Source organism: Lygodium microphyllum, chromosome 23, assembly GCF_053477565.2.
Source record: "Lygodium microphyllum isolate KBCC chromosome 23, Lygodium_microphyllum_v1.1.10, whole genome shotgun sequence".
In the NCBI taxonomy this organism is placed as follows: domain Eukaryota; kingdom Viridiplantae; phylum Streptophyta; class Polypodiopsida; order Schizaeales; family Lygodiaceae; genus Lygodium; species Lygodium microphyllum.
Window position 1 is genome coordinate 95,766,870 of NC_141157.1, and position 139,591 is coordinate 95,906,460.

Consider the following 139,591-nt stretch of genomic DNA (forward strand, 5'->3'; position numbering starts at 1 on the left):
GACATGTAGGCGGTAGATCATTCATATGTAGCATCCATAAGCATGTAAGACATCGAGTACATCCCAAGATACAACTCTGGCAAGCCAATAAATAGCTTAAGTAAGCTTCGGGAATCCAAGGTCAAGCCAAGACCGAGCTCTAGTAGCAATAGGCTCGAAACAATGTATCTAGCATGTAGTAATGGCATAGGCTAAGCATGTCAAGACCGGTCAGACATAAGCAACATACATGCCATAAGTACATCCAAGACGGAGTATCCAAATGCTTTGCAAAGTGAGATCAAGCTCAACCAACGATCCCGAATCAAAACCAAGCTCTATGTCGAGCCCTAAGTGTCAATACATCACCATATATACCCGAAACATAGCCCGAAAAGCATAGGCATAAGCATACATGAGTAAAATAACTTCAGCCCAATTGTGTACATCAGTGATTTACTATTCAAAACTGAGAATTTCAGCACCAAAATCAGCTCCAAATGGTTGCCAAACAATAGGCATACATTCCCCTAACATCTGGGTATCAAACGGGACCAACCAGGCATCGAATGACAATGCCAAACAAGCTGTAGCATCAAATGTCAGTGTAACACTATCATAAGCTACTTGTAGACTGTTATGACAGTCCCAAAATAGTGTTAAATCAGTCCAAATGCTATGCCAACACATTAACCATTAAAACCAAGCATCAAAGCATGTTCATATGCCCAAAATGGAGCCTTTCCAAGTGCAAGTGGAGGTGGAGAGCTGCTGTTGTGACTATCAATGCTAAAGACACATATAGGAGGACTGCGTGATTGCGCCAACTATAAATGCTGATCCTGGGGCTGCAAAGAATGGTGGCCAAGCTTCAGAGGGGTCCGGTTAAAGCCAAGGAAGGCCTCAAACAAGCTCCAGCAAGGGGAGAATAGTCCACATATGAAATGAGAGCTGGGAGTGTAATGGCTGCCCTGTTTCAAGAGGGCTGAAAACTGAGGTAAACCCTGTAAAGAGTGAAGCAATACCTCTGTGTGAATTCCTTGAGGGTGCCCAAAGGGCCCGGGAATGTGCTCGTGAAGCCGGGGAGCGACGGGAGCTCGAAGGAGTCGGATATGGCTGCCGGGAAGGAGACCCAATGCCAGTGGGGAGTCGATGGGAAGCTGAGAATGCCATGAACCAAGCTCAAGAGTCGAGAAGTCGAGCTCTGATACCAGTTGAAAGGTGTGAAAGATCGAAGCTTGCACGCGAGAGCTATGGCGGGAGAGCAAGAGCAAGAAAGAGAGAGACAAGAAATGGGAACTCCAACAGTCACAATGTGTGACCGGGCCTTCCTTTATTCAAACTGTCACTAAAAGAATAAAGAATAAAGTGACAGTGACGGGCGCCCGCCACCTGCAGTATGCAATGGCGGTGACTGTGAGTGTAGTAATACACGGGTGGCTAGGCGGAGGCGCCTTTACCCCCAACACTTGGCCATCTTAGCCTTCTGCTCATCAGATTGTGGAAAATCAGCTTGACTAACCTTCACATGAGAAGGTAGAGGACAACCGATAGGCTTACCATCCTGTATATGAAACTACTCAAGGACTTTTTGGATATAATCCTTTTATGACAGATAAAGGAGCCCTTTAGAGAGATCACATATATGATGTGCATCCCAAAAATGTGTGAGGCCTGTCCCATATCATTCATCTCAAAGCTCTTCTTGAGATAAGTTTTCAAGGCATTTAACTCATCGTGATCTCTCCCAGCAATAAGTCTATCATCCACATAGAGTACTAAAATCATAAGGCTGCCATCATGAGCCTTCTTTATATATAAACACAGATCCATAGCACTACGGCTATACCTTGTGAATGCATAAAAGCATCAAACTTATGATACCATTCCCTAGGTGCCTACTTAAGGCCATAAAATCTCTTTCTTAACTTGCACATTAGGTGTTTGTTATCTTTTTCTTCAAAGTCCTTAGGTTGCTACATATAGATCTCATCAAGCAAGTCCCCATGTAAAAAAGATGTCTTTACATCCATCTAATAAATGTATGCTAACCCCAACACGAAGTAAGCAGAAGGAAATAAAAAAGATGCAGGGCAAAGGCGGAAAAAAGGTAGCTCGATTGAAGAAAGAAGAGGAGAAAATGCCAAAAACGCAAGGGCAACCTTAAAAGTCCAAGGCAGTTGCTGCAAAAAAGGGGAAAGGTGCATTTTAAAATACAAAGGCACACCCTGAAATCTTGTAAAAGAGTGCTAGGCGGTGGAATATCCGGAAAGCTAAAATTGAAGACAAAGACAAAGGCCAAGGCAAAGAGAAACGGAAGACAATGGCGCACAAGGAAAAGCGCAAGTCAAATCTCTTGTAAAGGAGTGTAAGCACATCACGGTTTAATTCAAGGAACGCCGGGCTCTCAGCCATGCAATTTGTAAATGTAGACGGGCGGTGGAAAGAAAGCTACGAAGATAGAAGGACAATGAGAAAAAGGGCCTAGGCTACGGCCGGCCATGTAAAAAAGGGAAAAAGGGGATGACCACCCAAAAAGGGATTTAGGGTTTTGTATATAAAGTTGAAAAGTGAATGAGAAGCTCATTCTTGTGTGTGGCAAAAAGTGGCTCTCCTCTTCTTCTTCTTCTTCTTGTTCTTGCTTGCTTGAGTTTGTGCTTGAGAGAGGGAGTGTGAGAGTGTGAGGGAGTGAGTGTGTGAGGGTGAGGGACCGTGGGGTGGAGAAGCTCTCCATCTTCTCCTCTCTTCTTCTCTTCTCTTCTCTTCTCTTTTCTTGCTCGTGGTGATGGAGCTTGGAGCGTGGAGCTTGAGAATAGAGCTTGCTTGAAGCTTGCACTTGGATCGTGGAGCTATCGGAGTGTGCGGGAGAGGAGGTAACTCGAATAGCATGGAGGTAAGCTCATTACACCTGTAGATATGGATGGCGTGTCGGCTATGTGAGAGGTAGCCATTAGTGCTCGGCTTGGAACGCTTGAAGCAATAAGCGGTCCGTGGGTCTTGGAGGTTGAGTGAAAGCTCCCACATTTTAGTTCCATTGCCGGGACCAACGGATTCAAGCCTTGAGCGCTTGCCCGCTTCGAATTGAGCATCAAAGTAAGGGTTTTTCCCCCGAATCGGTGCTTGAGATAGGTAGGAAGTGAGGGGGTTGAAGATGGTATTCGATCTCCTTGGGAAGTAGGCTTTTTGCTTTTTGAGAGTTATGTTGTGAGATGGAGTAGTGTAGGTATTTACTTTGTGAATTGGATGCATTAGAGTAGGAGAAAACAAAGAAAAACAAAGAAAATAAGCATTAGGATTACTGTTGCAAAACATGGCAAAAACAGGGCAAGAATCATGTAAAAGTGGTAAAAAACTCGCTTGCGATGCCTAAGCTCGGCAAATGAGTTATTGGGGGTGCCAATACCATGCTCGGAAGGGGGTTATAAGGGCCAAAAGTGGCAAGAAAGGCCAGATTATGCATTGCGGGGTTTCAGGAGAGCAGGAGAGAAGAGGAAAGCTTGGTGAGGAAATCCACTTCAATCTTGGCATTAGAGAGATCTGTGGCTAGCCCAGGTAATTCTACACCTCTCCCTACAGTAGTAGGACCAATCTCGAGCTGCTCGATAAGGGGAAAGACCTCCAGCGCGCCCGGCATGACGAATTTCATGAGAGTCGATGAAAAGACGCGCGGCGCCTGACGCATTCGAGTAACCACGACTCTGGTCCGAGGCCCAGACTCGGCCCTCGGATTGCTCGACTCGGCCTACTCGGCCACTTGACTCGGCCTCGGCCCACTCGGCCCTTGGATTGCTCGACTCGGCCTACTCGGCCACTTGACTCGGCCTCGGCCCACTCGACCACCTGTCCTAGCCTCGGCCCACTCGGCCACCTGACCTAGCCTCGGTCTACTCGGCCACTTGACTCGGCCTCGACCCACTCGACCACCTGACCTAGCCTCAGCCTACTCGGCCTCGGACACCCGGGTTCGGACAGGCCGAATTTTTCATTCGGACAGTCACACACGACCCTTACCACTCGGTCCTCGGACGTGCCAATTCGGGCACTTGGACCCTGCAACTCGGACCAGTTGGGCCGAGTATGCATTATTGACCAAATTTCCAGAAAACTTTACCTGACCCAGCCAATACTCAGCAGCGCGAACTGTCGGAAGCCCTTAGGACACTCAAAACTTGATTTTGGCACATGGAATAGGCAAAATCGTAGGGTGCAGCCACTTAGTGGCTAGAGGTGGATAGTTGCGAGACCAGGGACTTAGGCGCAACCCGCCGAGTGGAAAAGTTGGATTAGGCCCAAGACGAATGAGGCGATGAATTAGGAAAACTCTGAACCCCAAAATCGACCCCACAGGCTACATAGAGCGAAAGGCGCATCGTAGAGGGCATGTATCAGAAGGCTTGAAGCTGCAAACCAAGACCCGGACGATGAAGACATAGTACCACCTGCTTATCTTAGGGTCAAACTCACCGCAAAAAGAGAGCATAGTGTGGATGCTCTCATTGATGAAGGAGCAGATTTCAATATCTTGACTTATGAAGCATGGACTCTGCTAGGTCAACCAGAGCTCAAACTGATTGATGCAACTCTTAATCCTTATGGGGAATGGCCGCAAGCACTTCTAGGGAAGTGCAGAATCCTTGTAACTATTGAAACAAAAAGCTTGCTAGTCCTGTTCTATGTTTCTCCGAATAGTGAGAACTATGGAAAAGAAATCCTCCTAGGAAGGCCCTTCAGGAAGGCAACGAAGTGTGAAGCCGACTATATAGCACAGAGGATACACCTAGCACTACCAGGTGTGAGGATAATCGCGACCATTAGTAAGGGGAACCTCACCAAACCTCGAGAGAAGGGTAAGGAGCATTCTGACATACCAAGCAAGCCTAGTAATGAGAGCAGGGAGCTGTTGAAAGAGTTGATACAAGCGCAGGTTGAACGGAGAGAACCAGTAAGTGAGGCCATACTTGAAACAAAGAAGGAAGGAGATAAGCCCAAGGATAGGGCTTGGACTTACAAATATCATAGAAGATCACGAAAGAAGCCCAAGCCTTACAGCCGAAGACATCCATGGAGAGCCCACATGACACCACGGTGGATATCCAAGGCGCTGCTTCGTGCTCAAGGGTATTATGTAGGCACTCGATGGATTTGGGTACCGAAACCTCCTGCTAACCCACCTCGGTCAAGAGCCCAAATTAGGTAAAAAAGAACGAGACATGGGAGGATCCCTGAACGAGAATCTGAGTCTCAGACCAAAAATATTGGAGTGAGTGCGACCCTCACGATTGAAATCAAGAAACCGAACATGACCCATCAAATACTAGATCCTCAGCCTAGCGTGCCTAGCAAGCAGATATCAGAGGGATCCGTCGAATGTGCGTGAGGTCCACTAGGGGCCAATGAGCCTTTAACTTCCCAAGGGGACGAGGAGCACCCCAAGTAAAATGTCACTCATGATAAGGCTGATTGCTCAACAAAGCTAATGACGGAATCCCCCAACAATCATAAGCAAATCATTCAGCGGTGCCAGGTGTACCTAAGAGCCCTAGGTCCCCTACGTCCCCTCTTCATAAACGGACCCCGGAGGCACAACGACAGCTGTCAGTGGCAGGGGCTCACTCCCAACCTTTGTCTCCATTAAAGCTTCCAAATACCCAAGAGGGGAAACATGACACTGGCCATAACTCTCGGCCCAAGGATACTCCCGTGTGACCCAATGTGACTGGATCAACTCAGGATTGTCGATCCACACAGGTGAGTGTTCAGAGGACAACAAAAGACACGACCATGCTCGATCGCCCCAGGGACTCCACACAGCGATCCACCAAGAGTGACCAACCCACTGGACTAAAAGCCACTGCTCCCGACCAGGGATCGCAGCAGTCGCAGCCCTTGGCTGTGACCGCACCCCTTGCGGAACGTGTCCCTAACACTTCATCTGAGAAGGAGGTACCGCAACCAATAGCCTTGACAACTCCCATCCGTCCCAAGCACCTGAAGCCTAGGCTCGAGGAGAAACCCCTTAAAGGTGTGGCCAAGGAAATGACGCACCAAACCACTCAACCTAGCAAGGCTATTTAGTGGGCCGCGGCTATGTTCCATGAGGGCATGTTAGAGAAAGGAAATGCTAAGGCCCAACCAGGCACAACAATGGTTGACCTAGTCCAAGGTCCTGACCCATTGAGAGATATGCCTTCACTGACCAGGAGAAAGAGGCGAAAATAGCGCAAACAACAGTAGCCACAGGTGGTCGTGGACTCCAAGAGAGTTAACACCAAGAGCATTGGAGAGCTGGGGAATAAAGCATCATGTCCATCCACCACTGAACCCATTGATGTCCCTCCTACTAGTGGTGAACCCTCAGACACATCAGTGTGCTCTGAAAAGTTAAAGCAGCTATTGCCATCAACACTTGCTTCCAATGCTCAATCCACCGACAATAGAACTCTCATTGACCAATCAAGAGTGAAGATAACGCTGCCACAACAGGGCGACAAATTCATATTAGTCATGTCCAAAGAGAACCATGACGTAATGACGAAGCCTCAAGAGAACCATGGAGATCCCAAGCACATGCGCACTCCTAGCATTGATCGATCTTGCTCTTCTAGGCATGAGCCCCCAACTACGCTAAAGCCCAGGCAAACTCCTAGAGCCTTGCGTGAGATGGCAACGGAGCAAGCCCTCGTCGAACATAGAGGTGTCTCAGAATGCCTAGCTGAGTTGGATGCCAAGCTCAAGGTGTTCGCACGTGTCTATGTCCTGGCAGACATGCGCGCATTCCCTAAAGAGCATCTTGGAGACTACTCGCCCTTCCCTTTATCTTGGGAAGAGCAGGAACACCTTGATGAGCACTATAGCAAGCTCCTGCACACGAACGCTTGCAACTCATCTTGGGCGAGGAAGCACATGAACTGCGCTTAATTGTCACATTCAATGAGGCGCTCTGCCAACCGAATCTCGTAGACATAGAGCAACTAAAGCGATTGTCAGCAGGCCAAGTCAATTTGAGCAGCATTGGTGTGAAAGCCACGTTGCAATGGCCGAACTAGGGGCTCAGATCATGACAGTCTCTGAGGAGCGTTGGCCAAATGGCAGTCCCAGAGAGACCCAACCTATGTGGCACTAACTTCCCTCTGAGTGCTGACTACCATTTGGGGCAAGGACTTGGCTGAACCAAGCCAAGAAAACCCTCTGCTTGATAAGGTTCTCACTGAGGAGGAGTTACATGTCACCAGTAGACTCGGACAGGGCTCCATGCTACTCAATGTGGCGAAATATCTATCAGTATTAAGTAAGCTGCCATGTGTACTAGATGCATGTGCCACGCTTCAGTACAATCCCGAGTTCTACAATTGGTTTCTATCCTAGTGAAGTGACAAGGATTCAAAAAAATGTATATGTATATAAACAATGGTTTTTGTGTCACCTTGTATAGACATCATCAACACACACAAGCAATAAAAACCCAAGCACAGATAGAAGAATCGGGGCCAACAGGCTACGCTAGGCCGGTCCCCCTTTCACCAGATCATGTCCACCTCTGGGCAAAGGGCATGCACCCGCATTGCCACCATGGAAAACCCTGACCAACGTCCCTCATGATGTAAGCAGGGCACAGTCCCTCTCTACACACTTTTCCCTTCTCGGCTTATCCTTCCGAGGGTGAGCCCTCCAAATGTAGGACCACCAACCGATGTAACTCGGTGTGAGTCAAGATCTGCTCGTAGTTAGAGACCAGAGGGACACCATTACAACGAGTACAACATGTTTCACACCTTTTTTTCTAGTCATATGCGTTTGACAACCCACACTGAAATCCCTCCTATGCGAACAATCTTATTCCATATCAAGGCCTAACCCTTGGATTGCATCTTGCAGGCTTCTAGAAGGAACACATGGAGAACCACAGACATCTGGCGTGCAGAGACGGTCTTTGCAGACGACGGGAGCACACAGTACGTGCCCCTCCCCCGGTACGCTATGTACCCACTCTTAAGAAATATGCAAAGAAGCGCGGGCCTAAACAGCACCGTCCCAGATGAAGGCCTAAAAATCCTCGGACCAGGAAAGTCAAAGCTAAACTAAGCGTGCAAGCTGTGGCAACACCAGTTGCACAAATCCCCCACGAGCGCTCAAGCACCAGAGGCCCAAGAGCAGAAAAGGCAGCCAGGGACAAGGGAAGAGTTCGACGAATTAGTTAAAAGCATTCTGGAACTGGCGGCGGCCCGTGACTATACCATCCATGTCCCGGCCGATATGTGCCCTACTCGACCTCACGACAATCTCGCACCAGCACTAGCCCAGTCGCCCAACCAATCAGACTCGCCCCGCCTAGTAGAAATCGACTAAGCCCTAGGATGTACGAGTAGCTTAACAAGTTATCAGGACCTAACTTTTTGTCTTTTTGATGGGTGAAAGGGAAACTCCCCACTCGTGCAACTTCTGCTGCCTATAGCTAATGTATGCCTCATCTTTGACAAGTAATCGCATATGCAGTACGATTAACATCATAGTATTTCGAAAAGTCATGTTTTAACATAACTACATCTGTTGGATTACTTAACAAAATCAAGCATGTGCTCTCACGACATGACAAGAGGATGCATGATAACATAGGTCTTCGTGCAAACATGTTCAACGCCTGGGTCTTTACAAAACCACGACCGTGCACTAACCGCAACAAAGTCACATTGCTGAACGCGAACCATCACCCTCGCAAGTGCACACAGTGCACGAACCCATGTGTAGTCATGGGCTTTCTTGGGTCACACTCCTGCACTCACGATGGGGGGCGCTGTAATCGAACCGGTATCGCAACAACGGCCCCCCTAACAACGAGGCTAGGGCAAAATCGTCATGGTCACATCCATTTCCCAACCCTTGAGGCTTGACATGTCCCAATCTGTGGAAAAGCTCACAGCCCCCACATATTGCAATGGTTGTACTATGGACCAAAGAAAAAAAACACACCCACGCGCACATCACCGCACCTAGGGGTCCTCAAATTAGGTGCGTCTAGTGACCTTGGTCGGCTGGCTCCGTCTCTAGTCCCCTAGACCCCTAACGTCACCCATAATACTTTAGGGCACAGCACGAGCAGGATAGCCCTAGGAAGCTTGTCTCGCCTATGGTTAAACCTGTCACCCTGCACCATTCCCACAATTCCCTCTCACACTCTGCCTTAAAACCATGGCAACCACTTGGGGCACGCACCGCACTAAGGGCCATGAACAATACACCATTCTCATCCACAGGCCAATGTCGCCCATCTCTAGCTCGTACACTATTTCTGCCCTATCCTGCTACGTTTACACTCACAATGCACACAATGGCGCACCCACCTTCACATGTAATTCTTTCCACCATGGACCACTCTGCTTCATCTACATGACATTATGAGCCGCCGACCGCACTCTTCTACCTACATAATATCTAAGTATGCACGGACACTCACATAAAATCTGCACTGAAGTCTATACACAATTTGGGTTCTCAAGTGCAGGACAATACTCCAGGCTTGCTTAGAGTTCGACATGTCTCCCAAACTAATCAAATTATGTCTTGCGCACGATAAAAAGACTAGCACTACCCTTAGGGAGAGACCACATGGGAGGTTTTTTCAATTGTAGGTATTGATGACTCCAACAAAGGTGTCGTTCGCTCTTTATCAACACTCCACTCTGAATTCCTATCCTTATCACCCTGTAAGCCTGCCACGACTCATCGTACACTGAATCCCCAACAAACCCCACTTGTACTCCATTCGTGCAACCCCCCAAATTACAGCCCTACCACCAACTCCAATTGCCCTACCACCTCCAACTTAACCCACCAATGTGCCCCCAACGACCTTCCTTCGCACCACTATCGACACTCCACCATCGCAACCCCCACCGTCCTTTCCACCCACGTCTTCGGTGCATGCTAATGCCTGCTACCTACAACGGTGAGTGCCATGGGACTGGCACTCTTCTAGGAGGGGGGTAATGTTAACCCCAACATGAAGTAAGCAGAAGGAAATAAAAAAGATGCAGGGCAAAGGCGGAAAAAAGGTAGCTCGATTGAAGAAAGAAGAGGAGAAAAGGCCAAAAGCGCAAGGGCAACCTTAAAAGTCCAAGGTAGCTGCAAAAAAGGGAAAAGGTGCATTTTAAAATACAAAGGCACACCCTGAAATCTTGTAAAAGAGTGCCAGGCGGTGGAAAATCCGGAAAGCTAAAACTAAAGACAAAGACAAAGGCCAAGGCAAAGGGAAACGGAAGACAAAGGCGCACAAGGAAAAGCGCAAGTCAAAACTCTTGTAAAGGAGTGTAAGCGCATCATGGTTTAATTCAAGGAATGCCGGGCTCTCACCCATGCAATTTGTAAATGTAGACGGGCAGTGGAAAGAAAGCTACGAAGATAGAAGGACAATGAGAAAAAGGGCCGGCCATGTAAAAAAGGGAAAAAGGGGATGACCGCCCAAAAAGGGATTTAAGGTTTTGTATATAAAGTTGAAAAGTGAATGAGAAGCTATTGGCCATGTGGATTGGGAGAAAGCCATGGATGTAGAAATGGTTGTATTGGATGTAAATCAGCTTGGGGATTTGGTGCCACTACATGAGGGAAAGAAAGCTATAGGCTACAAGTGGATTTATAAAGTAAAACATGATGCAAATGGAAGTGTGAATAGGTATAAAGCAAGATTAATCGCCGAAGGCTATACACAAACTTATGGGATTGATTAAGAGGAGACATTTACTCCAGTGGCAAAGATGAAAACTATAAGAGTTGTCATTGCAATGGTTGGAGCAAAAGCTTGGGTCAGACATCAAGTGGATATAAGGAATGCATTCTTGCATGGTGACTTGTAAGAAGTGTACGTGGAGCAACCATAGGGTTATGAGAGCATGGTTTACCTTAATTATGTGTGTAGGCTATGCAAAGTCTTATATGGGTTGAAACAAGCACTAAGAGCATCGCATGATAGCATAATATCTTGTCTCTATTGGTTTTCATGTTAGAAATACACATCACTTGCTTTATGGACATCAGAGTGATAGGGGTATTTTCATGGCTACATTGTATGTGGATGATGTGATTGTTGGGGGTGATAATGTGCAAGAGGTGGACCATGTGAAGTGTCTTCTCAAGTAGAAATTTGACATGAAATATTTGGGAGAGTTGAAGTACTTTGTTGGCATTGAGGTGATAAGAACATCTAAGGGGATATGGCTCTCACAAAGGTAGTGCATCTTAGATATGTTGATGAAATATGGTATGACTGATTGTAAGCCAATCTTAATGTATTTGGATCAAAATTTTAAGCTAAGTGCTAATGTGGATGAGATACTGGAGGATCCCATGATGCACAAGATGGTGGAAAGTTTGACCTTCACAACTATCACCAGGCCAGATTGAAACTACACAATTACATAATTAGTTTAAAGAGTCGATTTATGCAAGTGCCTCGTAAGCCTCATTTTTACAATGTGAGAGGTACCTTGTGGTACCTCAAGGCCACAATGGATTATGGTATCCTTTACGAGGCTAACTCGGTGGTGCAGTTATTTGGTTATACTGACAAATTGGGCAAGCCAAGAAGTCCACTAGTGGCTATGCATTTTCCTTTGGGATTGGGGCTATGACTCAGAGTAGTAAGAAAAAACCCATTGTTGCATTATCAAGTATGGAGGTAGAATACATGGGTATTGCTATGGCAGTATGTGAGGCAGCTTCGATATGAAAGCTACTTGATGATTTGGGGATACATAAAGATAGGAGAGTTGTCATTTATGGTGACAACATGAGTAGCATACAGTTAGTGAGAGGAACCCAAATTTTTCATGTACACTAAAATACATTGAGGTTTATTACCATTTCATCAAAGAGCGGGTCTTGGAAGGTGACATTGATCTCATATATGCTAGCACATAGGAACAAGATGCAGATATCTTCACCAAGGCCCTAGGAGCAAAAAAGCTTTGTCAAATTTGAAGCTTACTTGGAGTACATGTCATAGAGTTGCACTTGAGGGGGAGTATTGAGATGTTAAGATCAACACAAGGTGACACTTATACTTGGATGATTGCTTCTACATTCATATCACTGATGTGGTTTATAGCTACATCGGCATATCATTTTAGTGATAATTTTCAACTAGACATCAGTTAGTCCATTTACTTGAGTTATAGGTTATCTATCTACTTATCTTTCTCATTAGCATGTTCACATTATGGATTGCTTGCATATTATGTATGTACTCTCTCTTTATTCTTGGTCGACTATTGTAATGAAGAAGAAGAACAAGGAGGAGAAGAAGAAATAATAGGGTTTCTAGATTTCTAACTTGTGTGCATTCTCTCTATATCTGGTATGTCTTGCAAGAGCTCAAGCTCTCTCTCTTTCTCTTCCCCATCTTTTCATGCTATATGCGTGGAGAATATGGATGCTATCAAAGTAGGCTCACACTTTGAGAAGGAACCCCTCCATGTTGATTTTTTCCATATTCTAGGGATCATTATACTCGAGATTACCCCAAGAACAATAATTCATAAGCAACTCAAACAAAAAACTTCATTGGTTACTTCACCCTCCTCCAGTGTGCCCTTGGTAGTAGTCCTCACATGCGCACAACAAAAGTTGATGCCCTAAAAAAGTCTTCAAACCCATAAGAGATGATGCTTAAGAATGATATGGTCATTGATATCACAAACATTTCTCTAATTGTTGAGTTACTACCCATAGAAATCTTAAGGGAGTTGAGCTACTACCCCTACTAATCCAAAATGGAGCTGAATAGTTTCCTAGGACACATGATGTGCTATAGGTTGTTTGTCTTGAAATATGCAATCATTGGGATACCATTGTATAAGTTGCACATAGTATTTGTGTAGAGAGAAGAATACCAAGAAGCCTATGAGACACTGAGAAAGGATCTATTAGTTTCATTTATCTTACCAATGTCCAAATGGATAGTCACTTTGCATGTGTATGTTGATGCAATGCCCTAAACAATAGAAGTGATTTTGTGCCAGCTTGGATGAACACAGTATGGATGTCCCTTGAGCTTCATGACTCAACAACTTGTTGATTCAAAAGTATATTGTTCAACTATTTTACGTGAAATCCTAGGAGTGGTGCACACAATAAATAAGTTTTGTCTATTATTTTGTTAGTTGTGCCATTCATATTCTTTGTAACTTATCAAGATTCGGTCACATTATTAACAAACCATGTATATTTGGACAAACGGTGTGATGACTACTTTCATTTATTGAATTAAAATTTTCAATTCTTGTAAGGAAGAAAAAGTAGTACTATATGGATAACCACATGTCCTACATAGTACTAGAAGCCCAATCATTCAAAGTGTGACATTAGACTTTATTGGATAGATGACATAGTGCGAGTGCTAGAGAAGGGACTACTTGAGTGGCTTGTTGAAAAGACTTGATTGAGAATGCTATTGATTGTAGCTACGATAGAGAATAAATCTTTAAGGAAGATGGCACGATGTATGCCAAGCTTTACACATAATTTATGGCTTGAGGATGTTTTGTGTGTAGCTCATATACTTAATAGGTGTCCCACTAAAGCGTTGCATTCTATCACTCCATATAATGCTTAACATGGAAAAACTTCATCTTTGTCTCACTTGCATGTTTTTAATTGTCTATCTTATGTTTCAAAACTAGTAGCAACAATGGAAGAAGTTGGAAGATAAGGGTGCCAAATGCATATTTGTTGATTATAGTATTGAAAGTAAAGGTTACAAGCTATATCATCCACAAACTAAGTGTCTTATGGTCAATTGTGATGTTATCTTTGTGGAAGATATGGTTTAGCCATTCTTTTTGTGTACCAAAGAGATAGATGTATGCTCATAAGATATCTATGACACTTTGACCTCTTTTCAATGGTTAGTAGTCACATGTAGTACCAAATGAGGTACTTTTTCAACTTGCATACAAGTTTTTAATGATTCCATACATTAACTTGTTTTTTATCTAGATATAAATGTGCTTTTCTTGATGCAAGAGTAGAGATTGAGTAGTTAAGGACTCTACCAAAATGGCTAGTATACACATTGCATGGGAATAAATTGGATGCACCTTTGTCTAGTAGCACTTATTTTGGCACTTAGGGCATGGTTAGTTATAAATCTTCTCTATTGATGTTACTCAATAAACTTTGTGTTGTGCTCTCTCAAGCTTCTTCTTCCTCAAGCTATGTGTATGCATTCTTGCAACCCTCAATCCAATAGACACAATAAGTAGAGAGGAAAAAAATAAAGCAAAGAAGACACAATATATGACAAAGCACACCACAAAATGAGGGAAACTGTAACTTTTGACTACCCAAGTCAAGATTAAATAAAACTCTTGTAGTTGCCCAAGCAACAAAGTTCAAAACACTTGTAATTGAATATCAACCAACCTAGCATAAAATTACAAGAAAGTTCCACCATACAAACAGAAGTAAGTGATCCACAACCAACTAGCTTCTCACAACGAGCTCAATTAGGGTTACAACTATGGCCAACAAGCAAAAGAAAAAATATTCTACATCAATTGTATGATAGTAGAGCCCAAGAAAGCAATAGGTAATATATGTATGCCTTAACACAACCTAGCCTTTTGCTAGTTAATGCATGTGCTAGCACTCTCATATGAGCTTAGAGACATAGATGTGGCCAAAGAAAAATTGAAACAAGGAGCTCTTACATGGCCCACCACTTGGGAAGAGCACAAATGGACATACTTCATGCACTCAAAAACATTGGAAGAATTCATGAAATCAATTTAAAGGGAAAGTGCTCAAATGTTGGAATTAAATCCCTTTGGAGAGCAATTTGCATTACCACGTGTTAAGAATAATAGAGTCAAGCTAAAGTAGAGACTAAAAATCCATTCTTGAAGAAGTGGTATATTACCGGGCATGAGACAAGATGCACCACAGCCAATGAACAATGTTGTCTAGGAAAAAAATAGTGCAATTTGACATTGATGAAAAGCTATTGAACCTCTAATATTGTGTAAGATCCTCCTTAATAATATGTAGCCCATACTATAATAGTTTGATAGATAGCTCAACTACACAAATAAGTCATCTATGAAGAGTTGTTCAACCACCCACTACTAGATAAGATCCTAATTGAAGAGAAATTATGCATAGCTAGTTGTCTTGATTAGCCAACTAAGTTGACATGCATCTTGACTTATCTCAACATGTTGATGTTGTGCATGAACTTGGGTGACTTGTTGAAGGTTTAATTGATCCAAAAAAAATTTAGTGGTCCTTAACCCAACAACTCAACTTATTAACTTATTGACATAGTGAGTTTAAAACTCACTTGTAAATCAATAATATTGTGCTAAATATAAAACTTGCACCCCAAAATGACAACTTTTACAAGACAAATTTCAAGTTTGATCAAAATGCTAAAATTGAGTGGACATGCGTCAAGGACCTAACAAGGGCTAGAAAAAAACCTTGGGGTTTAAGGGGACTTGGGATCCTCGTTTATACCCTGAAATTATTTCACGTTGATGTCAAGTTAAAGATAATCTTTAACCTTAACTTTCTATATCTTCATGTTTTTTTTCCCTCTCACTTGACAACCACCATGACCACCTTACTACCGTTACATTCTCATTACATTGCATCATTAACAACCATCATTTCAAGTATGTAAACTTTCCTTCTAAGCCATTTTTGAAATTTTGATTTCTACATTAGAGTTCACAAGTAAAGTAAATGAAATGGAAGGAATATGTAACATAGACCTCATTTGGGTTTACCACTAGGGGGTGGGGGTACCTTCATGTTTCCACCAAGGAAAGATAGCCCCATCTATGAATATTACTAGGAAACATTTAGTTAGTCATTCCTCAATTGTAAATATCCATAATCCAAGTAATACAACTTTACTGCCTTCAGAGATTACCGATATTAATCACAAGAACCAAGAACAATACCCATGGAACTTTAGACATGACCTACTAATCAACCTTTGATAGATTTTTAATATGAGGAAAACCTTTATTTTTTGCCTTGAATTCAAGGTCAAAACTATGTTGCTTGCCTTGGTGTTGGGATAAAACTCAAATCTCCATAGTTTAATAGTTCTTTCAAAATTTGCCTACTTTTTTCAAAACATTTGAATAATTCATAATAATTATTCATAATTGGAATTTACTCATTTATAGATGGGAAATACAAAGGATCTTAATCAAAATATAAATCTACCTCATCTTAGGATGGAGTTTGATAACAATAAACAATTCTAGCACCAGCTCACTAAATTAGAGTGACAACAACATAACATTATCATCTTCATCAAAATAAGAGTTAAGCTAAATTATGGGGTGCTAAGACTCTAGGCATCTTTGTTGGTGACAATCGTGAATCCACTACCAACCTGATCAATAGCTACCACTTGGAACATACTTTCCCTCATTCTCAACCAGGATGTAGATTTCCTCAAGTAAGCTCATTTCCCTAGATTGGGCCAGCAACACATCAACCAATGTCAAGTCACCATTGATACTCAAGATGGCACTGCACAATTGATTGTTACATAAACTAGAAACCATACACAATGTCCTAAAATGCCAAAAACATGCAAAAACTATAGGGAACCTGCAAGGAGATGGCTACTTGCTTCATAGCTAGCCAAAAATATCACAATAACCAAAACATTAAGGAGGTGGTTGTTCGCTTCAAGTTCAAAGCTTCATGACAACTCAGCTTCAATCCACTACCCAAGAATGACAAGACCACCACAACATGTTGATGAAAGAAATCATAAGGCAAAATTTCAATGGATTTTTAATTAGGTTTGTAGAACTAGACACCCCTCAATACCAATAAGATGATTTCGAGGTCCACATCATTCAAGACCATGATCATTCAAGCCACCATCAAAGGAGCCAAGGAGAAGGACTTTGAAATTGCTAGCCCTTGGGACAAAAACCAAAAGCCAAAGCCTATTCTATGTAGAGGAATGATAAAGAAGAGAAGTTAAGACAAAAGCAACACTAAAATAGTAACTAGAGACAATAAGAAGAGCTAGAAAAGCAAATAATGAAAATCAAAGATGAAGTCAAAAAGAAAGAGCAAGAGAAAGAGAACATTTCTAAGATAGAGGATGATGACTAGGGGAAACCACATTAACGCACACTTTCCCCACCATGATGAAGGATAATGAAAATAACTTAACGCTAGCTTGGGGGCCTCTTAACTAAAGTGTTCTAAGAACAAAAATAAAAAGAGCTAATGTGGGAAAATCCATGCATTGGAATAAGAGTTCAAAAATGAGTATGAACATAATCTTGGCCTAGCTAAAAGTCAATTCTAATTAGAAAAATTGTTAATAAAGTATGCCACTCCTCTTGATTTGAAGAGATGCTAGCCAAATAGATTGTATTAATTCAACAACTCACTCAAACACTACAAGAGTGTTAGTATGAATCTTCACCTTTCCTCCTTGCCTAGCAAAAGTAACCACTCCACCTTCTCCATTAAGAAATAATTAGCCCTTTCCCACCTTATGCATTAATGAAGGTGGCTTCGAACCAAGAACACCTTGACAATCTCAATGACCAACAAAGGTCTCGATAATTAGAGATGCATTTAGACAAATGTGTACAACTAATTCACTCACACTTGAAGGGAGAAGCTCGAGTGGAAGCATGAGCAAATGGAATCAAGGGAAGTGCAAGCTATGGTGGATGGAGCAAGAGAGTAAGAGATAGAGACTTAAGAGGGGGGAGCTCCAACAGTCACAATGTGTGATTGGCCTTCCCTTATTTAGTCATCACTGAAAGAATAAAGAATAAAGTGACAATGATGGGTACCCATCACCTGTAGTGTACAGGTGTGCGGGTCCCTCCACTAGCAGTGTACATGTGTGTAGGTAGTGAAATGTAGTGAATACATAGGTGCTGTAAGGCATAGTCGCCTTTACCCCCAACAACCTCCCACTTAAAGGCGAAAATACCTCTAGTGAGGAGAGAACAAGAAAAAAGTAACAAATTGAAAGCAAAAATATACATAAAGAAATAGAATGAGGAAAGATGTTATCTCATCCCATGCCCATTAGCTTCCTAAGGAAGGTAAAATATTCTATTGAGAGAATTTTTATTAAGTAGATCTACATGATTTTGGTTTGTTGAGACCTTGACAAGCTCAATGGACTTGTCCTCAATGACCTCTTTGATAAAGCGGTAATGCACCTCAATATGCTTTGTCTTCGTATATGGAAGTTTGGATTCTTGGCTAACTAAATAGCACTCAAAGAATCTAAATGCAATGTAGACACCACATCAATAATACCTAGGTCTACTACCAGATGGCCTAACCAAAGAGCGGCCTTGCAAGCCGTAGTGGTGGCTGCCATGTACTCTGCCTTTGTAGTAGATAGGGCCATGCATTTTTGCACTAGACATCCAAGAAATAGCACCTCTCAAAGGTGAAGATATAGCCATAGGTGGACTTCCCACTATCTATATCTCTTGCATAATCAGAGTCAATATACATCATGACTCCTATATCCCAACCACCATAACATATGCCATATATGCAATGTCCTTAAGGTACCTCATGATACCCTTCATGGCATCCCAATGCCGCTTGCTAGGTGTAGCCATATAGTGTGCCACAACTCCTACTGCTGCAAATGTAATGTCAGGAAAAGTGGCTATCATTGCATACATCAAATTATCCATTATTGATGCATAAGGAATCTTGGCCATCTTGACTTTGTGCTCATCAGACTGTGGAGAATCAACTTGAATAACCTTCACAAGAGAAAGTAAAGGACATCCAATAGGCTTAACGTCCTACATATGAAACCACTTAAGGGCCTTCTGGATGTACTCTTTCTGTGACAAATAAAGGATCCCCTTAGAGTGATCACACATGATGCGCATCCCAAGGATATGTAAGGTCTAACCCATGTTATTCATCTCAAAACTCTTCTTTAGCTGACTTTTCAAGGTATCCATGAGCTCTCCCAATAATCAACCTATCAACCACATAGAGTACCAAAATCATAAGGTTGCTATCATAAGCGTTTTTTATGTATAAACATAGATCCAAATGACTTTGGGTATATCCTTGTGAATGCATCAAAGCGTCAAACTTGTGGTACAATTCCCAAGGTGCATGTTTAAGGCCATAAAGGCTCTTTCTCAACTTACACATTAGGTGTTCCTAGCCTTTTTCATCAAAGCCCTTAGACTATTGCATATAAATCTTATCATGCAAGTCCCCATGTAAGAAAGTTGTCTTGACATCCATCAGATAAAGGTCCAGATCTACTATGCAACCAAGGCCAAAATTAATCATAGGGTACTACATCTTGACTATAAGAGAGAACACTTCGTTAAAGTCAACATCATGCTCTTGCTTAAAATCCTTTGTGACCATCCATGCTTATAAGCTAGCTTGGGGCATCCAAGGGTACTCTTCAACTTATACACCCACTCGCATGGCAAAGCACACTTTCCCTTGGGTAGAGGAACCAAATCCCTTGTACTTTGATTGCATGGCCCTCTCTCAAGGGTAACTATCACCTTTGTGCATGGCCTCATCATAAGTAGGAGGCTCGCCAGCATCTATAACCATAACATAATCCATGGGGAGGGTGCAAATCGAGCATGCTGACATCTATCTCTAGTAACTATATCCTATCTAACATCATGATCATGGGCCACTAGAGTATCAGGCTACTGCTGTTGCAAGCTATCTAGTTGGCTATATAGGAGCAGGAGGCTCCTAAAATATCACCCTTTACATACCTCAACTACTTGCTTAGGTTGCTTATTCATTTTCTCCTAATGAGAAACAACATCATGTCAATGGATGACCTTTCAAGCATGTAGATTCCATGGGCAATAGCCCATCTCACTTGCATCCCCATAACCAAGAAAGATGCATTTCACGGACTCAGGATCCAACTTATTGTGCTTGTCCTTGGAAACATGGCAGAAGCCTCACAATGAAAGATATGCAAATGGAGGTTTTTCAAACCAATCCTCCTCTGCAACTTGACAATCAAGAGTAGTTCTTGGGGATTGATTGATCAAATAAATGGTAGTAGTAATTGTCTCAATCTAAAAGTACTGCAATAAGCCTACTGGCTAAGCATGCTATGTGGACTATCCCTTGAATTATCTTGTTTATGCACTCAACCATACTATTCTAGGGTGGAGCATATGTAGTAGTTAACTGACACGTAATACCCTTTTGATAATAAGATTTCTCAAAGGCTTTAGAGATATACTCACCCCCATTATCAAATTATAGGCATTTTAGCTTATACCCAAACTAGTTCTTGACAAAAGCAAGCCAACATTGAAATGTAGCTAGTACTTCTGATTTTCGCTTTATGGGGTATGCCCATACATGTGAGTAATCATCAATAAAAGTAACAAAATGCTTCACACCACCTAATGACTAACAAGGCATAGGTCCATAAACATTCAAATGAACAAGAGCCAGAGGCTCACCCATGCATGTAATTATAGACTTCTTATGCAAACTACATGCCTGCCAACCATAAAGACAATGATCACAAGAATCAAAACATTTATAGTCAAGGGGCGAAAGTTACTCTGCAAATGGATAAGCATTTTCATTCCCTTTAGTGACATGTGTCCAAGGTGATGATGCCACAACGATACATGTGATACTATAGGCATTACCAAAACATGGTCGATAGACCCAGATACAAGTAAGGGATAAAGAGTGTTAGACTTGACACCTCATGCCATGACAAGATTCCCACGATTAATCTTCCATGAGGAATCACTGAAAGAGACAAAGTAACCTACATCATCCAATTGTCCACAAAGAGTAGGCTTTTAGTTAAAGACAAAACATGGCATGCATCATGCAAAGTAAAGATGTCGCATAAAGCAAATTATAGTTATATATCTCCAAAACCAACAATATCCAATACCAAGTCATTACCCAATTTGACAAATCATGTCATACTCCAATAGGAGTGCAACCACTCTCGATGAGGGGTAATACGAAATGAAGCCCTTGAATCAATCAACCACCCAAAACTGAGCATAGGTGGAATGGGATATCAATCAATTGCAAAAAATCAAGAGAAGAAGCTACAAGTATGTAATCATCATCCGAATCAATTTGCACTATATTAATCTCTTCAATTTTGATGCTGGACTTAATGGGGGACAATGGTGTGATCATCATTCTTTTCCTGCACTTTGCCCTTTCCCTTTTTCTTGCACTTGTTATCATGCATTTTATGGCACTACGACTGAATATGATCATGCTTCCCATAACAATGACAAGTCAACGTAGGACTTATGGCCACGGGCCTTTTGCAAGACTATCCACATGACTGAGAATGAGACTTCTAAGAGTCTCTCCCATGGTAGTCATTATTGCTCTTAGCATTACTACCTTTGACTATCAAAGAATGAGAGCTATATGAAGCATCAACATTATTTCTATTAATTTCTCCATTAAATAATACACCCTTTACATCCTACAATTTCAGCCCATCAATAGAGGCATATTTGCATATTTAGCAGTACAAAATGTGTCCCATGATTTAGGCAATGTAACCAACAAGAACAATGGTGGAAGATTCTCCTTAAAGTCAATCCCCTACGAAGACAAGTGGCTAAAATATAATGAAACTCATTTACATGGGCGAACATGGAAGTCCTCTCCTTCATATGAAGGTCCATGAGTTGCTTTAGCCAATACATCTGAGAGGAAGGGCTCTACTTATCATGGATATCATGAATCTTCTCCCATAACTGCCATGTAGTCTACCCTTTAAGGACAACATTGTAGAAGAACTGCTTAAAGATTGATAAAACGATTGTAGATTTACATAACTCATCCAATTCAACCCAATCCTCTACATCAAAGTATTCACGTTTTATACCCTCACATCTCAATGGCTTAGTTTGTAAATTTTACACCAAAACTTGAAATATATGTACCTTCTAGTAGCTGTAATTAGTGCCATCCAATTTGTCAATGTTAAAGATAGCACTATCATTTGTTCCACCAGTCATCATGTCACCAAATGAAAGCACATTACAAGAAGATAGGTTGTCGTAAATTACTGCAAATCACTCCCAAATCACAACCCAGAGAAGAAAATACCAAAATGTAGGGCTCTTCACTAACTATTAGTAATGAAGTATCAAATCAAAGCATTTGCTCTCATAAATCACGCATAACCTTGGAATTACAACATTGCTAATAAATTCACCAATGAATCCAAGGTAATTTGTCAACAATACATTAGGAAGATTTGAGCTTGCGCTGCTAGATATATTTAGCAACAAACAAGATATGTAAGAGCAACTAGCATGAAGAGGCACACAATTGGTACCAAGATCTATTGCGACATCAATGTGCTAGTAAACCATGCATATAGTTGGCATAGACATAATGTATGCATTATGCCTTGGGAGAAATAAAATAGAATTTTCAAATGCACAACTGATTGAGCAAGGGTGATGAATCTCAATATATAGCCAAGCAGTGTGTATATATCACTGACATCACACTAACAAATATAGGTGTTGGATCTCCAAAACACAAATCAAATAAGCCCACTAAAGAGTAACTGCATCCAGTAAGCATCAAGAGAGCATGTGCACAACTCAATGAGTTCCACTGTAAAAGAAGCTCAAATATATCCAAGTAGCTCAAATGACTCCCATTAGAACAATATGAAATCCAACTAGGTAAGGCAAGCTCAATAAATCATATACATTAGATCTAAGCATCCCAAATAGAGCATCTCTCGGATAGGTCAAGTACATAGCCGGGATTATAAAACCCAATAAAGTCTTCAAGCCCATAAGTGAATGATCACTGTAGCATTGACAAAGCTCCAAGACATGTAACCAATCTCAAATGTGAATCTCAAATGTATTGTCCTAGATAAGTGCTTGTTGTCCATTGTGTATAATACTAAAATAGCCTCTAAATTTGAGTTAAATCAACTCAATGCATCCACAAAACATTCCCAAGACATTTTCCAAGCATCTAGCAATGATCCTAGCACTAATAGGTATGAATAGAACTATAAGGAAGCTCTAAGCTCTAAAGAAGTCCCTTCACAGTTAAATAGCTTGCTAGTTATTGTATTACAACAGTGAAAACCCCGCTAAAATTGATCCAATACAAGCTCAAATCAGTCCAATGGCACCTCAATACATCAGCATAATGTATTCCAAGCATTTGGGCAACCAATGAGCATTAGGAGAAGTAAGAAATGAGCTCCAAGCACTGAGAAAAAACTGCTATAGACTTATAATAGTAGGTCTAATGTATATCATAGTATATAGAATTTTTAAGAGCTCCAAAACTCAAGTGTCCAATGCTAAGGAAGTGTCTAAGAGGTTGCCGAAGTGCCGAGGAGCGTCAAATGGCACACAGAAGCAGGAGATGCACGAGATTGATTAGGAAAGGGGACAATAGTAGCATGCATAAATCACACTACTGTTGTTGTACCTATTTTTGCAATTGCTAAAGGGAATGGGGGTTGGGGAGCACTCAAAGGTTCTCAAGCAAGCCTACTAAAGGCCTAGAAGAGGCCCACATAAGCCAAGAAGAAGCGAGAAGAAATGGTTACCTTGAATGAGCTGAAGTAATGGCAACCATTAATACTTGAGCTATAGGTGTTGAGTTTGGGGGACTGAAGCAATCACTAATGAATCTCCTCAATCAAGGGCTCTGATACCAATCGAAGGGAGAAGCCTGAGTGGGAGCGAGCATGAGCAAGCAAAAGCAAGGGAGGTGCAAGCTATGGCAGATGGAGTAAGAGAGCAAGAGAGAGAGATTCAAGATGTAGAAACTCCAACAATCACAATGTGTAATTGGCCTTTCCTTATTCAAAAGTCACTGAAAGAATAAAGAATGAAGTGACAATGATGGGCACCCATCACCTATAGTGTATAGGTGTGTAGGTAATGAAGTGTAGTGAATACACAGATAGCGTACGCACATGTATATTTACCCCCAATGACACTTTCTCTGTTTACAAATCCCAACATATTATACTTCATTAGTTTCTCATCATCCTAAGTCATAAAGATATGGGACTTATGCACCATACTCAGTGTAAGATAATGTTTTTTAAAAGTCTCTTAATATATATATTAGCATGATTTTATATATTTATAAGAAAATAGCTTGCAAAACCATAACCACTTATTAAAAGTAGGGGTCTAGACACCCACTTGGAGAAGCAGAAGCTTGAGAGCACCAACACAAAGTATATTGAGTGGTATCATTAGACAAGATTTATAAGACTAAAGTATGCCCTAAAGTGAATATGTATATATACAAGACTAGGAGAAAAAACCCTTCTAGAGAGGGAAAAAAGTACACCAATGATCCTAAATGTGTTCACACACATCACTACTAAAATATGATAACAAATCCCTCATGGGAGTGATGGGGTGAACAAGAGATGGCACTTTTGTATAGGGAATTGCCAAGACAGTGAACTACAATCAATCCACAAAAAAGGGAGTAAGCACAAAGCTTTGAACTTGACACAAGGCAAAAGCCTTTGTGAAAATATATGAAAGGTTATTTGGTGTTGGAAAATAGACCAAGCTAATCTCTCTTGTAGACAATCTCTCTCTGACATAATGATAATACGCCTCAATATGCTAAGTTTGCACATGGAACACTAGGTTCCATGCAACCCCCAATGTGCTATAACCATCAATGAAGATGGTGGCGGTAGATGAGCGTTTAACACCAAATCAGCCTAAAGCCTTGATTGAGCCAAACATACAAAACGTAGCTGTGAAAGTTGCCTTGTACTTAGCTTCAAACTAAGTGGCCATACTGGCATCCTTCTACCTCAACCATGCTATGCATGAAATGCCATGCATGAAGCTAAAATATCATGTTCTATAATGAACTTGCCTGGTCAAAATCCTAAAAACATGTAAATTTGGTGGTCATGATCCCCCTTTGGGATAATAATACTCAAGTTGTTGAGTGCTACTCAAGTGGAAAAAGATATGCTTCACTCCCTACCAATGCTTAATACTTGGGCTATGTATACACGTGCTCATTCAATGAGATTGCAAACTGAATGTTTGGCCTTATAATGCATACATAAATCAAGCATCATGATGGATTAGTAGTGAAGCACTTGATTCATATTAGAGATTTGGTGACATAGTCCCTAGCTTATATGCTTAAAAGAGAGTTGGAGCACAAATCCCATTGTACCTATCCTCCTAGAGAGTTGGAGCACAAATCTTGTTGTACCTATCCTCCTAGAGAGTTGGAGCACAAATCCCATTGTACCTATCCTCAAGTTAGGATATCCCACAATATCCAATAACTATCATGGACTATTAACTTATATGCCTCCATTCTTGAGCAAGAGTTGACAAGATAGGAAAACAAGTGGAGGCTAAAAACATAGGGATAAGCTAGCTTTAGGAAAGGGTTCTCTACATTGGATCGCATCCTCACACTCAGAGTGATCATTGAGGAGGACAAGGCTCATTATCGATAGATCTATTGGTGCTTTGTGAATTTCCACAAAGCCTTTGACATATTGTCAAGAGACAAACAAATACATAAACTACATGCTATTAGAGTGCTCAAGGAGCTTAGTTTGGGGATTCCAGCACTATATGAGAGGGTTTTTGGTAGAGCACAGACAACCAAGGGCCTTTCAGCTCCTGTTCACTCCACCATTGGGGTGAAGTAGTGATGCCCCCTTTCTCTCACATTATCCATCCTATACATTGATGGGATTACTAATTACATATCCCAAGGAGGATTTATTCCCCACAAGAACTATAGAGACATTAGGATGCACTACTCTCTTATGCATCAAATAGTGAACTCTCAATGAACCTTGGTAAAACCAAGTTCATGGTGTTTAACACTACACCACAGTGGGTCAGGACATTGGCACCTAAACTCACATATGGACAGGAGGAGTTGGAATATGTGGATTCATATACATATTTGGGGGACCTGCTATTTACAAGTCCCACTTTCTTTATGAGGGATGTAGTAAATACTAGATTGACCCAAGGATATGCACCATTAGGTGGATTGGAGAGGATGTGTTCACATGTATAGTTTTAGGAACCCCGCACCAAGATGTGGCTCTTTAATACATTAGTGTCACATCCACATTACTTTATGGAGTACACATATGGGTCCCCAGTCTTGATGACTGCAACTAATTAGATTGTCAATGGAGAGGCCACTTATATCCATGATTTCTAGGATGATCAAACGTAAGGCCCCAATACCACATGAGATTATCAAAGCTGAGCTAGTAGACACACCAGTTGTAGTAGAGGCCCTTTCTCCATCAGTCACACATGTACAAACTCCATGGGACCTACCCAGACATAGATATTCACGATTGGTGCTTGAGTCCTCTCGATAGTTTGCCACAAGGAGAGTGATAATTTGTGCCGGTATTCACAAATGTTAGCTTGTTTTGAGTTACATGGCTTTAGCATGGATAGTTTAACCCCATCCTTAGAGATTGGTAGGGTTATCACAATGGATCTCACCTAGCTAGACATTAGGAGGACATGTCTGGCACCAGTATAGGAGTTAGGAGTGAAGATGGATTTCTACAAAGAGAATCTTGTCCATACTACAAATGATGGACTTATTGTCTACTCAAGATAATGGACACCCACCTCTCACATGGAATTAGATGTGCTATTGGTCAACTACAGATCTCTTCACACCAGTTAGAGATTGAGATTGGTAGATGTAGATTCATACCACCAGGAAAGCACATCTTCCAGATATGTCAATCAGAGCCAAAGAGATAGAGGAGCACTATATCTGTTGTTGCTCAACATACTAGAAGATCGGAGACTATTTCCATTGTTTATTTAGAGATGAGTTTGGGCCACTATCTAGAGTCATGGATTTCATTGACTAGCAAATTGGTCTCTTTCTCTTGGAGATAGGATGCCTTTGAGATTGACCCATCAGGTGTACAACAACCCCAAGACATCGAGGCCCCACCCAGAGACAACTCACAAATTTATTCATGAGAGAGACCCAAGAGGGTTTCAACACATATATAGCCTCAATGATCCACACATATACATAGGGTATTGATTGATCAAGCCATCCAACTTGGTGAATGCAAATGTCTAAAACCTTGATACAAGTGTCAAGACACTTCCATAGGTACATACATGAGATTATTTCCAAAAGCTGAGCCCTCTACATCATCATGAGATTATATTGGCTCCAACTCTTTATTTGTTGGCTAAATTTCTCCTTACTTATAGCTTTTAGTCTTCTTGTACTATTTATTATATTTTCATTTATTATTCTGACAATTGTATCATCATATACATGATTGTAACTCATATTCTCATATGTCATTTTGGTCTATTTGCATATATTAATATATCACTTCATCTCTCTCTCTCTCTCTCTCTCTCTCCACACACACACACACACACACACACACACACACACACACAAAATTAGCACACTTGTTGCCTTGAGAGTCCTATACTTCCTTTGTTGAGAGTGTTTAATCACAACTCTATTTTCAAAAAAGAGTTTTAATAAAATTCATATATGTGGATTATATTGGCTCCAACTCTTTATTTGTCGGTTAAATTTCTCCTTACTTATAGCTTTTAGTCTTCTTGTACTATTTATTATATTTTCATTTAATATTCTAACAATTGTATCATCATATACATGATTGTAACTCATATTCTCATATGTCATTTTGGTCTATTTGCATATATTAATATATCACTTCATCTCTCTCTCTCTCTCTCTCTCTCTCTCTCTCTCTCTCTCTCTCTCTCTCTCTCTCTCCATACACACACACACACACACACACACACACACACACACACACACACACAAAATTAGCACACTTGTTGCCTTGAGAGTCCTATACTTCCTTTGTTGAGTGTTTAATCACAATTCTATTTTCAAAAAAGAATTTTAATAAAATTCATATATGTGGATTATCTAGCCTAATGTAGTAGACATAAAGAAGTTGCCAATTAACTTGTTGATGTAAGAATGCATCAAATGGATCACATGAATTTTAAAGACTAATATAGAAACCATGTTTTACAAAAGTAGCCACAAGCTCACATACATCAAAACTAAATCTTTTCATCAAAGTTCAAAGGTTTTTTATTTGTTACATAATAATTCCATCATTTTGCTATGTAAATAAGTGCTCAAACAAGTAGTAGTGTGACAATCCCAAGCGTGACATCTTAAAAAAAAAAAGAATAGTACAAGTAAGCTTTTAAGGTTAAATTGTCATCAAATTTAGCCTAGTGAGAGAAAATTGTCCACATATCAATTGGTGACCAATCTCTATGTTTACTCATGTATATTCAATTGAAATATTAGAAAAACCACAAACTAGAAAATATGCATTTTTCTAATACCAAGTTTGAAGTCCTCACTTAAGACCATCAAAGTCCTTTATCAATATGCATACCTTCATGGCAATACCATAAAGTTGGAAAACATATTATTTATGTAAGTCGCCATTTAGAAAAAATAGCAATATCTAACTATTGTAGATTATGAACATGAATGTTGTAGCCAATGCAAGAAGACATCCAATTGTGGTTATATCTAAAGCATGTATAAAGGTCTCATCATAACCAATCCCCTCTTCCAATCATAATCCTTTTCTTATGCATGCAGCTACAATGCTACCTTTTGCTTTCCTCTCCAACATATGGACCCACATGGTACCAACAACCCTTCTTGCTTTCATGCAAATCAATCAAATCCCATGTGCTATTTTTGAGTATAGAATCATACACATGCTGCACAATAGGCACTCAATCAACACACTTTTCTTATTGAGATAGGACTTTCCTCCTCTATTCAAGATAGATGCAACAAGAGCATAGTAATTAACTAATGAAGCATGCATAGAACCTCCAATACTTTTCCTAGGCAAAGCAACAACGAACTCCCTATTCTTGATAGTATGTGAAGCGAGTGCTCTCTAGCAAGATGTCATATATCAAAAGGAGCAAGTGTATTCAAGATAGCTTGAGTGGATATGTTTTGTTTCCTTTTACACGAGAGAAAGGCCTAAAGGATATTTCAAAGAAAGACCTATGTTGTTGCTACAAATCACTTCTTTCTAGCAAGATTATAAAGCTTTTCCCTTGACTTTCATTATTCTACCCCACAAAATGCACTTCGTAACCTTACGATTTGATCTTGTGAGTTGTTTTTCATGATTAGGTTTAGAGAGACTCCTTTCTTTATAGACAGTGTGTCATTCCCTTTTTTGGCTAGATTATCAAGCTAAGGAGGAGGTTTCAAAATGAGCAGCACCAAATTGGTGTCATGCTATCATGCCAATAGCATTGGCATATACCAAGGTTCTCCTTATCTTTCTTATATAAACTTTTAGAGGATGCCAAACAAGATGAGCGGATTTTGAGCTACCGTCCACTAGCAATCATATAGACAAGTCTCCTCACCCTTCTTATCCAGTGTATAGAGGGTAAGTAACTTGTGCCAAATGTTACTTTTTTCTTTTTTTTGGGCACAGAGAGAGAGAGAGAGAGAGAGAGAGAGAGAGAGAGAGAGAGAGAGAGAGAGAGAGAGAGAGATTGCTTTAAGGGCTCAATATGGAGAACTTAGACATTGGTGTTTCTTGGTACAGTTGACAATACAACTACTTAAGGGGCAAGATAATGTTTGAAAATGAAACTAAGAATATCCATGAAATTATTCTTGGTCTTTGGATAGCAACCACCAAGGATTGTCTACACTTGGATTTTCTTGAATAGAGTGGACTTTAAGACATTGGCTCAAATGGAAGTTGTTTGCTAATATTATTCCTTGGTACATTTGAACAACATGATACAACTATGCCACTCAAACCCTATCTATGAAATCGATAGGACTATCCATGCTTATGATGAGAGTGAGAGATCACAGGGTGGCTCAAAGCACACAAGAAGAAATGCATTCCTTGACATTCAAAATTTAGGGAAATTTTCCTACCTAAAATCGCATATTATCCAACAATATATACCCTAAAATTGGCTTTCCATGACCCTCGTATTGTAGACATCCTCTCATGATGAGCAATTAGCTCAAAACCTATTATTGCTCTTCACTTTATCATGGTTGACCTAGATGAGGCTATTCAAGGATGTTGAATTTTGATGAGTTTTAATTACTTACTTGAAGCATATACCATTGTAAAAGAGTAATAAGAGCCGTTCTTATTGCCACAAATTTTCCCATATTAGGAGATACTTTCATTTGGCTTGCATAGCCAACCTTGCTTGCAAAATAAACTATCATTTACATAATTCAAAAAAATCCTCCAAGAAGGCGCAAACACTAGCAAGGCAACTGTTTTGCCACCAACAAGAGTTGCCTATGGCAATATAATTTGGTGTTTCCTCTCAAATTTTGCCACATTAAAAACAAATCATCTAAGACAACCAATACAAAAATAGCTCGTTATCTAGAAGATGTGTTCTCCTAGTGGTATGAATCTGCATCTACCAATCTCAACCTCTAACTAGTGTGAAGAGATATGTAGCTATCTAATAGCACATCTAATTCATGTGAGAGGTGGGTGTCCATGTATCTTGAGAAGACTCTTACAAGGCATTCCATGGTTCCAACGAGGGTAGGATAAGTTGAGGATACACTATGATTATGTCCAAAAGCATCTCCAAAAAATAATAATGAAATTGAGATCCCTAAAATACAACAATTGTGTGCACATTTCTCCATTAGCACCACTCCACAGTAGACACCTCATACTATAGTGAACATCTCACCTAAAGAGAGGTCGTTTCCAACTATATCTCTAATAACCAACTAATGTAGCTAATCCAATGAAAAAAAAAGATAAGGCAAAAGTGTGCCCATGTTCTTGATTTAAAAAATATGATAAAAGCTAGTTTCCTAATTCAAATGTCCAAAGACTAGTCAGTTTTCATTAGGACAAACTTGAATTTTAATCCATTTTTTGAATTTCTATTTGGAAAAACTATAGTCAATGATAGTTTTATGTAAACATTGGTGTATACAATTAGTTATTCAAGACAATCAACCACTTGCAAGAGTTGACTAAACTTTGGTCGCTTGCAAAAGTTCACTCAATTTCAAAGTGCATGATATACATGATTACAACTAAGAACGCATTTGAAAAATAAAAAGAAAATTGTAATGATTATGAAGTAGTAGAAACACCACCTAGCTTTTGCTTGCCAAGCTAGCCTCTAACCCTGAGGTAGTGCAAGTTGCTTGTTGCAAAAGTCCCAAGGTTGTACCTCACTCGATTCGTAGAAAAGGATAGGCAACACACTTCCTATGTGACAAATTGTAATACACTACGTATATAATATTACATAGATTAACTCCAATCTTGAGACACGATAAGTAAAGCATTTGCAATGGCCAATTCAAAATATCACACATTCCACAAAATTCATGATTTATCCTTTGAAAAGAAGGGTACTCAAATAAACATAAACAAATTGAAAGTGTGTAAAGCTAAATGTCAAGATTATATGAGCCTTGCAATGAAAAATAAGGTTTGAGAATTATTTCTTTCAACTATTCATCTTATTTGTTTTCAACAAGAAATCATTCATTCAACCATAATTATAATTTTTCAAAGTCCCAATGCACCCACTACTATCAAATTAGCAAGACATTATGGTATCTTACACAAAGGCTACAACATGGAGAGCCATTTGGTTGGGTTTTTTTTTGGGGGGGGGGGGGGCGGGGGGGGAGAGGGGGAACTATGATGAATTGCCCATAATGGTTGGCATTATCATAGACATACATACCTGGCGCCACCTACTCTTTTGGTACCAATACTAAAGAAAGAATGCAAGATTGAATCAACAGAGATCAAATGTGAAAAGTGAGGTGGTAGCACTGCTAAGTATCAATTTTTGCAAACTAAATATATTCAGATTAGTTTTGAAAGGAATCAATATATTGACATGCATGATTGGGAGCAATTGTCATGCTACAAAGATTTGCCTTTTGTAGACAAGTTGTACATTATCACACTTTAATATTTAACTACTGATAGTTTGTGAGCTCTTTACATCAACATAGTTCTTGAAACATTGCAAAAACCAAAGCACTTGTTGCACACTGGTGAGGGTTTGCCAACTTGAATGTTTCTTTGTATGATACATATGAATTTAAAAGTCTAAGCCGAATTCTCATTTTACAATTCAACTTGGATGAAGAGAACAGAACTAACTATCAAGGGATGTACAATAAATGTGATTATTAGAAGAAACAAGAACCAAGTCGCTTCTGCCATTTTCACTCAAAGATTCGAGTAATAATATCAAAGCACTACTTAGGCTAATGGTGAAAACAGGCTAATGGTGAAAACATCAGCACATACCGCTTTCATTTATGTCAACCATAATGAACAATTAAGTTGTTCTCCAAATGGATTTGTCTAAGAATGGACCAATTAGGGACTGAAACTGATATGACAGCAACCTCCAGTCATATAAAATGGCAAACCAAAGCTACAGACATCAACCAAGGTATTATCCATCTCCAATATCTTTAAAAGAATATAAGGTTAAAGCCATTGGCCATCCTAGACATCTTAAGTTATCAAACAACCCAATTCCATGAGTCGGCTGTGATAGCCCGAGAAAGCAAGTCTAAGACAGGCCTCTTGCTGCAAATTAATCCCATGAATGGGATTTTAGCAGACGGGGGGAATTGTAAAGTTGAGTCTGATGCTGTAAACCGAGCATTTGGAACAAAAACCACCATGGGCTGAAAGTGGTTATTTAAACATTGGAACTGGTTTTGGAAATATGCATTTCCTTCTAGATCATGGTATTTTTCTTCACCATAAATCTCATCCTTCATATTGGTTTGAAATCCCAAGATCTTAGTGCAAGAGTATGCAAAGAACATGATTTCAAATAGACTTTAGTTATTGTTAGGAAAGAAAAGCATGCGCGTGCAGCATTAAAAAACAAATTTTAGGTGCTCACTTCAGGAAATGCATGTGTGAGATTTCACTGGTTTATAGTTAGGCCAATAATAGCTCTCTAAATCTTCTCCAAAAAAGGATGGACTTGTGCATCCCAGGATAATTGCTTCCTTTCAACGAAAAATAAAACCCATGCAAAATAACCAAAACCCCCCCCCCCCTTCCCGGCTCTTTTCCTTCCTCATTGGGAAGTAAACCCAATCAACAGCTGTCCCATGGAATGTTCTCTGCAAATTCAGTACACCCAAATCAGTGCAAAGTGTGGGACCTAGTCTTGTTGTCTACATTGTTTGTTATGTAGTACAAACGACGATCAGACAGTGATTAGTAAGGTTGGTGGTCATCAGAAGAGACATGATGATCAAGTCATATGCTTGATTCAGAAGGTTGATGACAACGGTTTTAACAAAGCACTGTTTTGGACATTGGTAATATGATGATGTCATGCCCCTAATTCACCAACTTTCCCTGCATATTACATGTGCCTAAAGATGGCCATCATGCATTCACAACTATGGCATACTGGGATTTTGGCCTTCAACTACTGTATACAATTAAAAAAAGACTTATGTGACTTGGCGCAATGTGAAGATGAAACCCCAAAAAATTATAACATTATCTATCATTGCAATAAAACCATGGGAGTTGCAGCACATACATTTCAACCCCACTTACCCCTAAATCTAACATTTTATCTGCATATCCTTGAATATAGTAAACAAGGCAATGGTGGGTTTCCACTCCACATGCCCCTAAATCTAATGCAGGAGTTGCACACCCCTGAATTTATGACAAATGGGGTTTCGAATCCAGATGCCCCTGAATCTAATGGAAGAACTGCACACCCAATCTGTATAGTAAAAGGCATTAATGCTTTCTGTGCTTTTGTAAACTGGCATTTGTAAACTGGAAATACCTTTTGTGTTTCAATCTAGGACAAGCGATGTTTCATAATCTCTTCAAAGATGGTCCTGCACAGTAAGAAAGATATCCCAAATGCTTGGCTTTCCCTTGGTATAAGGCTAATGCAAAGGCCACAGTATGGTTACCAAATAAGACTCACCAGGAAAATAAACATAGTAGTATAACATAACAACACTAACCATGAAAAAGCTTGATGTAAAGCACGGCGCCCAGCTCTAGGCACTACACCAGCAAAAAAGCCGCGAAGTCCATGTACCTATTTACCAAATAAAAACTAAAGAAAGTATCAATTTCTTGCCTACTTTGAAAACCATAAAAGCGGATCAGGCATGTGTTTTCTTTTTCCCTATGAACTCCACGAGACAAGTACCTTGTACACAAAGCGAACAGTTGATAAAATGCCAGTTTGATTACTGCTTTCAAGTTGCATTTTTGTGCGTATCTGCAATATATTCTGAATCATTACCCTTTTCAAGAATACAACATACATACCAAATAGCAGTGTAACTGAATTAGCTCTCCCACATGCAGTACTAAGTGAGTCAAATCAAAAACATGCACCGTGCACACACTCACACGCACTATATAGTCTTCCAACGACCAAAGGCCTATGATATTAACAAAGGTTACATTTTGTATCGTAGGTGATCAGCATTGAGGCCAGAACATAAAAGCAACTGAAAAGATGAAAATTGCTACAAAGATTGGCCCCATGCTCTAACCGGAGGATCTGTGCACAGTGTGAATCCTGTGAACGATAAGAACACTTGGACCAATCCTGATCTGAATCAGTCTAGGAAGGTATGTCTATGAGTAGTAAGAAGTTATGCTGGAGTTCACCCAGAAAAAACACAGGATGTATGAACTGTTAGAGGATGCACCTCCTAGACGAGCAAGTGGGCTAGGTAGGCAATGTGTGTTAGCAAACGTGTGTCTTGTACCATCATCTCTTGCATGTGAGCCTTAGTCACCGAAGTCAAACAAGGACATTAGGAGCTCTAACATTGTCTTTGTCTGTCAGGTGCTTTAGGCACTTTAGATGGAGGGTACATTAGTGCATTTCTTTTTGGGCATTGTAGGCTATCCTAGGCACCCACATTATGGGCCCGGCCACTTCATTACTGGTTGTGGCCCCAGTTTGCCTGTTTATAGGCGGCCAACCCTCATTCATTCATCATCACATCATTGTGATCATTCAGTCAGCCCTCATTCTCTTTCATCCCCTTGCTACCATCTAGCACCCACACTAATGCTCAATGCCACATGTTGGGGCTGACTGTTGCAGCCATGTATCTTTCAGCCATTGCAGTCAGTTTGATCCTTCTCTCCAATGTTCACTCAATCTCCTCCTCTCCATGTTTGCTTTCCTTTTCTTTTTTGCTGCACACTCTCACATGGTGTCAGAGCATCACGTGGAGCCGAAGTCTTCAAAGAGGAGCATTTTGTATACATTCCAGCCAACATAGGGTCCCAAAGGTCCTCAAGAGCATTCTCTCCATCCAAGAGAATACGACCTTTGGGACCTTGTTGCTGTTAGAGATTGGCATTCCCTAGACACACAATTTCAGATCTGAACAGTTTTGCAACAGTTTCTTCAGGCGGTCCACGTGGATTCAGTCCATACAGCAGGCGTCAGGGAGCGCAGTTGCCACGTGGCACGGTCGGCCAGTTTGCTGCAGTCGATTAGTGCAGTCGTTATTTTTGGCTTTTTTTTTGGCCTATTTATTGGCCCTGATTTCAGCAGTCTCTAACATTCGTTTTCACAGATTTCAGACTGCAGACCGTGGAGACTGCCTAGGGCCTGACAGAGTGAGATCTTCGAGGTGGAGACACACGCAGATATTCTCTGCACCTGTGTATATTTCTGCATCCTTATACAGCATTCTACACTGTAGATTTTATATCTGTGTGTGTGTGTGTGTGTGTGTGTGTGTGTGTGTGTGTGTTCACTCTTTGTCTTGGTCATTTGCTTCCGCATTGCTTCACTCTGACTTGGTATCAAAGCATTGAAGGATTGACCTAGGGAAAACCCATCTGAAAAGGAGATTTCAGCACGACACAAGGCTGCATTTTCAGCGTTCAAGTGCGAGCAGGAGGGCTGCGCATCAAAACAAGGCTGAGGCGAGCATGTGCGTGCAAGAAAGGAGAAGATTTGCTACAATTGCTGCTGGTTTTTGCTGTTAGAGAAGGAAGAAGGCTGCATTTTGGACCTTCAAGTGCAGATTTTACCTTTTAATCGCCACCAGCGGGTGGAGGAGGAGCAGAACGAGCACACAAGAGTCCTAGCAAGCTGTATTCTCACAATTAGAGGGGGCTTGCTTTTTGTGTTTTGTGCAGGCATTGTAGGTGAAGATGTCTCCTAAGGCCGAGACAAAGTTTCAGGCGATCATGGACTAGAAGGTGCCCGTCTTATTGACTCTTCCATCAGATCAAAAGCTCGATGGCAAGAATTACTGCATCTAGCGGGTCAGCATGCTTGCCATTCTGGAGTCCTATGATTTGACAAAGCTTGTTATGAAGGCTATTCATCATCCTTCTTCATGAGACAAGTCTAGACTCTCTTCCAATGATAAGGTGGAGTTGCCAAAGGCTTAGGCACATTGGGATAAACTCAATGCTTGCATTCGCTCGTTTTTATTTCTCTCATGTATTACAGTTGTTATCTCTCATATTGAGCATTTGATGGTGCCCCGAGAGATATAGTAGAAGCTTGATCAGATGTACAATTGGATGACTGTCATGAAGCGAGTTTCTTTGGAAGTGCAAATGTAAACCATAAGTGTCAACAAGTCATCTTCTATGGGGAAGGATATTAACAAGTTGAGATAGCTTCAAAGTAGGTTCAAAACGCAAGGAGAGTGATCACTTTTGAAGACTTGGCAATAACACTTCTTTCACAATTACCGCCCCGTTTTAGTGGTTTTTATTCCGCCTTGATTGCTTTAGAGCGGTCTGAGACTCTTCGGTGGGAAGAGTTGGTTCCTACGGCCTTGGACCAAGAGGAGCAATTGAAAGGGACCAATGCTTCTAAATCTGAGGCCTTGGTTGGTCAATCCTCTCAAAAGAAGGGGAAGGACCAAAAGAAGGAGGACAAATCTAAGAAGGACAAAGAAAAGGAGTCTACTTGTCACATTTGTGGCAAAACAAGTCACTAGAAGAAGGATTGCCCCAATAAAGAGAAGGAGAAGGAGAAGGAGAAATCTTCAAAGGATTCCGGAGTGGTGGCTACTCCCTCATCAGCTGCTTTCCTCCACTTGGAGGTGGTTGAGGGTTCGACCCTGACAGCTTCTGATGCTGCGTTGATGGCCCCATACACTCGGGAGTGGATTGTTGACAGTAGTGTCTCCCGGCACATGACTCCTTCAGCACGTGTTGCTCATTTTAGACCTTTGCATGGCCAGATTCTCATTAGTGACAGTTCCTTTATTCCTATATAGGGACGGGGCAACATGCATCTTATTCCAGATGGACGAGGTAGTGTCCATACCTCCAAGGTACTTTATGTGGAAGCCTTGGGGTACCATCTACTTTCGAAGCACAAGATTTTCGTCCTCGGTCCCTTGGTGGAATTTGATGTGGATTCTTTTCGGATTCTTGATCAACGATCGAGACAGGTTCTTTCTTCAGGTTATGAGGAGAATGGAGTCTACAAGTTATGGTCTTCTTCTATCTTCACTTCTCTTCTTTTTACCTCACAAACTCAGTCTGAGCTTTAGTATACTTAGTTTGGCCACCTCAATTATGATTACCTTTGAAAGGCATCAAAGGGATAGCTTGTTAGAGGTTTGCCAGATATTGTGGTGAGCCAGCAACCTTGTATATCCTATATCCGTGGGAAGCAGACTCGTGATGCTGTTTCTAGCAAGGCTTCGAGGCAGTCTTCAGTACCCTTGGAGCTTGTTTATACTGATCTTTTTGGACCGATGAGGATGGAGTTCCTACGAGGGAGCTTGTATTTTATGCTAATTGTGGATCATTACAACGAGATGTCATGGGCTTATTTCTTGAAGCTGAAGTTGGAGACTTTCTCCAACTTTTCAGATTGGTTGCTCTTTGAGGAGAATCGATCGGACCAAAAACTGAAGACCTTACAATTGGATAAGGGCAAAGAATTGGTTTCTAATGAGCTTACTCGTTTTTGTGCAAATCGTAGTATTCACCAAGAGTTTGCTAATACAAACGCCCCTAAAGAGAATGGTATCTTGGAGCGGAAGAATCGTAGTGTGATCGAGATGGCCTGTACCATAATGAAGCATCGTGAGACACCTTAGCGTCTATGGGCAAAGGCTGTGGCTAGCGCAATTCATATCCTTGATCATTCCCCTACTTCTGCCATTGTTGGTATGACTCGATATGAGGCATACTTTGGGTCTAAGCCAGATATTTCTTATTTTAGGGCTTTTGGATGTAATGCCTATGTTTGCATCCTGAAGACACAACGTGACAAATTTGAAGTCGCTTCTAAAAGACAGGTGAATGTGGGCTATAGCTCGCAATCTCAAGGCTATGGATTGTATGACCTTGTTAAGCGGGATGTCTATACGAATGGTGATGTTCGGTTTGTGGAAGTTCCAACCTCAAAGGGGAATGAGGAACACCTTGTTCTTGGAGATCCAGGTTTCGCTTTCGCATTGCTTCACTCTGGCAGTTGCATACGACCCTATGCATCATCCACATGTACAAGACATGCCCAATAAAAGAAAGGGAAGAGGAAGAAAGCCGTATCGTTGTCAAAGTCCAAACTCTGATACACATTTTGAGGGGAAGCATAGAGGATATCCCAAGTATCCTGACTCCTCACTCTAAGAAGACCTCGCACTTCGAGGCAAATTGCTAGAAGAGATAGTAAAGGGTGGATCTATTAGCCAACATTTACATCTCGTATAGTCATCTTCTACTTGTGAGCGGCAATCTAAGTCAGATAATGACATTAAGAGCTCTAACATTGTATTTGTTTGTCATTTTATGTGCTTTAGACACTTTATATGGAGACACATTAGTGCACTTCTTTTTGGATACTTTAGGCTGTCTTGGCCATCCATATTTTGGGCTTGGCCAATTTATTACTAGTTGTGGTCCCAATTTGTCTATATAGGCCCCAGTTTGCCTATATCAAAAAGTGACTAAAAGACCACAAAGACAATAGGGTTTGCGGGGAGAAACACAGTGTGTGTACAGCAAACACTAAGAGAGGAAAAAATTGGAAACACAAGAATACAGTAATGCTGCACTGAATCATGCTAAGAGAAGAAAAGTTGATACAGCGGAGCTGAAGCTCAGAAGATGATTGTGATGTCTTGTCTAAATCAACCAGTAGCACTTGTGAGGAATCTGCACAATGAAGGGAGTGAAATGCAATCCTACAAGCAATGGGCAAGTGAAGTAATCACTAGAAGGTGAATGATAGCTATCGAGGGAGTAAACTGCAACCCTCTAACGCTGTTAGGAATGAAAAAGATGATCACCAACTGTCGAGGGAGCAAACCGCACTCCCCAAATGCCAAGGAGATGGCTTGGACAACAAATGTTGGAAATGGAGGAAGAGAAAGATAAGAGTGAAGATAAGACAATGAGCAAGAATGGACAATAGTTCCACACTCAAAAGATGTAAGTACTTGAATGACAGAATTGTTGGAAATGTAATCCACACTTACTGGAGAAAAACTAGCTCACTATCAGTGAAGCGTCGATGTGTTGAGACTAGGTTTGAATCCTAGGCCAAGTGCATGAAGGTTTTCATAATTGGATAGACTGGAGGTCATCCATCACCTTAAGGTTTTGGGAGCTAGATGGCTAGCCCAATTATGGAAAACTTCCGATTAAGCCCGTATTGATATGAATAATACTAGGGTGGGTGACCTCCTGGGAAGGAGAGGTATAAGGGTCCCCACCCAGTTTCTAACTTGGTATCAGAGCTTAGGTTGTTGAGCTTGGGTAGCACTAGGACCTCAACCAAGATGTGGCTTGAGGGGGAATATTGGAAATGCAATTGACACTTGCTAGAGAAAAACTAGCTCCCTATGAGTGAAGTGGCGATGTATTGAGACTAGGTTCAAATCCTAGGACAAATGGAATAAGATTTTCATAATTGGAAAAAACGAAGGTCAAGACTTTCAAAAACCCTCAAAATTCTCAAGAGCAAGTGCTTTGGTGAAAATGTTTGCAACATTATTCTATAATGGGACATACATCAAATTGATCTCTTCTAGCACTCTAATTGCCAAAAAGAATGGGTGTAGGACCCTCCAAAGAAATCTATAGATCAGTTCAACAATCTACATAGCCATACACATTCCACTATTAAGGTGAAAGCTACCCTATACTCAACCTCACAAGACGAGGTAGCCACTATAGGTTTTTTCTTACTTAGCCATGAAATGCATGAGCAGCCCAGAAAGAAACAATATCCACTAGTAAAATCCCTAGTGTCTGCATCACCAGCCCAATATGAATCACTCTAAGCATGCAAATGCAGTTCTTTCCCCCTGGGATAAAATAATGCATGTGATTGCGTACCTTGCAAATATCTAAAGATCCGTTTAACAGCTTGCCAATGTATGGCCCATGGGCTATGCATATACTTGCTTACCTGAGATAATGCATACTGAATGTCAGGGGGTATGTTGCAAAGATAAATAAGGCAACTGACAGATTAGCTATAAATTGCAACATCAAACATCTCTTCACCATCATGCATAGACAACTTAAAGCCTGGCCTCATACGAGTGCACATAGGTTTGCAATCTTGCATATTAAAACTATTTAATAGCTTATCCACATCCTATAACTGTTACATGATGATACCATGGTGATTTTATGTGCATCGAATCCCCAAATAATAGTATAGACTACCCATATCTAACACATCAAATGCATGTTTTAATTCAGCCTTAAAATCTGCAATTTTTCCCTCTATAGATCCAATGAGCAACATGTCATCTACAAAAAGAATGATAATCAACAAGGTCCCCGCCCCCCCCCCTTCATTCTTAATGTATACAGTGGAAGGATTCGGACTATTTTTGAACCCTTTGCTAGCCAAATAAGCATAAATTTTAGAGTACCATATGTACAAGGAGATTGTTTGAGACCATAAAGAGCCTTATGCAACTTGTATACCATGTGCTCTTTCCCTTTAACCACAAACTGTGAAGGTTGTGCCACATAAACATCCTTATGCGAATCCCCATCTAAGAATGTTGTCTCAATGTCTAATCAATGTACTTTCCAGCCATAATTTGCAACCATAGCAATCACATATCGCATCGTACTCATACAAGATGTAGAAACAAAGGTTTTCTCATAATCTATGCCCTTCTTCTATGCATAGCCTTTTGCTACCAACCATAATATGTACCTATCAATAGTACCATCAGCCTTGCGTTTGAGTTTAAAAACCCATTTCATGCCTATGGCCTTTTTACCGAGTGGTAAATCCATAAGATCCCATGTAGAGTTAGTGGCAATGGAGTCTAACTCCTCCTACATGGCCTACATATTGAGCTAAAATATGCATTACTTGCTGATTAGCCTCTTAAACAGCCCCAAAACACACTAAAAATGCTATTTTAGAGTAAAACCATAAAACAGGGAGAAATTCGAGAGAGTTCGTTGGAAACCCTAAAATGGGGAGCGGTTCGAGAAAGTTTACTAGAAACCCTAATTTTTGGGGTACCCTTCCACATCTATAAATAGACAGGCTGCCCCCATTCAGCCATCATCCTTGTTTTGCAAGTTACACCAGCCCACACACCCTTTGTTGCTGTTGGCGCCCAGTTTCCAGCCTATAGCCCGCCTCCATCTGCTATCCAACCATCATCGACTGCAGCCACATCGTCTTCAGCCTGTCCATTGCTGTAGGCAACAGCTCTCAGCTGCTGGCGACTGCTCCAAATTGTCCCATACTGCTGTTCAGCCTGTTGTCCATCATCTCCAGGGTCAGCCAGCCTGCGTTTTCAGCATTGCAAGCTCTGACACTCTCAGACACTGTTTCAGCCTGTTGTTTACAGCAGACTATGCACAGTTTCCAACCCCCGATCGGTGGTACACTGCTGCATTTACCAATTTCCAGCCTCCAGACTGCTGTGTTTTGGTGACCGGTCTGCTGCCATTCACTATTCAGCTCTCCTACACTCCGACTGGTGGTCACAGACTTGGGATCCGTCTTCAGTGGACGTCACACTCCGACATTGCTCTGCCCTTGAGCACACTGTACACTCTTACATTCATTTACAGCATTCATTCACTTCAGAGTTGTGTTCTCTCTCTCCCTTCTTCTATTTGTGTTTGAGTTTTGAGTTTTGCGTTTAGGGTTTGTGAAACCAGCCTTCCTTCTTGGAATGGGTGGTGATAACCTGATTTAAGAGTTAATTACAGCAATAAGTAAATGCACATAAAATGAAATACACCCTTTACCATAACATTCTTGGACAGTAGACACCCTGTTGGCCCCAAAATTGGCGACCCTTGCAGTATTTCTTTAGCTTTCATTCAATTGGAAGGAGTACAACTTGAGATTCTTTAATCTCCTCCTGCTACCCAATTGCTCTTGCTGTCATAAATGACCAGCAAGCCTTTTGGATCATTTTCCCCTTCATCTAGGCCATTTGCAACCCAAAGTGGTCCCATGCATTAATTGACCCTTGGACAAGCATTAATCCATTAATTAACGCCTAGTCCCTAGTGTCACCACTAACACTTAATGGCCAATTAATGGTCCTAGGGACAAACTGACACCAAAATTCACCTAGAATCTAACAAGTGTAACTTGTTACAACTTTTGCCTTTGACACCCATCTTTTTCATAGGGTCCTTCGACCTTCAACTGTGAAAAAGTAGCTTGCACCTCACATGTGCAACACATGCATCTTTTAATTGCACATTTGATTAATCCTTTAATCACATGTCAATTAAGCATAAGCAAAGCATCAAATTTTCACATCCTCGTGATAGTTTGAGTTTTGCCCTCTGTGTTTGTGTCTGTGTCTGTATCTTTGTGTTTCTGTCATGGCTATACACTCTATATGTCCTCAGTGCAAACCCTAGCACTCTTCTTAATACTACATCCAATGCACATCTTGTTGAGCTTTGTCCAAGAAAGTAGGCTCATTATCATCCAATAGTGAGCTCATAAACACATGCTCATCACAATCATCTACTTCCATTATATCAACCAAATGTGCCCCCCTTGCATCATGTGTTGCATGCTTGGTAGCCCTTCAGTGTGCTGAGGTAATGGGGCATCCATTTTACTCTCTTGGAGAGTTTGCAACAACCATCTCAAGATTGCTTTTGCTGCATTTTCAGCAGCCCTTTCACGCTGAACTGTTGTCTCCACTGCATGTGGCAAACCCTCCTCAATACCCTACTGTTCGACAGCATATGGAGCAGCAACAGCTTGCTGTAATAGGTCTGTCCTAACATTTACAATAGGCACGAACTCCAATGGCATTTGAAATTGGTCGAGAAAATGCTGCATTTTCAGCAAATATGACATCCCTACTGACAAAAACCTTCTTTAGGTGTGGGTCATATATGTGATAGCCTTTGCTTTCCAAACTGTAGCCAATAAAAATGCATTTTTACAACCTTAACATCAACCTTCCCACAAAGCTCTTTCGGTACATGTGCTTAGGCTGTGCAAACAAATACCTAAAAGTAGTCAACTTTGGGTTTCTTTCCATGCCAAGCCTCAAACGGAGTGATTGTCTTCAAGTCCTTTGTAAGTGCCCTATTCAATACATGATTGGCACATTGCAATCCTTCTAGCCAAAACTTATGTAGCAACCCCTTGCTTTTTAACATACAACGAGTCATTTCCATGACAATGTGATTCTTCCTTTCAGTAACTCCATTCTGCTAACGAGTCATGTAAGAAATGCATAATCCTCCTCTACCAAGTTGGTTGAAGCATCACCATCTACCAATTTGATGGTTGATGCCTCTTGGACAACCAAACCTAAGTTTTTCTTCTTCTCCTTGGCCAATCTCTTTCAGCACTTATCAATATAGTAACCCAAGCTTCTTGCAATAATGACATTTTCCCTTCTTTTTAGACGTATCTCAATCTTGGACAGCCTTGTTTGGTGGTTGTGTAGCATCACCCTTTTGCTAATTTTGCCTAGCTTACCCTTGCCTTTAAAGTTGGAAAGCATAGCTACCTCACCTGAATGCAATGCAACATTTTTCTGAGTATGCTCCTCTTGCAACAAGAGGCCTTCCAACTCCACAAAAGTAAGGGGCTACTTTCCCCAAATGACAACATCAAAGAGGTGTGAAAAGCAAGATATGACTCTGGAAGAGAGTTTAGAGTGATGTTCACCAATTCAACATCGTGAATAATCTCATCAACATTGAGCACTTGCTCATACAAATCGTGTATATGAGTAAGGTGATACGTCATGCTATCACCCTCATCCATGTTTACATTTGCCAACTCTCTACTAAGGTAGAAGATCCTGGCCTCATTGCCGGTAGTAAACATACACTCAAGTATATCCCATGCTGATTTTAAGGTCTTGCAAGACCAAATGTGCAGAATGATAGCTCTTTTCACTAGCAAAGCTATCAAAGAAAGTGCTTGAGAATCCTTCCAATCCCATTTCCTCTAACCCTCTGTAGAAGGGGAAGAAGGGGCAGCAGCAAGAACCCCAACAACCCGTCCCTGACTGTAATGCTAAGGTGTCTGAGGTGCGAGCCTCTTGGTTGCTAGAAGTCACCTGTAACATAGTCCCATAAGTCCTTCGTATCAAAAAGATTGTGGATCATAAAACTCCACAACAAGTAGTTGGAGGCATCAAGCTTGTCCTCCTGAGTGAGGACACCAAGGATATTGCTCTAATCATTATTTCCCTAACATGCCATGCTGTCAAGAATAAAATCTACAACCAAATACTTCAAAGCTAAAGTATAGTATCAGTATTCCTTAGAGTACCAAAAATTCTTCGAGATCACCAAACAAGTGTCAACTGTCACACAAATGTCAAAGTGTGTGCAATGTCACCCAAAATAGCATTCAACCACGATAATAACAGCAATGGACTACTGCACACTGTTGTAATACACCTGCCTTGTAATGCATGTCCACAAATGTACAAAATTACAGCAATGTAATGCCAATTATCACCAAAATTTCTAACTTTTTCCAGAATTTACTGCTCAATCTGACTGTGGCAGCAATTGAATGTTGATACACCACTAGTTTCTTACCTTTGATGCATGCAAAGCAAAAGCCTTGAATTTCTTCACAAAATTTCAAAGAAATTGAAGAAATGTGTCATGAGGACATATATTTTTGAAACCTCACTTGACATGTGGATTAATTTTAATCACATGATTAAGTAAATGTTGCACATGTGAGGTGCAATTGGGGTTAAAGTAAATTTACGAGCCCGAGACCCGAAGAAATCACGGGATGTCAAAGACAAAAGTTGCTATAAGTTATGCCGCACAAGTACTTGGTGGTAATCGGTGCCAATTGTTGGCCTAGGTTATCCATTTGGCCATAAGTATCAATTGGTGACACTAGAAAAGTCGTGTTTAATGGTACCTAATGCCAATCTGATGGTCAAAGATGGCACAGAGACACTCGGGAATGGAAGTTGCCTAGCTAATTTAAATATTGGCCAGTCAGATGATTAATTTTTAATATTTAAGGATTGAAAATTAATATTTAATTATAAAAAATGCTAGAAAAACCATTTGGGAAGGTTGTCACTTGTCAAAAATGCCCATGCAAGACTGAAAAACGCCTTTAGAGGCTGGAGAGAAACATTTCTATAAATTCAACCTGCAAGGGAGAGGGAAAGGAGGCTGCTAGTCTGATTTGCAGCCATTGGAGGACCTTCTGAGGCTGCCAAGGGTAGGAGAAGACCAATCAACAGCAGGAGACAGCATCTACAGGCTGTTGAGACAGGGCAACAGCTGTAAATGACTGATTTTCTTCAATTCTTTGCATCTACAAGGTATTGTGGCAAAGCAGCAACTACATTTGACTAATTTTCAGTCATTCTATGCGACAAAACTTTGAATTTTCTCTCTCTACAGCTTTTCCTCTTATCTCCGAGCCATTTCACAGTCTTGGTCTGAAGATCTCAGCATTCGGACCCCTGGAGGCTAAGAAATTTCAGATTTCTCTACTGTAAACCCTAATATGCAACAGAAATTAGGGATTAGTGGCAGCCTTGAGAATCGTGCCAAAAATTGGAAGCTCCAAGACTTGGATTGAACAAGGCTGAAGTTGTTTTTAGCCTATTCAAGTGGAGGGACCAGCAAATAATTAAATTTGGGACATTTTCCATTTCCATCAAAGCGGGTGAAGGCCAATTGATTGCCCGAATCAAGGGGCAAGTCAGATTAAGGACTTGCTGGTGATTCAGCAAAGCAAGGGGAGTTGGAATACCGAACGGGATTTGAAGAATCCCATTGTAAATCAACTTATTCTTCAATAAAGCTAAAGAAATACAAAAAGGGACACCAATTTTGGGACCAATCGGGTGTGCATTCTCCAAGATCATTAGGTAAATTTGTATTTTCAGATTTGCATTGATTGTTTGCTGTTGTAATTTAGTTGTAATCAAGGATTTACCACCCATCCACGCAAGGAAAGCTAGTTACAAAATGTGTACCTTACAGTCCAAATTTTTGCAAGAATGTCACCTTGGGAAGCATGCCAACAATAACCAACACCTGGAATCATGTGTATCAAAGCCAAACAACAAAAAAGCCCCAAATTTATGGCACCAATGTCAAAGAAATTGCACAATGTTGGCAATTTCAATGGAGATTCATGCAAAGAAGCCTCTACTTTTCTCCAAGAAACTTTGAGAATTTTTAGAAATTGGGAAAGTCAGCCAAGAATCCCCAAATTTCTTGGCATGAAGTGTGAGAAATTAAAAATTTCTTCAAATTTAGGTATGAGACGACAGATGAGAAATTGCAGAAATTTTCGAAAACCCCCAAAATTGGAAAGTCACAGTTTCTGCATTTTTTCTCAAATTTGCAAAAAAAGGCAGGCAGGGTTGAGAATATTATGAGCAAGGCTGAGAGAGGTTATGTGTATAGAGTTACGTGCAAGAGTGCAAATGGGACTGCATGCACAATGAAAACAGCAGCAGCACCTCCTCCAAAACAACAACTTCTCTTTCTTGGGCTGAACGTTGGCTAGCTGCAGTAGGACCTTGGCAAAGCGGCACCGGCACCTATGATGGCTGTTCAAAATCTGCACATAGAAGATACTCTAACACCAAATGTTGGAAATGGAGGATGAAAGAGATAGAGTGAACACAAGACAATGAGCAAGAATGGGCAGCAATTCCACACTCAAAAGATACAAGTGCTTGAATGATAGAATGAAAGTACAATAGTTAGACCTATCCCTAACTCAACTAGAGTTCATTTAACTCTACAGGGATTGGCTTTCCACATATAAAACCTACGAAGCTGTGCGTGGATAACCAAAGTGCCTTTGCTTTGGCAAAGAACCCAATATTTTGTTGTAGCAGAGTGCAATGGAGTGCGAGACAGGAATGAGCAGGAATAGAGCTGAGAGTGAGAGTGAGGGAATCGAAGATGAGTGTACCACTGTGTTACGGTACACAAAGAATAAAAATGTATTTATATATTAGGAACAAATAAGGGTGTGTTCATACTCGTAAGTTTATACACAGAGATTAATGGGATTTTAAACCTGAATTACATCCAACAACCTCCCACTCAAAGGCCCGAAGTGGTACCTTTAAGCTAGCCAACTCCCACTAATCAAATGCAATGCTCTGAGCCTTTGCATGGTTATCTTGGGTTTTGACCTTAGTCAATGTGACAAGACTATCATCCAAGACAACATGTCGAATGAAGTGATACTGAACATCTATGTGTTTGGTATCTCCATGGAACATGGCATTCTTAGCTAGACATATTGTCCTCTGGCTATCACAGCCAAGCACTGGAGTACGTGAAGAAAGACCAAAATCCTTGACCAAACAGCCAAAGTCAAATAGCTTCCTTAGAAGCTTCTGTGGCTGAAATATATTCAGCTTCTGTAGTACTTTGTACTACAATTTTCTACAACCTTGAACACCAAGAAATAGCCCCATCAGCCAAAGTAAAGACATACCCACTCGTAAATTTTCGAGTGTCAAGGTTTCCTTCCATGCCCAAATCACAAAATCCCTGCGCTCTAGTGTACCCTTTCCATAGCATATACACTTGTCTTATGTATCTTATAAGTATCTAAAGATACATTTCACTCCTTCCCAATGTGATTTGCCAAGGTTAGACATGAATCTACTAACAACTCCTGTATGAGCAATGTCTAGACGAGTTGCAACCATGACGTACATCAAAGAACCACAAGTTGATGCATAAGGTATGCTCTTCATAGCTGTAGTAACTGCATTATCCTTTGGGCAATCGGCTTTGTATATGGTGGTAAAGGCACACCATGAGGCTTAGCATCAGCCATATTAAATCTATCAAGTACTTTGCTGATGTACTTGTCTTGTGAGAGGAAAAACAAGTGCTACCTCTATCTCTTTTAATGCACGTGCCCAAAATGTGTTCAATTGTTTGAGAAGGCTGAACTCAGCTGCCTTTTAAAAGCATGTAGAGTACTCTTATGCTTTCTTCCAATCAACATATCATCCACATATAAGACCAACACAATAAGGCTTCCATCATCAACCTTTTTAGTCTATAAACAGTGATCTGCATGACTGCGTTTGAATCCATGGCTGAGCATAAAAGTATCAAACTTTTTATACCACTGTCTAGGGGCTTGTTTCAGCCCACATAAGCTGTGTTTCAGCTTACAAACGAAATTTCCTTGAAATAGCAAAACCTTCGGGCTATTTCATGTACAGCTCTTCATCTAGGTCACCATGAAGAAAAGCGGTCTTCACATCATTTGATCCAACCCTAAATCCAAGGGTGCAGTGAAAGCAAACAAACCACGGAGCGGAGTCATCTTCACCACCAATGAAAAAACCTCTTGGAAGTCTATGGCTTCTTTTTGTGTATAGCCCTTAGCAACCAAACGTGCCTTGTATTTGGGCTTCCCATCAACACATTTCACTTCATAGACCCATTTATTAGGAATAGCTTTCCTATCCTTGGGCAAAGGTACAAGCTCCCACTTTCTCTTGTTTTTACATGACTGTGCCTCTCTGAATGTCAAAGGCTCGCCTTCGTCAGTCAATAAAATGCAATCCAAAGATGCCTAAAACCTCTGTGGCTGCCTTCTGACACATGGAGACCTTCTTACCCAATGATTTGTATTGATATGCAACGGGCCTACATCCTCAGGTATGTGGACACCATCGCCTGATGGCTAATTTTCACCCTTCTCTTGCTGTTGTAACATGTTTTCAGCATGTTCTTCTTGCTATCCTATCATATCATTTGCATCTACTTGCTATCCATTATCTTCTGGCTATAGCACAATAGGTTGCTGCTAATTTTCAGCATCAAAAGGGACAGAATCTTCAACTAATGGTTGCTGAATGGCTTGCAGTTCATGCTGAAATTTGACCCTTCAAGGTCACCATGTGTAGCAATACGTCTCAGTTCCATACTATCTTCCTATCCTGAGGAAGCCAAACTCTATATTCCATCTCCCCCTCATCTCCATATCCCATGACGATGCCCTTGATGGATTTCATGTCTAGTTTAGTTCTTTGATTTACACGAATATGCACAAAGGCATCACAACTAAAGACACGCAACTGGTCATATGAAGCAAGTTTGCCAGACCAAACCTCTTCAAGAATGTCATTTTTCAATGCACGATTGAGAGAGTGATTACACACATGAACTACAGTTTTACGAACCTCTCCCCAGAACTGTTGCGGGAGATTAGCTGTGAATAGCATGCATCTAAGTCTCTCACAAAGTGTACAATTATATATTTCAGACATGCCATTTGATGCAAGATTGTAGAGGTTGTCAACTCTCTCTTAATGCCATGCATCTCACAAAACTTTTTGAATTCATTTGAAGCATACTCACCCCCATTATCCGTTCTTATAACTTTTAACTTGAACCCTTTCTATGTGGTAACAAAAGCGTGAAACCTTTTAAAAGCATCCAACACTTCCTTTTGCTCTTTAATACATATATCCATGACTTTCTACTAAAATCATCAATAAAAGTGACAAAGTACCGCGCATCCCCATGTCAATTAACATGGCATAGTGCACACATTTGAGTGTACTAAGTCAAGGGCATTGGATTTCTAAACGACACCAGAGTAATAAGAAGACTTCACATGTTTTCCATATATGCAATCATTACAAAAGTCAAGACCAAAGCCTTTTACATCAAATCTCCCTAAAGAGGAGAGAACCTGAAGGCCTTTCTGGCTCATATAGCCAAGTCTTTTGTGCCAAAGTTCCAACTATGAATGAACTTCAGCCACAGTCAAAAACTTACCAAGTAATGCTTTACAATGCAAATAATACAAAGCCCCTCTTTTGTTGCCTTTAACAATCGACATAGAGCCCTTGTAGACCTTCCAAGTTCCACCACCAAAGGTAGTAAAATACCCTCTTGCATCAAGCTGCCCAACTGATAGTAGATTTTTCTTTATGCCATGTACATATCTAACATCTTGCAAAATCATCTCTTTGCCGTTTTCAAGGGCCAAGTGAATGGTACCTACACCCTCTATTTCACATGCATAATTGTTACCCAAGTAAACCTTGCCTAGGCAATTTGCACTATATTCAGAAAATGACTCCAAAAGAGAGAGTAACATGAAAAGAGGCACCATTGTCCACTATCCATGATTGAGACAGTCTATCATGAGCTGAAAGTAAGACATAAATTATCTCCTTTTTAATGATGTGCATGTCACCTGTTGCTGCCATAACATCTACATCATTACATAAGGCTGCAACAAGTATCTCTCCAATGTCAAAGAGCTCTTCAATGACCACACTGAATGCAATATTTGCCTTTGCAACTTCTTTTGAGGGAGAGCTGTCATCATCTTTCTTGTCATCCTTCTTTTTCTTTCCTTCCTATTCCTTTCTTTCTCGCTCTTTCTTGTAGTAGCAACAATCGGGCTTTTTATGCCCTTTATGTCCACATTGATAGCAAGTAACATCCTGCTATTTGCCCTTGCTTTTACTCCTGCTTTTATCTTTATTTTTTGCATTACCCATGTTTTCTAACCTGCCTCTAGGATGATAGACTAAACCACTGCTTTCTCCACTGGACTTTCTTCTAATCTTCACATTGAGAATAGAGCCTCTAACACCATCAAAGGTTAAAGCACGGTTGTTGCTTAGTGAAACAACCAAAGACTCCCAACTATCAAGCAAAGTCATCAACAAGAAAATAGTCTTCAATGTATGATTGAAGGGCTGCAAACCAGAGTCTTGCAACTGGCTTAAAATCCCTGTGAAAGCACTCAAATGGTACGATACGGGCTTAGACTCATCTAACTCCATATTTACAAGCTTACGCATAAGGTGAACTTGATTTATTGGAGTTGTATTTTCATAAGTATCCATCAACTTTTCCATATGGCATAAGATGTATCAAGACACTTAAGTCCGTAAGTACATCATCAAACACAACCATTTTAATATACGCAATGGCTTTCTTGTTGAGTCTAGCCCAATCCTCATCCATCATAGCTGCAAGCTTGACTTCCAAAAGAGCATCACAATCCTTGAGAAAACAAATGCCTTGCACCTTGTCCTTCCACAAGTCAAAGCCAGTGCCATCAAACCTCTTCATTTCAAGAAGGGATTTAGTGTCACTACTACTAGAAGCATTTGCAGCCATTTTTCAGCAATGCATCCAAAAATCAATGCTGCAATTTATGACGGCAAACAATGAGCTGAATATTCAGCTAATATCAGTCCAAATTTTCAAACAATAAGAGCAAGATTCAATCCAAGTATATGTACAGCAATAGAACGGATGACTTTCAGCAATATAACTGAAATTTCAGCATATAATCCATGCATACATCACTGCTAGGTGACTCCCACTTCAGCAATATCACCAAAAATACGTCTGCAACAATCCCAAATCTGCAAGTGATCACTGAGACTGCTGCAACATGACTATTCAGCAATACATCAACTCAATGGGAGCTGCACAACATGTGTGCCACATACATATGTGACCAAATCAACTTCTAATATACAAAAAACACCAAAATTCTCTGCAATTTCTTCAAAATCTCACAAGTGGGAGATAAATCTCACTGCTTACAGCACCAAGATTGCTTCAACAATGTTCCCAATGTACATTTCAAACATCAATTTTTCCAAAATTCTCAAATTTCAGCAAAAATCCCAAAATTTCATTGACCAATCTGCCTTGATTGCATTAATACATGATCCCAAAAGCATAAAATAGGCAAAATTGGCAAAATTTGCCAAAAGCTTGCAAAAGCCCCAAATTTCTCAGGTCCAAATATGCACCAATGTCAATAAATTTGACTCAGTTGAGTAAAATTTCACTGATATAAGAAAAGCCCCCATGATATGATGTCTACCTGACCTAGCACTGTCATCTTGGCCTGCACCGTCGCGCTGGCTTGAAGTGTGACAATTTGCCCATTGTCCATGCCGTCTACCACATGCAAATTGTGCTGGTCGCCTTCTCCCCACACCATCTACCGCACGCTAGGACTACCCCGTTACCTGTCGATCTGCTACACTTGTCAACTAATGCCTGTCCTACAACTTGACACATTCTTGGGAAGCGTGAACACTGTAACCAATGCTCTGATACCAGTTTATTGTAGCAAAGTGCAATGGAGTGCAAGACAAGAATGAGCAAGAATAGAGCTGGGAGTGAGAGTGAGGGAATCGAAGATGAGTGTGCCAGTGTGTTACGGTACACAAAGAATAAAAATGTATTTATATGTTAGGGTACAAATAACGGTGTGTTCACGCCTATAAGTTTATACACATGGAGATAATTGGAATTTCACACCTGAAGGGATCTTACACCCAGCAAATTTCATGCTTGCATGAAGCACATCGAGATTCAATACCACTATGTTCGAGAATAGATTATGGATTCCGAGTTAGCCATGGCCTAGCGTCCTACAGAGGCCAATGCAACGGATCTCTTCACAAAACCTTTGCCCAAGGTTTCTATGCTTAATCACATGCAATTATTGGGCCTTCAAACACTCCCAGGATCTGAGAGGGGATGTTAGCTTGCCACTTTTATTTAGTGTTGTCAATCTATCATCTCCCAGTTGTGAGCTCTTGTCAGAGTCTAACGAAGACACGGGAACTCTGGCATTTTAGTGTGCATTTCTCGAGTTTCTTGAGCATTTTCTGCATTTCCCAATCTGTGCCTCCCTATCAAACATGGTCCTGCCATTCCAGATTTTCTTGCCACATCAACCAATTTTTTTGGCATTTTTATATGCTGCCGACTGAGTTGGCCAGCTGGCAACTGGCTAGCATCAAGTCGGCCAATTTGGCATGTTTTCTGCTATTTAAAGTAGGTGCTTTGGCCGGGGAAAATCATCTTTTGCAAGTTGCTCCTCTGACTTCGGGCATACTCCTCTATCTTTGATGCTACTGCTGCCGTCATCATTTCCAGCCAGATCTGCTGTCCTCACTGATGCCTCGGGCTATGTGCAAGGACTGACCACTCCTTCCATTTGTATTCAGCATTTATTTCAATCAGTGCAGATTTCTTTCTTCCCTCCAACTGCCTCCTTCTATGTGTCCGTGTTCCTTCTTCCATTGCAAACTCTCACAAATCGAGCATGGATAGACTTGAAGAGGAGGATTCGGAGCAACAGATACGTTGTGTTTCCAGCATATAAGAGCAAGTAAGAGGGCTATACATCAAGGCAAGGCTGGAGCAAGTAGATATGTGTGCGAAAGGAGGCTTGATTGTTGTTTGTTGTGCAAGAACAGCTGCCAAAGCATGAAAAAGGCGGAGAAGCAGATTTGAGTTTTTATAGGCTCCAATCGTAAAGTTCTTCCATGAATGGGCATGCAAGCAGTTGCCATCATTTATTGGTGTTTTCACAATATAGAGTTTGTGTATGTCTGTGAACCAATTGTGTGATTTCTACATAAGAACGTTGATTATTGTATCCTGAGCCAACTTGCATACCAGGACCTGAGTTTCATGGCTATGTCATGCAAACTACTGCATTGTTAGTCAATGTTATCATGGCACAATCACAAATCAAGGGTCACCAGAGACAATACACACATGCATGTCAATTTCTCATATCAAAGGCTATTAAATAATTCAAGGGCTCAATATACAACTTGTGTATAATTTAGTCTTACTTTTGGGTGACATATCAAGGGATTCTAACAACAATAAAAGGAGGCCAGCAGCACAACACATGGCAGCAAAGGGGCATACAAGTTGAGGTATAGGATTGAAAATAATACAAACACTAGGCTGAACAGGCCCAAATATGGGATTAGCCACCCCCCATAGGAGCACCTTACTAAAGCAAGCCAATCAACTACATGCTCAATTATTTCTCGAGGCTGGCTAAAGAAAGAGATGAGTGTGCAAACACATTCATTAGCAAGATGCCAAAGCAATAAAATACTGGTGGGCAACACTTGCTCTCTCTCTCTCTCTCTCTCTCTCTCTCTCTCTCTCTCTCTCTCTCTCTCACATTAATTATGAAAAGTACAAGATTACAAGATGCAGGGTGGCTCTAGGCCATCATGCATAGACCAAATACAACAAGTTCAGCACATACAAAAGGATGAGTGCAAGAGGCACACCGGAACTAGATCAAGAGTTTTAACTAGATTTTGTTGCATGGGCATAAGCCTTTGCTGCCAGTGTCTCCTCTTAACCGTCTCCTCTTAACCGTCTTCAAAGAAATCTCCTAGTACTACAAAGGGATTGGGTCGCTCATGTTCAAGCAACACAGAAGAAGGTACATTTGTAGAGTGGGCAAGGGAACTTGGATACTAGCAATCCCATGGAGTGATGACTCTACCAACAGCATCAAAGGCTAGCTAAGCTCGAGAGTCACGGGTGTATGGTAACAATTGCCTTGATTGCTGCTTTTGCAGTTGCTATTTAAGGGGCACTAGATCCTTTTGGCAAGAGTGGGAACTCAAGTAGTGATCACACCATAGGATTTATTCCACCGACACAAATAAGTGAGGAGGGGGTCTTGTAAAGATAAAGAAGGATCAATGGGGGTGCTGTGGACACAGAAGTCTCCTTTGCTTTTCCTTTATTGTGTCCGTCCAACCCTGTGTTTCCAAGTCTAAAGAAGACGGCAGCTAGGCTTTAGATTGAGTCGGCTGAAGAATCTATTGTTGGGCAAAAATTGGAGCCATATTTTGGTTCTTGACCATGGACTGACCTACCAAGGTGGGCTTTCAGCCTGGACATTCGGCCATGAAATGACACAGTTGACCACATGAAAAGCAATGACCGGTAAAAGTATCCCACTTGAGCTAGAACCAAAGAGGCCACTGAAATGTAGAGCCGGAGTGGAAGCACACAAGTGAAAGCAAGAGCTATGGCGGATGGAGCAAGAGAGCGAGAGAGAGAGAGAGAGAGACAATGTATGTGGAAACTCCAACAATCACAATGTATGATCAGTCTTCCCTCATTCATTAGTCACTGAAAGAATAAAGAATAAAGTGACAATGATAGGTGGCCACCACTTGCAGTGTATAGGTGTGCGGTCACGACATGTGTAGTAAATACAAGGAGCATAGGCACAGGCACCTCTACCCCTAACAACCGCATACCGCTACAATTGAGACGCAACCAATTAAGTCTCTTCCTGGTGGTATCCAACAAAATGCACAATCTATTTCTATTGGCTGCCTTCAAACTTGGGGATACTAACATATGGCCAATAATAGCCATTGCATCTTTGAGAAGGGCCAAGTAAACAATTGGGCAACTCTCCACCTTGCGCCACATGGGACATTCTTGCTCAAGTAAACATTGGAAATCTGCCAGTGGATGCCATGAGACAGTATGCACCAACTATTTATCAAAGAAAAGGGGTTGCTTGTCGAGGAGATCCCATGTGGAAGTAGAAAGAAGCACAACCAGATCAGCAAATATCTCCTCCACAAAATCAGTCTAAGGGATAGATGTCAGCCACTAACAAATCTTGGTAAGCACATGAATCCGGCCAATGAAGAAGACAATAATGCCTCGGTCACGAAAAGTAAAAAAGGAGTAAAGAACCCCCTGAGTAGACATTTGTATACCCAAATCCTTCTCCTCCACGCAAACAAAAATAGCTCAATGGTCATGCTTGACATGTTCTCCCAAGAGAGTATTTACAAACTTAAGCAACAAATCCCAATTTGGTTCTTGCAAATCCTATGAAGGAAAATGTTGAGAATTTAGGTAATCGCACCCAGTGTAGCCTCTTTGTATGAAGCAATTGGACTAAGGATATGCAGGTTTGATGAATCCCATAAGCACAGTGGTGTGGTACCTACCCAAAAGACTAAGCATTATACTTGCCTATCATTTGAATGCAATGTCACTGTACTTTTGTCCTTTAAATCAGTGTCATTATCTATACACACAAGATTGTGTTTATGAGTCCAAGTTTCCATCTTGGAACCTAATTCACTTGTGTCACAGTCATCGTCTCTAAGTCAATGTTATCACGAGTCTTCACTTTCTCTTTCATCCTCCATAGCCATGCTCAAGATCCATTCTTTTCAATATGGTATCAGAGCCATGGTGAGCATGGCTCAGCTCTACAAATCACTTTTATCTCCTCTTCACCTCTGGTCAACTCATTGCCAGCTTATGAGCTCATTCCTCACTCCAACTCTACTCTTCCTTTCATGGCAACCATAGCTAGCTTGCACCTACCCTACTTTAAGCTCTTGGATCTCTCAAACTAGGGCATATCTCACTGAGCTTCCTTCTGTGGACTTCACGATCAGACACTAAGGATCATTCACTCCACCATTGCATAAATCCGTCGTTGCCCTAAAGTGCACCTACGGTGGTCGTACAACCTGCGCTACGTCTCCAGGCCACAATGTCGACGATTGACATGGGGCTTTTGAAGATCCATGCCTAAGCTCTCTCCCACTCAAAGGGTTTCCCAAATGATCAACTCTATGAGCTGTAATATTAAAAAAAATCAGGCCCCTGTCAGCAAATCCTAATTCACCATAGCTCCTTCAACCTCAAGCTAAAAAATCCCATCATTTTCTCACTCCTACAAGCCCACTAGAGTTCTTGTCACTCTGATCTAAGTTCCTACTCAGTTCCCAGCAAGCATTTGGGCATCAAACCAACAAGGAGGGAAAGATTTATGAAGATTGAAAGGCTCAAGCTATCATGAAGCTTGAGCCGGATGACAACTATATCCACCATGTGGATACACGTAACACATCCCATGACACTTGGAAAAGATTGGATACTTTGTTTGGTGCATAGTCAAAGTCTTCAAAGTATGGTTTATTAATTAAAATTTTCAGATTGGACATGAAACCTAACACATATCTTGCAACACATCTAAATTACATGGAAAGTCTCTTAATCTAGCTTGCAAGGATCAACATTAAAATTAATGAAGATGTATACATTGGTATCTTGTCAAAAAGTTACCTCTAGATTATGATAATGTCTCCACTACTTTAATCAACATGCCAAATCCTAAACATCTTGACATTCAAGCCTCTTTGTTAGAAGAAGAAAAGAAGATAAAAAATAAAGAAGAGCCAAGTACTTCTAAGGATGAACAAATGTTGTATGTCAGTAACAAGTACAAAGGCAAAAAGGACCAACTAGTTTGTGACTTCTGCAAAAAGACCGAACATACTGAAAAGTTTTGTCATGCTAGAAACAAGCATCAAAAGGCCTATCTTGCAACTGTGAAGAAAAAAGAAGACCATGGACATGAAGAAGTAAAAGAAGAAGAAGAAAAAGAAAAAGAAAAAGACCATCAGGAGCAGAAGAACAAGCCTCACCAGTCCTTCTATTCACACTACTCTAATATACTTTTTTGAAGCCTTGTATAACCTTGCCTTAATGTTCCTTTCATAAGCTTGTAAACTCCTCATGTAACTTGGCACTACAAATTTATTTATTTTTGGAGTCCACAGATTCAACTCCTGCACGTCGCGTTGCCTGCTACCCTGCCCTCACCTGTGGCCCCGCACGTCGCCCTCACCCCCTGCCCGCCGCCTACGGCCTGGTGGCACATGCCCTGCCCGTCGCCCCTACCCCCTAGCCATCACCATCGCCTGTCGCCCCCGCCTATGGCCCGCCATCACCCTCGCCCCCTACCTGCGGGCCAATGGCGCGTCTGCCCTACCAACTCTCCCCTCCCCCCCCCCCTCCCCCCCCGCCGAACCCCCCCGCGCTACCCCCACCTCCTTGGCCTTGAGACTCGACCAGGCGGCAGACACACCACCTAATTGGAAAACAACTCCTCCCCCCCTCCGATAGCACAACAATGTGATAGGTAGGTTCTCAACAAGGGCACACAATGGAAACCTTTGGTCAGACACCGGCGCAATCTGCAAGTGCCCCCCAGTCAAACACCTTGTGCATCATCCTCTCTGAGAAATAGCTCTTAGCCGTCCGTGCCACAAAGCTGGAGTTGAAAGAAACAACAATCTTTAGTCAGGTCGTTGGACATTCCCCATCGAAGGCCCAGCTACGGGATTGGCTTCACTCCACGTTGCGCATTGGCACAGTGCAAATCATGGAGGCAATCCTCATGGGCCAAAGGATCTTCATAGTTCGACTCACCTCTGCGGACACAGCTCATGAGTTAGTGGAGAGCGCACCCTATGCCTCCACGAAGGGGGTCATTTACATGGTTCCCTGGTATAGCAGCTTCACAGTGCAGATATTTGCACTCCATAACAGATTTTTCAGACATTCAGTCACCTTACTTTTCCTCGAATTGGAGGTAGAGTACCGCCAGTTAGTGGAGGACTTTGGACAACTCTTCGGCACAATTCTTCCGGCCTCCTTCGCGCATGCAGTGACAGCTGCAAGAGTCCCAAAGGTACAAGTGGCCGTGAAAGACACAAAGAGTATATCAAAGTTCCTAGAGATTGAGACAGGAGGTCACTCCTTCAGGCAGCAAGTCATTGTGACTAGGCAACCACGGCAGTGCCTGCGTTGCCACGACTTTGGGCATCAAATAACAAATTGCACGCATTTCGAAGCCAATGCAACTCCGCCAACAGGACCGCAGGTGGACGTTAACGGCTTCACACGGGTCCAAAGACGACAAAAAGGGAGACGGCAAGAGGGGCCGCAACCAGCTCCTCAAACGCAACCTTTATAGTAGGAAGCAGGAGGGCGAGCAACGCCCCCTCGGCAGAGCACTCCGTAGCCCCCCCTGCCCGCCCCACCCGGCAGGACCGCAATCCCCCACATCTACCACCAGCCCCACAGACTACCTTCCCTGAGATCCCACAACCCCCACACCCACCCTCCCAAACCTCCCATGGCCCCCCCACTGACCCTGGCCCACAACCCCCCCTTCCAGGGCCAAAAACCCCTTCCCCCACACCCATCACATACCTCCGACCATCCCACCATCCCTCGACCCTCTTCCCCCCCTACCACCTCCCTTGCCGAGCACCCCCCTTGATCCGCACCCGGTTCAAGTGATCCCCCCAGATGCAACCCCCCTCCTCCCACAGGAGGTAATGAGCCACACACGCCGCCTACATCCTCCTCCTATAGCAGTCTTCTCCCTCCCACACAGCCACTAGCTTATCTGCCCTTGCCGCCAGTCACACTTTCCCGAGACAAACACAGGTGTTACCACAGGAGTTCTTCCACAATGGCCCGTGGTCCTACCTGAGAGTTGCGGAGCGCGAAGAGTTCCCACTACCTCTAGAGGTGGGGATCTTCATGGTTCGGAAGTCAAGGAGGGGCAAGGTCCATCTACTAACACCACCAGATGGACCAAACTACGCTTTTTTCCTTCAGTCCTCTCACTCAGAGGTTTGGACGACGACACAGATAGAGGAGGTGAAGAGTCAGGTGGTGGACCACATCTCCCAGTGGATGGGAGAAAAAGGACTAGCACTGTTTACACAGCAACGGCTTGGTTGCATGATGGACATTAACTAGTGGGCTGGTGCCGAGGTCCCACAGTTAAGCATTATCTTTCGAGCCCCTCCACAGTGGACAGCTCTTGCATGCCCCATAGTTTTTTCTCCTCATCAGCAACTTCCACACTAAACAGATGCATGTTCGGTTAGTCACAAGGTTCCCCATGAGCTTACACCTTGCATCCTGGAATGTGAATAGTCTCCACTACAGTGGAGCACGTGGTTCCAAAAGGTTGATTGTTCGGCAAGAGTTGCAACTGGCCCTCGCAGAACGGATAGATATCCTATTTCTACAGGAGCATAAGCTCACCCCCGCCCAGGTCCATCAAGAAGGGAAGATTCTCCCAGGTAGGTCACACACCTACTGGGAGTACGCCATCGGTGCCAACAGGAGTGGAGGTGTATGCACCTCTATTGGCCCGAGTCTTACCGCCTGCGTACGGGATCACGGGGCGATTGTGGCAAGGAGAGTTCTATGGATCAGGTTGGATATTAGGGACTCATGCCTCGGAGTCCTCAATGTTTATGCCCCCATTGAGGTCGGGGCACGCAGCAAGTTCTAGGTGGAGATTGCAACAAGACTCCCAGAGGTGGACTCCTAGATTGTTGGAGGAAACTTCAACAATCTAGAGGCCTTAGAGAAGCAGCAAGGTAGAGGCAGAAACTGCCAGGGCATGGCTGGGGAGGAGAAGAGGTATAGGAGATCTTCCTACTGGCAATAGGAGCTTGCAATGCTTGGAAAAACCCAACTTTTTACAAGAGGGAAAGATTGTTGGACTTCTCGTGGGGATACAAGTGGCTAGACGAAGTCTTGCTGGAGCGATTGGACATGTTCTATGTGGGAGAGTGGGGATGCTCTCGCGGAGGCCAGATAGGGCAGTTGGCTGGCACCACTCTATCCGATCAATGCCCGGTTTTCCTGACACTTTGATCCCCTGCATCTTCCCTAAGTACACGATCATGTCAAATCCCTGACTCGATCTACAAGAGAAAGGAGGTGAAGAGACAGATAGAGCAGATTTGGACTAGGGAGTGGACCAGGAGGGACCGAATCGCAGAGGAGGTTGAAGAGGTCCTAGCCGAGTCGAGCAATATTTGCCAGGAGACAGCCCTACAGGCTAGGCAGTAGTGCTGGGAGGAGGAGAGAGCACTCCGACGGGACCTAGCAGCCATGCAGAGATTATTGCAGGAGACACCAGGGGATCCCATCGTCCACGCACAGGAGGTATGCACACGAGCAGCCATTGCCTACCTAGAGGACAAGCGCTCAGAGTTCTCATTCCGCACCTTAGCAATCTTCTGAGCGCGGAAGGGAAACACAATGTGCAGGGAGTTTTTTCAGGCACACCAGCCCCGCACCTCAGGAGAGCAGATACACAGCCTTCGGAATCAATACGGGAGGATTCGCTCTAGCCCAAATGAGGTGATGGAGATTCCCACTAACTACTACAAACGCCTTTTCCAACAGGAGACAGCCTCAGCCAGAGGACAGCGTTGCAGATAGCAGGTCTAGAATCACATCCCGTCCCTTGTCACAGAGGAGATAGACGCTCCCTCCTAGCTCCCTTCACAAAGAAGGAATTAGAGGCAGCTTTCCACACACAGGACGGGCAGAAATGTCCGGGAGAGGATGGCCTCTCTACGGCCTTCTTCACCACCTTCTGTGAGGTAGTGAAGGACCTCTTATTGCTGGCTTTCCAAGAGATTTTCAATTCAAGTCGAATACCAAGGAGTTTATCGGCAGGTCTTATCAGTCTTCTCCCCAAAGAGGGAGACCGGTTGGAGCTATCCCAATGAAGACCGATCACCCTGTTGCCAGTTGCCTATAAGGCACTAGCAAACATGATTGGTAGGCGACTCTGCCCCGTGCTTCCAAACATCATTCATGACACACAAGCAGGCTTTGTCCAAGATAGGAGCATCCTAGACAATGTCTTTACCTTCTTTGAGGCAACAGAGTGGGCCCGCACAGTGGTCAGGGATTGGCGGTACTACTCCTGGTTTATGAGAAAGCCTATGACAAGGTAGACTGGGACTTCTTAGAGGGCACCATGGAGAGGTTGGGCTTCCCCCAGGCATGGATCCATGGGGTCTCCGCACTCTACAGATCGGCCACCAGCAAGGTTCTCATAGGTGGCAGGAGAGGGGAGGATGGCTGGAGAGATCGGTACGGCAATGCTGCCCACTGGCCCCGTATCTGTTCCTATTCTTTGCAGAGGCAATGTCTCACTTCCTCAAATCACGTGTGAGTGGGTTATAAGGCCTCCGACTTCCAATGAGAGAGGAGACAGAGCTATTAGACTCAAAGTATGCAGATGATACAGCACTTTACATAGAGGACGATGAGTTAATGCTAGAGAGGGTGAGACTAGCTCTCGAGGTGTTCTATACTGCAAGAAGAGCGCAAATCAACTAGCGGAAGTCGGTTCATTTCCTTACAAACCGGGACTCCAATACGGAGTGGGGTGTCCACTTGGGATTTAGATGGGTGTGCAGAGAGCAAACCATCCGCTACCTAGGGTTCCAGATGGGACTCAACATCACCCCCACCCAGCAGTTTCTCCCAGTCCTCGACTCTATTCGGAGGAAGCTGACCTATTGGAGTATTACTCGCCTCTGCCTCACGGATTGAGCCCTAGTGGTCAACCAGGTCCTCCTAGCGACGGCTTGATACACCACCTCATATTGGTGCTTCTCGTCCTCTGCTGCTCAGCTTTGCCGCCTAGTGGAGAATTTCCTCTCGGCTGGGTCGGACGGTTCTAGGGACTCTCGGGATAAGGTGGCATGGACGACCATTCAACATCGGTCAAAGGGAGGGCTTGGGATCATTGACCCAGAGTATCATTGTATAGCCCTTTTGGGCAAGCTTATAGTCCGCGGTCACACACCAAGAGGGCAGACTTGGAAGATCCTACTGCAGAAGAGCCTCCAAGAGTGCATGCCGAGGCTTAGCGGAGATTGGAGACTGTCCTTAAGATGGATCTTCACAATGGCCCAAATCACCCACCCCAAATCCCCCTTCCTACGTAACTTACTTCGTGTGTGGCAGGGCCTCCATAAGGCCCTAATTCAGAGCCCCCCAGGTTGCCAGGAGGAGATAGACCATTATCCGGTGATCTGGAACCCCCAGGTCAGAGATCAAAAGGGGGTACAGATCGGCGAGCGCCCCCACATCCAGTGGGCTGGTTGGGAGACTGGCCCGGCTCGCACCATCAGGACCTGGCGGGAGGTATACAGGCTGGTGGACAAGGAGGTGTTGCAACGGGCATCAGGTTGCCAGAGAGAAGTCAAGTTGAGGAGAAGGAAGATTGACACAGCAATACCTCAAGAGTGGCTTGGCCTCCCGGCACGAGAGCCAATAGAGCTCGGGGATGTATGGGCTGCTAAGTTTTCACCAACAAGTATCCCCCTATAGGTAGCAGGCAGAGTGGGCGGCACCCCGTAAGGGACTTTCTTCACCATTCAAGAGGAGGGACGTCTGGCCCTTGACAAAGGGCAGCACGATGAGGAGATAGCTACCCTTTCATGGAGGAGGATTCGGGTGGTGGACCTTCAAGGGAAGACATGGCGACTGGATCCCTATGTTTTCTGGAAGGAGCTCAGGGAGTGGCGCCTTTGGATCTAGGAGGGTGGACCACTTGATGTCCACTGCGGTCGCCAAGAAGCCACCAAGGTTCCTGGAGTACACAGCCAGGATTGGCAGACACGTGCTGATGCAGGACATGGGCCGAGCACCGTCGCATAGCAGGTACTGGGCGGAGCACAACATCACGGATGCTTTCCGACGGACTTTCTGGCGTAGCCTATGGGACAGCTGGAGGCCGAGGAGGGTATCGTATTTTGTATGGCTAGTGGCACATAGAGGCATGGCGGTAGTGAGTTGGTTAGCCCAGATACAGAAGAATAAGGATATAAATACTGCACACAACAGCTTCTCGAAACTCCAAAGCACTGTCTCTGGTCTTGTGAGACAGCGCAACTAGTGTGGAGAGGAGCATGCCGCATCCTCCACCGCATAGCATCCAACCTTGGATGTATCTCATGGGGAGCTTTCTACTGGAAGGCAGTCAGCCAGGGTCGTCACCTTCTATATGAGGCTGGGATGTAGGGCACGATCTTCCTTATTGAGGCTGGGTCGTGCACAGTAGCCAGCTTGGAGGCTCTACCCATCCGCTAAGTACTAGAGCCCACAACAGACCGCTCTGAGGTATGGGAGATCATAGGGAATCTCACTGGATGGCATATCTGGAAGGCGCGGTGTTAGGAAGTTTTTGGAGAAGAGAGACTTTCTGTACAAGTGACATTGGCAAAGCTCTGGACCTCCATCATCCACTCACTTCGCAGCCAATGGGACCAGGTGCAAGGCAATCTCAAGCTCGTCAGGAGCTCCGCCTTCACTTCATGAGTACTCAAGGCTATCTAGACTTGTTTTTCGTGATGCAAGCAGGCAACCCCAAATGGCGATACACCCCCCCCTCCATGGCTTATTGCCCCCATTCCCCCTAGATCGCCCTGAGAGGCCTGTATATTTGATATTTATGTGACTTTGTATTAGCTCCAGCTAGTCTCTTGAGCAGGAGCACTTCTTTGTATTCAAGGTTTATCTGAAGTAATATAATTAGCCACACTTTATTTGCCAAAAAAAAAAACTTGGCACTACAATCATAGTCTCTATACACTATGTGAAGCCCCTGTTACAGCCTCTGGATGTCCACCATGTTTTTGATACCCACACTTAGCTTTGTTTGCGACAGCCTCTAGATGATTACCATGTTTGGGATGTGTCCGCACTTTGCAGGTGGTTGCTCACCAAAGCCTCTACACACTTTGTACTTTTTTGGTTGTGATTGAGGACGGATGTTGAGAATTTAGGTGATTACACCCATTATAACCTCTTTGTATGAAGCGGTTGGGTTAAGGATATGCAGGTTTGCTGAATCCCATAAGCACAGTGGTGGAAAGTGCTACCTACCCAAAAGACTATAAAGCATTGTACTTGCCTATCATTTGAATATACAATGTCATTGTGCTTTTGTCCTTTAAATCAGTGTCATTGTCTATACACACAAGATTGTGTTTATGAGTCCAAGCTTCCATCTTGGAACCTAATTCACTTGTGTGACAATCATTGTCTCTAAGTCAATGTTATCATAAGTCTTCTCTTTCTCTTTCATCCTCCATAGCCATGCTCAAGTTCCATGCTTTTCAACAGAGAAGCCACTTGAGCATATGAGCAAGGTGGAGAATCACCTGGATCAAAGGCGTCAAGAGCAACAATAAATTCATCATGGAGACACTCGTTGCGTTTGACATATGGTTGAACATCAAGAGGGGTGGAGCCATCTCATCGGTACAGTGCACCATATCTTCTTTCACTGCATCTTCTTCCACGTCCATGTCTGGATCCAAGGCTTCAATGGTCTGATCCATATCATCCATCTTCAAGCCCGCCATTGAAGCACAGGAGCTGTCAGCATCTCTCTCTCTCTCTCTCTCTCATGCTGCCAGGCCCCTGTGTGCAGCAGGCACAGTAGGCGTTGCAGGCACAGTAGGCATTGCAGGCACAGCACGTGATGAACAGGCTGCACACTGGGCAGCAGCCACCAAGACAGGCAGAGCAGTTCCCTGCAATACAGGCTGCAGGAGCATCAAAACTGACGTGCACTGCAGGGGTACCAGGGCAGGAACATAAGTCTGAAGGGTTGCACTGCAGAGATGGCGCACAGGCACACAAGTTGCAGGGATGGCACACAGGCTGCAGGGCGGCGCCTTCTCTCTCTCTCTCTCTCTCTCTCTCTCTCTCTCTCTCTCTCTCAAAATCATACAATGTTGGCTCTAACTCATTTCTATTTTCGACCTAAATACACCTTTACCTTCCAAAACTAATTCCAAGACTACCTCCAGTCTGCTATATTACAAGCAAAAGCAACCATGAATGAAGAGACCCACCACATCAGGAGGATGGGTTAATACAGTTGCACCAGCTCCAGCCATAGCTCCTGCAAAAAGGTAAAGAGTGACATCAGCTAAGTTCTAACTAGCACAGCAGAAATAGTTTGCCAATCCGCAGAGTTGCAACTTTACCTGCAAAAAAATTTGCCGAAAAATGAGGACTGGTTTCAGAACCTTGCCATTCTGCAATATCAATAGAATAGTTGATGAGCACAACATTCTTCACCAACAGTTTGATGTTACTGCTTCTAGTACCCCCATTCATCATTATAGCTTATGCTTTCAACTTTCTAAAGGTGAGGAATTTTCTTCTACAAGAGAGAAGTGACTTAAAAATCATCAAAATTGTTGATGCATGAGGTAAGGCCAGTAAAACCTAAATATGGAAACTAATTAATTGTGCGGCAGTACAATAGATTTGACAGACCAGCACCTACGCTAGGTGAGGATGCATGGAGACAGCTTTAAACTCATTGATAGCAATCATCTCTCTCAATTGCCCAAGATAGTGTATGACTATCTTTACAAGACGGAGGTTGAAACTGGAAGTTTGAGACATGGAATCCAACAGTTCACTAAACAAACCATCAGAAAACTTTCCCTCTTTAAGGCTAGGCAGTGTAAGATTGCTCATTGAAGAGTATGCTTAAAGAGCTACATGTCATAGAGGGAAGGCAGTAAAATGTTGACATTTGTATACTTGGAGGCATAAGGCTGATGCTACTATTACGAAGATAGTAACATATGTCTACATGAGAAACATCTTCTGCTTTGCCATACTAAGAACACAATATGCTACATGCCTTCTCTTTTTATTTTGCATTCTTTTTAATACCCAAATGGAGGCCTTAGGAAGAACCGAATCCCCTTCAAATGCAAAGTATTGCAAATAACATCCATGACAAAGCTGTAGGAACAAGAGAACCTAACAGGTGTGAAAAGATACAGACCGGACATTCTATGCCGTGTGCGGTTATACAATAGCAAATACAACCCAGAATAAGGTGCATCTCTCAAAATTGTTGGCAGCAAGCCACTGTATAAGCCTGAAAACAAGCAAGATATCATAAGCATACAGGAAAGCAGAACCTTGATGTCATGCTCCTTACTTAGCATACAAATGTAAACCACCACCTTTCAGGCCTTCTGTTTGACCAACAACCATCAATGCTTTAGCTGTGTTGGAATAATGCAGGCCTGACACTGCTTCATACTGTAAACCCCTGCAATGTTGTAACACTTAGTTCCACGGAAATAAAAATCAATGATAACTCAGGAAACAACAACATAAAATCAAGGAAACCAGCAGGCATCTTTATTCCCAATCATGCATTATATCACTTTCCCGTAAAGTAACAAAAGTAATCCGATAAACAAAAGTTTGCAGAGCTATTTTCAGGCATCACAATTTGCATTAAACAGAAAAATACCAAAAATCAGCATGCATGTACTATTCTAATTCACGAGTGTCTTGAATCTGTGCCAAGAAAGATCTAGACAAGACAATCACATATTGCAGCAAGGAACTGTGCATGGAGGATGGATGTTCATCACCCCTCTTTAGCAGGTAACCTTAACTTGCATGGGGAGCTTTCCAGGTTCTGTGAAGAGTTCCTACATGTGTACTACCATTGTGTTGTGTATGATCATCTTTAGTAGGTTCATAAATGGACATGCTAACAGGCCTGTCATACAAGAACCAGCTGTAAATCACCATGGAGACCCAGATAAGTAGCAATATGGATATGGAGAAAACTCTGTGATCAGAAGTGCTCCAAAAGGCACTCCTATATCTCCTGCTTTATGTTAATACAACTTTGGTGCTTCACCTCCACAATCGCTGCCCTTCCCTCCCACTTAATGTGCACATGTAGATTCACCTATATTTAATTGAGAGCCTATAAATAAACAGCATGGCAAACACAGGAAACACAAAATGTATGGCAAGTAGAACACAATATGTAGAATGCTGAATAAGAATCTAAATGATACAATAAGAGGCCTCAAAACTCCATGTCTCAAGGACTGGGGAACAGGTGTCTAAGAATGGTGTCAAAGTGTCTTGTACTCATGATAGATCCGGAATGCAGTGGCAGTCCACCAAGCCAGATGATGTTGTTGATGGCAGCAAAGGGTATAGAACACAATCCTCTGGAGTCCAACAAATGCAAGGTAGTTGGGTGGCTGAAAAACGAATGTCAAATTGCAGCCCACCACCAAACACAAATCAGCTGGTGTAGATGGTGATGATGGCAAGTTGTCTGCAACTCTATGATGACTTTAATAGGTCAGCCAGCCATAATTATGACTCTTGCTCAGAAATGAAATGCACTCAAGCAATGTGCCCATACAACCAAGATATATGTACATTGCTAGCATTTCAATCCCTTATGCCCACACTTGCTACCATCATCCAAAGGTGCTGCCTTTGTTGCCATCCATCACCACCGATCCCAACAGCTACCACCAACCTGTTTGTGGCCATCCTCTTTCTCTTGCCAGCCCCAAGGACACATAGCCCTACTACATTTTGGTGATTGGCTCCCACATCATCATCTTGCTGCTGTTTCAAATGTTCCCCAGCTGCCACCTACTGTCTAGGAGCTGCTGTCAGTTGCATTTTCATCTTACTCTAGCTGGTGACCTGTTTTCAACAGTCTATGACCATCTCCACATTTGCGTTTTGGTGCTGGCTGCTCCACCTGCTGATTTCCTAGCCTATAGTGTTGAGCTTTAAAAATGCATTATAAACTGATTAGCTCTTTAATACAGCCCCATAACATATTTATTACCAACCTTTCATTAAATTCCCAAATTTTCCTAGAGAGTGTCTATGATTCTGTCCCCCTTGAGCCAGATCCTAATTTGGGAGGATCCACATTTATGAATAGGAAGCTTGCCTTCCTCTCACTCTATTTGATTTTTCCTAGGTCCTCCTTCAGTGACTGTCTTCTTCTCCACTCTTGTCTACACCCATCCTTGGCAGATGCCTCAGTTCATGGTGGTGCCAGCCTGCTACAGCTCTTGGTAATCAGTCTACACAATTCAAGCCCTAGCATTTGCAGCTGGCAGCAGTTTCAACCCGACTACACACTCTTCCAGCCATCGCCTACAGCAATGGGTCTCTGGACATTTGCATTTACTGCCGCCAGCACCTTGCCTGCCTGCATTTGGAGTCTTCAAAAGTCATCACCCTGTCGGGCAGCCTGACTGCAGCATTTTGCAGTTTCAGCTGTCGCCATCATCCTCCTGATCTTTCTCAGCCTGCAGCCCACTGTTCCCAAGCTGCCACTGCCATGTTCAGTCTGATCCAGACACAAAAATCTGGGTTTGCAGCTGCTGATCACATGCAGAGGCTGCCTGCTGCGGGTTGAGATCCATACAAAGTACAATACTCAGTTCAACTCGTCTCTCTGCCCCAATCCTTCAAAGACACAGAAGTTTGAGGTTTTGTATTCACTCTATATAGTGTCTTTACTGCATTAAGCATCGTATTCATTGTCTCCAAGTTACTCTTCACCTTTGTGTTCTCCTATTACACTTCATGTTTTGCCATACACTTGTATTTATCTTTGGTGGTCGAGTATTTCTTTACATCATATCCCAGCTAGGTGCTCTCTAAAGAAACCTAAGCCTTGATCTGAAAGCTCAACATCCAAGATGAAGAACTTTGAAGGGAAGATGGCCTCAAACTCATCCTCTCCGCTTCTGTCTCCTAAACAATCATCCACTACCGCCCAGCCTTCCACTGCTGCTGGTGATCAGCTTCCATCTTCTAGATTAGTTCATGTTTGTGTTTTCAGCACTTTTCTTCATCAATCTCTGCTCCGACTAGTGCTTACTACACTCAAGTTCCATCTCCAATGGACAACGCACATCAACACCTCCCTCAACCCGTTACATCTCTCAGTACTCCTCTGCAATGTTCTTGTGCTTTCTCTTTCCATTCTTCCATCTTGTGTTTTATAGTTTATTTCAGCATTCTTTCATGCTTCCATTGCTGCGTCCACTTCTGACATGGTGTTAGCAGTATAGTCAGCTCATGTGTAAGCCTAGGATGTGTCAAGCATTACTAAGTTATTTAGGTATTTTTTAGTGGCCATCGAGATGATTATTTTATCATTTTATGCTGGCCGACCTTATGATGTTTGACATCCTTTTCTGGTATATATGTTGGCTCCCTCCTCCACAATTAATCATTCATCACTTGCAGAGTTCTAGTGCATGCCCTGCGGGAGAGGGAGCCCCACATAGCCAATGACTCACTGTTGTACACGATTGTCTCATGTTTGGTATATGGATTCCATTTCCCAAGCACATCTCTAAGTTCTCCTTTATAATATTCTTGTGTTTTTCCTTTCCTTTTTCTTCTGTCTTGTGTTCAGCAATTTATTTCAACATTCTTTCATGCTTCCATTGCTGCATCCACTTTTGACATGAGGCTACTGGATTGCTTGGCCCCTAAGCATCTTGTACATTCTTTTCTTCATTCACAAGAATGATTGGTTCACTTCAAAGTTCTCTTTTTTCTCTATTTGCATTTGTGTTCATATGTCTTGAGTTTTGCATTTTGCATTTTTTTTTTTGTGTTTAGGGTTTGAGTTTTGCACGTCAGTATCTCTGTCTTTGTGTTTCAATCATGGTCATACTTTCTATGTTTCCTTGGTGCAAACCCTAGCATATCTTCACAACAACAACAAGACAATAACATTGATTATTTACCTGTTGTGACCTGTGGCGCGAAGATCAAGACACATAGTGCTTACACACAGCAGCAGAGTGAGAGTGAGAGTGAGAGAGAGTGAGAGTGAGAGTGAGAGTGAGAGTGAGCACGACTTGGGGTACAATGACGAGTGTACCTCTTTAGGTTTTTAGATAGATATAAATATATTAAAGTACAAATGTGCTAAGGGTGTGTTCACACCCGTGCACATGTAAAAGACATGATGGCCTTTTATTTCCAACAACCTCCCACCTAAAGGCAATATGCCTTAAGGGGAGAAAAGAATCAGCTAAGTCTAGGTATGTACAAAGCTGAAATATATATATCTATCCAACTCCCATCATCTATCGGCAATGAGCAAACTGCTCTCTAGAAGACCCTTCATGAGAAGATTTGCAGGATTACCATCTGTATGCACTTTGACAAGCTCAATGCTCTTGCTCTCAAGTACATCTCTAATGAAGAGATACTTCACCTGTATGTGCTTCGTTTTTGCATAAAAAACGAGATTCCGTGCTAGCATGGTAGCACTCTGACTATCGCAAAGGAGAACAAGTAACTCTATAATGCCAAGCTCTCCCACTAGACCTGAAAGCCATAAAGCTTGCTTGCATGCCTCAGTGGCAGCCACATACTCTGCCTCTGCAGTAGACAATGCAACACACTTTTGTAGCCTAAAGATCCAAGAGACTGCTCCTCCTGTGAAGGTAAATACATACCCAGAAGTGGACTTTCAGCAATCCGCATGACCAACATAGTCTGCATCCGTAAAGCCAACGACAGATGCCTTCTACTTTCCAAAGCAAATGCACAACTCCTTTGTGCCTTCTTTGAGGTATCTCATAATACCTTTCACTGCTTCCCAATGCTTTTTACTAGGGTTTACCATGTATCTGCTAACCACTCCCACTGCAAAGGCAATGTCAAGACATGTAACAATCATAGCATACATCAAATTGCCAATAGCTAAAGCATATGGTATCTTGGCCATTTCAGCCTTCTCATCATCAAATGTAGGGCTGTCCTCTGCACTGAGTATCATATATAGAGGCAATGGAACCCCAATTGTTTTCCCCCCCCCCTCCATATTGAAACGCTACAAAACCTTGGAGATATACTCATGCTAAGATAGAGAGAGTAATCCTTTTGACCTATCTCTAAGTATTCGCATACCAAGAATGTGATTTGCATCACCAAGATCCTTCATGTCAAAGCTGCCGTGAAGACTTTGCTTCAGTGAGTCCAAGGCATGAGTATCCCTCCCAACAATCAGCATGTCATCAACATAGAGAACCAAGATAATCAGGCTGCCATCTACTGCCTTCTTCGTGTACAAGCAATGATCCACTTCACTTCTATGAAAACCTTGAGACTGCATAAATGTATCAAACTTATGATACCATTCTCTTGGAGCTTGTTTTAGCCCATACAAACTTCTTTTGAGTTTACATACCATCTTCTCTTTCCCTTTTTCCACAAACCCTTCACGCTGCTGCATATATATGTCTTCATGCAGATCATCATGTAAGAATGCAATCTTTACATCCATCTATATGAACTCCATATCTTCAGCTGCAACCAAGCCCAAAATGGTTTTCAATGTAGTCATCTTGACTAAAGGAGAGAAGATCTCATCAAAGTCAACTCCATGTTCCTGCTTGTACCCCTTCGCATCCAATCTTGCTTTGTACTTTAATGAGGAACTAGAAGTAACCATCTTGTAAACCCATTTGCATGGAAGGTTTTTCTGTCCTTTAAGCAACTGCACGAAGTCCCAAGTGCCATTTTTCTCAAGAAATTCCATTTCTGACAACGTGGCTTTATACCATTTCTTGCTGTCCTATTTGTCCATTGCTTCCTTGAAGCAAGACGGTTCACCACAGTCTGTCAACATAACATAATCAGCCACATTGTTTGCACCAGGAACAAATCTATCACGTTGTCTAGTAGCCCTAGATGATCTCCTAACCCAATGATCACTGTTTGCTAGTTGTTCCTGCAAATGTCCATTTTCAGCTTGCTGTCCTAGCATTTCAGCCTGCAAATCAGCATTAACAACTTGTTGTCCTGGCTGTTCTTGCACATCCAGTGGCTCATTATTATGGGCAATAGCTGGCTGATCATTTCCAGCATTATTTCCTGCATTTGCAGGTTCATTTATAGCAGGTATTTACTACTATACAGCAGGCACATTTTGCTGTCCAAAAGGTATTTATTCCCAGAATACAACCCTACGGACCTCCTCAGTCTTTTCAGGCTGTTTATGCATGAGATCTTTCCGGAAGATAACATCATTGCTGCGTACTACTTTCCTTTTCTCGGGATCCCATAATCCATACCCCATTTCACCCTCGTCACCATATTCTAGGAAAATGCATTTACAGAACTTTGACTCAAGTTTGCTGCATTTTTCTTTACGAATGTGCACAAATGCTTCGCAATCATACACTTTCAAGTGTGCATACGAAGGTGGCTTGCCCGACCACGCTTCTTGGAGAACTCCCCCCCCCCCCCAAAGACCTGTTTGGTGACCGATTAATCAAGTGTACGGCTGTCATAACAACCTCTGCCCAAAAACAAAAACCATGGGGTAATGCAGCATGAGATAGCATCGTAGTGTTTCTTTGTGGCATGGCCAATTGGGACACATGAGTCAAACTAGAATGAAAATGCTGCAACAACATGATCACTCACACTAGATACATGGAGAGGATACAAGATATCACTTTCACAACCTCTGGCAATCACTCTAGATCCCTTAGAGATCTTCAATTTCCCATCTCCAAAGGTGGTATGTAATCCATCATCATCTAGCTGCCCTACGCTAATCAAGCTCTTCTTGAGCTGAGGTACATGCCGTACATGCCAAAGTGTGAAGACATAACCATGCTATAACTGCAACTGCAAACTGCCAATACCTACAATGTCACATGCATAATTGTCCCCAAGATGGACAACACCATGTCAACCCCTTGTATAGTCAGAAAACCACTCACGATGAGGGGTGACATGAAAGGAAGCACCTGAATTGACAACACCTAAAAACATGCCATCTATTGCAACAATTTCTTGGCAAATTTGTATATAAGTGACACCCTATTACCAACTTTCTATCTTAATTTACTACAGATGCGGTGTTCGTTGTTGCTGTCTTTGGAGGCCGTGTCCTTGCAGTTCGGCCAAGAAATGTCGGTACAAAACTCAACCTTTGGCCTGTGTACAAACAAGAAAAGCTCTTATATCTCATTTGCAAGGCATAGGCTATGGAGATCAAGAATTAGAGACTGTAGGACTTTCCAAAATGAAGTCCTTTGAGCTTATGCAATCCACATCCTTAGAGCCGCTAGAAATCATGTCATCCATGGAAGATTATGCAGTTCCCTTGAGTTTGATGAGCCTAGGTTACAACAAGGGAGAATTGTGTCAAAGCCCTCAATAGAAAATTGAGATGGCACTAAAGGTACAAGAGCATTACACAAAGATGATCCATCATTGTGGATTCCCACTCATAAGATGTCTGACCATCCCCTTAGCTTCCAAGGATATGAATAACGGTAAGAGAACCTAGAAGAACTAGAGTGAACTCACTAAAACTCCAAGTGTGCCAACTGTATGAAGCATAATAGCAGCACTAGCTGGCAATATCGACCAAGCCACCTAGTATTTACAAAGGGCATTTTTTGCCAACTAGGTAGTGTCAAGGATAGCTAGAAAACAACATATGAAGTGAAAAGGATATAGTGACAGAAAATGGACACACCACGTGGGAACAATTAGTTGGAATAGATTTTACATTGCTTGTTAGGGCAATGCTTAGGTTATGGTCAAGGTCATGGAGGAGATCGAGGTGGTGAATGTGGTGGTGGTAGTCATTGGGAATTCATCAAGTGGAATGGATATATCCAGAGACGTAGCTACAGTTGCACATGAAGTACACTGGGTAGCAAGGTCATGGAACTCAAACATTGATTTGCGGAGGCCAGTTGGTTCTTTAGGCAACATGAGTTTACATCCCATGGCAAAGTGGATCAAGTCAACAAATTTCTTCCAAAGCTTCAAACTCAAGCCATTGTATTTGTAAGCCATGCATGAGGGATTAGCAAATGGCCTGGAAACCAATTGCACAGCCACAACTACCGTATACCACAACCTTTTGCAAGTTAAAATGCACAAAGGAGATCTCATTTTACTTGAAGAGTTAAATGCATTGGACTATTCATATGGTAGTGGTAGTTATGCGTGGAAAAGGGGGGATGCGAACTGCCGAGAGGAGGGAAGAGATGCCATCATCCGCCTGAAGAGCAGGAAGAGGAGTACGAGTATGAAGAGGCGGAGAATGATGAAGGAGCGAGGCCGCGCAACAAATACGAAGGCCGCACCCACAATCTCGTCAAACTCATCCGCATGACTGGATCAGGAGACCTCTATGCGATTCCTCACCCACACAAGAAGACAAGGCACCAAGCTCGTAGGGATAATTGCTTTAAGTATCACAGGGGAGCCTTCTGTTGGCCAATTTGTGAAGCCTCTTTCAACGATCAATTCTATTGTCAAAGATTCGTGATTCGTTTCATTGGATCCAAATGATAAGACAATACGCTTTTTCAAGGCGAAAAATGCATGAGATAAGACAAGGCACCTTCCTGGAGCCATGACAGGAAGAGATATAAGACACCAAGATCAGTTTGATAGTGAAGAGAGAGATCTTTACTGCAACAAGGCAAAGCCAGGGGATAAAGACAACATGATGTGATCTAAGAACGTGTCTTATGTGACCCTTCCTTTAAATCCATCGGTAACTACAAATTCAAATGTGTCAAGTGTACCTTTAAATCCGTACACTTCGATTCCAGCCTATATGATGCAGACAGGAATGCCTTCTATGCCGCAACCTCAATCTCCTCTTGATGAAGCAAAAGTAGTAGATATTATTGCGAAATCCCTAGGAAAATTGGAGGAAATTATGAGTGCAGTACAAGCACCTTTGAAGGAAATTTATTCGGTAACAACACAAGGTCCAAGTGCACAACAATCGTCCGGAAACTCAACTTCAAACCCACCTAGATCAAATATATGGCGTGGTAAGTGTCATGGTTATGGCCATGTGGCTATAGAGTGCCCGACACCTTCAAGATTAATACCTGATCATCCACCGTTCTGTACTTTTTGCCTTAAGACAGGGCATTTGGATACTAACTGCTGGCATAAGATAGGGCAAGAGCAACAACATGCTCGTTCAATGCAAACAAATTATAATTATATGGATCGTAGAGGATAACAAAATTACTGACAAAGGTAAACAAGCCTTTAATGAACCTTCAACGTCTGCTGCAAATTTACTAATGAAGTAGAAACAATAAGGAAAGATACTGGAGTTAAGTCAAAATTTATACCTCGTAAAGTGACCTTTAAGGCTGACCCTATGATTGGTGTCATTACTAGGGCACAAAAGCAACAACAAAAGGAGCAAGGTTTAGAGAAAGAGAGTCCACAATTAAACGGAGCAGTGAAGGATAAATCTAAGGACATAGATCCTAATGTAGAACTACCTGAATCGGATTCTCCACAGCATTCCTCTAACCACCCATTATTACCTGTGCCCTTAGCACATCCTAAGATGCAAGTGGAAGTAGCTCCTTTTCCTGAAAGATTGATTCCTCCTAAGGAAGGATGTAAAGAGCAATTGGAAGTAGGAAATAAGACCTATGATCTTTGGGCTGCATTAGAAGAAATATCATTGACCATTAACCTTCGGCAATTACTAGACATAGCGCCTGTTTGTCGGAAGCAACTTTATCGTAAATTAATTCGGCATCGAAGGAAAAGGATTGAGATTAATGCTTCCAAAGTAAGTGAAATTTCTTCTAAAAGAAAAACAACTAAGGATGTAAAAATAGTAGATTTGTTTGTGGATCCAGGAGCTCTAGTCATCGATACTACTATTAATGGCCACTTGCTACATGAAGTGCAGTTGAATGGTGGCTCAGCAGTTAATTTGATGATAAAACAGGCAATGCAAGAATTAGGGTTGAAGGATCTAGAACCTACTCATATTGTTTTATGGGTGGCTAATCAAAGAAAAGTAACTCCTTTGGGATTACTGTGAAATGTGAAATCTGTAGTAGCTAGATTAGAATTTCATGTGAACTATTTGATCGTTCGTTCGCAGACAAACATTTCATTATATTCTGTGTTGCTAGGAAGACGCTGGTTATACCAAGCAAGATGCATTCAAGACTGGTATAAAGGTTCAATTGTGATTGGTCCTAGAAATGATAGGGTTAAAATACAAGTTATTTCAAGAGGATTTTTGAAAGAGTCAGGAGATGAGGCAATTAGTGAAATGGATTAGGGATCCAACAGTGAGTTTTATGATTCGGAAATGGAGAGGACTGATCATGAAGCAACTTATGCCTGGTTATTTAAAACACCACACCCAGCATGAGCAGAGAAAGTAGAGGTCAATATAGTACATCAGCCTCACAAGGTAGAACAGATGGGTATTGGTGAATATGCTGTAACGTTTTCATCTGACAATGATTCGGATAGTGATATTACTCACTGGTTGTCTACATCCGAAAATACAACTCTAGACTGCTTAATGCTTTCTGCAGAGGAAGCAGAATACTTTGATGATTCGCTTGAAACACGTTTTCAGTTATCCACGGATCAAGAAGAGAATAAACAAGAAAATGCATTTTTTGCATACAACAGGTCAGAAGAGGTTTCTATGGATGAATTAGAGGAGGAAGAGATGCCTGAGTTAATGACATCTGATGTGGCTGACATCTCAATAATCTCTTCAGAAAGTATGGACGAAAATGATGTTACAGATGATAATAATAGTATGCGTGAGAGTAGGATTTTAGCAGCTCTTCCTTATGGGGAAAATGCTTTACCCTTTGGATTTGGACAACTGTAGATAGAGCCAAAAGGATTTATTATTACCAACTAGAAAGAAAGCAAAGAGAAAGAAGAAGTAGGCATGGGTGCAAACCCTTACAAAGACCACTATCTCGTGAGGATGAGGATGATTCAGATTCGGCTTTTAATAGGTTTTCACAGACTTCTCGTGAACATCATGGTACTTACGTTAGGATTATTAGAGAATTGAACGAGGCATTGGAAGTAGAGCGTGAGGCAGCGTTAATTGCTGTAAATGAAGCAATGAAGAAGATTACTGAGTTACAAAAGGAAAAGGCAGAGTTTCAGTATAGAGAAAGGCGATATCTAGATGAAATCTCGCTTTTAGAATCTTATTTGGAAGAACACAAGTCTAAATTCAGTGGCGGGGAGATACAAATGGAACAAACTTTACCTATGGATATGAATTATTGGGAGGAATATGAAAAAACTAATAGGTTTTTGGAAAAAGATAAATCTAAGGGTACTTTTGAGCCAAAGACTCAAGAGAAAAACCCTACGAGTGTTCCCTGGTTGTGGCATTCTTTTAAACTTTCCAACGGAATTACGCAGAAGATGTATCGCCATTCTAGGGGACCACTAGTTGGTTATCAACGAGTCCAATCTGAACCCACGAAGGTTAAATTGCAAAATATGCAAGAGGTGGTGTTGCCTCATCCAAAAGAAAGAGTAATGGATTTTACTATCTATGGGGCTGGCCAGGAGCCACAACTTAGATGGTTTGAACCTGCAACACCTAGGAATTTTGTGGAACTGAAACAAGTCATACATTATTTGGGCTGTCGAATTCAGGGCGAGGAGGATGAGAATCTACATTTGTTAATTCTCAAGCTTAAAGATAATCAATGGTCTTGGAGTGTAGATGATCAAGAATGTTTAGAAAAGAATAACAAAATCTTACGTCGATATCGCCGCAGGTTACATGCTCAATATCCATGTAATTTAGAGCAGATACCTAGCATAATTGACTCTGTAAAAACCTCATTTATCATGAAATCTCATAAAGACTTAAATGCCAATAATGGCTATTTGGATAAATATTGAAAGGGATATACTAAAAACTCCTTTCCTGAGATAGCAAATGTCTACGGAATAGAAGCGGATAGTGCTCCTCAAGATAATCTTGCTATTATTCCTTATAGGGCTTTACCCTTAGTGCATTCTGTGAATGTGAGAGAAGAAGCACCAAAATCAAGTACTAGGCATAGTCTGCTTGAAAATGTATCGATGCAGATATCCGAAGATGTGCCTACAATTAAGCCACGAAGAATAGCTTCTCTATTTATTGAAGAACCTGAAATTAAAGTAGTTAAACTTAAAATGGCAGAAGGAAAATATTTAAATTTAGGAGACCAATTGGAATCGCCACATCGTGAAAGATTTGAAGAAGTCTTACAAGCGCATGTGGACGCTTTTGCTTGATCATATAAGGACCTTAAGGGTATTAAAGCTGAATTATGTCAGCATTATATTGATCTGGAGCCAGACACGAAACCCGTATGTCAACGTCAACGACGGACAAACCCTGTATATGCATAGTTAGTGAAGGCTGAAATCACTAAACTTTTAGATACTGGGTTTATATATCCTGTTGCATACAATGAATGGGTGTCTCCTATTGTGGTAGTACCCAAGAAGAATAGTAAGAAGATTCGTATTTGTGTCGATTATAGAAAGCTGAATAGCAAAACACGTAAGGATCATTTTCCTCTGCCATTTACTGATCATGTACTTGATAAGGTTGCTGGTCATGAGCTGTATTCTTTCATGGATGGGTTTAGTGGTTACAACTAAGTACTAATCCATCCTGAAGATCAATCCAAAACTACCTTTACTACTGAATGGGTTACATTTGCTTATAAAGTAATGCCTTTTGGTTTATGCAATGCACCCGCAACATTTCAAAGGGTTATGATTGCAGCCTATCAAGATTTTCTGCGTCAATGGATGGAAGTCTTCCTAGACGATTTTTGTGTCTATGGGACGGCAAAAGAAATGCCTAAGCTACTAACACAAGTGTTTGAGCGTAGTGATGACGTAAGTATCTCCTTGAACCCTGATAAATGTGTTTTTGGAGTGCCAGAAGGAACCTTATTGGGGCATATCATTTCTAAGGAGGGCATTGCTATGGATCCAACTAAAATTGCAAAGATTTCTGCAATTCCACCTCCAACAAATCTTAAGCAATTACGTGGTTTTTTAGGACATCTAAATTATTATCGAAGATTTATTTCAGATTTCGCAAAGGTGGCATCACCTTTGACAAATCCGCTACGAAAGGATACTTCTTTTACTTGGGATGATGTCTGCCAGAAAGCATTTGAATTTCTTAAACAAAAGTTAATTGAAGGACTAGTATTAGCGCCCCCAGATTGGACAAGAGAATTCCATATTCATGCAGATGCATCTATGTATACTGTAGGGGCTGTTTTGTGCCAAGCAGATGATAATAAGGTGGATCATCCAATTTATTATGCGAGTCGGAATTTAAGTGATGCAGAAAGGAATCATACCACCATTGAGAAAGAATGCCTATCAATGGTATTTGTGGTGGAAAAATTTCGTCATTATTTATTAGGGAATAAATTTACCATATATGTTGATCATGAGGCGTTAAAGTATTTACTTAATAAAGCAGAACTTTCAGGACGTGTGATTCGTTGGATGTTATTCCGAGAATTTGATTTTCAAATAGTTACTCGTCCTGGTAGAGCTCATGTCGTAGCAGATCATCTCTCACGACTATTATTATCAGACAAGGAGGAAGGTGTGGAAGATGATTTGCCGGATGTATCATTTTTTACTGTGGAGACACAAGTTCCATGGTATGCTGATATTGCAAATTCTTTGAGTACTGCTCGATATCCACCTGGTGCTGATAAGCGTCGAAAACGTCAGATATTAATACAAGCACGTTCCTATGGATTATTAGGAGATTACCTTTATAAATTTTTCCCACGCGAGGGTATTTATCGACGATGTGTAAGGGAAAATGAAGTCCGAGTGGTTCTTAAGGCATTGCATAATGAGCCGTGTGGTGGTCATTTTGCCGGTGAATTGACTGCAAGGAAAGTTTTATTAGCTGGTTATTGGTGGCCTACCCTATTTAAATATGCTTATTATTATTGCCGAAAATGTGATGTATGTCAAAGGACTGGTCGTCCTTCTAAAAGTTTTGCAACGCCTTTGATACCCATATTAGCATTAGCACCTTTTGGGAAGTGGAGAATTGACTTTGTGGGCCCATTTGATCCGCCTACGAGATATCGATCAAATCGTTATATTTTGGTTTGTACTAACTATATTACAAAGTGGGTGGAAGCGAAAGCGCTGAAGACAGATAAAGCCATTGACGTGACTAAGTTTATGTATGAGAATATTATTACATGTTTTGGTTGTCCACTAGAATTAGTAAGTGACCGAGGTTCCCATTTCTTGAATGGTCTTATCAACGAGCTAATGGAAATCTACAAAATTAAGCATCGCGAATCAACATCTTATTATCCCAGAGCTAACGGTCAGGTTGAAGTAACCAATCGCATTATTTGTGGAATTTAAACTAAAACGGTTGCTTCTCACAGGCGGGATTGGGATGAACGTTTATATGAAGCGTTATGGGCCTATAGAACTACTTATAAGGTGACAGTGCAAAATATACCCTTCAATTTAGTTTATAGAACCAATCCTATATTTCCTATTGAGCAAGAGTTGCCCACTTTACGAGTAGCTCTATCATTACAACTAGGTGAGGTTGAATCTTTGAAAGAACAGGTTTTACAATTGGTAAAGTTGGATGAGGAGAGATTATTAGCTCTACAAAGTCTAGAAGCAATGCAAAAACGTCGTAAAGCATGGCATGACCAGAATATTAAAGTACGGGAGTTTAAGGAAGATGATTTAGTTTTACTTTATGATAGTCGTTATTACAAGTTTCCTAGGAAGGTTAAAATTCGTTGGTTAGAACCTTTTAAGGTTGTTCAGGTTTATGATAATGGTTCTCTTGATGTGCAGGATATTCATGCTGAAAATGAAATATTTAGAGTTAATGGCCTGTGCCTTAAACATTTTGTGACTTAGGATAGCTAGGTATAGTTAGGTTAGTAGTTAAAATAATATTTTGATTAATCTATCTTTGGACTTTTTTTCTTTCTTGGGCGGTTTTTAAATGGGATGCAGGTACGGCTTTTTTGTGGATGGATGCACTTTACCCTCGTCTTGATGCTGATAGTTCTGATCCTATTCATGCCGGGCCCTTACGATATTCCACGTTTTCAGACGCATGATAGGTTTTTATATGCACCGAGGGGAGAGGCCTGTTGTGGTTCTTCTTTTGTGATTATTTTTTGTTTACAGTACCATCCACCATTTGGTTGTAGGTCTTGTCAGCGGCATTTATTTGTGCATGCTCAGCTCTTGTGTTGGTAGTGTCGCACATGCTTTCGACGCTATGGTACCACTGCCATGCAGGATATGATTGGTTATACCTACCAGCGTCATGATTATACTAGTGTTTTTTCTCCTGAGCGTGGCGCTGGTCAGTCTAGGGTAGGTAAAGAGCAGACAGAATTTGTGAGATATCTCTCCACTGTCTACCACCTTACTCCATCTTACCATGATTTGCAGACTAGAGTTGCATGTCCATGTTGGGATTATATCTGTTGGTATATGGATGCGACCGAGGGGCATTCTTCAGATGCTTTACCAGTGGCCCCCTATGCCCTACTATGATGATGTAGCTTCGGCTCTGCTCCATGATGTGATGGAGGTTCTTAGCAATGCACCTGATAGCGGATCTGTGACCTCTAATGTGCCTATACTAGAGATTATTCCTGAGCATCCTGTAGCTGATAGTTTAGTTGATAGGTTTGACTTAGATAATGATGCTGATTTCGGATTAGGGTTATTATTTATACTAGAAGATCTTAGGGAGTTTGAAGATTTTAGTTTAGATGTTTTGTTTTCTTAGTATTTTAGGTTTCTACTCTATTCTGCATTTATAAAATAAAAAATAATAATAATAATAAATAACCTTTTTAAAAAAATACTTTTCGAGTTCATGTCTCTTTTAGGTTTTAGTGTACTCTAGTTTCATTCTTCACATAGTTACGTAGTTAGTTTGCACGCACGGTCAGGATATATCTTTCAGTGCTGGAGTTTGGGATACTTAAGTTAGCGTCATAGACAGTTCTATATACAAGAATGGTTATCAAGTGGAAAACTATACTTAGTTGTTTAGTTGTTTAGAGCAGTATGCTTCTCCACTTGATAACCAGTTGTTTAGAGCAGTATAGTTCTTCACTTGATTATCGGACAGAATGGTTATCAAGTGGAGAACTATACTGCTCTAAACAACTAAACAACTAAGTATAGTTCTCCACTTCATAACCATTCTTGCATATAGAACTGTCCATCTCGCTAACTTAAGTATTCCAAACTCCAACACTGAAAGGAATACCCTGACCGTGCGTGCAAACTAACTACCTAACTATGTGAAGAATGAAACTAGAGTGCACTAAAACCTACAAAAAGACATGAACTCGAAAAGTTTTTTTTAAATGTTATTTATTATTTATTTATTTATTCTTATTTTATAAATACAGAATAGAGTAGAAACCTAAAAAACTAAGAAAACAAAATATCTAAACTAAAATCTTCAAACTCCCTAAGATCTTCTAGTATAAATAATAACCCTAATCCGAAATCAGCATCACTATCTAAGTCAAACCTATCAACTAAACTATCAGCTCTAGTATAGGCAAATCAGAGGTCACAGATCCGCTATCAGGTGCATCGCTAAGAACCTCCATCACATCATGGAGCGGAGCCGAAGCTACATCATCATAGTAGGGCATAGGGGCCACTGGTAAAGCATCTGAAGAATGCCCCTCGGTCGCATCCATATACCAACAGATATAATCCCAACATGGACATGCAACTCTAGTCTGCAAATCATGGTAAGATGAAGTAAGGTGGTAGACAGTGGAGCGATATCTCACAAATTCTGCCTGCTCTTTACCTACCCTAGACTGACCAGCGCCACGCTCAGGAGAAAAAACACTAGTATAATCATGACGCTGGTAGGTATAACCAATCATATCCTGCATGGCAGTGGTACCATAGCATCAAAAGTATGTGCGACACTGCCAACACAAGAGCTGAGCATGCACAAATAAATGTCGCTGACAAGACCTACAACCAAATGGTGGATGGTATTGTAAACAAAAAATAATCACAAAAGAAGAACTACAACAGGCCTCTCCCCTCGGTGCATATAAAAACCTATCATGCGTCTGAAAACGTGGAATATCGTAAGGGCCCGGCATGAATAGAATCAGAACTATCAGCATCAAGACGAGGGTAAAGTGCATCCATCCACAAAAAAGCCATACCTGCATCCCATTTAAAAACCTCCCAAGAAAGAAAAGAAGTCCAAAGATAGATTAGTCAAAATATTATTTTAACTACTAACCTAACTATACCTAGCTATCCTAAGTCACAAAATGTTTAAGGCGCAGGCCATTGACTCTAAATATTTCATTTTCAGCATGAATATCCTGCACATCAAGAGAACCATTATCATAAACCTGAACAACCTTAAAAGGTCCTAACCAACGAATTTTAAGCTTCCCAGGAAACTTGTAATAACGACTATCATAAAGTAAAACTAAATCATCTTCCTTAAACTCCCGTACTTTAATATTTTGGTCATGCCATGCTTTACGACGTTTTTGCATTGCTTCTAGACTTTGTAGAGCTAATAATCTCTCCTCATCCAACATTACCAATTGTAAAACCCATTCTTTCAAAGATTCAATCTCACCTAGTCGTAATGATAGAGCTACTCATAAAGTGAGCAACTCTTGCTCAATAGGGAATATAGGATTGGTTCCATAAACTAAATTGAAGGGTGTATTTTGCACTGTCACCTTATAAGTAGTTCTATAGGCCCATAACGCTTCATATAAACGTTCATCCCAATCCTGCCTGTGAGAAGCAACCGTTTTAGTTAAAATTCCACAAATAATGCGATTGGTTACTTCAACCTGACCGTTAGCTCTGGGATAATAAGGCGTTGATTCGCGATGCTTAAATTTGTAGATTTCCATTAGCTCGTTGATAAGACCATTCAAGAAATGGGAATCTCGGTCACTTACTAATTCTAGTGGACAACCAAAACATGTAATAATATTCTCATACATAAACTTAGTCACGTCAATGACTTTATCTGTCTTCAGCGCTTTCGCTTCCACCCACTTTGTAATATAGTTAGTACAAACCAAAATATAACGATTTGATCGATATCTCGTAGGCGGATCAATTGGGCCCACAAAATCAATTCCCCACTTCTCAAAAGTTGCTAATGCTAATATGGGTATCAAAGGCGTTGCAAAACTTTTAGAAGGACGACCAGTCCTTTGACATACATCACATTTTCGGCAATAATAATAAGCATCTTTAAATAGGGTAGGCCACCAATAACCAGCTAATAGAACTTTCCTTGCAGTCAATTCACCGGCAAAATGACCACCACACGGCTCATCATGCAATGCCTTAAGAACCACTCGGACTTCATCTTCCCTTACACATCGTCGATAAATACCCTCGCGTGGGAAAATTTTATAAAGGTAACCCCCTAATAATCCATAGGAACATGCTTATATTAATATCTGACGTTTCCGACGCTTATTAGCACCAAGTGGATATCAAGCAGTACTCAAAGAATTTGCAATATCAGCATACCATGGAACTTGTGTCTCCACAGTAAAAAGTGATGCATCCGGCAAATCATCTTCCACACCTTCCTCCTTGTCTAATGTTAATAGTCGTGATAAATGATCTACTAAGACATGAGCTCTACCAGGACGAGTAACTATTTGAAAATCAAATTCTTGGAATAACAACATCCAACGAATCACACGTCCTGAAAGTTCTACTTTATTAAGCAAATACTTTAACACCTCATGATCAACATATATGGTAAATTTATTCCCTAATAAATAATGACGATTTTTTTCCACCACAAATACCATTGATAGGCATTCTTTCTCAATGGTGGTATAATTCCTTTCTGCATCACTTAAATTCCGACTCGCATAATAAATTGGATGATCCGCCTTATTATCATCTGCTTGGCACAAAACAGCCCCTACAGCATACATAGATGCATCGACATGAATATGGAATTCTCTTGTCCAATCTCGGAGCGCTAATACTGGTCCTTCAATTAACTTTTGTTCAAGAAATTCAAATGCTTTCTGGCAGACATCATCCCAAGTAAAAGAAGTATCCTTTCGTAGCAGATTTGTCAAAGGTGATGCCACCTTTGCGAAATCTCAAATAAATCTCCGATAATAATTTAGATGTCCTAAAAAACCACGCAATTGCTTAAGATTTGTTAAAGGTGGAAGTGTAGAAATCTTTGCAATTTTAGCTGGATCCATAGCAATGCCCTCCTTAGAAACGATATGCCCCAATAAGGTTCCTTTTAGTACTCCAAAAACACATTAATCAGGGTTCAAGGAGATACATACGTCATCACTACGCTCGAACACTTGCGTTAGTAGCTCAGGCATTTTTTTTGCCGTCCCATAGACACAAAAATCGTCTAGGAAGACTTCCATCCATTGACGCAGAAAATCTTGATAGGCTGCAATCATAACCCTTTGAAATGTTGCGGGTGCATTGCATAAACCAAAAGGCATTACTTTATAAGCAAATGTAATCCATTCAGTAGTAAAGGTAGTTTTGGATTGATCTTCAGGATGGATTAGTACTTGGTTGTAACCACTAAACCCATCCATGAAAGAATACAGCTCATGACCAGCAACCTTATCAAGTACATGATCAGTAAATGGCAGAGGAAAATGATCCTTACGTGTTTTGCTATTCAGCTTTCTATAATCGACACAAATACGAATCTTCTTACTATTCTACTTGAATACTACCACAATAGGAGACACCCATTCACTGTATGCAACAGGATATATAAACCCAGTATCTAAAAGTTTAGTGATTTCAGCCTTCACTAACTCTGCATATACAGGGTTTGTCCGTCATTGACGTTGGCATACGGGTTTCGTGCCTGGCTCCAGATCAATATAATGCTGACATAATTCAGCTTTAATACCCTTAAGGTCCTTATATGACCAAGCAAAAGCGTCAATATGCGCTCATAAGACTTCTTCAAATCTTTCACGATGTGGCGATTCCAATTGGTCTCCTAAATTTAAATATTTTCCTTCTGCCATTTTAAGTTTAACTACTTCAATTTCATGTTCTTCAATAAATAGAGAAGCTATTCTTCGTGGCTTAATTGTAGTCACATCTTCAGATATCTGCATCGATACATTTTCAAGCAGACTATGCCTAGTACTTGATTCTGGTGCTTCTTCCCTCACATTCACAGAATGCACTAAGGGTAAAGCCTTATAAGGAACAATAGCAAGATTATCTTGAGTAGCACCATCCGCTTCTATTCCGTAGACATTTGCTATCTCAGGAAAGGAGTTTTCAGTATATCCCTTCCAATATTTATCCAAATAGCCATTATTGGCATTTAAGTCTTTATGAGATTTCATGATAAATGAGGTTTTTACAGAGTCAATTACGCTAGGTATCTGCTCTAAATTACATGGATATTGAGCATGTAACCTGCGGCGATATCGACGTAAGATTTTGTTATTCTTTTCTAAACATTCTTGATCATCTACACTCCAAGACCATTGATTATCTTTAAGCTTGAGAATTAACAAATGTAGATTCTCATCCTCCTCGCCCTGAATTCGACAGCCCAAATAATGTATGACTTGTTTCAGTTCCACAAAATTCCTAGGTGTTGCAGGTTCAAACCATCTAAGTTGTGGCTCCTGGCCAGCCCCATAGATAGGAAAATCCATTACTCTTTCTTTTGGATGAGGCAACACCACCTCTTGCATATTTTGCAATTTGACCTTGGTGGGTTCAAATTCGACTCGTAGATAACCAACTAGTGGTCCCCTAGAATGGCGATACATCTTCTGCGTAATTCCGTTGGAAAGCTTAAAAGAATGCCACAACCAGGGAACACTCGTAGGGTTTTTCTCTTGAGTCTTTGGCTCAAAAGTACCCTTAGATTTATCTTTTTCCAAAAACCTATTAGTTTTTTCATATTCCTCCCAATAATTCATATCCATAGGTAAAGCTTGTTCCATCTGTAACTCCCCGCCACTGAATTTAGACTTCTGTTCTTCTAAATAAAATTCTAAAAGCGAGATTTCATCTAGATATCGCCTTTCTCTATACTGAAACTCTGCCTTTTCCTTTTGCAACTCAGTAATCATCTTCATTGCTTCATTTACAGCAATTAACGCTGCCTCACGCTCTACTTCCAATGCCTCGTTCAATTCTCTAATAATCCTAACGTAAGTACCATGATGTTCATGAGAAGTCTGTGAAAACCTATTAAAAGCCGAATCTGAATCATCCTCACGAGATAGTGGTCTTTGTAAGGGTTTGCACCCATGCCTACTTCTTTCTCTTTCCTTTCTTTCTAGTTGGTAATAATAAATCATTTTGGCTCTATCTGGCAGTTGTCCAAATCCAAAGGGTAAAGCATTTTCCCCATAAGGAAGAGCTGCTAAAATCCTACTCTCACGCATACTATTATTATTATCAGTAACATTATCTTCGTCCATACTTTTTAAAGAGGTTATTGAGATGTCAGCCACATCAGATGTCATTAAATCAGGCATCTCTTCCTCCTCTAATTCATCCATAGAAACCTCTTCTGACCTGTTGTATGCAAAAAATGCATTTTCTTGATTATTCTCTTCTTGATCCGTGGATAACTGAAAACGTGTTTCAAGCGAATCATCAAAGTATTCTGCTTCCTCTGCAGAAAGCATTAAGCAGTCTAGAGTTGTATCTTCGGATATAGACAACCAGTGAGTAATATCACTATCCGAATCATTGTCAGATGAAAACGTTATAGCATATTCACCAATACCCATCTGTTCTACCTTGTGAGCCTGATGTACTATATTGACCTCTACTTTCTCTGCTCCTACTGGGTGTGGTGTTTTAAATAACCAAGCATAAGGCCCTTCATGATCAGTCCTCTCCATTTCTGAATCATAAAACTCACTGTTGGATCCCTCATCCATTTCACTAATTGCCTCATCTCCTGACTCTTTCAAAAATCCTCTTGAAATAACTTGTATTTTAACCCTATCATTTCTAGGACCAATCACAACTGAACCTTTATACCAGTCTTGAATGCATCTTGCTTGGTATAACCAGCGTCTTCCCAGCAACACAGAATATGATGAAATGTTTGTCTGCGAACGAACGATCAAATAGTTCACATGAAATTCTAATCCAGCTACTACAGATTTCACATTTCACAGTAAACCCAAAGGAGTTACTTTTCTCTGATCAGCCACCCGTAAAACAATATGAGTAGGTTCTAGATCCTTCAACCCTAATTCTTGCATTGCCTGTTCTGTCATCAAATTAACTGCTGAGCCACCATCCAACTGCACTTCATGTAGCAAGTGGCCATTAATAGTAGTATCGATGACTGGAGCTCCTGAAACCACAAACAAATCTACTATTTTTACATCCTTAGTTGTTTTTCTTTTAGAAGAATTTTCACTTACTTTGGAAGCATTAATCTCAATCCTCTTCCTTCGACGCCGAACTAATTTAAGATAAAGTTGCTTTCGACAAACAAGTGCTATTTCTAGTAATTGCCGAAGGTTAATGGTCAATGATATTTCTTCTAATGCAGCCCAAAGATCATAGGTCTTATTTCCTACTTCCGATTGCTCTTTACATCCTTCCTTAGGAGGAATCAATCTTTCAGAAAAAGAAGCTATTCCCACTTGAATCTTAGGATTTGCTAAGGGCACAAGTAATAATGGGTGGCCAGAGGAATGCTGTGGAGAATCCGATTCAGGTAGTTCTACATTAGGATCTATGTCCTTAGATTTATCCTTCACTGCTCCGTTTAATTGTGGACTCTCTTCCTCTAAACCTTGCTCCTTTTGTTGTTGCTTTTGTGCCCTAGTAATGACACCAATCATAGGGTCAGCCTTAAAGGTCACTTTACAAGGTATAAATTTTGACTTAACTCCAATATCTTTCCTTATTGTTTCTACTTCAACTAAATTTGCAGCAGTCATTGAAGGTTCATTAAAGACTTGTTTACCTTTATCAGTAATTTTGTTATCCTCTCTCTTAGGGCAATTCTCCTCATAATGTCCTTCACCACTGCACTTCCTGCAAAGAGGAGTATAGTCTTGATTTTTACGTGCATTTGGGCAATATGTAGCTATGTGACCTTCTTGTTGGCATCGATAACATATTATTGGTCCCCTAGGCCGCTGTTGTCCACCCTGCCCTATTGGATTACGAAAATTTCCATTGTTTCTTCGAAAAGGAGAATTTCTCCCTCGATTGGTATCACTATTATAATTGTTTCGGGGTACTGGAGGTCTACCCTGGGTTGGCAATCCTCGTGGCCTAAAAGGTTGATTGGGTGGTCCAATCTCATAAGTTGTATTATTACGATCCATATAATTATAATTCGTTTGCATTAAACGAGCATGTTATTACTCTTGCCCTATCTTATGCCAGCAATTAGTATCCAAATGCCTTGTCTTAAGGCAAAAAGTACAAAACGGTGGATGATCAGGTATTAATCTTGAAGGTTTCGGGCACTCTGTAGTCACATGGCCATAACCATGACACTTACCACACCATATATTTGATCTAGGTGGGTTTGAAGTTGAGTTTCCCGACGATTGTTGTGCACTTGAACCTTGTGTTGTTACCGAATAAATTTCCTTCAAAGGTTCTTGTACTGCACTCATAATTTCCTCCTTCAATTTTCCTAGGGATTTCGCAATAATATCTGCTACTTTTGCTTCATCAAGAGGAGATTGAGGTTGCGGCATAGAAGGCATTATTGTCTGCATCATATAGGCTGGAATTAAAGTGTATGGATTTAAAGGTACACTTGACACATTTGAATTTGTAGTTACCGATGGATTTAACGGAACGGTCACATAAGACACGTTCTTAGATAACCCGCCTAAAGTGCTGGCAGGGTATTCCATCCGAGGTTCCTTGAATAGATCCCTCCGTCGTTGTTGACTAAGCTGCACTTCTTCCCACCATCTAGCATGTGTTTTAGCATCTGCTAGCGTAGCTGGTCGTTGTAAACTAACATGCTGATGAACTTCAGGATTAAGCCCATCAATAAACTTATGTTTTTGCGTGGGATCATCAGGAGCGGGATTCATCTTTCAAATAATCGTCTCCATACGCTCAATGTAATGTTCAATGCTTTCAGTTGCTCCTTGGGACAAATAATCTAATTGAAGAGCCAATCTATCTTGAAAACCTTGTCGCCTAAATTTTTCGAGAAAAGCTCTTGATAAGGCAGCATAGGTTCCTTTATGTTGAGCATCCAGGTTCCCATACCACCTCGCTGCCTCATCTTTTAATGTTGCAGGGAAGATATGAAGCTTTTGGTCGTCGTCTATAATCTCATTGGCGACACAGGTAACCTCAAATCGTTGAGAATGGGCATCGGGATCTTCATCCCACATTCCCCCAAATTGCGTAAAGTCAGCTAATCTGACTAGGTTTCAAGCCATTGTTTCCTTAAATAGTGTTCCTAGTCCAAAATCTGAAGTAGAGTCAGGCCACACGGGTTCCTTGGATTCTCTGAATAAGGATCTTAATCAAAAGTCATATACGGCTCTTGATTGCTCTCTTTGATGGGGAATGAGAAACAAAGAACGTAATCCCAAATCTGTCACTCGATCTATCCACAAGGGTTCTTTTGGTGCTTTAAATAAGTAGTTTAACCCAAAAGTAGATTCTAAATTCGAACTAAATATAGATTCATTACTCTCTATAGTGGCATTAGCTTCACTCTCCACGCTCTCACTTTGCGTACTCTTTACCTCAGTAGGACTATCAGTGCTTGAAACCACTCGATCCCACTGGTATGAAGCCGCTTCACTTTCCTTTGATGGTGTTTTATCAAATGAGATGTTAGGCTCTAGGGATTCTACGTTTGAGTTAGACACAGCGTCTATCCCCAAGTTCAATAATGCGTTGATCCTCTCAAGCCTTTCTAATAACCAAGCCTCCTATCGCGCCGCTCGTTCTTTAGCTCGCTGATCTCTAGCTTCGTTTTGTTGCCTCCGTCTCTCTTCTGAATTCATCCACGATTACTAAACTAGCTCTTACTGTCATACTCAAAAATTACGCTCGTTTTATTTGAAGCTATAAAATTAGGTTTTCGCTTGTATGCGCGCTTAGAAGGTTCAAAATAGTCGGCAACTCTGGGTCTATTTCCCCATAAGGCAACTTTTCTTCTTGCTCGGGGATTAAGCCTAAGATTTCAGCAATCTCTCTAACGTCTTTTGTGTCAAAAGTAATTTTTAGACCTCTGGATACACGTATCCAAGGCAGCATATCATCCCAGACCACTCTTCTAAAGGTTCGGTAAGAGCTGCGATAATACCAATCAAAGTGGTACGATACACTAATTGTATTTATCTCTACTGCATCTATTAGCCCAAAGTGTGTTGCTAGTAAAACTATGGTTTGCGCACAATCGTTATAACCCCAACTCCAAGAGGATAATTGTTCTACGTCCACAGTTAATTTAGGGCCAAAATATTCGCCTCCCTCTACTAATTCTGTGTCTCTCGCCCAATCTAGCACTCTTTTTTGGCACGCTTGGGGCAAATTAGGAAAATAGTCCCCTAGAAAAGAAACTGTGTATTCACTCATAAATAACACCTAGGATTTAAATACCCTAGGAAAATTGATCACCCGTTTGAGCGCACTTGGCTCCCGGCAGACGCACCAAAAAATGACTGGCCAAAGACCAAGCCACTTTTAACCAGGTCCGCAAGCCAACTCCTAAGAGTTGTTGCACTAAACAGGTGATTGTTACTACTAACTATACTAATTTGGTTTAGCCTTTCATTATTTCTACCACGTTTGTTCGTAATAGTCCAACTATAGATATCTAAACTCTAGTAAACATACTTAATCTCACACTTCGTTTCTTTTAAACTTTTACAGCTAGGTCTTTATATTGGGCACTAAAACGCTAAACCTAGGATAACTACAGTTTTTCTCCATCTTTCAGGAGCAGCTCCTCATAAATTTCTCCTGCCATACTAGTGGCGGTCTATCCGGGAAGTTTTGATGTTTGACTTTGAGAATTTTGTTTCAAGGTATAGATCCCTTGGATCTATTTGAATATCCCCATTTAAATTTCTTTTTATATTTCTCTTCTCCAACTGATTAAAATTAATTTTTTTTATTTATTTAAGTGATAGCAAACATTCAAAACACATTTTCTAACGTACCATAAACCCATAATTTTAATTCCTTGTAACATTTCTCATCTCCGTATTGCAATTCGTCGTTGCTTTTTAGTGTTTAGATAATTAATTCATTTTGCGAGAATAACGTCCTTTCTTTCTTCTTCTTTACTAAATACCAATCGGGATAAAAACAGATACTCTCTACACTCCAGCGTAAACACATACATAGTTTATTTTAAATCCCCATATTTCCCTTTAATTTATCAGTTAGTCCTAGTGGCCCTCCACTCATAATTCTTGCAATCATCTGATTTCTGTAAATGTAAATAAAATGTAGACATTTAATATAGACGCTGAGACTTCATCCCTTGCCATCTAATCATTAAATTGTCAATTTTTATGTTGCTTTTAATTTAAACCAAATATTGTAGCTGAAATCTAACATTAGTAATCATTACAAAGTATTATTAAGCTCCTTATTCTTACCCTCCCATATTTCATAAATTTCCACACCACGGATAATCTCTATTTATCAAAACCAAAACACCATATCTTTATGCAAGCATTTCTTTAAGTAAAACATTATTAAATTGTTGTTTCTTTTCTTTTAATCCTTACAAAAATTCACTAACAACTCAGAAATAACTTTTTCAGCCTTTCACTAGGAATCCATAATTTTCATTGATAAATAACACATTTTATTTAAATGAAAACTATGATTTTTCTTTAAAAATAACCATTTTTTAAATTTTTAAATATATTAAATAACCTTTAAATATTATAAAAAATTCAATAAATTCCTAAAGACATAGCCTTTATCAGAAAAATATCATAAGTCATATTGGATCAACCAGAAATTTTGTAAAAATTCATGTATATCAATTTTGAACCATTTTAGAGCATTTTTTACTATTTTTGATTTTTAGAAAATAAGTTCATGAGCACATAAATGCAGACAATCATTTAGCACAGAAAAACAGGTTTCAAGGCATTTTTTAAAAATATTAAACTGAACATTTACTTAAGGGAGAAACAAGCATCCCAAGAGGAGACCAACAACTCCTCTATGTGAAAGGGAAGAAGAGTGTAGTCTATGATTTTTGTAAGAAATCTGGGCATATTGAGAAATTTTGCTATGCTAAGAAAGGTCTCAAAGAGCATATCTTACTACAATCAAAGAAGATGAAGACGACATTGAAGATGAAGGAGAAGAAAAACCCCAAGAACAAAAGGCTAAGACTCACCAGTCCCTATTTTGTAGCTCACTTTCTGATGATAGACTATATGCCCATATGTACCGCAATAATGACAACCCTTGCCTTTGTTTGATTGATCATTCGACTGCCATGAACGCGATCCACCACCTCTACCATGGGGTGATCTCCCCCTGTCTCTAAAGCCGCCAGATCCACACTGGCCCTATGTATTTATGCCTTGCCAGGCATTCTGTTGATGCTGTCCATAAGCATTTCGAGTGTCTCTTTGACCTCGAAAAGAGCCATGGCCTCTGTCGCGTCTACCATGTTGGCTAAAGTAAAGAACAATGTCTCTGCTTTGAGACATACTAGAACATGTATTTAGCCCAAGCTTTAACTTCCTCATGTAGCAGCAAAGCAATCAGTTCATCCCAATCAGGGGATTAATGTTGTCTTTATCCCCTGGCTTTGCCTTGTTGCAGAAAAGATCTCCCTCTTCACTATCAAACTGATCTTGGTGTCTTATATCTCTTCCTGTTATGGCTCCAGGAAGGTGCCTTGTCTTATCTCATGCATTTGTCGCCTTGAAAAAGCGTCTTGTCTTATCATTTGGATCCAATGAAACGAATCACAAATCTTTGACAATAGAATTGATCGTTGAAACAGGCTTCACAAATTGGCCAACAAAAGGCTCCCCTGTGATACTTAAAGCAATTATCCCTACGAGCTTGGTGCCTTGTCTTCTTGTGTGGGTGAGGAATCGCATAGAGGTCTCCTGATCCAATCATGCGGATGAGTTTGACGAGATTGTGGGTGCGGCCTTCGTATTTGTTGCGCGGCCTCGCTCCTTCATCATCCTCCGCCTCTTCATACTCGTACTCCTCTTCCTGCTCTTCAGGCGGATGATGGCATCTCTTCCCTCCTCTCGGCAGTTCGCATCCCCCCTTTTCTACGCATAACTACCACTACCATATGAATAGTCCAATGCATTTAACTCTTCAAGTAAAATGAGATCTCCTTTGTGCATTTTAACTTGCAAAAGGTTGTGGTATACGGTAGTTGTGGCTGTGCAATTGCTTTCCAGGCCATTTGCTAATCCCTCATGCATGGCTTACAAATACAATGGCCTGAGTTTGAAGCTTTGGAAGAAATTTGTTGACTTGATCCACTTTGCCATGGGATGTAAACTCATGTTGCCTAAAGAACCAACTGGCCTCCGCAAATCAATGTTTGAGTTCCATGACCTTGCTACCCAGTGTACTTCATGTGCAACTGTAGCTACGTCTCTGGATATATCCATTCCACTTGATGAATTCCCAATAACTACCACCACCACATTCACCACCTCGATCTCCTCCATGACCTTGACCGTAACCTAAGCATTGCCCTAACAAGCAATGTAAAATCTATTCCAACTAATTGTTCCCACTTGGTGTGTCTATTTCCTGTCACTATATCCTTTTCACTTCATATGTTGTTTTCTAGCTATCCTTGACACTACCTAGTTGGCAAAAAATGCCCTTTGTAAATACTAGGTGGCTTGGTCGATATTGCCAGCTAGTGCTGCTATTATGCTTCATACAGTTGGCACACTTCGAGTTTTAGCAAGTTCTCTCTAGTTCTTCTAGGTTCTCTTGCCGTTATTCATATCCTTGGAAGCTAAGGGGATGGTCAAACATCTTATGAGTGGGAATCCACAATGATGGATCATCTTTGTGTAATGCTCTTGTACCTTTAGTGCCATCTCAATTTTCTATTGAGGGCTTTGACACAATTCTCCCTTGTTGTAACCTAGGCTCATCAAACTCAAGGGAACTGCATAATCTTCCATGGATGACATGATTTCTAGTGGCTCTAAGGATGTGGATTGCATAAGCTCAAAGGACTTCATTTTGCAAAGTCCTACAGTCTCTAATTCTTGGTCTCCATAGCCTATGCCTTGCAAATGAGATATAAGAGCTTTTCTTGTTTGTACACAGGCCAAAGGTTGAGTTTTGTACCGCCGACATTTCTTGGCCGAATTGCAAGGACATGGCCTCCAAAGACAGCAACAACGAACACCGCATCTGTAGTAAATTAAGATAAAAAGTTGGTAATAGGGTGTCACTTATATACAAATTTGCCAAAAAATTGTTGCAATAGATGGCATGTTTTTAGGTGTTGTCATGAATCTAGAATCCAAGTATGCATGTCATCATCCATATCTGGAAATAAAACATGTGTACTAAAGTGTAAAGAGACCAAGAGTGCGTCATTCCCACTGTCACTGTCATGAGTGAGTCGTGACTACATTCACCTCTTCAATTTTGACACTGCTCTTCTTAGGCTGACTCTCTTTCCTCTCTTCCTTGCTATCATCTATCTTCTTGCCCATTCCTTTCTCTTTCTTCCCTTTGTGGCAGTCACATTTAAAGTAACGCTTCTTGCCACAATGATGACATTCAACATCCTTACCACACAATTTACTACGTCCCTTACTATCAAATTTTCCTTTCTGTTGTGTTCTGCCCCTAGTATGCAAACCACTGGAAGACTTATTGCATACATTGTTCTACCAATTCATTTCTTCCATGAGTAGAGCACTCTCTATATCAGCATACAAAAGAATCGCATTAGAATTGCTCATAGCACTCCTGAGTATATCCCAACTCTCTGGCAGAGTGCAAGGCAAGAATGTAGCCTTAAATTCTTCATCAGTCAAGAACTTCAAGGCAACTAGCTGGCTGAAAATGGAAGTAAACTCACTCAAGTGAGTAGACATTGCTGTACCCTCTTTCATACGCAACTCCATAAGATTTTACAGCCAATACACTTTGCTTGCGGCACTCTTTTGTACATACAGTTCTTCCAATTGAGTCCAAATAGCATATGCAGAATCCAAACCTTCAATGTTAAACAGCAAGGCATCAAAAATTGATAGCTCGATGGTTGAGCGTGCAAGCTCATTTAACTCATCCCAATCTTCCTATTCCATATCTGCAAGCTTTGCCCCTTTGGTCTTATTCGGCTTTGCCTACTTCTTCTGCAACAAGATATTGTAGCACTGTTTTATCCAAATTACAAAGCTACGTGCTCCTTCAAGCTTCTAAATGTGCATGAGATTACTGCTCTCACTGCTGCCAGCCATGATTTTCAGTTCAAATGTGACCAAAAAATTCAGCAAATGCAGGCCCAAACTGTCACACAAGTGACCAAGGTACAAACAAGTACCAACTAGCAATAAATAACCACGTAGAAGCAGAAATTTCAGATCTGCAGATAAATTTTCAGAAGCACCAAACCTTCTGCTACATCACTCCACAACTGATTACAACTCTTTCAAGGGCAAATACATCACATTACATGACAAGTCCCAAATTTTAGCTGCAATTTCTGTTGTACATGCACCCACAGGCACAAAATTGGACATGCACAGTCAAAAGCCCCAAAATTTTTGTGCTCAAAGCATCAACCATACATCTGCACTATCTCTGACATGCATAGAATAGACCAATTTTGCCAAAATAGAGAATTTCAACGAAACCCCCAAATTTTTCCAAGTGCTAGATGTCCAAATTGCATGGAATTAAACCCGCATGTACATAAAATGACCAAAAGGCACACAAATTTTGCCCAAACAGCAAAAGCCCCAAATTGCACGAGGTCCAATGTGCATCAATGTCGAGAAATTGGGTAAATTTCAGCCCAATTTTTGCATGTACATGAAAAGCCCCAAATGTCGGAGGCAAAATGTCACAAATTCCTGCAATTTCTGAGACAAATGGTCTTGCTCTACATCACAATCCCCAAATCCGGGAAAAACCCCAAATTTCTAGGCCAAGATTGCACAAATCTGCACTCTGTGTTTCCACGCATGAAACCCCGTCAAAGGGAAAAGGGGATAAAAGATATATATATATATATATATATATATATATTTTTTTTTTTTTTTTTTAAACTGACTTTTGAAAAAAAATGTGACGGGGAGGGAGGTGCATTGACCCACCGGCCTGGGTCGCGCTGGCGTCTCCAGCCCGTCGCATGGCTCCTATCCCATCCGTTAGCACCCTCTTGGTCGCCGTGCAGTTGCCACACTGGTCCCGCCGTCAACACAATAGTCCAACAGTCTGTCGCGACTGCACGCCTCCATCAGTCCTGTCAACAACGCCTGCAACCTGGTTGCATGTCTCTTGGGCTTGGTCCTTGCCAACAGTTCAACTCGTCAACTGTCCGCTTGTTTAGCCTTCTCACGCCTACAACCCAACCTGCAACTCCAACTCTGCCGTCTGACTCCTGCACGACTGCTGGAGCATTCAACACTTGCGCTCTAATACCAGTTTATTGTGACCTATGGCACAAAGATCAAGACACGCAGTGCTTACACAGCAGAAGAGAGAGAGAGAGTGTGTGCAAAGTAGAGTGAGAGTGAGAGTGAGAGTGAGCATGACTTGTGGGTACAATGACGAGTGTTCCTCTTTAGGTTTTTAGATAGATATATATATGAAAGTACAAATGTGCTAAGGGTGTATTCACACCCGTGCACATGTAAAAGGCGCGATGGCCCTTTATTCCCAACATTACCCTTAGATTCGATGCACATGCCTAATGATTTTGTAGGAGCAACAAAACCTCCATGTAGGACGGTCATGTAAACACAAGAAGAGTTTTGTTTCTCATAGTCACTAAAGTTAATGTATCATCATTCCATCATCATCTACATTTCAATTTCAACAAAATCATTCATCGCCATTCACATGTATCCCCGACATGCCGCAATTTCCAATCCCACCCTTCTCTTCTATTGCAACTACATCTACCTTTACACCATTATTCACCTCACTCTTCACCATTCCACCTATCCAATCACACACCACACTAGGGGAATCTTCAAATTTTGCCACATCCTTTTCTTTTCGGTCCTCTTGGTTTTGCACAACTAGGTGGAGGTGCTCCGCCCAAACCAACCTCCATGGGGACCTATGCGCTAGGGTACCCTACAACCCCATCTCAAGTCTACCTTACTCTCGCATCCCACAAGTGGCCACACAGTTTTCCAACATGTCAATGCCAAGTGGTCCAACCTACACCATTTCAGCACTAGGAACCCACATGAGTCAATCACCTTCTCTAAGACACACCTCTAGAGTCACCATGCCAAGCACTTCAATGAAATGTGCAACACCTAGTCCCCACACTTCTATCCTATGCCACTCACCTAACCCTCACCTCATCCAACCATCCATCCGTCCATCTACATCAACCAAGCATGCATATACAAATAACACTTGTTTTCACGGGTCTAGCTTTACAACTTGGGCTAATTTGATGTGGCGCATCTTGGATTCCCAAGACTTGTGGAAACTTGTTCAAGGACAACAACCCCAGCCTGACTCCCACTTGTTCCCATATAAGGTAGCTCACTCTCAGAAAGGAAAAAATACCTTGCCTATAGTCGAGATGTTGTAGGGTCTTATGCCTAAATTTCAATCCCAACTCCAACACTTTAACCTTACGTCTAAGCATTGGGGACATCTAGTTGACTAGTGCACAACTCGCAATCATACCCATTGTATCAATCACTCACTTTCACCACAACTGGCTTACCCAAGTTAGTTGAAAATCAAGTCACTTTGTTCATGAACAAACTACCACGATATTATTTTAATTTTATCCAATAAGTTATCTCATAGCCCCAATTATCCACCTTCTATGAGTTTGAATATCAACTCTTGCATTTCACAAGGTTGTCTGATCAATATCATAAGAAACCCCAATATTCATAGGTAGAGAGGGCCTTGACTTCCCAAAAGGTGAAGCAAGGTGGTGGAAAGAGCACCACCAAGACTAAGTCGTTTAGTGAGGAGCAAAGTAACTCCCCTCCACGATTGAAACCAACTTGGCAAAATATCCCTAAAATGAACAAGTATTGTCATCATTGCCAAAAGCTTGGTCATTTTGATGACAAATGTTGCTCAAAGGCCAAAGGCAATCCACCCAAGACTTGGCCCCCTTCCACACCTAAAAACAAAAGCACATCAAGCAAGGGTACTTCTACCCCACCTCCACAGCCAAAGCGAGGGTCATTCTCCACCACAACAAGGTACATCCACTAATCATATGCAGCTAGACCATTTGCCCCCAAGGTGCTACCAAATTGGACCGCCAACACTACACTACTTTGGACTTTGGTCTTTAGGCACCCCTTGTCTCCCTTGAGGATAGACTTCATGAGTCATGTTCTCTTTCTGAGTTGCCCTCTCCGTCGAGTGCGCAACCAAAAGCAGCTAATCTCAAAGTGCAACAAATGCAGAAGCATATAGCCAAGACTAAAAGAAACAAGAGGGAGGGAGGGGGGGGGGAGAGAGAGAGAGAGAGAGAAGCTGAAGATTGCAGAGAATGAATGCCGAATACTAAAGGCAAACATGTACAAGGGCTGTGTGAGCATAACCACCTGGAAAACTCTCTCAACTTGCACACAAAATGATGTGACTATGACCCGGGTTTAGGCCAATGCATGCCATGTGGAAAATCTATCCGACCTGCCTGCCTTGATCTAATTGCCCAAATCGTTGGCCAAACCTAGCAACTACACAAAATTGATGTCTAACCTCCAACTAAACAATGCAATGCTTCACAAACTATCCTAATTTGCCATGTACATGCATGTGCCCATCCTAGAGGTGACCAAATCTCTATCATTAAGCCCACTTTCACCATAGACCCTTCAATCTAGCGGATCGTGAAGCCTTCCTCCAGTTGAAAATATTGGAAACACTGATTGTAATCCTACCATACCTTCCACCTACATATTTGTTGATTCTTGCAGGGTACCCTAGCCTATATTCTCTCTTCCAATACACATTCCTATGCTCAGAAACCAAAGTCATTAAGTTCTCTGTATTCCATTAATTGGTTTCCATTCATAGCCCCAAAAAGGCTTTTTTGTATCATTAATTGGTATCTAGACGCCACCCCAAACAATCTTGTAACACATGCCTATAAATAGGGCACATGGCACGCCCATTCATCCATCTTCACTCCACACTTAATCTCTCATTCATTCTTCATCATTCCCCCATCATCCCTTTGGCCTCAGCCCTCTATCATTGTTGTCCACACCTATACTCTAGCAGATATCTCAATTTGTAGTGATGGCCATCTCATCTTGATACCTCTAGGAGATCACCTTCACATCTAAGTCCACGCAGCCTAGCACATTGTTCTTCATCATTTCCATTGCTATGTTTGTTGGTTTCACTCCTCCCTAGACTAATACAGTAGATCATCTTCATCTTTATATTGTGTTCCCAACTCCTGTTGCCACCCCGCCACCCCAACCAATAGTTTCCAGCCATTAGCCACTTTATGGAGGTTGCATTTGCAGCAAATTCATGCTATCTACAGAATATTACACCCCTTTTATAAGCCCTATATCATATCATGCGTCTTTGTGTTTTCTTCACTCCTCGAGGGCTACCCAACAGTTGCCTATCTACAACCACTTACAAGAGAGATTTTCATCAGATATTCTTGTGTTTACTTCTCCAATTGATTTCCCAACAGCTATCTTGATATCAACTGAAACCAGCCTTCCTCCTTGGATAGGGTCGTAAATAACCTAATTAAGCACTAATTGCAATAAGCATAAAAGTCATGTAAGCTGAAAATGCACACTTTACCACTTTAATCTTGGACATTGGACACTCTGTTGACCCCAAAATTGACACCCTTTGCCGTATTTCTTTATCTTATATTGCAAATGGAAGGAGTACAATTGAGATCCCCGCTAATCCAAGTGCGTCTTGTTATCAAAACTGACCAGCAAGCATCCAAACCAATTTGCCCCTTGGTTTGCTAGAGGATTAATCCAAGTGTCTCTTGCTGTCAAAACTGAACAGCAAGCCTCCAAAACAATTTGCCCCTTGGTTTACTAGAGGACTGGCCTTCATCCTACTCCTTGAAAGAGAAATTCAGCCCCAAATCTAATATTGGTTGGTCGGCCTCTTGAATCTCCCTAAAATTCCTCATTTTCAACTATTGGAATTCAAGTCCTAGGCCCTCAATTTTAAAAATGCATCCCAAGGTAGCTATCAAAACCCTAATTCTTATTGTAACTTAGGGTTTAGAGCAAAGATTGACGGAAAACTCTTCCTCTAATGGCTCAAATTGCTAGAAAATGCTGAGATAACTTGAGAGGTAGCTAGGAGATGAGATAGATTGTTGTAGAGAGAAATTTCAAAGTTTCACCATGATCGAGAAATGCTGAAATTTTGCTACTGCCTTGCTCAAATAGCCATGGAAGCTGTCATGTACAGCTTATGACCACTAGAAAAACTGTTGGCCCCTCCTGTAAGCTGTCATTTGCACTAGAAGGGCCCTGGGCTGCTGTCACCTACTCCTAGAGGGCTCCAAATTGCTGTCACTTGCTATGGGACTAGTCCATGGTGGCTACAAATCACATCAACAACATCTCCTTGCTCTCTTACAACCTTCTTCTCTCTCAAAATGATTGGAATAGATTTCCACCAATCTCTAAAAACGTTTTTCTCGCTTGCATGGGCAAGTTTTGCCAAGTGACAGCCTTTTAATTTTATTTTCCAACATTAATCTAGTACTCAAAAAATCAATTTCATCGGCCATAAACTAAATTGGCTAGGTCAATCTTAAAATCCCTGTAATTGTTCTCAATTACACTGCATTGTGCCAAGGGAAAAGCATACTACACTGAAATTTCCATAAGACATCACAGCCACAACATTGGCTACTATTGTCTAACCATGCCACATGCCCCAAGCCTTGCTAAAAATTTCAGCCAGCATAAACATTAGATAATACTAAGAATTAGCCCAGAGTTATTGCTACAAACCCATTGGATGCATCCATAACTCATGTTTCTCAACTATTCCAACTCCACAACCATAGTAAAGCATATTCTCAACATAACCATGGCTGAAACTATCAATGGCATTTACTAACATGCTGTTGTCCATGGAACCAACTGTGAACCATTGAAAATTAAGTTTCAACCCATCACTTTTCGGCCAATCAAGTATCAGCTATCCAATATTTTTGTGCCTAAGTTTTATTTCAGATTTGTGAATTTACTCGCTTGCTGTAGTAAGTGTTAAACTAGATTCTCTTCCACCCTATCTCAAAAGGAAGGCTTGTTTCAAGACTTGCTCAAACTTTTAATATTTCCTTTATATTTATGAGAGAGAACAAGGTGTTGTAGAGTCATACAAGACAACAAACAATACATGGCAATTTTCACCAATGTTTCCGAATTCAGTCCTAAAATACTATGCTTTTGCAATCCCCCAGCTACGACACATATCACCGGACCTTCCAGCCATCCATTTTGGATTAGACCAGCCCCATAGACCTACTTAGTTGTTTTTCTATCTCCAAAAAGCACCATCAGAGTTTTGTAAATTCCTCATTCCAGATCAGACCTGACTTGCTGTATTTCGCAATGGAGACAATAGTTGCGCAGGTTTTTCCAGTCTCTCCTCATCAAATTAGGCTCAAAATTCTAGACTTTCAATTCAATCCATGGAGGCTTTAAGTCTTCAACAACACAATGTGGGTACTTCTCAAGCTTCACACTTCTCAATGGATAAGTGCCCAAGTTGGCAACACCATTATCAATTCAAACTTTAGCACTCGATTTCCTATGTCTCTAGTGCTAGTGGAGCAGACCTCCTCTTTCAAAATTGTGAAGACAACTTCAATACTAGAGTCATCTGACTGCTTTTCAAGAAGTTTCAAACTTTTTCTCTCCATATAAACCAGGGCAATCAAGTCAATTTTAAGTTTTCTACTTGACCCACATGGATTCCTAGGCAAAGTTTGGAAGCTGCCAATAAGTAGATGCAATTAGTAGCCTTGTTCTTCAGCAACGAGCCACATTAGTAACAATATCCAAGTTTAGTCCCAAAGCTAGATCCAGCCCTCTAAACCCAGCTTACCATGGGTAATGTCACGATACCAATGTATTTGACAAACCTCCTCCACCTAACCTTTCACTTGTGGCAAGGAGTTCTTGAGACTTCAGAATTTTTTACTCTCAAATTCCAAAAGTTTCATGGAGATGCAAACACATTAGTTGCAACAACCTACATTGGTTTTCTAAATACCACATGGACAATGCTTCCATCAGGCGGGACCTGAACATTCAGATGGAATTCTAATTGAAGTTACACTCTCCAATCTCATTCGTAGCACTGTTTGACAATCTTTGAATCTCAATGAAGGTAGTAGCTACCATCATGTGTGATACCATCTAGAACTACTGCAGTAGCATCCTATGAATCTATGCAGAAGATTAACTTCACTCAATCTATCAATTTCATTGATAAAAGAAGATCTAGGTGTAATCTATGGAGCAAGATGGAGTTGGAAGACCACATGGTCTTCTAAAATCTCGATCAATCCTACAACACCAGAGCTCAAGTGTCTTGAGAAAACCAATGTTGGCCTCAAAAGCCATTGTTGTTTTTTAAGGTCCCCAAAGAGAACTGCTCAACACTAAATGAAATCCATTCTATGGTTCTGTCCATAATACTCCACCTACTTGTACACCTTCAGGGTTTCCCCACAACAAAAAAAGCTGTACAACAAGGAAGCCAATATGCTAGGATAATGACCACATGACTTGAGTAGAGACAGCTTTCCTAATTCAGCAAACCTCCAAGGTGTTTTGCAGCATAGGTTTCTATTTCATTCATCCAATAGCCATAGGATCCTGTAAACTTTTCTCAAAAATTGCAATGTTAACATTCTGGAGAACGTCATGCCTCAGCTAAAATTCCTATAATTATTGTCAATTTTGTGAGAAAACTAGCTATTGCTCAGCCACACTGTATAAACAACATAAATTTTCTATGATCATTGTCAAGTTTGTGAGAAAAATCTCATATGTAACCTATCATTAAGCTACTGCTCAGACACATTGTATAAACACCATAAAAGTTGACCTCACCGCCAACTAAGGGATACGGAGCATTTACCTCCATGCGTGTTTTGATTACTGTAATGGGACACACCACAGAGGCAGCAATTGATCGCGTAATTGCTCCAGCAGCAAGAGTGACATGGACAGGCAATTTGCTCTTCAAGCTCTCGGCACTGCCAGCCGTGTTCGCTTGCACAAACGAGCCAGTGGAGAGCACGGAGAGCACAGGGCCGAGCATGGTGAAGTAGAGGCCTGCGCCCAAGCCGACGCGGATACAAGCCGGCACGGTTCCGCGCCATAGGCCGCGGACTCCAGAGCGCGACAGGATGAGGCGGACAATCTCAGTGACACGGGGCGGTGGAGAGGACGAGGACCCCTGGATGTGCGTCTTCACCACGTCGAAGGGCTGGAAGACCACGGTGGAGGTGACGCCTGCGAGGCCTCCTGCTGCGAAGTCTTTGGCGAAGCCCAGGGCTAACCCTAGCCCCCCTCGCTCTTCCTTCTTATTCGTCGTCTCTGTTCTTCTCCCCACTCCATCGTCATCACCGGAAGCAGGACCAGATGACGATAAGGGGGGTGGCGAAACTACGGTCCCCATCTCTAAGAGTCTAGAGACTAGTCTCTATCCTTCTGAAATCCTAATAGTAGAATCAGATAACATTTTCATTAGTGTTGTTATTACTTTTTTTAATGCCGGTCTTTATTTACTTGATACCCAAGATTCCTTGAGGTAAGGGCCAGCCCAGCTCCTAAGAGCTAAGTTGCACAAGGGTGAGGAGTTTTACCCTAGTGCCAAATCACATGCCAACCTGCAGCCACAGGTTCCCAGGTTGCACCAGGTTTAGCAGGGTTCTTTCCTCCTTCCCCCAAATTACACGTCAGTAGTATCATTGACCTACCTACTATCCCTTATTCTTGTTTTTTCCCAGAATTCGTGGGCTATCCATATGCTCTCTCTCTCTCTCTCTCTCTCTCTCTCTCTCTCTCTCTCTCTCTCTCTCTCTCTCTCTCTCTCTCTCCATCAAAAAGTGCCCTTTCTAAGCAACAAACTAAAGCTAGTATAGGGAGAACCCACTATTGATAAAAAAATAACCTACAAACCACATTTGTTTATGCACTTCCCTTGATAGCAAATTTTAAAACAGTCCCAAATATAGATGACACATTCATCTTGTCACTCATGCTTGCATGGAAAATGGACTTCCCCAACATTTTCACCCACTTCAACTGTGTTTTCTAATAATCCAACTTGTATTCAATTGTTGGACACATATGTAGTGCTAGAAAGAGAGATTCAGAGAGCTAATTTCTCGCTAACAACCATGCAAACAAAAATCACATGGTCCAAACATAATTCATGCATTCACTTCATCAGCACAACCAAATTTGATACTTTTGCCTTCAATACCTCGACTTAGTACATATAGTTGCTTTTGCAATGTGGAAAAAGCAAGAACAATCATCTCCCTTTTGAACCTATAAGGTTCATTCATAGAGGTAGTAACAAAACCTCAAACTAGGTGCATAAGATCATTCTTTCACGAATCCACTCATGTTTATATACTACTAAATATGGGAAGTTGCATCTTCCATTAAGATGACAATAAAGCACTTCTATAATAATGGGTTTGAGAAGTCGAAAACATGGAGATTGGTGACATCCTACATAAAAAGGGACTTCCTAGGACTTGTGTTTGGCATCTCCTCCAAGGTGTGCATAGGGGGACCTAGCCAATGGGTAGGTCCTTCCATGCGGCACCTACCCATTCCCAGGGTCAAGATGGGTACTTTCATGCATGCCTATCTCTCCTTCTTGCTCTTTCAATTCATAAATTGATTCCATACCAATAATACAATTATGCAAATAAGCCAAAAAAAAAAGGCAATGATCTTCCATTCTACACACATTCATAAGATCTAATGCCATAATGCAAGGATCATGCTCAAAATCTTTTATGACATCTTATGATAGATTCAAAAATACTCTAACAATTGTATTCATCTTACTAAATTGACCTCTTTTAAAATTACACACAAAAGAACTACGGTGCATGTTCCTAATGATTCTCATAGTACTCAATTCAGTTTAGCAACCCAAACCAAATGAATCTAGACTAAGTTGAAGAGCCTCAAATGCACATGAAATTTGATCGTGTTGTCTGTGACTGGATGAGACCTAGTGTGTATGAAACTAAGACGGATGGCTAGGTTTGGGTTCATGTACATGACCTTTAACAATAATGTTCCTAAATTATTGGTCAATGTGAACTAATACACATGCATGTGCCCTTAGCTTTGTAGGAGCATATACTATGACTTATAGATGCGAAGTGCCTATGTATGAATGTAACAACCTAATGTGCAAGAACCCTTACCCCTTAAGTACACAAGTATTGAATTGGCTATATGCAAGAAGCTTCAAACTTCTAGTGCTAGTACTCAATACATTAATTAATGCTAAGTATGACCTACATATCCTATGATGTAACGAACAATTGTGCGAAATGCCTCCTCCTACTACACTTGCAAGAATAATGTACTCTAAAGATGGTTTGTGTATGGACCTAAGTATTAACATATTTGTGTCACTACCCCTTGCATGCATTGGTGATGCCTTAAACTAATGCTTGTGCAAGAGTGTGTTACTATTGCTCCTTATAACTTAACCTTGGCTATATATGTTTGCTATCCTATAAGCCCTAGTGTGTGCCATGAGGGAAACAAAAGGGTGCCTTAAATGATGTGGATGATGGCCCAAAACTCACACTAGAACTAGTTAACTCGAGGGATAGAAGTGCACTTGCCATATGCACATGTAATGTTCACACAAGTACATATTCATGGATGAAAAAACAAGAACACATTCACATTAAATTTGAAAGGTTTATACTTACACATCCATGTGTATGTGCTAAGCGTGGACACATAAATACACACATAGAACATACAAGTAAGTGAGGTAGCACACATATACGGGTGCATACACCTAAAGTACATATGAAAGACAACTTAGCAAGTAGTTAATCCATGCACATGCTCGTTCACACCTAGGTGTGTTGAGTGTGCACAACTACACACACCATTGCATACATAAGTCACAAACCATATTGCAAAATCTCAATTTTATGCATAAATCATTATATTTGGCCTTCATAACTAAGATTGAACTACACATTTGTTCATGTCTTGATCTATCACACCCTATAAATTGGTCTAAATAACCTTACCCTCAACATTTTCTATATAATAAAAACAAATTACCTTCACTAGGGCAGACAATTGTGTATGATACATTGAGCTAATAATGAGCTCTATTTCCTTTCATTGATTTACAAAAAATATAGATATAAGCAAATACATGTGATTCTTCAATGTTATGCACACCTACATGATTCTCACACTAAACATGCTAGCCTAACTACTATGGGAGGCAATTCTTTAGGAATCTAGTACAGCATGATGGTTCAAATGCATATGATAGGTGATACCCCTCTTGAATAACCCATAACCAATGATAGATATATATGGTAGATTTATTTTCATGTCTAGATACTATGAACGGAATGTTAACAAATGGAAAGTCTCTTGTAGTGCTTCAGATTTTACAATAATCTAATATTACTTATTTGATATTTAATCTTATCCACTATGTTGAATATAATCTATTGCTAGTCTTTGTAGAGTATGGACCTGCCTTTGTTGCATCGGCCTCTTCATTTGTAAATGCCACTTGTAGCACATCAAAGAAAACATATCAGGTCCTTCTTGGGACATGTCTTGCCCGTCATACAATCCGCTATCATTGAGATTGTCATGTCTTGGGAAACCCTTTAGGCATCATCCTCATGCCCTTTGCTACTACATTTGATTTATGAAAATGAGGGCCTCATAGAATAGTCCATTCAATAATATTGACATTGTTTTGGGTGTGCCTTCTTCTATTCAAAGGCAACCAAGATTCAAAATAATCTTTAGGGGCCATGTTCCACGTTGGTACATAAAACCAAGTTCTTCAAACCATTGGTAGAACCACTTCATCTTCAATACTCAAGAAGATGGCGAACATTGGAGGGAGTCATTTAGCCTTCCATATCCCCTATTCACCTCTGTCCATAAGCTCCTTCGTGTAGATTTGCAGCAAGGAAACATTTCCACACTCTTCACACCATATCGAGGCGTATTTTCAATGTGGAGAAGAAAGTAGTGATCGTCATCATGCTCTCAACTTTAGGGAATACCCATGCACATGTGGCAGGCATGTGTGGATGTGATCACTCCATAGTCCCAAAATTCTTGCATGAGTTCATGCATGCCATTATGCAATATGGTCCCTAGTTCATTCGCTGGCCCTCCACAAAAAATAATCTTGCAAAGGTGAAAGATGGCTTTAAAGCTTTTCTCGACCTAGCCAATTGTTGCGATGCAATTGATTGTACACACATAAAACAAGAATCTCCCCCCTAATGAGAATGGTACTCCTTGGTTTGATTAATACTCAAACTACAATATGATCATCTAGGGCATATGTGATTCATGCAATAAGTTTATATGTAAATGTCAAATGGCCAGGGTGTGCCAATGACAAGCACACTCTTCAAAACTCGAGCTTCTATCACCTCTGTCAGGGCCATCAATGCCTATATGGATAGCCACTTGACTAATTGGGACTTGTCATTCAAAAATACATTGTGGGTGATGGAGGCTTCTTGCTTCTTCCATCACCCTTGATGATGTTGGGTGATCCCTACATTGCTTGTTACAACTTCCTTCAATTGCATCTTTGCCAAGTGAGCCCTATGACGACAACTAAAGGGCACGACGTGGAAGATATTGGAGGTAGACTGTCATCTCCCGACATTGATTCCCTCTGGCCTCTGATCACTCCTTGTGCTTTTCGACACAAACTTCTAATAAATGTTTTGGATGATCCAATGCCACTTGATGAAGAAGAGAAATTCCACTTGATGATATCCTAGTTGATCTCAATGATCCTCTTACGGACAATCCCTTCACATATGTCAATCTAGATCTATCACTAGATGCTTTGATTTGGTGCACACATCCAAGATGAAATTATGGAGTACATATATATGCAAGGTCTTTGGCTCACACCCTTTTCATTTTGTCCATTGTAATCTCTTGTAGTAATTGTTGTGTATCTTGCTACAAGTAGTAAAAATGTTTTATTTTTCGTGTTTGCATTTTCGATTGTTCATTTCTAAAATATTCCACCTTTCATACTTTAAAGAGAAGCATGTTATCAAACACAGTTGAAGTGTAACTCATCACAAACATAGTATAAAGAAGTAATCAATTGTATCATTTTATGTCCTAGGAAAGCACATGGTTTGTATTTTAGAATGGTCTCATTTTTGTTTTCAAACATTCAATAGGCACAATAAGTAACAAAATAGATCCACGTAGCATGGTAGACTCAAACATATTTGCATTGGTAATGCATTACAAAAGGCATGGCTCTTTGGTTCCTATATTTTATTGGCCATCATTTTCAAAGCCGTTGCCATACCTTCGACACCATCGATAAAGTTCTTTGATATCTCTAACTTCTTATGCTCCAAGTCCATCATCTCCTTGTGTTGATGGCCCTACACATCTATCATGGTGTTGTGGCATTCCTTCTTTGCTATGTCAGTAACCTCCATGGCAAAAGCACTAATATAGAGGATGGATGAAGCCCAAGCTCTCCATTGCTACATTGAAATATAAAGAACCAATGTTCTAGTACAAGTTGATGTGGTAGAAGGAAAACGAAAGCATAGAAAGGGAGGCAAAGGAGACGAGACATATAGAAGAGCTCTAGTCTTGGTGAAATGCATAAGTTGCAACATTCCCTTATTATTCATTGACCAAAAAAGGAAGGAATGAATGCTACATCTATATCTATACACCCACAAATGGCAGCCTCTAGCATGCATGGATAGGCACTTGGCCTTCGCCCCATTGTGCATGCGTAAATATAGAGTACCATATTTCATGGTGTTCCGTTAGGACTTAGATATAAAGGTCACACACATATTAGTACATGAATTACAATGAATTCTACATGTGAGATTATTTTGCACTATGTATAACAATTTTGCATTTGCACTACAAATGAACCAATGACACCTTTTCACAAATAACATAGGATGACAAAAATGAACAAACTTTGCGTTAACGTGGAATTATTAAGAGTTGTATTCTTTTGTAAACATATTTTCACTTGCTGGCATATTTACATTTGGGAGGGGTGTATTCTTGCTACTACTTGTAGAAAGAGATTGTGAAATTTTAGATTGATAGCATAAAAGGACAAGAATCTATCATTCACTTTATTGGGGAATGATAATAATTTAAAATGCACATCTATTTAACTCAACTAAGGTTGCATCAAAAGGCTTCAAACAACTCTATATTACTTATTAACAAATCCTCTAATTGAGTAAAGATGTCTCCACAGAATACATCAAAACACCATATCCATACTCGATATAGGGAAAGGAATACCAAATCATACTGAACAATAATACTTAATAATGTTGGGGGTAAAGGCGCCTCTGCCTAGCCGCCCGTGTATTACTACACTGACAGTACCCACCACTGCACAATGCAGATGGTGGGTGCCCGTCACAGTCACTTATTATTTATTCTTTTAGTGACAGTTTGAATAAAGGAAGGCTTGACCACACACTGTGGTTGTTGGAGTTCCCACTTTTGAGTCTCTTTCTCTCTTAGCTCTTGCTCTCCATCTGCCATAGCTCTCACCGCCAAGCTTCTTCCTCCTCAGTTCCACTTCCCTTCCAACTGGTATCAGAGCAAAGGCATTGGAGCTTGCACGGCATTCTCTTCAGCCCAGATTTGAAGAGCTTCAACCCGAGCTTCAATGGCAGCCATGGCACCTTCATTTGCAGGTATGTTTTGATCTCCCACCTCCTCCCCGAGCTTCCGAACCCTCATCGGCTTCTTCCCGGGCTACATTGGAGCCCCCTCGACATTGCCAAGTGCCCCCGAGGACTGTTGCAGACCCCTCAGCCCCCAAGAACAACCAGTGTAAATTTTGGCGCATTTTTAGGGGGCTGGGCTAACCTGATCCTAGCATTTCCCTGCTCTTCCTTGGCTTCCCGACACTCTTGGCAACCTTCCTGGACTCCCCAGCATTAGTGCTTGGCTCTCACTGATCGATTTGAGTGCTTCTCCCTTCAGCCCTTTGCTATATACGTAGTCCCGGGACTATCAAAACAGGGCAGCACTTGACATTTACTGTTTGATGCTTCTTGGCATTGCCCATTTGGTGCCTATTGATGCTCGGTGATGCCTGGATGTTATGGATGCTATGTCTATGCTTTGGGACTAATTTGGAGTAGATTTGAGCACCATTTGAGCTTCATTTAACAATAAATTGCTTGCTGTAATATAGTGGGCTGAAGCTCATTTACCTGGTGTATGCATTAATTCATGGATACTGGAGGTTTGAATGATCATCTCGATGTATTTGGAGGTTGTGAAATGCTTCTTCTTGGTTTCGGAATGCTTTTGAGCTTGGAATAGGCTCCGCCTTGGTCGTCATCACTGGCATTTGGCTTTAGTTGGCATGCTTTGGACCGGTTTATGCCTATTGTCACTGCTTGACATTTAGGCTTCTTGGATTTATGCTTTGGTTAGATATGGATGCCACTTGGTTTGCCCATGCTTGACAGTTACTTGGAGCTTCGTCTTCAGATGTATTTGAGCATTTTGGATCTACTAGGCATTACATTTGTTTGTCAGTTACATGCTCTTTGAATGCTTTTAGGCTTATGCTTTATGGGTCTGAGATAGCTTGGGATTTATACTCCAGATGTACGCTACTAGGACTTGGCATGTCTGATGCTATGTATTCAATGTATTAGAGTGTTACTCGCTCTCTTTGCATCTAACTTTACTTCCAGTGGGAGCCTCTTGGTATATTCGGATGTACACAAAGTCTTGTTTACACTTGAGCTTGAGCTTGGGGACAATTACATGCATTTGCTCTCTTAAGAGCTTTATGTCTGCAGTTAGTCTGTAGTGGGCTGATTTGATATGCCTATTGGGGCAATCACCTATCTCTGTCACAAGTTTGTCAGTTTTGTATGCACCTTGGATGGTTATGTATTGAGCTTCTTGCTCTATCAGTTGTGCTTGTGCTTGGTCTCTTCTCTTACCCCGAGACCCATTACATGCATGACTTCTAGACCTATGAGATGTCTCTTGACTGACAGGTGATTGGTTTGACAGTTCTTGGTATCTTCTTGTCCCTAGACACTCACTGTTGGATGTATCTTGCTACCTGGCAGTTGCAATGACCTATGTATCAGTGATTGCTTCATTTTGAGACAGTTTTACATACTATTGTCATTTATTACAGCAAGCTGAAATCTGTAGATTTTGAGCACTTCTATGAGGGTAATGCTTACTATTTGATGTTATCTTGGTTATATTCGGTGGACAGGTGCTTCTCTTGGTGAAATCCACTCTTTCAACCAGTTTTAGCAATGGTTTTAGTGTACTTTCTGCTAATTACAACAACTTGCAATTTTACTTTTTTGCTTTGATTTGGGACAGTATGGTTGGTCATATGAAAGATACATTTCTCTTTAACATTGCCAAGTTGGATGGTACCAACTATGGGTATTGGAAGTCCCAAATATGGCAGGTTTTGGTGCAAAAGTTGCAAATTAAACCCTTGTGTTTCAAGGGTGTTAAACCTGAGGATATGGATGATGATGTTTGGATGGAAGTTGATGAGCTATGCAAGTCTACCATTATTTTGTCACTCTCAAAAGAGGTCCATCATAATGTTGTTGCAGATGAGAATCAGAGTGCATGGGATTTATGGGATAAGATTCAGGATCTCTATGCGCAGCAGAGTCCTGCGTCATAGATGTATTGGTTGAAGCAGTTAATGGACCTTCGCATGAAGTAGGGGACCTCCCTTTCATCTCATTTCAGTCAAAGCCGCAGTGCTATGGATCCGTGCTTGTACTCGAAGAAAGCCCGTGACGGTTCTTTACTGATTTTGGTACTCTATGTGGATGACATGCTTTTAGCAGGGACAGCTCATGAGGAGCTAGATACTCTTAAGGCTCAGCTCAAGAGGAGCTTTGAGATGAAAGATCTGGGACATGCCTCTCATATACTTGGTATGCGCATTACGCGCGATAGATCTCAGGGACTACTCTATCTGCCCCACAGAGGGAGTACATTCATAAAGCCCTTGAGCGCTTACATATGCAGGATGTTAAGCCTATTGGCTGTCCATTACCTTCTCATGTGAAGGTTTCATAGGCCGATTGTCCGTAGACAGATGAGCAGAGGGCCAAGATGGCCAAGATTCCCTATGCATCCGCCATGGGCAGTCTTATGTATGCCATGATAGCCACCCGTCCAGATATTGCCTTTGCAGTTGGGGTTGTGGCACGTTATATGGTTACACCTGGCAAGAAACATTGGGATGCTGTGAAGGGTATCATGAGGTACCTAAAGGGCACAACAGATATGTGTCTTTGTTATGGCAGCCATGATACAAGAGTCGTGGGGTACACTAACTTTGATTATGCAGGACATGCAGATAGTAGGAAGTCCACTTCTGGCTATGTGTTCACTTATGGTGGAGGGGCTATCTCTTGGATGTCCAGGGTGCAGAAGTGCACGGCTCTTTCTATTACAGAGACCAATTATATTGTAGCCATAGAGGCTTGCAAGGAGGCTATCTGGTTAGGCCATTTGATTGCGGACCTTGGTATGACAGATGCTATGCCTACATTGCATTCGGATTCTATGAGTGCCATTCAGTTGGCCAAGAATCCGATCTTCCACGTGAAGACGAAACATATTGAGGTGAGGTATCACTTCATTTGCGAGGTCGTTGAGGACAGGTCTGTTGACCTTGTCAAGATTCTGATTGAGCAGAATCTTGCAGACTTGCTCACGAAGAGCCTCACTACCGAGCGCTTCGCCTTCCTTAGGAGATTGATAAGCATTGGATGAGATGATGTCTTCTTCCTCATCCTGTTGTATATGTGTACATGTTGTACTATCTTTTCTTTTTTCTCTCTCACTGGGATAGATTCGTCTTTAAGTGGGAGGCTGTTGGGGCTAAAGGCGCCTCCGCCTAGCCGCCCGTGTATTACTACATTGGTAGTACCCACCACTGCACATTGCAGGTGGCGAGCGCCTGTCACAGTCACTTATTCTTTATTCTTTTAGTGGCAGTTTGAATAAAGGAAGGCCTGGCCATGCATTGTGGTTGTTGGAGTTTCCACTTTTGAGTCTCTCTCTCTCTCTCTCTCTCTCTCTTGGCTCTTGCTCTCCATCCGCCATAGTTCTCATTGCCAAGCTTCTTCCTCCCAGGTTCCACTTCCCTTTCAAATAAAAGAAGGAAATACACAGAAAATAGAGATTGCACAAATAACATCATTGCTATATTCATTATGATCATTGCCATTGAATATATGCAAATACAACAGAATACACTATGGTTAAAGCTACATTATAGATCATAGATCCTAAAAGACATGATTATTGATACATAACTATTCATTGCAATCATACATTGTGACCATCCTTCTAACATCTAGCACATTGTCCAACACCCAACACATGGCGCACATTGAGGACTCAAACCCACAATAATCGGTCTTCAAGGTCATTGGAGTCATCCAAAGCACGCTCATCTAGTGCTATCATAGGACTAGGAATAGACACTAGAGGATACAAGTGGAATAAGAAATGACCCACCCAATAGTTGACTTTGATGTGTGAAGGTGCAATAGATAGAGACCAATTATAAACTATAGGGTGGATCAAGAGAGCATCATGAAAGCTGCGAAAATGGATGGTAATTAAGATGATTGTATTGCATCCATAGATCAATCCGATTCCACAAAGGTGGATTAGGCACATTAAAGAAAAGTAATTTTGCAACCGAAGCCTCAATGAACCACACCATATCCCTTACCTCATGTTGTAGCTAGTCTCAAATCCACATGGACTATGGATGTCAAGTGATCTATACGATCAATTTGTTGGAGAGGTCTCTCCTTCTACTTCTCCAAAGAATGTATTTGTAGGAGTGCATGCGAGAAGCGACCTTTTGGAGCGAGCTTATGGGTGAGATTTTTTTGGCAACCTCAAGCTTTATTCCATAAAGTCCACTTGGTCCTCCTTTTCCTTTGGGCATATATCAAGCACCAATGCTACTCCTCCATTGCCACCACCACCACCCCTACCGCCACTACCACCGCGACATCTTACTCTCCCTCTCCTCATTAGAACCATAACCAATTCTCCTCTCTCTCTTCTCATATGTTGGGGATAAACCATCGACATCTCTCAATAACATTACCACCACTAGCACTGCCACTACACCACCACATCTTACTCTCCTTTTCCTCATCAAAACCACAATCGATTCTCCTCTCTCTCTCTCTCTCTCTCTCTCTCTCTCTCTCTCTCTCTCTCTCTCTCTCTGAGAGGAACAGAGTCATCAGACAGGAGATATGGCATATTAATATACAGAGGACATGGGTCAGCCCTGCACAGCCACTGCCATCGAAGATGGCGCATTATTATACACAGTTCTTGAGCATATTAGAGCAGGGATTCATAGAGATTCCAAGATATATGTAGATCTATATGCCACATCGATTGAGAGTTCTTATTGGACAGCTCAGGATATCATCACATCAGCTTATGATTGAGAGTGGCAGAGCCAGTGGCATCCCACGGGAGGAGAGGATATGCCTCCTTTGCAGATCAGAGGTGGAGAGTGAGGAGCATTTTGTTCTCAGATGCCCGGCATACTCAGAGTTGAGATTTAGATACACATTGAGCAGCTCACTTCAGGGATGTTTGACTGATATGGATTAGAGATCATTTGGCCGTTTTCTGGGAGAGGCATGGCACATCAGAGAGCAGAGCACACAGCGGGTCCCAGTCAGAGAGAGGCCCACCCAGACGACTATTACACAGTTCTTTCAGACAGACAGAGTGAGAGCTACTGTACCAGCCTCCAGCCAGACCTCCGGGCTCACACTGTAGCAGGCTGAGGACCAGCATACCCGACGCCGCACGAGGATCCGTGGGTTTCGGACCCCACAGCCACACCGACAGGAGATCCGGAGGAATCTTGATCTACATCGACAGTAGACTGAGATCCGACGACACTCGACACATTGGATCTCAGATCTCCAGTTTGCTCTTTCTCCACCGCTGATGTACCACATCCTGCATCTAGGAGGGATCACCTGCTATTAGCGACTTCGACGACTGCTACTACATCCCAGGATAGTATATCTCCCTGCATCTGTTACATATACACATCGCACCACTTTATCACAGCCGACAGTTGTTTCCCTATCACAGCCGACATTTGTTCCCCTTTTGTAGCCATTATGTAGAGTACCAGAGCTACATACGCACATACACATACACGACACTTATCACACTCACAGCACTGTATTTTCAGTTTTCAGTTTTTAGCTTTTCATTCAGCACTTTTGTTTTGGATAGCTGGACCTTATCAGTTGTATCACAGTTTGTCTCATAGGCCAGTTTTAGTCTTTAGAAGACGTTAATATAACTTTCTTTCTTTCTTTCTTTTCTCTCTCTCTCTCTCTCTCTCTCTCTCTCTCTCATATCTTGGAGTCCCACAACATGCATCTCCCTCAGCTCCCCCTCAATAACACCCTCTCTCTCTCTCTCTATGTCTTTTTCACCTCCAACTCTGTCATTTATCATCTCTCTCGCTCTCTCTAATGATGCATTAGCAGTTCTCTCTCCTTAACTTATTTACATCATTAGATTCAACTTATATACTTATCTTTGATAATATTATCACAATGTTAATGGTTCAATTATGCATACATATGAGATATCACACAACATATATATTCACATCCCCCCTCTCTCCCTTCTTTGCATATATTTTATAACTACATCTTAATGTGTTAGTATTTTAATTATGCACAAACTAGCAAACTACAAACATATCCACTTATACTTACACGTTGTTCTTTCTTTCTCTTTTGATTAGACTTACATATGGATTGAATTTATGCATTCATTTACAATAGACCCTTGCAAGCAATTGCTTCATAATCTTTGTAAAATATAGCCATGTATTACTTTATTACTTGTAGCTATTATTTCTTTCAAGAATTCTTCATTTTAAACTCCAAACTTCAACAATCAAATATTTTAATATATTGAATTTCATATTGTATTGCATGAACTTACTACAAAAGCTACAAAAAATACTAAATCCACAAATGCATTTGCAAGTTAGTGAACTACTATGAACAAAGCAAATGAACATATTTATTGTAAACATTAAATATAAATCTAGTTGTCCATTGCTAGAGGGTGAAATGGGTGTTCTTTAACAAACTTCTAGACTCCCCTGTGAAAACTTGCTAGCTCAGTTAAACATGGAAGCATGTATTCTAAGAAGATAGTATTGAAGGGATTTCCCTCAATCAAATAGAGAAGCATGTGTTTGAGGAGGATGGTATCCATGGGATTTTTTTTTTGAAATATAAATGGATATGTAAAGCAGGTGGGTTATATTGCATCTTCTTTATGCTATCATCCACAAATAGTATCATTGTAGGGCTAAAGTGTGGCCAATCAATATCATCAAAACATTTTAGAAATTGTAGCTTCACCTTGACTCCTTACCGAAGAATGAGTTATGAGAACAAATACACTGTAAAATATTACACGGCGCAGCGAACAGAATCTGAGAAAGAGATGGAGAGTACACAACAGATAAGAGGAGAATCAGTAAATTCTTTAACTCCAAACAACTGATACAAAGATGGCTCTGTCCACCCGTGCGCTTCCACTGTGTGAAGCTTAGATGGCGATCTAGACAGAAGATAGGTGAAGAGCTTAAGGCTGGCTGGAACAATAACTCTGACTGGGTGAAAGATGAGTGAGAGATGGCTGCGAAGGGATTTAGCTTTTATAGCCCGTGAAGGTCGTTAGGTCGGCCTGTTGACCGACCTACCATATGAGCCTCCACTAGTCAGCCAGGGAATATTTCCTTTACCATCGGGCCGGGGGCAGCGCCCCCGGACCCCAGCCAGAGGCTGCTTTTGCGGCCCTCGGACCCCACAATAGAGGCCCCTTTTAACTCCCTTACATCGCAACTCGATGCAATGCGCCTCGAGTTGCTACCAGCTTAACCACTCTGTCTAACCCAAAGATTAGACCCACAATAGTCACCTTTTTGCCATCCGGTCACATAGACCTCATCTGATATACAAGTTAGGACTCAACGAATGTCCGGGCTCACATTTGGCTTCTCCTCATAATGGGGGCCTTACAACTTTGAGCACCATGGATCATTGGTAGCACCTAATGAGGGTGGGGCATTGATCATATCTAACACTGGAGGCATCACTTTCCTACAATAAGCGTGACATATTCTAAAGAATACATGTGGAATTACTTATCAGGAAATTGGATCCTTATGTCTCTTACAAGACCAAGCAAACCATTGATGAATTACTTAATCAAGGTGGATTAGAGTTTGTATGAGCAATAATCTTTAAAGTTATTTCTTTAGTTCTATAATATACACTAAACAAACCTACCTTGATTTGTCTCTCTATGTGTGTGTGTGTGTGTGTGTGTCTCATTAAGAACTTGTTTCTATATCTCTCTCTTATTCAAAATATATGTATGCATGTATTTATGTGTGTATATTAGAAGTCCTAACATGTGCACACACATGTATACACATATGATTAGTTCAAATAAGTATAACTACATTTTATAGCCTAGGAATATTAATATTACAACAACATGATCTCAAGTTAGCAAAGACATGCACAATGAGAGATCAAGATGATGGTCACACACACACACACACACACACACACACACACACACACACACACACACACACACACACACACACACACACACACACACACACACACACACACATTAAGCATATTGATTGAGCATTGAATTTATACTTATTTTCACCAATCAATATTCCTTCTTGCCACCACAACAAATAATCCACAAATGTGCAAGCTTTAATAAAGAGTTTTTATTTTTAAATCAATATTTAATGAGGTTGCTCGAGCCATGTATAAAGAAAAATATTTAGTGAGTATTTGGAATGGATGTAAATGTAGATATCTTTATACACCAACCCATGCTTACCGTAGAGGACTTATATCTCATATTTGGAAAGAGAAGAACTTTTCCAACTTCACCCATAGTGTGACTAGCAAAGTAAAGACTCTGCTACTTCTTAGAGCAAATGCATTTTATTTTGTTGAGAAAATACAAACATACCTCATTTGGTTAGCTATGATCAAATTTATTATAAACTTTTATTATTATTGTCTATCAGTTTGTGAAATAATAGTACACTTGCTAGAGGTCAATGTAATACAAATCTAGATCTGGATTGCTTGTAGGAATTATTTTGTTATTGTAAATGTGTGTGAGAGAGAGAGAGAGAGAGAGAGAGAGAGAGAGAGAGAGAGAGAGAGAGAGAGAGAGAGAGAGAGAGAGAGAGAGAGAGAGAGAGCTATTTTTTTGAAACACATACCATAATGCAATATAATACAGATTCTATCAATCCAGAGTGTTAATACAAATTATTTTGGGTTAAAAGAGAGAGAGAGAGAGAGAGAGAGAGAGAGAGAGAGTGTGTGTGTGTGTGTGTGTTGTGCGAGAGGAGAGATAGAGAGAATGTGCTACTTACATGTAGAGAGAGAGAGAGAGAGAGAGAGAGAGAGAGAGAGTGTGTGTGTGTGTTGTGCGAGAGGAGAGATAGAGAGAATGTGCTACTTACATGTAGAGAGAGAGAGAGAGAGAGAGAGAGAGAGAGAGAGAGAGAGAGAGAGTGTGTGTGTGAGTGAGTGAGTGAGTGAGTAAGTGAAGGTGGTGGTAAAGGCAATGATGGCAGTGGTAGAGTTCGCAATGGCGGCGGCCGTAGAAGTGGAAGTGGAAGTGGGTACATTTGGGGTACATCTAAGGCTGGAATAAGTGAACTATGTGGAATAAGAATAGAGGGGTTGTGTTAACCCCAACACGAAGAAAGCAAAAGGAAATAAAAAAGACTCAGGGCAAAGGCGAAAAAAAGATAGCCCGACTAAAGAAAGAAGAGGAGAAAAGGCCAAAAGTGCAAGGGCAATCTTAAAAGTCCAAGGCAAATGCAAAAGGGGAAAGGTGCATTTTAAAATACAAAGGCGCACCCTGAAATCTTGTAAAAGAGTGCTAGGCTCTCTCCTGTGCAAATTGTAAAGATAGACGGGCAGTGGAGAAGAAGCAAGAAGGATATGAAGGAAATAGGAAAAGAGGACCTAGGCCAATGGCCGGTCATGTAAAAAGGGGATGACCGCCCAAGGAGGAGTAGGGCATGTATAAAATCTAAAAAGTGGAATGAGAAGCTCATTCTTGTGTGTGGCCAAAAGTAGCTCTCCTCTTCTTCTTCTTCTTCTTCTTCTTGCTTGCTTGAGCTTGTGCTTGAGAGAGCGAGTGTGAGAGTGTGAGGGAGTGAGTGTGTGAGGGTGAGGGACCATGGGGTGGAGAAGCTCTCCATCTTCTCCTCTCTTCTTCTCTTCTCTTCTCTTCTCTTATCTTGCTCGCGGCGATGGAGCTTGGAGCAGGAGGATCGAGCTTGCTTGAAGCTTGCACTTGGATTGTGGAGCTACTGGAGTGTGCGAGAGAGGAGGCAACTCGATCGGTATGAAGGTAAGCTCACTACACCCGGTAGGCATGAGAGCGCGTAGGCTATGTGAGAGGTAGCCATTAGCATTCGGCTTGAAACGCTTGAAGCAATAAGCGGTTCGTGGGTCTTGGCGGTTGAGTGTGAGCTCCCACTACATTTTGGTTCTGTTACCGGGATCGACGGATTTAAGCCTTGAGTGCTTGCCCGCTCCACATCGAGCATTGAAGTAGGGCTTTCCCTGAACCGGTGCTTGAGATAGGTAGGAAGTGAGCGGGTTGAAGATGGTATTCGATCTCCTTGGCAAGTAGGTTTTTTGCTTTTTTGAGGTTTATGTTGTGAGATGGAGTAGTGTAGGTATTTACTTTGTGATTTGGATGCATTAGAGTAGGAGAAAACAAAGAAAAACAAAGAAAATAAGCATTAGGGTTTCTGCTGTCAAAACAGGGAAAGAGGGTTTGATTTGCTTGCCAATTTGTACTTTGGAGGTTATTTGCTATTCCAGGGGTATAGAATCCTTCATTCATGTCTATTCTTGCATTTTGGAAGTTTGTGTGACCCCTCAAGACCAAAATCATAAAAAACGAAGCATTATTCATCAAATTTGCCAAAACTGCGCCGCGTTCGGCCAGTCCGAGCGATGGCCATTGTGGGTCGAACCCCACAATCGGCACTCGGCCCGGCCGACTCGGCCCAAAACTCATTCAGCTTGGTCGATTGACTCGGTCCATTCACATTCGGCCCTCAGCCCGGACAACTCGGCCCTAACATCGACTCGACCCATCCAAGCAATCCACTCGGCTCGGCTGACTCGGCCCATTCACATTCGGCACTCGGCCCGGACAACTCGGCCCTAACATCGACTCGGCCCATCCGAGCGATCCACTCGGCTCGACTGAATCCGCCCATTCGGCCCTCGGCCCACACCCATTCGGCCCTTGGTCCTCGGCCAGTCGAATTTGGGACTCGGCCAAAAAACAACAAATTTTTTCAGAATTCCATTTTGGCTAGAAACTGAGTTGCTACCAAGGGCAGGACATACCTAGGGAGCTCGCCTCACCTATGGTTAGACCTGTCACCCTGAACCACTTGCACAATTCTTTTGCACTCCATCTCAATGCCATTACAATCAACAATGGTAAGCAAGGCATGAAAGAAAATAGAAAAGTATACCATAATTTTCAAGCACTACAAGTAGCCACTAGCTACCAAAAGCTAAGACAACAAGGAGCTCAATTATGCTACATTGCCTTGACAAGACGATAATGATGTCTCAAGCAATCTTCAAGTGTACTCCCCGTCTTCATCGGCAAAATTTTCCATCAACTTAGCCCCTTGCTTCACTAACCCATTGCTATACAAGGAACCAAGCCGACAGTCTTCTAACTAAGTAATACCTAAATACGCACGTGTACTCAATTAATATTCACACTATAACCTATACACGGTTTGGGTCCTCAAGTGCAGGACAATACTCCAGGCTTGCTTAGAGTTCGACCTATCTCCCAAACTAATCAAAATATGTCTTGTGCACGATAAGAAGACTAGCACTACCCCTTAGGGAGAGACCACATGAGAGGTTTTCCAATTGCAGGTATTAAAGACTCCAACGAAAGCGCCGTCATCTCTACATCAACACTCAACTCTGAACTCTTGTCCTTTACTTCATCATGCAAGACCACCAGAGAATCATCACGAGCAGAATCCACCATGAGCATCCCAAGAACACCAACACCCGTGCCAGCTATGAGTGACCATTCCCAACAAAGAGTAGCCCTATCGCCACCTACAAGAATCATATCACCAGCCAATCAGAACAGCAAAGTGCCACCAACGACCTTCATTCGCACCAACATCAGAACTCCTCCAAGGCAAACCACAACAGTCCCTTCCACCCACGTCTTCGGTGCAAGCTCCGCATGCTACCTTCAACGAAGAGTGCCATGGGACTGGTACTCGTCTACGAGGGGGGTGATGTTAACCCCAACACGAAGAAAGCAAAAGGAAATAAAAAAGACGTAGGGCAAAGGCGGAAAAAAGGTAGCCCGACTGAAGAAAGAAGAGGAGAAAAGGCCAAAAGCGTAAGGGCAACCTTAAAAGTCCAAGGCAAATGCAAAAGGGGAAATGTGCATTTTAAAATACAAAGGCGCACCCTGGAATCTTGTAAAAGAGTGCCAGGCTCTCTCCTATGCAAATTGTAAAGATAGACGGGCAGTGGAGAAGAAGCAAGAAGGATAGGAAGGAAATAGGAAAAGAGGACCTAGGCCAATGACCGGTCATGTAAAAAGGGGATGACCGCCCAAGGAGGCGTAGGGCATGTATAAAAGCCAAAAAGTGGAATGAGAAGCTCATTCTTGTATGTGGCCAAAAGTAGCTCTCCTCTTCTTCTTCTTCTTCTTCTTCTTGTTCTTGCTTACTTGAGCTTGTGCTTGAGAGAGAGAGTGTGAGAGTGTGATGGAGTGAGTGTGTGAGGGTGAGGGACCATGGGGTGGAGAAGCTCTCCATCTTCTTCTCTCTTCTTCTCTTCTATTCTCTTCTCTTATCTTGCTCGCGGCGATGGAGCTTGGAGCTTGGAGCGGGAGGATCGAGCTTGCTTGAAGCTTGCACTTGGATCGTGGAGCTACCGGAGTGTGTGGGAGAGGAGGCAAGTCGATCGGCATGAAGGTAATCTCACTACACTCGGTAGGCATGCAAGCGCGTAGGCTATGTGAGAGGTAGCCATTAGCATTCGGCTTGAAACGCTTGAAGCAATAAGCGGTCCGTGGGTCTTGGCGGTTGAGCGTGAGCTCCCACTACAGGTTGCCAAGAAAAACTCACTCAAAAGCTCGCTAAAAAAACTCACTTATTGCCATTTCCCTATTTGTAGCATGCACTTTGTAGCAAGAATCTCCACATAAATTAACCAGCCTTGCAACTATGCCTACTTGGATTGTGACTTGATATTAGGATTATCACAAGGCGAGGAGTTTTTGCCAATCCATCCTTAGGCTAACTATCCTATTGATGATTCCTACTTGGCCTATCCATCCTTCTTTCTAGAAGATTTGCTATGGTAAGATGAATGCCATTTTGAAACCTTTAGTGTTGGGACCAAGCTAGAAGAACTAGGGGCAAGAAGAGCTATATGAGCTATTTGCATCTAAGGAGCTAGGGTATCCCACACCTGCTTAGGGATATGCTTAAGAAGATACTTTACCTCCACTTTGAAGTAGGCATGATAATGGAGAGTATCTTCCTCAAGCACCTTGACTTGCTCTTGAAGTTCAACATTTTGCTTTTTCAGGTTGTGACAATGTTCCACGAACAATAGTTCCATCTATGAATTCTTTGAACTAGCACATGGAGACACTATCAAAGCATTAGAGAAAGGGGGGAGGGGAGGCTAGTTATCCTTATCACTAAGTGACACAAGCTCCTTTACCACCAAGGATTTTGCCTTTTGCCTTGTCTTCCACAAAAAGGTCCTTCTCAAGGGAAACTAGAGTAGAAGGAAAGGGGTTAATGCGAGGATATTGGGTTAGGGTATAAGTTCTACCAAGGCAATGTGTCTTCCTAGACCCTCTAGAGCAGAACCTATTTGGATGATAGTATCAATCCCAACAATAATTACACTTTACTATTTCAAGCTATTTGGGTCATGCTCTTTGCCAATGATAATAAATAAGTTATTTGTTGCTTCATTCAACCACATATCATATGTGTGGGCCCCTTGCAAGCCCTTCTCTCCACCCAAAAGTTGGTTGGTGCCTTCTCAAAGTCATGTCCTATCTTTGATGATTGCACTAGGTTGTTGATTGATGGTCGTGGTTGCTAACCTTGTGGGAAGGCCTATAATAGAAGCTATCAAATAATGGCATGAATAATGCATACAAGAAGAAAAAATTCTTTTGGGTTCATGATCCTTTCCTACCCAAACAACTCCCCCATCAAATCATAAATGTCCTTGTGAAAGTTGTTATGGCTAAATTTATCCTCTTTCATTCTCTCACTTGTTGTCATGGCCCAATAGCGATCTTTTCTAGAAGGAATCTTACACTGCTAGTCAGCTTTCTCTCTATAGAATTGGGATAGGAATTTGAATTTGGACATCTCATACGCCTGTTTCCAATCAATTGTTAAGCCAGTCTCAGCATAAATGCTTGTAATTTCCATCAATCATTCCTTCGTTGTCTTTGTCCTCTAGAAGTGACTTGGGCATTCTTGGCAATACATGTTTTTGGTAATTTTTGTGATTACAGTTGCAATAGCTTTTAATGAACAAACATGCTAGAACCACATATTCATCAAAGGTAGCAATATGTGTGAAGGGAGAGAAAAATGAAAAAAAAAGGTACAGAGTTGGACATGGTACTAGTAAGACAAAAAAGTGGGGTTGCTTGATTGTGGAAACTTGCATTGTGAATTCCCGTTCTACTAAAATGCAAATCACCTTGATAGTTTTGGTGCCAAACAGGCATGCATTGTTTTGAAACAATGGTAGTAGAACAAGCTTCATAAGTCCTTTAATAGAGAATAGTTGTAGATTTGCATGGTACTAGCATAAAGGGTAGATCACTGCAAAAAATAATTGGGGTATCAACCACCAATGGTGATACACCTAGTTTTCTTAGGACCGACTTTTTAAATGTGCTTATGTAAATACGATTGGCAATTGAGCAAGGCTCAAATGCCTTCATTTTCTAAAGTAGGGTCATTCAAAATAAGAATAGAGATTGTGGGCCAATGGTAGATATGCTTGGACAATATTTATTTTGGGGGAAGTACTCTTGATCAATTCATCAAAGGCACTCCAAATTTCATTTGAGGAGTGTTGCACTACCATGTGGTATATTGTAAAAGACATAGTTGTTAGCAAAAAAAGTATTCCTCCAAACATCTCATACCATATAGTATAATGGTGCTATGTCCGAGGGAGGTGGTACTCGAGGGGCCACCTCCCAACATGGAGGTAGTCCCGTAGTAGACACCATTTTTGGCAATTAGAATAGATGAAGTATAGCAGATATTGTTAATATGTTGTATGGTCAAACACTTATCTTCAATTGCCCACATTGAACGGTTAAGTAGTACATTTGATGTAGGTATTTCTTGCACTAAATGCTAAGACAAAAGGAAGACATCAATAATATATCAAAGTATAAAGGAAGAGATGAGAAGATAAGATTCCATAGCTAGAGGTTTCTTACAATTGATGTATGCCAAATGTCATGTAGTAGTTGTATACACGTTTGATTATAAGTAGCTTGCGTAGGCATAGAACTAGATCTCTTTGGTCAGCAAGCAAGAATTACCACCTTATTCCAACTATTTTAGGAATTTGATAGCTACCATGTGGATCATTATGATCTTGAATACATCCTCCAATATCAAGATTTGCATTTGAGAGTGAGAAGCAAACATGCCAACATCGTTAGGTAAAAGGTTGATAAAGTATCCTTGATGGATTGAGACTTTAGCAAGCACTACTTGCCATTAGAGAAGCATGGACAAGACCACATATCATTAGCAAAGCAAAGAATTTACCAATAAGAGTTTGATTATTTGTAAGGAGATATTTTATACATCAAATATACTTTGGGTCTTCCATAGTAGCATGTATACTTAGCTGCATAACTTATGCAAACTTGACAATAGGAGGCATAGAAAACTCGGTCCATAATTGCACAATGGGAGTCCATGGATGTTTGCTTTTATCCATGAAACAACTCCCATTCATGTCTTGGAATGGCATGAAATGTAGATCCATATTATGCCTTAGTAGTACATATCTTTTTTAGGGTGATTAGCATTGGCACGAGACAAATGGATTAATTCCATGTGTGTGAGAGGGCTCATGCATAATATGGTAGCCTAAGATGAAAGGGTACTAAAGACTTAATGCTATATGAGAGAGGGGGATATATAATTGAATGTTGCAAAAGAAGAAGAAGAAGGGTACCAAAGATTATGTAATCTTGGTGCCCTGATTCTGACTCCATAAGCCATGCAAAAGGCTTGGTGGAGAGTTGCTATAGAATTAGGGTTGAAGTGTAGGGCATGGATGCACATAGCACCATACCCTAGAGCAAGTGTGTTACAACAACGCTTGAAGCCACACAAGCTATAATCTAAACAATAGAAAAAACCAGTGGGGTAGAGATCATGCTTTGCATATTGAATTTGACAAACCTGAATGTTACATCCATTAACAAGAGGCCCATGAGGTGGGCTACATGAGCTACAATGAGCGGATCATCATTATGGTGGAAGGAACATAGAATGTAAAAATATATATAGAGTTTGCTCCTGGTGCTTGCAAGTCGGCTAGGAAGATGATTAGTAAGAACCAATGCAAGCTACCCTCTGTCCTAGGTGTTGAAAGAGCAACCTACTTACCATCCCCTTTAATATATATGATAAGTTATCTTGTACGCACCATGTAGATGATGAAAATTTGTCCAACACAACCATCGAATCTATTTTACAAACAATATTATAGTAAGATAGGTGACTTTTTAATAGAAAAGTAGAAGCAATGTCTCATGGTAAAGCCATAAAGGTTTCTGCTATGTTTAGCAAAGAAACACACCAGCAAGGGAGTGGCTCATCCTCTTCAATTGCCAAGCTAATAACTCCACAATCTTAGGGGTTTTTGAAGCTAAGTTAAAGCAAGTATAAAATGGAGGTATCAAGGTCAAAACATAGGACACACATAGAGTTTTTGCAAAGTAGAACCAAGAATGTAGGGAGAACATCATCATCAAAGGTCTTACCGAGCACTGTTCCTGAAGACACCAACCAAGGTTGTGCTATGATGCATGAGCCATGTGGTGACTATGTCATCCGAGATGTCCTCTTGGAGTTTGATCCATTGTGGTAGTATAACATGAGTTGCTGATGGCATTTCCAATTGTCCATACACTGAGAGGGGCAACAAATACTTAAAGAAATTGTGCACAATTTTTGAGAGAGCACTAGAATAGCAGCTTATGAATCAACCTTGTGCCATTGTGAGGGAACCAAGATTAGCATGAGAAATTTGTAAGCCAATCAGTAGCATACAAGTAGTTAATGCTAATAAGCAACAATAGTTCATAAGTCACCAACAATAGCATAGAGAGTAGTTTTATGAGTCTTGTGTCAATGACAATGAACACTTCTTGGCAACTATAGTTTATGATAAGTACTCCCTCCAAACATCCCATAGATACTGTATAAGTGTTCTATGTTTAGGGAGGTGGTACTAGAGGAGAGCACCTCCCAACATGGAGGTAGTTCCTTAGTAGACAACATTTTTGACAATTAGAATGTGTGGTGTAGAACTGGTATTGTTGCAAGGCCAGTCCCTACAAAAACATATGCAAGAATTGTGAAGATCATTAGGCATGTAGAGTATGCATTAGTATGTTCTATGAACGAATGCTTGTCTTCAATTGCCCACACTAGGTCTTAGAGTAAGCTAAGACAGAATGAAGATATTAATATTCTATCAAAGCATTAAAGAAGAGATGAGAAGATAATATCCCGTGGTCGGAGGTTTCTTATAGTTGATGTACGCCAAATGTTATGTAGTGATTGCATACACATTTGCTTATAAGTAGCTTGTGCAGGCATAGGGTTAGATCAAATCTATTCAATCAACAATCAAGAGTTACCACATTGTTCCAACTATTTGGGAATTTGATAGGTACCATGAGGATCATTATGATCTTGAATACATCCTCCAATACCAACATTAGCATTCAAGAATGAGAAGCAAACGTGCCAAGGTTGTTAGCTAAAAGGCTGATAAAGTATCCTTGATGGATTGAGACTTTAGCAAGCACTTCTTACCATCAAAGAAGCATGTACAAGACCACATACCATTAGCAAAGGCAATGATTTACCAATAATGGCATGATTATTTACAAGAAGATATTTACATCAAACACACTTTGGGTCTTCCATAGTAGTGTGTATACTTAGTCGTACAACTTATGCCAACTTAACAACATGATGCATAGAAAACACAACCCATTATGGGACAATGGGAGCCCATGGATGTTTGATTTCATCCATGAAACAACTCCCTTTCAATGCTTGGAATAGCATGAAATGTAGATCCATATTATGCCTTAGAAGTACAAAACTTTTTAAAGGTGATTAGCAATGGCATGATACTAATGGATTAATTCCATGTGTAAGAGGGCTCATGTAGAGTATGGTAGTTTGAGATAGAAGGGTAGTGGAGACTTAATATTATATGAGAGAGGGCATATATCATTGAATGTCGAAGAAGAAGAAGAAGAAGGGTACAAAAAATCATGTAATCTCATAGCCCCAACTCTAAATCCATATGCCATGCAAAAATCTTGGTGGAGAGTTCATATAAAATTAGGGCTGAAGTACAGGGCATGGCTACATATAGCACCATATGATAGAGGGAGTGCGTTACAACAAGGCTTGAAGCCATGAAAGCAATAATTCAAATAATAAAAATATCATGTGAAAAAACCAGTGGAGCAATATCATGCTCTGCATATTGTATTAGATAAACCCTCGATAAACCTGAAAGTTATATCTATTAGCAAGAGGCCCATAAGGTTGGCTACATGAGCTACAATGAGCAGAACATCATCACAGTGGAAGGAACATAGCATGTAAAAAGATATATAGAGGTTGCTCCTAGTACCTACAAGTTAGCTAGGAAGATGATTAATAAGAACCTATGCAAGCTACCTTGTGTCCTAGGTGTCTAAAGAGCAACCTACTTGTCATCCCCTTCAATAGATTTAATTAGTTACCTTGTTCATGCCATGTAGATGATGAAAATTAGTCCAACACAACCATCAAAACTATTCTGCAACCAATATTATAGCAAGATATGTGCCTTTTCAATAGAAGAGTAGGCCTCTTGGTAAAGCCATAAAGGTTTTATTATATTAAGCAAAGAAACACACCAGTGATGAGGGACTGGCTCATCCTTAAATTGATGAGCTAAGAACTCCACAATCTTAGGGGTTTTTGAAGCTAAGTCAAAGCGAGTACAAAAAGGAGATAATCCATGTCAAAACATTGGAGGCACAAAGTTTTTGCAAAGCAAAACCAAGAATTGAGGGAATTGAGATTAGCATTGGCAATTCATAAGCCAATAAGAAACGTACAAAGCAATAAACTAATCCTTGTGTCATTATGAGGAAATCTGATAAGCAACAACAATAGTTCATAAGTCACCAACAATAGCATACGAAGTAGTTTTATGAGCCTTGTGTTAACAAGAGGGAACACTTGCTTAGCAACAATAGTTTACAATCCTTGCATAGTTGTGATAGCAAGCCCTAGATTAGCAAGATACATGCAAATAACATAGAGCCCAAAGAGCACACTTGTGCAAATAGTATCCACCACAAACAAAAAAGGGGTTGCTTGACTGTGGAAACTTACATCATGCCTTCCCTTTTGACTCAAACGAAAATTATGTGGATAATTTTGGCATCAAATAGGTAGGCATGTTTTTGAAACAATGATAGTAGAAAATGCTTCATAAATCCTTGAGCAGAGAGTAGCTTCAAATTTGCATGACTACCATAAAGGGTAGCTCATTGTCAAAAATAATTGGGGTATCAACTATCAATAGTGATATACTTGGTTATCTTAGGACCACCTTTTTAAATGTACTTGCTTAAATATAGTTGGCTATTGATGAAGGCTCAAATGCCTCAATTTTCCAAAGTAGGGTTGTCCAAAATAAGAGTAGAGATTATGTGCCAATGATAGGTAGGCTTGGACATTATTCTTTTTTTTAAATTTTTTTGGGTGGGGAAGAGAAATACCCAAGATTAGTTCATCAAAGGTACTCCAAATTTGATATGAGGAGTGTTGTATTACCATGTGGTATATTGCAAAAGACATAGTTGCTAGCACAATGTGTGTGTGTGTGTGTGTGTGTGTGTGTGTGTGTGTGTGTGTGTGTGTGTGTGTGTGTGTGTGTGTGTGTGTGTGTGTGCGCGTGCGCGTGCGCGTGCGCGTGCGCGTGCGCGTGCGCGTGCGCGTGCGCGTGCGCGTGCGCGTGCGCGTGCGTGCGTGCGTGCGTGCGTGCGTGCGTGCGTGCGTGCGTTATCTAGAATACATCATTCCATGTTGCATGTCACATTGAAAGGGGGAAAAGAAGAGAGTAGGCTTTAGATAAAATTAGTGATATTCATGTAGTTGAAGACATCACTTTATGGATAAAGACTTGTTAAGTTTTACATGTCAAAAAAATTGGGGATAAAGAGAATGAAAGGGACTCTATTGCATAGAATGTTAAAGTTACAATAGGAGGGAGGAAATTAACTCACAAATGGAAGATAGAGCATTAAAAAAACTAATTTAGTTATATATAGGGTTTTATGTACAAATATAAAGTCCTTCTAGGTATAAGTTGTGCGAGAAACTTCAATTTCATAAAACTATAAAGTAAAGATTTAAAAACTTAGCTAAGAGTAATAACCCAATTAGTGGAATGTTTTTGTATGTATGTGCATGTGCATGTATGTGTCTACATGCGTGTGTGTGCATGCATGTGTGTATGCATGTCTCCATAAGATGCACATGGAGGTGTCCCTATATGTTTTGTATTTGTTGCTATATGTGAAGGGGTGTGAGTGAGTGAGTGAGTGAGTGAGTGAGTGAGTGTGTGAGTGTGTGCGCGCACACGCACGTGGGTGGAGAGAGAGAGAGAGAGAGTGCAAGGGGGTGGCTGTTGCTTTAGATTGGAGGAACGAGTAAAGGAGTTTGATTATCTTGTGCATAAGCTCGTAGGATTGAGGAGTGTGAAGCTACAAGTAGCAGCAAAAGTATGGAGGGTGATCGGAGTTTTAATTCTAGACTATGCACTATGAGTTTCTATTGCACTTGTGTACTTCCTTCTATTATCTCAATATCCAAGCTTGACCATAAAATAGGCTTTGTAGTTAGATGAGGTTAGTGAGACAAGGTGAAATACTAAAGGTAGATTCAAAATTACATCTTCTAATATTTGTAGATTCATCTAAGTCCAACGAGGTGTGGGGTTTTTACCTACAATTTAAATTAAAGAAATGGGCATGTAAGGGCCAAAATCAAAAGCAAAATTTGATACATGACTACAATACATTGATTGCATCTAAGCAAGAAAAACAAAAGTCAATAATGAAAGTGCATCTCAAAATGCAAAAAGCTAAAAATAGCACAAAGGCAATTAGTGCTCTAAGACAAGGTGGGGATTAAATTTAATGTCTAGGATCCTTGAATATAAAATCATTTTCAAGCACAAGACTATGTTAATCCCATTACAAACCAAAAGTAAATAGAGAAGCAAGGGAATGCCCAACAACAAGAAGGATTAAATTTTTTGTCCACATTGAAAAGTGTAAGTTGGATAATGTGATTAATAAAATCAAGAGCCAAACCCACTCTTGAATGTTGGGGGTAAAGGCACCTATGCATATGCCACCCTATATTTACTACATACACCGTGACCTGTACACTGGAGATGGGGAGCACCCATCACTATCACTTTATTTTTTATTCTTGGAATGACTATTGAATAAGAGAAGGACAGTCACACATTGTGACTATTGGAGTTCCCATATCTTGTGTCTCTTTGTTATCTACCATAGCTCGCATCTCTCTTGGTTCCACTTACTTGTGCTTCCGCTTGAGCTTCACCCTTCAATTGATATTAGAGCCTACCATTCGAGGAGATTCTTCATCATTTGCTTCAACCTGGATTCAAAGCTTTAGCTTCAAGCTTTCATGGCAGCCACAATCCGAGAAATGCATCAATCCTATAGATCTTTAGCTCATTCAATCTTGTATTGGTATTGTTCTAGGCCTTTCCCTCAATCATTTGAGCTTGAAACTGAGCCTTGTGCTCACTTGTAGTAATTGACCCCCAATGCAGCCCCTACAAATTTTAGGGGGGTGTCTTTCTTGCTCCCCTTCCTACCTTTTGCTCTTGCCCTCTTGGTCAGTGTTTTGCCCATTGTTTGGAAGTCCTTCTGGCATCCTCTGGCTTTGTCATTGACATTTGTTGAAGAGCTTTGGTTTAGGAATTTCTCTACAGTTTAGGGTGGGTTGATGTACATAGTTTAAATAGTATTGGGATGCTACTTGGATTGTTTAAAGCTTGATTAGCTCAGTTTTGGAGAGATTTTTCTTTTGTAATAAGAGTTTGGGTAGCTAGCTACTAACAATAAGCTTTATGCATTTGAAGTCTACATGCTCTATAGGTATACCACTTGAAAGTATTAATACGTAACGTTGATGCTTGGACCCAGATATGATTATGGAATGCTTTGGTCCTCAGTTTTGAGCTACTATTGATTTCTTGGAGCTTTGGCTATATGCTTCAATTGCTTTAGTGATTGACATTATGAGTTTGAATACTTATTTGGGTTTTATGCTCCTGGATGTATCTACTCATGTCTATGGGCACCCAAATATTATGTACTTGATGTACTAAGCCTTACATTGCTCTTTTACAATCTAGATACACTTTATTGGAACATTTGAGATATTTGAATTTACTTGGATATGTTGCACTAGAGCTTTGGATCTCCTATAGAGTTGAGCTTGGTTTCCTGAGATAGTGGGACCCTCGCCTTATGTACATGCTCTCTTGGATACTCTTAGATACAACTACATCTACTAGTGGATTGATTTGATTTACATGCTTTGGACACTGGCACTTATCTTTGTTAGTAGGATTCAGTGATGTGTACATGCTTCTTGGTTATGTATTGAGCTTCATTACTCTTTACTTAGTTTTAGTTGTGTATTTGATAGATCTTTGCACTTAATCTTGAGATCTCTTACATACATGAGGTCTATGCCTATGGGATGTATTGGTTATTGACTCCTTTGAGTTTATGATAGACTTTAGTACTAGATGAATGCCTATTCACTACTCATTGCTTTTACATATCTTGGTTATTATTGTGATATTCGATATTCTTGGTAGTGGGAGCTTGGTCTCTCTTGATTATTTGCCCACATTGGTTTTGGTCATATGGTTGCATTTATTACAATAGTGCTACAATTACAATTTTTAGTATTGTCTTAGAGTGCATGCATTTTACTTGGCTAGTCTATTGCTTGCAGTTGGTGGACACCTCTATACTTTGGTATTCTCTTCCCCTGTTTTGCCTGTCTTTTGGGTTGAGTTTTGGGGCTGATTTGTAGTCATTTACAATAGCCCATTGTCTTGGATTTTGCATTGTGTTATACTATCATTATGGCTAGTTCTTTGAATAAACACTATTTTCAATATTCAAAAGTTTGATGGCACAAATTTTACATATTAGAAAACGCATGTATGGTAGATATTGGTGCAAAAAAAGCAGATTAGGCCATTAAAAACCAAGAATGTAAAGCATGAAGGCATAGATCAAGATGATTGGATGATTCAATTTTTAGCTAGCTGACTTCATGTAAAGCATGAAGGCATAGATCAGGATGATTGGTTGAAATAGATTAGGATAGGATGAGTTGAAATAGGATGATTCAATTTCTAGCTAGCTGACTTCACAGGGCATTGAGTTCAAGGATAACCTACCTCCCTTGGTCTTGCTTGTGTGCCACTTCGTGTCCCAAGTCATGGGACGCTTTTTGTGTAGTTATGTGTGCTAATATACCTAAGAATGGCTTGAAACTCTAGGATGTTAAGGGTGCTTTACTCTAGAGGAGATAAACAAAAAGAATGTGGATGTAGTCCACACTTCTCATGCATTGACTATGAGGGACATACATCATGGTAAGAGTGGTAATGATTGTTGTGGTAGAGACTCACAAAGATCTCAGTCTCATGGTAATATGTCATTATTAATGTGGGAAGTAAGATTATATTCAAACGTAGTGCCATAAGCTACATGATGATAAGCGTAAAGAGGAATGCAAGGGTAAAGATTAGAAAAAGTTGGCTACTCGATTTCGGGGCTTCTTTTCATGTTACCTCACATAAGGATCGGTTTCAATCCTATCACAACATGATAGGTTCTGTGAGACTAGGAAATGACTTGAAATTGGGGATATATGGTTATAGTTTCTTATAGGAAACTCTTTTACTCTACATAATGTATTCCATGCACCAGCTTTGACCAAAAGCCTTCTATTTGCTTGGACAATTAGATGATATAGGCTACCATATATCTTTTGTTAATTCCGTATGGAAGATGGTCATTCATCTTCATTATTCAATCTCTACTAACATGAAAGAGGTAGTACAACTAGATTACCACTAACCATGACTAACTGTGGTCAAGTCAACACCGACTTATTTAATGTCCCACACATGAGTACAACTAGACACAGCTGTGGGTAATGTTGGTCACACACATATACATATAAGCAGTTGTGCTTGAAGTCTCAACAAAGACCTATTGCATGCTCAAGGTTACCATGAAGGCAACATTTGGATTTGGTTACCCAAGTCGAGGAACAGTACGTGTGCTCCTCAATCTAAGCCCTCCAACCCACCTCCACAAAGTGGCGAGCCAACTAGGGATGAGAAATCCATTGCTCTAAAAAGCACCAAATCCATAGAACCTCACGGAGTCTATCAACCAAAGCCGCAACCATTCGATGGCCCTAGGTCAACTCAACCTAACAATTCCAGTGACCAAACTACTCCACAAGTGGAGAGCAGTGTTAAAATATTGAGAATGCATGCTATGGAGGATCACTGATGAGAAAGTAGACAATCATAATGAGGTAGAAGCATTGAAAAAGAAGAACAAGTCTAATATTACACACATAGGTAAGTCTCTAGCTCTTGTGCACTGATGTATGTAGTCCCATGCCTTGTTAGTCCATTGGATGGCGCAAAGCACTCTATTATGTTCATTGATGATTATTTAGATAAGGTTTCGACATATCCTATTAAGAAAAAATCGAATATCTTATCTACCTTTTAATGTTGGCTTGCTCTTGTTAAGAACTAGTCTACGTATAGGCTAAAGTACCTAAGGTTTGACAATGGGGGTGAGTATGTTTCTAAAGCATTTGAGTGATTTTGTGGTGAGAGGGATATTATGCATCAATTAATTGCCCCATACATTCCACCTAAAGTGGTGTTATCGAGCACACGAATATGACCATTCAAGAAAGAGTCCAAAGTATACTTAGTCAGATAGGCTTATTGCAGCATTTTTGGGCTGAGGTAGTCACTATTGTTGTACATTTGATAAACAAATTCCCATGCACTACTATTGGTTGTCAGGTTGCAGAGGAAGTATGGTCTAGAAAACCTCCCTCCTGTGCGCATCTTAGAGTCTTTGGATGTGAGGCTTTCTGCCATGTATCTAAGGACAAACACAATAAGCTAGATCCTAAGTTGGTGAAATGCATCTTTCTGTCATAGGGATGTAGGTGAGATGGACTATTGCCTATGGGATCCGCATGCTGCTTGAAAGGTCCTCTATAGCCACAATGTTATTTTCCATGAGGAGAAGGTACATAAGCAACCTGAGCAACAGGTACTTGAGATACATAGGGTGATCTTTCAAGAGGAGCCTCTTGTTATCGTACATCTAGTTAGATAGCATGCAACTAATGTTTTAGTGGCCCATGATCATGATGTTGGATAGGATGTACAAGCCCCACAACCTATTTTGAGATAGTCTATTAGAGATAGATGTTAGCTTGATCGGTTTGTGCCCTCTATGGACTACGTTATGATGACAAATTTTGGTAAGTCTCTTATGCTAAGGAGGATGTGCATAGAGGTGATAGTCACTCTTGGGAGAGGGCCATGTAGTCTAAGTTTGATTCACCCTGCAAAAAAACCATACTTGGGATTTAGTTCCTTTATCCACTGGAAAACAGGCATTGCCATGCAAGTGGGTGTACAAGTTGAAGAGTACCCCTAGATGCCCCAAGCCAACATATAAGGCTAGATTGGTTGCTAAGGATTTGAAGCAAGAGTATGGTGTTGATTTTGATGAAGTTTTTTCTCTTGTAGTCAAGATGATTACCCTACGCTTGGTTTTGGCCTTGGTTGCATAGTTAGATCATGACCTTTATCAAATGGATGTGAAATGAACTTTTTACATGGAGACTTGTATGAGGATATCTATATGCAACAACCTAATGGCTTTATGGAAAAGGGCAGTGAACACCTAGTGTGTAAGTTGAGAAAGAGTCTTTATGGCCTGAAGCAAGCATTCAAGGAATAGTACCATAAGTTCGATGCTTTCATGCATTCATAAGGCTATACTTGAAATGATATGGATCCATGTCTATACATGAAGATGATGGTAGCCTTATTATCTTGGTTCTTTACGTGTCAAACACTCCCCATAGTAGCCCTAGGCTAATATCAGGAGGCAATTGTAAAAGCTCCTCAGTACCACAATTGAGAAAGACATCCAAACCCCTTAAACAAGTTCGTACATGAATTGACATACAAACCCCTTAAACGAGATCTTATATGAATTGAGTTTATTAATGTGAATGAGAGTTGAAATACGTTTTAGAAGTATTAATATATATGATGGTTTTGTCATAGATAAAGATGGAGCTTTGTAAACGATATCCAATTATAGAATTGTGAAAATTATATAAATATAATTCTCCTTCAAGCTACCATGGATTCTTAGAGTTTTTTTCCCCCTAATCTTCAATTAAGAAGTATTCTACTCAATATCCTTAGTAAGATAATAACCATTGTGAAGCAGTATGGCTCAAGGAATGACTTGGTCCAACCAACGAAAAATGTGGTTCATCTTATGTTGATTGTAGGAGGCCTTTCCTCCATTCTCAAGCATTGATCATAAGTTAGCTCATTGCTTTTGCATTACTCCTCTACTTGACAACCTTCTTGGCAAAGATTGGGGCAAATATCTTCATTCTTCTTAGCATCTTCTTTCTTGTGAAACCTTGGACAACATGGCAATCATTAAGCCTTGGAAATGTTCAAGATTTCCTTTGAGGTCCCATAGCTATTGGATCAATAAGGAAGCATTTTATATTTCCAAGCTTTTATTGACTTCATTGAAGAGGTATTTCCTTTAAATTTATATTAATCTCTCTCTAATCCTATTATTAAAGCTTAAACCCACTTGGTGAAGAGAGATTTTATCCATCATTTGCCTCTAGCTTCAATATTTGTATTGTTAGAATCAACCTATTACGGAAATCATTGGAGTAAGAGAGCCAAACTGTGGTAATCATCCATGTTCATGTTTATGCCAAATCCATGTTTATGGATTCTCCTAGCCTCTAATCAGAGATCATTAGATTCTTATAATCCTATAAACATAATACTTTGTCATCTCCACTGTTTAGAGCATTTGTAATTATTACAAGTTCTCTATTTTTGGGTTTTTTAGAGCAAAAACCTCTAGGTGGGGATGGATTGTAATAAAAAGGAAAAACAATAATACTTTTGGGAAAATAAGTGAAATATGCTAGACACAATAGCATGGGTATATAAGATGTAAGAGGCCTTTTTTTTCATCATGTGATAATATGTTGCTTTCATCTCTGCCAAACTTCTACATAGCTTTCATGGCTTCTTGCCCCTCTCTCTTCCTTCTAGTCTTCTCTCTCCTCTCTCTCCTCTAATATTTCTCTCTCCTCACCAAGTCCATTCCGTATAAGTAAAGAAAATAATGTAAATACGAAAAATGATAAACCCATGGGGGGTACAAATAGGATATATCTGTGTTGGCATGGAGTGACGGACCTCATGCCAATCATATCTACAACAACTATTTGAAGTACTTTTTTTCTTATTGATTGTATTAAAAATTATATTGTAAATATAAGTAAGATGCATTGTATTTTCAACATACTTTGAAACCCAAAAGATTATGATATGATGTCTCTATTGAGGTATGTTATAATTGTACTTGAAATAAC

At 41.1% G+C, this 139,591-nt stretch overlaps 1 protein-coding gene across 4 annotated transcripts; it reads right to left on the reverse strand.

Annotated features, from left to right (window-relative positions):
• Positions 1–32,120: 32,120 nt before the first annotated feature.
• On the reverse strand, positions 32,121–105,661 carry LOC148016494 (uncharacterized). Of its 4 annotated transcripts, XM_087664590.1 has the most exons (9): positions 105,092–105,661; positions 67,060–67,138; positions 66,876–66,971; positions 66,058–66,108; positions 65,923–65,972; positions 34,299–34,370; positions 34,108–34,184; positions 33,921–33,975; positions 32,121–33,231 (listed from the first exon to the last, which is right to left on the reverse strand). In XM_087664590.1, exons 1-8 carry the CDS (start codon positions 105,632–105,634, stop codon positions 33,936–33,938), a joined length of 1,008 nt encoding a protein of 335 aa, XP_087520716.1. In that variant the 5' UTR covers positions 105,635–105,661; the 3' UTR covers positions 32,121–33,231; positions 33,921–33,935. The 4 variants fall into 4 exon arrangements, 3 of the variants coding, with proteins under 3 accessions (XP_087520716.1, XP_087520715.1, XP_087520714.1); XM_087664589.1 differs by lacking the exon at positions 32,121–33,231 and having other exon boundaries at positions 33,610–33,975; XM_087664588.1 differs by lacking the exon at positions 32,121–33,231 and having other exon boundaries at positions 33,610–34,026.
• Between the last annotated feature and the right edge of the window lie 33,930 nt (positions 105,662–139,591).

Bases quoted from the DNA above. Each gene is read 5' to 3' on its own strand.
- LOC148016494 (XM_087664588.1), bottom strand. From the start codon at position 105,634: ATGGGGACCGTAGTTTCGCCACCCCCCTTATCGTCATCTGGTCCTGCT. The intron at 67,139-105,091 runs GTAAATGCTCCG...AGGGGTTTACAG, and splicing joins TAATCAAAACACGCATGGAG to TATGAAGCAGTGTCAGGCCT. The intron at 34,371-65,922 runs GTGGGTCTCTTC...AATATATTGCAG, and splicing joins TAACCCATCCTCCTGATGTG to ATACGCACAAAAATGCAACT.